This window comes from Ascaphus truei, chromosome 9, assembly GCF_040206685.1.
Source record: "Ascaphus truei isolate aAscTru1 chromosome 9, aAscTru1.hap1, whole genome shotgun sequence".
NCBI lineage: Eukaryota > Metazoa > Chordata > Amphibia > Anura > Ascaphidae > Ascaphus > Ascaphus truei.
In genome coordinates, this window is record NC_134491.1 from 25,411,275 (window position 1) to 25,554,059 (window position 142,785).

Genomic DNA, 142,785 nt, shown 5'->3' on the forward strand with positions numbered 1-142,785 from the left:
ATGTCTCTCACCCCTCCCTCACCTTTTTCAGCTGTTTCTTGCTACTGGTTCTGATGGATTCCAGGAGCTGATCCCTAGTGTTCTTCTCTGCTGGTCCCGGCGTCTTCTCCACTATCCTCCTCTGAGAGGCTGGGGACAGCGAGTTCCTGATGTTCTCGTTAAACAGTGGTGGAGCCAGAGGCGCCATTGGTGGCGGTGGAGGGGGTGGGGGGGGGCAACCCTCCTTTTTTTGGGGTGCTCTTCGGGGAGTTTTTAGGGGAGGGTTTTTGAGGAGTCACGATTTGGGGTACCTCCAGGCAGTTCTTCTGGTCACCTGCCCCCTGTGCAGCCCGCTGTTCTTGTAGCCTGCGCTGCCGCTGCTTGTCCATGTTGCGGCTCAATAAGTTAGTCACAGTCATGCGGGGCCCTGCCAGCTCGAAGTGGTACCCGAGCTTCAGTAGCGTGGTGTTCTCCTTCAGCATCTTGCCAATCTCCATTTCGGTTTTGCCCCCGCAGATGTGGCGCTGGTTGTGAAAGCGCAGCTCAGTCAGGGTGTTGTTGTGCTGCAGGGCTCTGAAAATGGCTAGGATGCCTTTGCCTGTTACATGGTTGGAGTCCAGGTTGATGCTGATGATGGTCTTGTTAGACTTCAGCATGGCTGCAATGGCCAACGCCATGTGATCGTCAGCCCGAGTGTTGGCCAGGGAGAAGACCTTGACCTCCGTGTTAAACTCCAGGGCCTCAGCGAAGCTCATCAGTGTCTCAATGGTAATGCAGTCTGAATTGTTTAGGTTGAGCTCCGTCATCTCCGGCTCGTTGTTCTTCACTTTCTCCATGAGCTCATCAAAAATGCTGGATGACTCGTCCTCTCGGTTCTCGTCATCCTGATTCTGGGCCTCGGATTCTGCCCCATTTTCGTCTTTCTCAGAGCCTTGCTCATTCCGGGTTCCCTTCCTGTCCTCCCTCATAGCTGGTGGCTTCTCGTCTGGTGCCTTCTTATTGAGGGGGGAACCCTCGGACTTCTCTCTGCTCTTCAGGGACTTGTCTGGCGCTTCTCTCTTCTCCAGTGGCTTCTCTTTCTCCTTTTCTGTTTTGTCCTTTTCAGCTCTCTCCTCCACTGGTTTCACTCTCGTCTCTTTGCTGGGTTTGCCAGACAGAGCTCTCTCGGTCTTGTCCGTCTCCACGGTGCTGCTGTTTTTGTCCTGTCCGAACCTTTCCCTCAGCTTGGTAACTCGTTCATCCTTCTCTTTCTGGCTTTCCTTCTTAGGGGTGCTCCCTTCTGCTTTGGGGTCTTTAACATCCTCTGACCTCTGGGTCCTGTCGGGGTCTTTGGTACAAGGTTCTTTGCTCTTCTCCCCTTTTTTATCCTCCTTCTCTCCTTTTTTTCCCTCCTTCTCTCCTTTTTTCCCCTCCTCTCCTTTTTTCCCCTCCTTCTCCACAGACTTTTGTTTCTGTAAACAGAAATTGGGGCATGTAAGATTAGTGACCGTTTCCCCACTGGGGTGCCATCTCATTAAAAACAAACAGCCTGATTTACAAATTGCCAAAGGGCGCAGTTTTGGTTCAGAACAACATTTTACAAATCTAGTGCAATGTGAAAACGTAATCCTTTTTCTGCAAACGGGAGTTCGCCTGGTGCAATGTTGGGAGAGGGGAGCACAATGCATTGTTAGCAGAGGTTTAGGGTGCAGTGTTGCAGAGGAAGCGGGGAGAGCAGGACGCATAGTTAGCAGAGGAGGAGGGGAGCGCAGGGTGCAATGTTGGCGAGGGCAGCAGAAGGTGCAGTGTTAGCAGGGGGGTTGCAGGGTGCAGTGTTAGCGATGGGGCAGGGGTTGGTTAGGACACTGTAAAATCAAGAATATTTCAACCAAAAATATATCACCCCTATACAGTGTAGAGGGGTCAGCGATGTGTTAGAGGCTCTGAGATTAAAAGGGTTGATTGAGACCCCACATTACAGTGCTGCATGTGCTCACTGTCCCCTCTCTGTCACTGTCCCCTCTCTCTCTAACATACAGTTGCAGCACTCACATTGGCTGAAGTGTCTCTCTGGACCAGTCTCCTGCTCTCTCTCCCGGCCTCCCTCTGACAGGACGCTCTCTCAGTCTGATCCCTGCTCAGGCCGGCAGAGACACCAGCGTCCGGGTCCCCATCGTCTAGCTCCCTCTCCAGCTGTTCCATCTCCTCCGGGGACAGTGTGGACAGCAGGTTGTCGATGTCCGGGTCTTCGCTCACCTGGCGCCGGTACTTGGCTACCCTGGACATGTTCGCCAGGGAGCGGACACAGAGAGAGAGAGAGAGAGAGGGGGGGAACAGGGAGGCAGGAGACACTGCGAGAGAGAGAGAGAGAGGGAGGGGGGGGGGAACAGGGAGGCAGGAGACACTGCGAGAGAGGGAGAGAGAGGGGGGGGCAGGGAGGCAGGAGACACTGCGAGAGAGGGAGAGGGAGAGAGCAGACACCAGGAATGAGAGCACGGAGAGGGAGGGAGCGCACACAGAGAGAGGGAGAGAGCAGACACCAGGAATGAGAGCACGGAGAGGGAGGGAGCGCACACAGAGAGAGGGAGAGAGCAGACACCAGGAATGAGAGCACGGAGAGGGAGGGAGAGAGCGCACACAGTGAGAGGGAGAGAGCGCACACAGTGAGAGGGAGAGAGCGCACACAGTGAGAGGGTGGAGTTTTCCCAAGGAAAATAAAGTGATCACAATAACGATGTTGAGAAAGTGCTCCAAAAATGTCAAATGATGAAAAAAGCTATGAAAATGAAAATAATAAAACCTGATCATAAATCAACAAAATCCAACTACAATAATATTAAAACAAATACGAAATTAAAAAAATAATCAGACAGGTGAAGAGCGGAAAGACAGCAAAATATAGAGCAGAAATCCCCCAGTATGGGCAAAAAAAAGACAAACGAAGAGCGGAGGAGAATCCCCAAACCAGGAGAAGGGTCCGTAAAGCGAGGGGGGGGGAATGGGGGTCAGAGAGGGTCCCGGCACCTGCAGGTGTCTGCCCAAGCGGCACAGAGCAGATATTGTGTTATTTCAATGATCATCCAGTGTCTCAGCCGCCCCCCCCCTCTCCCCCCTCCCGGGGCGGGACTCTCCCCCCTCCTCTCCCCCCCCCTCTCCTGGAGCTCAGACCCAGGACATTCCTGGGAATGTTAAGTTGATGCCCAAATTTAGAGAGAGAAATCCGAGGCTTTTTATGGGAATCAGAGAGAAATAAAAAACAGAGAGGCAGCCGAGGACTGAGTCAGAAACCAAGGAGGGGGGGGGAGGTATACTGCTCTGTATACAGATGTATAATGCTCTAAATACACATGTAAACAGAGCTGGGGAGAGGGTCTACAGCTGCAGCGGCCGTTATTCAAACAAATCACGGCGCCGTATTCGTGTGCGCTGCTGTACTCCACGCGGCATTAACGCCGCCAATCACACCAGGCACACGTGTTTATCACGGTTGTTTTGTTTGAATTTCATGGATTGTGTGCAATTAAATGCAATGAAATGAATGAATTGTAATGTGCACAGTGCTGTGCTACTGTGTCAATCTCAGGTGTTTAAAAGTCAGAACACTAAAATGCCATTTTCTGCACTCGCGTCTAAAGGCGGTACGGTTGGAAGCAATCCTGCGCCATGTGGTGTTTTAATAACAGCCGCTGCATATATATATATATATATATATATATCCGTATAAAGCACTATATATCTGTATATAGAGTAATAAATAAAAAAAATAAAAAAATATATATATATATATTATAACGGAAATAGCCCAGTTGCGATAGTGCAGAATAACTCTCGAAAGCTTGTCCTATGACATAAATTGTTAGTCCAAATAAAAAAGGTATCACCTAATACTGAAGAACATGTATATATATATTTTTTTATTTTTTTTATTTATTACTCTATATACAGATATATAGTGCTTTATACGGATATACACATGCCAGGATATATATATATATATATTACAGTGGTCGACAAATCACCAAAAAATCTACTCGCCACATAAAAAAATCTACTCGCCACCTAGTACCAAACGTGTGCTGCTTGGGCCAATAGGAGCTCGCCACGGTGTTAAATCCACTCGCCCGGGGCGAGCAGGTTTGTCGAACACTGTATATATATACATACACACATACACACACACACACACAAGCTCTATTTATGTATATAGGTATATTTTGCTCTATAGATAGATACACACAGCCAAGGGCAGACTCTTAGGCTGGGGCCATGGTGCCGCAGACCGTGTGGAGGCGTCCGCACGCTGAGCGATCAGATTACCTTAAAACAGTGTTCGCGTCCATACGGTGTGCGGAAGCGGGCGCGCGTTGCGCAAGAAATCAGTTGAAACTGATTTCTTGGTGCGACTTGCCGGTCATGTGAGCGGTTCGCCCAATGAGGGCGAACCAGCTCCGTGACGCCCCCAGGCACGCCCCCCATGGTGCGGAACGGCGCCTCTCAACTGGCCACAAAACGCACCCGCTTCACATGGGTGACGTCACGCCCCCGCACGGGGGAAGGCACCATGGCCCCAGCCTTAGACTGGGCAGATTTATACCACAAGTAGGAATAGTTCAGTGATAATATCACTGCCTTTGAAGTGGATGAATCAAGTTCCAATCCCGGTGTCAGCACTTTGTGGGAAGTCTCTTGGTCTGTCTTGCCTTTGGGAACAAAATTAGATTGTAAGCTCTACGGGACAGGGACTCATTAGTGTGAGCACTGCAAGGATTAATGAACAGCATGTCCTCTCTGTCACTGTTCCCTGTGTGACACAAACTGTGACTAGACTTTCTCTCTCCCTCTCCCTCCCCCTTTTTCTCCCTCTCTCCCCCCCTTTCTCCCTCTCTCCCTCCCCCAGTTGGGCACAATCCAGGCACATCCTGATTAATTAACAAATCCATATTTGGTAAAGAAAAACCCGACCGTGTTTACAGTCTGCTCTGCTGTGGAATTAGCCGCGGCCCTGCGCCATATTACTGCGCATCGCAGGAATGTGACTCCGTGATCACAGCAACACACTGACCCTTAATATCACCTGGAAAAAGGGAGGGGGTCATATGCAGCGCTGCAATGTGGGAGTCAGTTAACCCTTCAGTCTCTAACACGGGGGTTTTCTCAACTCCAGTCCAGGTTTTCAGGATATCCCTGCTTCAGCACAGGTGGCTCAATCAGTGGCTCCGTCGAAGACTGATTGAGCCAGCTGTGCTGAAGCAGGGATATCCTGAAAACCTGACGTTGGGGGTCTTGAGGACTGGAGTTGAGCACCCCTGCCCTAACACATTACTGGCGCTTTGGCACTGAATGGGATATATTTTTGGAGGTAAATGTTCCTGATGTTTAAATATAGCTATTCCTGGACAGTCGTTATAATGTTCACGAAGATGTTACATGGCTGAGCACTTTGTCTGTATTGTAGAGCGATTTAATATGTTACATGTTAAACCCTCTCTGCCCGGCATCCTAGGGAGGCTGCATGGGTGTAGTATTGTGTTTAACATCAGCATAGATTCACCCTGTCCCAGGGTGCTGGATGTGATCGGCTGGGCGATGGAAAAGATGCTAGGAGTTTTTATAGTACGGCTTCAATCTTTATTCATATCCCCAGACATGGGAGCACTTCATTTCCATATACAATAAGATTGACGTGGTTGTACCTCATTTCATCTATACTGCTATCACTCTTAACATAGTTCTTCCCGTCGCACCCTCTCTTAACACTCCTGGGAGGTACATGCACTTGTTACCTAGTTACATAGTAGACGAGGTTGAAAAAAGACATGCGTCCATCAAGTTCCCGAATATCTCCGAATATATTTGTATATAGTTATCATATCCCCTCTCAGACACCTCTTTTCTAATGTAAATAAATCTAATTTAGCTAGCCTCTCCTCTTAAGTTAGATTGTCCATCCCCTTTATTAATTTGGTGGCTCTTCTCTGCACTCTCTCTAGTTCCAGAATGTCTTTTCTAACGAGTGGTGCCCAAAATTGTACTCCATATTTAAGGTGTGATCTTACTAATGCTTTATAAAAAGGGCATAATTATGTTTACTTTCCTTCCATCCATTGCCCGTTTAATGCAAGATAAAAAGGTGGAATCCAGACGGCAGAACATCCCCCGTTTCTTCCTCCCATCCTACACCTCTTCCTAACTCTCCTCCTGCCTTCCTTGACTCTTTTTCCACTGTCTCAGAGGAGGATATGTCGCTGTTGATCGCCTCTTCTCCCTCTACCACTTGCCCTCTTGACCCCATTCCCTCCCATCTCCTAAAACCTCTTGCTCCTACTATAATCCCTATGCTCACACACATTTTTAACTCCTCCCTCTGCTCTGGAACCTTTCCATCCTCCTTCAAACATGCAACAGTCATACCATTACTCAAAAACAGCAAGCTTGACCCTACCTGTCTTTCCAACTACCGACCTGTCTCCCTCCTGCCTTTTGCCTCAAAACTCCTTGAACGTCTTGTATTCTCTCGCTTGCTCCATTTTCTCAACACCTATTCTCTCCTAGACCCTCTACAATCTGGCTTCCGCACTGCTCACTCCACGGAAACAGCCCGCACTAAAATAACTGACGACCTCCATGCTGCCAAAGACAGAGGTCATTACACTCTGCTCATATTACTCGACCTCTCTGCAGCATTTGACACAGTGGACCACCCTCTTCTCCTCCACATTCTCCATACTCTTGGTATTCGGAACAAAGCTCTATCCTGGATCTCTTCTTACCTCTCCCATCGTACTTTCAGTGTCTCTTCTGCTAACACCTCCTCCTTCTCTATTGATCTCTCTGTGGGGGTACCCCAGGGCTCTGTCCTGGGACCTCTTCTCTTTTCTCTGTACACACTCTCTCTAGGTGACCTAATAACATCTTTTGGGTTTAATTATCACCTCTATGCCGACGACACACAAATATACTTTTCAACACCCGACCTTACACCTGCTGTACAAACCAAAGTTTCTGAATGTCTCTCTGCTATATCATCCTGGATGGCCCTCCGACGCCTTAAACTCAACATGGCTAAAACAGCTCCTCATACTTCCTCCCAAACCTGGCCCTACTACCTCCTTCCACATTACTGTTGGAACTACAATCATTCACCCAGTAGCCCAAGCACGCTGCCTAGGGGTCACACTCAACTCCTCTCTCACATTCGTCCCTCACATTCGTCCCTCACATTCAAAACATTTCTAAAACTTGTCGCTTTTTCCTCCGCAATATAACAAAGATACGCCCTTTCCTCTGTTGCTCGACTGCTAAAACTTTGACTCAGGCTGTCATTCTCTCCCGTCTTGATTACTGTAACCTCCTGCTGTCCGGCCTTCCTGCCTCTCACCTGTCTCCCCTACAATCTATCCTAAATGCTGCTGCCAGAATCACTCTACTCTTTCCTAGATCTGTCTCAGCATCTCCCCTCATGAAATCCCTCTCCTGGTTTCCGATCAAATCCCGCATCTCACACTCCATTCTTCTCCTCACTTTTAAAGCTTTACACTCTTCTGCCCCTCCTTACATCTCAGCCCTAATTTCTCGTTATGCACCATCCAGACTATTGCGTTCTTCTCAAGGATGTCTTCTTTCTACCCCCTTTGTATCTAAAGCCCTCTCCCGCCTTAAACCTTTTTCACTGACTACCCCACACCTCTGGAATGCCCTTCCCCTCAGTACCTGACTAGCCCCCTCTCTATCCACCTTTAAGACCCACCTTAAGACACACTTGCTTAAAGAAGCATATGAATAGCACTGTGGATATTCTGAACACATGATACATAAAGCTTGGCCCCCTGCAGACGCACTTACCAGAACTCCCTCCTACTGTCTCTGTACGTTCTACCTACCTACCAATTAGACTGTAAGCTCCTCGGGGCAGGGACTCCTCTTCCTTAATGTTACTTTTATGTCTAAAGCACTTATTCCCATGATCTGTTATTTATATTATCTGTTATTTATTTGATTACCACATGTATTACTACTGTGAAGCGCTATGTACATTAATGGCGCTATATAAATAAAGACATACAATACAATACAATAAGATCTTGTTTGCCTTTTCAGCTACTGCATGACTTTGGGCACTATTGCTAAGCCTGCTGTCTGCAAAGGGGAGGTGTCAACCGCTCGAGTCTAATAATCCAAGGAGGGTAAAGGGTGGAGGAATGGGGTGCATGGGGAATATTGATAGGTATATACAAAAACTGATCAAAGAGTGGTCAGCAAAAAGAAATCCCTGTCTATTGCACTCAGCTGAGTGCAATAAACAGGGGTTTCTTTTTGCAGACCGCTCTTTGATCAGTTTTTGTATAAGCCTGCTGTCTACAAGCACTCCTAAATCCTTCTCCATCAAGGATTCCCTCAATTTATCCCTATTTTATTTGTAAGTCGCCTGTTTATTCTTGCTTCCCAATTGCATAACCTTACATTTATCTCTATTAAATCTGCTATTTACCTGCCAACGTTTCCAGTCTCTCCAAGTCCTCTGGAGAGAAATTACATTCTGCTCTGGTTCTACTACCTTACACAATTTAGTGTTATCAGCAAAGATGGAGACTTTGCTCCTGATGCCAACCTCAATGTCATTAATAAACAAGTTAAAAAGCACGGGGTCCCAGTACCGATCCCTGAGGTACTCCACTCACGACCTTAGCCCAACCTGAAAAAGTTCCATGTATGACAACCCTCTGTTGTCTATCCTTCAACCAGTTTTCAATCCAGATGCAAATATTTTTACTTTGTCCAATTTGCTTTATTTTGTACACCAACCTCTTGTGCGGAACATATCAAAAGCCTTTTAAAAATCTTAGGCCTGGGACCCGGTGCGCCCGGCGGCCATACGAGAGTTCCCCACCAGCAGGGGAATCCTCCCGAGCCGGTCCCGGTCCCCCCTGGCTGCACAGCTCACTACACGCTGTGACGCGTCAGCCGCTATGGGATACAAGAGAATGGTGATCCCTAGCGTTGACGCGTCACGTGGTGTGGCTGTAAGCCAATGGGGAGGGGAGGCTTCGGGAGGAGGAGAGGCTTCGGGGAGCGGGGAGGAGTGTGGAGTGAAAGCAGCGTGAGTGCCTGTCTGTGTGTGTGTCTGAGTGCCTGTCTGTGTGTGTGTCTGAGTGCCTGTCTGTGTGTGTGTGTGTCTGAGTGCATGCGTGCCTGTCTGTGTGTGTGTATGTGTGTGCCTGAGTGCGTGAGTGCCTGCCTCTGTCTGTGTGTGTATGAGTGCCTGCGTGTGTGTGTGCCTGTCTGTGTGTATGTGCCTGTGCCTGTCTGTGTGTATGAGTGTGTGTGTGTGTTGCTTTACTTACCTTCAATCAGCAGCCCGAGCCGTGGAGGGGGGGGAGTAGCGGGTCCCTCCGCTCAAGCCACGCCCCCCTCCCGCTCAAGCCTCCCACTCCCGCCCACCTCCCGCTCCCGCTCCCTACAGACCGCATATTGCGGTCTGTGTATGTCAGCGCCCCGCCTATATGCAGTGCGGGCGCGCTGACTCTGGGAGCGGGGCCTTAGCCTTAGGCTTCGCTTATAGTGATGGTGACGTGACGTTGCGGCAAAACAAATGTATTGCCGCCGTCACGTGCGCTTGTAGTAGAAGCGACGCGACGGATTGATCGTGATCGGTGAAAGTCAAGCCAATTTGATTTTTCCAGCAACCACAGTGTGACGTCACCGTCACTGTCGCCAGCGAAGGCACTATAAGCGCAGCCTAAGTAGACCACATCAACTGCATTACCCTGGTCTAAATTCCTACATACCTCCTCAAAGAAACAAATAAGGTTAGTCCTTCATAAATCCATGCTGACTATTACTAATGATTTTGTCTTTCCATTAGGTATTCCTGAATATTATCCCGTATTAAATCTTCAAGTAGCTTCCCCACTATTGAAGTCAGGCTTACAGGTCTGTAATTCCCTGGTTGTGATCTAGCTCCCTTTTTAAATATAGGCACCACATCTGCTTTATGACAATCTTGTGGTACTGAGTCTGTGGAAATGGAGTCCTTGAATATTAAATATAATGGTTTGGCTATTACTGAACTTAACTCCTTGAGAACTCTTGGATGTATGCCATCGGGGCCAGGTGCCTTATTTACTTTAATTTTTCAAGCCACTTATAAACTTCTTCCTGAGTTAACCAATTGTTCATTAATATAGAAGTTGTGGCTTCCTCCTGCAGAACTACAGTTAAAATTGATTCTTCCCTGGTAAACACAGAGGCAAAGAATTTGTCTAATACCTCTTCTTTTCTCCAATAATCTCCAATAATCTGCCTGCCCATCTCACACTGAAAGAATTATATATATATATATATATATATATATATATATTTCTAATTTTTTGTTATTGAGGTACTTAAAGAACTTTTTAGGGTTGATATTACTTTCTATTGCAATCCTTTTTTCATTATCCATTTTTACTAATTTGATTGCACTTTTGCCATTTTTGTTACATTCCTTATAATTCTGATACGATGCCTCCGTCCCTTCTGATTTAAAGAATCTAAACGCCTTCTTCTTCTTTTCCATTTCCTCTCTACCTGTTTATTTAGCCACATTGGTTTAGACTTGTTTCTTTTTTATTTATTACCCAAGGGCATACACTGATGAGTGTGCTTTTCTAATAATGTTTTAAAGACTGACCATTTACCTTCCACATTTTTCCCTGCAAAAACATTATCCCAATTTATTCCTTGTACATTAGTCCTCAGTTTATTAAATTCTGAATTTGTAAAGATTAAAGTCTTTGTCGAACCCAAGTAATATGGTTTTTGATAATTTATTTCAAATGTTATGATCACTGTTACCCAAATGTTCCCGGACTTGAATATTTGTTATTACTTCTTCATTGTTTGATATTACCAAATCCAGTATTGCCCCTCTCCTGGTTGGTTCCTCAATAATAATTAATATTGCTTGCACCATTTTTGGGGACATCTGCGTTCGTTTGCGACGACGTGAGGGATTGATGGAGCAAGTGTGAGGGGTTAGGATGGGGTTACATTTACATATGCGCTATGTACATTTTATGGCGCTATACAAATAAAGACATACATACATACATACATACATACATACATATTGGTGCAGGTCTATGTATTAAGGAATCTGCGGTTTTCTTCACTAGCTTAAAGGTGGTTGAAGTCTTTTTGAAGTGAAACTTCTTTACTGGCACCTAGTGACATTTCAGAGGACTGAATCTCTTTCATTGGGAACGAAAATGTGTAACGGAAGTGACGTCAGTTAATGGTGATGACCGCGCATGCGCAGAAGCGACCGTGACATGCGCATGCATAATGATGTTTACCGGAAGTGACATGTTCATGGTTACTAGCGCATGCGCAGAAGTGACTTTCATCCCTCGTGCATGCGCAGAAATAGGGAGTGCCGCCACGCACATGCGCAGAAGCGGCCAGCGCCACATGCGCAGAAGCGGCAGGAGCCACCTGCACATACAGGGGGGGGGTGGAGGGGAGAGCAAGATCGCAAACCCGAGGAGGTACTAGGATCTGCGAGCAGTGGCGCCACACACACACACAGACACACAAAAGTCTTTTGAAAGTAATGGCATTTGAACACTGTAAAATCACAAATATATGTATTTTAGTTTACTTATCATAAGTCAATTGTATCATATATTCCAACTGATATTATGGACATTTCTGCTAAAAAAAAATATTATTCTCTCAATAGTCTTTTATACAATCACAATCATAAAAATAAAAACACAGAATTTCACTGATAAAGGACAAAGAATTTCACTTGCTCGGCACACACAGCCTTTTTATTTCTTTTTAGTGCAGCATACACCAAATTCTAAAAACAGCAGAAATACACTTCATAATTATGTCCCGTTTCAGATAGAAAATGTAACCTTCCTTACCCGGCTCTAAAGAAGATCACATCAGATCTGTTATATATGTAGCACTGTTCCCCCCCCATACCCCCCCCATAACCCCCCCCGCCCCCCCCCCCCCAGTGGAAGATGCACAGCTTCTGCTTCCTGTGTGTGGTGCAGATACCTGTTAGGATCAGGAGAGCTGGGTTGGATCTGCGTTGGTATGGAGATCAGGACAGGCTTAGGTTCTTTCTCTGTAGTTCTTTCTCTTGGTGGTTAGCCCCTCCAGCCGTAGTGGGCTCCAGGGTGTCCAGACATCAGCCCCCACTATTGCACGTCTCCCTCCTGCCCAGGGACTGACACTCAGACAGGCGTATAATGAACAAGGGTCTTTATTGGATGGCATTCACTGCAGTTCTTCCTCACCGCGGTGCAGTCTCAGAGGTCCCAGGCCTATGGATGGTGATTGCCCCTGGTCCTACAGGGCATCTGTGGATTGAATCAGATGTTCCCCCAGCCCAAAGCACGCTCATCCCGCGATGGGAGAGTCTCACAGCTCCACTGCTCTCTTACTCTTACACTATCAACCTTATAGTGAAAAATAAAAGAACAATTACTGTAATGTATATCCTCACAATACTTTAACAAAATAATGACTAATACAAAAAAGAAGAAAAACTTGAAAACACATTATCATAATCATAAACATAAATCATTGATTAAATAAATAAACAGGACATTGTATATATCATGTGAAGACATTGTGGAGGATAATAGACCAATGCAAGTTAGATATCTTTAAATGATCTTTAACATTGTTATTATTATATCAAAAATATATCCAATATTTTTGTTATTAATATATTAATTCATAAAGGAATATATATGTATATACACAAGTGTTTTTACCTAGAGGAGTAATACTATGGTAATTGTGTTATTAACTCTAAAAAAACATAACTACATTATTCATCTGAGGATTTTAGAGACTCCAGTATCATAGTGTACTGTATACATATTGACTGGGATATAGATGAACCCTGAAGAGGAAGGGGGGGGGTGAGGGGGATGGAGGGGGGGGGGAGAAAGGAAAAGGAATAGTAAAGAATAAAGAATAATTATCATTTAATGCAGAAAATGTTGCAACTCCCAGTCAACATTAATGCCATCTGGGGCCAAGGCGGGCTCATGGTCTATAACTATACCAGATAGGCTTACATAGGCCATGAGTCCCCACCACACTTCTGTCACTCATAAGAGGGGCATGAGGGGGTCAAAAAGTCCATAGATTAACCTGTCATATCCTAGACTGCTAGGAGTTGCTTGAATGGGAGGAGAGATAGGCCAGAAAATACAGACCATGTTACATATACAATGGCAATACTCAGTCCCTCAGGCCTTTATAGGGTGCTGGGTAACGGCAGGCTGGGCATGGATGAAAGTATGGAGAAAAAGATGGGTGCTAGGAACTTTTATAAAACAAAAGGTGCTTTATTGACAGCCGTCTAAAACACTTCACATGTATTGACATATGGTGTATCTTGACAATACTTGTGCAAATAATAACTCTCGGTACTTCATCCCCTGTTAGTTTCCAGTCTTATTCAGGGGAGCTGCATGACTTTAATTACGCATTGAAAAGGATGGAGTGGAAACATCTGGCAGAGAAGCTAGGCAGCAATGTGAGCAAAGGCTGCATTAGGGGCAACCCTATGAGGACAGTGGTGGTCAGGCTGCATTAGGGGCAACCCTATGAGACCAGGACAAGTTGCATTTCTCTCCCACAAAAGTAGGTTTCCGATTCCTTTAACAGGCTCTAGCATAGAAGGGGCACGTTACTAACTAGAAAACAATAAAGAATGACAGGACTTATCTGAATTATTCCTAAACACACAAACCTATGTACAGGACCCCAGTCAAACTTCTGAACATAGGATAAATAAGCACCCCAGACTGCGCACTCACTGACAAAACATATATGTCATATGAAAATTAACCAGAGAGGGAGACTGCTGCACACCAATAACCATAGAATAAATAAAATAGATACAAATACCGGTGCTCCCGGTTCAGGATTCTCTATGATAATCCAGTGAAACGGTGTTTGCCCGGGCCAATCTCATATTGCCCCCCCAATGTGGACACTGACCCGTTACGTGTAGTGTGGTGCACCTGCTGGCTTACAGAATACCTGAGTCTCCCGCGATGGTATGGGGGATGGCATCAGGACTGGCTTATGAGGTAATGCTGAGTTATACTCACTCATGGTACAGCGCCTCCATCTCTTCCAGACCCCCAGCGTAGTAGGGAGGAGTCTCTGAAAGAGAACCTCTATGTGCACCTTCTTCCCAAGTGACTCCACAATCAGGACAGAAATGATCTCTTTCTTTGGCATCCTTTATTGTCACCATACATGGACAGCCGCCCATCATAGCGGCCAGTCTTCTAGCCGCTCATCTCAGGTTGCCAACCCAAAGGAAGTCCCTGGACACCACTCCTAGTCAGGGCCCTAGAAGCTGTCCTTGCTCTTCCCTTACTCCCTGGTGGAGTAAGGGGAATAGCCTGCCCAGACCTCTCCCCTAAGGGAGGGCCACAAAAGCTGCCAAAGCCTTGACAGTTTGCTGGGTCAGACCAGTCTCACTCAGGTGGTTGAGACAACTAACTAAATACGGGATGTGCTGCATATTAAATAGATTCAGTAGGCACCAACCCTATGTCACTGTAAGTGGACACAGAGCCTGATGTCACTTCCTTCACTAGATATTACACAGCACAGGAGTGTGAGGGCAAACCCCATGATTACTCCTGGCAAACCTGCCCTTAACATGGATTATTGCACAGGAGGAGAAAGGCATGTAACCCCAAAACTACACCGGGCTACACCAGTATTCAATGGAAGGTATAAAGAACAGGGCTCCACGGATTTTTAAATGCACCTTCCATATGAAAATTAACCATATATGGCAGAGTCTCCAATATAAAATCCCATGTGATAAATCACTAAAAAAAAATCATGGTTTTGGCTTATTGCGTAATAATTACCCTAAATTCTATCTACATATAATAATAGTCACGACACACCGGTGGCCAGACACGTAAATGGCATCCATCACGGTGACTGCAAAAACGTACGTTTTGTAGGTATCGAACAAATACCTTTAGGACCCTGTAAAGGGGATTGGAATAAGTTACTATTACAAAAAGAATGTAAATGGATTTTCACTCTGAAGACCCTGAGTCCTTTAGGGTTAAATGAAGGATTTATATACTCACCTTTTATCTAACATCATATCATGTCCCTGGTCACTTTATACCTAGCTAGAGAGAATATGGTAAATGATTAGATAGACTGTATTGACCTTAGGGGCGGTCTACCTAGTGAGCCTGCATTCCTACACCAACCATATAGAAGTTTGCACAGCACCTTACATAGTAGCACCTACTATGTGTACCATCCTGCGAATACATTTGACATCATGTTATAATTAATGTGGCTACCCACTATGAGAGGTTCCAGCTATTTTGAAATCACATAGTGGTATTCTGGTGTCTGCATTTTAGTCCTAAGACATATACTATTCAATACAAAAGAATATAGCTTCGCATTGATTGCTATACATTACGATCTGGAGATCAGATTGCGGAAGTTAAACCAATAGGGATACTTATGCGTGATGTACACGCCCCTAACCCCGCCCCTGGGAGGGTATAAATACCTTATGTGTTGGGAGTGAATGTACACTCCTCCCCCCTTGAAGAAGCGCCGAGGTACGGCGCGAAACGATCGTCGGGCTTCAGGCGACGCGCAGATTGATGACGTCAGCCGCTTTCGGGTTTCGGAGTTGAGATGGAGTATGCCGGGCAAGACTGACTTGCAAACAGATGTACTGTAGCTGAACGGTTGTATCAACTCTATGGCAATCCCCAATAATCTGTATACACTTGGCATATTGTGTCTGAGTATAAATAATAAGTAATAAGGCAATTTAACCCTTATTGGGCAGTATTAACCATATACTGGATCCACAACTGTGATGATACGTTTGGGGTCTGTCAGTTATAATTGCCGTTTTTGTCTATTGGTGGCCACACAGGTCAAAAAACGCATGGTTATATTACCTTTCATAGAGGATACTATATATATCTAACAACCATTATACCTGATTACAGTGTGAAGTCATCCATTATAGACCTTATAATGCTACAAGTTACCCATCTTGCATATATGTGGTGTGAATGAACACACATCTCTTTCATGCATACCTGCATATTATATGCATATATTTGAATTTACTGAAGAGCATATAATACATCAGCATTCTCCAGCGCTTTCTCTTTTAAATGATTTTATTAGTATATATAAAATGTTATAAAAAGAATTTTGTTACAGTTAGAAGAGTTAGTATAGACTATTAAATATTTTTTTGTTTTTGTGTTTTAAAACCTCCTGGTTTCCTATATGGATTTTGGAATTATTCCGTCAAATGTTGTTTAGATAATTGGGCTAGTGTGCAAATCAGTGGGAATTCTTTTTGTGGTCACTCTTGATCATTTGTTATGAATATGTTCCGTTCTCCATGCACCGCCGTGTAAATCAATGTCATTAATGAATATTAAGGTTGAGCAGTGATAACCACACCCCTATATTGTGCTGCATATTAAATAGATTCAGTAGGCACCACCCCTATGTCACTGTAAGTGGACACAGAGCCTGATGTCACTTCCTTCACTAGATATTACACAGCACAGGAGTGTGAGAGCAAACCCCATGATTACACCTGGCAAACCTGCCCTTAACAGGGATTATTGCACAGGAGGAGAAAGGCATGTAACCCCAAAACTACACAGGGCTACACCAGTATTCAATGGAAGGTATAAAGAACAGGGCTCCGCGGATTTTTAAATGCACCTTCCATATTTAAATTAACCACATATGGCAGAGTCTCCAATATAAAATCCCATGTGATAAATCACTAAAAAAAAAATATCGTGGCTTTGGCTTATTGCGTAATAATTACCCTAAATTCTAACTACATATAATAATTTCTGCAGATCTGGAGTAAACTCTGTGATGGTAGGGGGTATCTCTCAAATAAAGGTAAAGCCAGTTTTGGTTACCCCTGATATGAGGGTCCAAGAGAGTTAGCTCTTGGGCCCAGTAACATTGTACCATGCCAATGTATTGTATGCAATAAAAGTATTTTTTTTTTTTTTTCCCTTTCCGAGCATGCCAGCAAGCAGGGATTGCTAGGGTATGAGTTTCAGGGGGGTTTTGCGAAGAAACCGTTAACAGAATGTGCCTAGGAGGTTGGGGGCCAGAGTTGTCGGTTCCCCCATAAAAGTACCAGGGAATCATGCTTGATTCTCTGGAAGGAATCAAGTGATGGCTTCGAAGAGTGAAGTGATCCATCAGTGCCAGAGGGTCTATGGCTTTAACTTTATTGGGTCTCTATTAAGGGCAGAGTAGGATAAGGGTAAAGGAAACACTTGATTGACAAAAACATTGCCACATTCAGAGGCCTCAAAGAAATTCACCTGGTAGACTATTTCGGATTGCAACTTTAAAAGACTGGTATAAAATGACATGAAGAAAACAGGTTATTAAGAATCAATCGGAATCATCGTTCATTATTAACAATTAGTTAGAAATAAATCTTTAATATCACGTGATTAATGATTAGCCAACCCCCACTGGGGGGCGCTCTGATTTCAACAGCTACTCTGGCACTGACCAGCTAAAATAAACCAGTTGTGGACGGGGTCAGAAAAACTCCCGCCCACAGCCGTATCAACCAATAAAGTTGCTGATTCCGTCATTCACTCTTGCCAACCGTACCGCACCTCATTGGTTGCCGATGATTCCGTCATCCTGTACCGAGGTCAGGGTTTAGAACTTCCAGCCAATGAGCGGCGCGGCTCGACAGTGACGTGTCTTCCGCTTGGCCTCCCCCTCTCCTCGACCTTAGCCGGCTCCTTGGCAGCTGAGACGTACACACGATGGAGGAGTATGCGCGGGAGCCCTGGTGAGAGTGCGGTCACCACCGACCTGTCTGTCCCCCATTCAGCTTCACCTCTCTATAGTGTATCCCGTTCTTGCCTCTGTAGCGTGATTTGCGGCTTGGACAGGGAGAGAAAGACCCCCGTGCCCTCAGCGAACGCTTCGCGCCGGTGCTCGCGGGCCCCTAAGCGCATGATTTGGCACGTCTTTACTCCGTGTATCAGGGACGAATGATACCCCTAAGTGCCTGCGTGAGGATGCAGAGCCCTTGGCCTCTCCCAGTGAGAGTGTGGGGATGTGGCTTATGTAAGGTGCCTTGTGGCGCTTGAGAAGGGAGTGTGTCTATACACACAAGTGAAATATCAGCGCTAAAACATTCATAAATTAGTAGAAGTGAGCAATTCATATACATGCGTGTATAAAGTGACAAAGCCAGCAGTGTATTAGAGGGTATAGCAGTTTTACTTGCTTCATATATGAATAACCGATTCCAAACAGACGTGCATGCTCGATAGCAAATAGAACCTGATTGGAAAAAGCTACATAAAAACGCGCTCACAAGTGTAAATAGATCTATTGATTTTATGTAGCTTTGATATTTTATTAAATTAATGTGCTGTGGAGCATGTGCGTCTGTTTTTTGTTTTGTGTGTGTGTGTGTATGTGTATGTATGTATGTATTTTGCATGTGTATATATGTTACATCTCTCTTCGCAGTCCCTGGAGGATTGTAGATGACTGCGGTGGAGCTTTCTCTATGGGGGCCATTGGCGGTGGCATCTTCCATGCCATCAAGGGCTTCAGGAACTCTCCCCAGGTGAGACCAGACCCTCTGCCTCAAATGTAACCCTGACCTATACCCCAGACCCGCTGTACCCTCGGGAGAGGCCAGACCCGCTGTCCCCAGTATAAGCCAACCTGTTCTCTTTCTGTTCATTGCTATTAACAGATGGTTGAGTATTGTATATATATGTGTGTGTGTATACGTAATGTATATACCGTATTCCCTTAATGCAGTATTGTTTATTTTTTTTAATATTTCTTTCATAATTGTCAATGCGGAAATTCCAGGTAAACATGTAAAATACCCATCTGATTTGTTTCTGTTTTTTTTTTTTGTTTTTTTTTAGGGCATTAACCACCGTTTTCGGGGCAGCCTCGTCTCCATCCGGACCCGGGCTCCACAGCTGGGAGGTGAGGGCGCCACATGTCACACCTCTGTTGTGTATCACTGCAATATTGATATTATTTGGTGAAATTCTTGCTATTGGTGTATACGTCCTTAACCCTTTCATGGCATTATTAGCCTCCCAGCAGCAGGTGTACACACACTGTAAGATGGTTCAAAAGTGTGTGTGCCGAGCACGCGCATTTTAAGTGAAACTTCTTTGTCTTTTGTCACAAATTGTATTTGTGATGGTAATTTTTTTAATTAAAAATCAAAACACAATTTCAGTGACAAAACGCAAAGAAGTTTGACTTAGCTCGGCACACATACTGTTTTAGCTTTTTGCACTTCTATATTTATACTAACTGAATTCTGTGTGTGTGTGACTGAGACTGGGACTTGTTTTTAAAAGTTTTTTTTTTTTATTTTCCATTCGAAAAAAGTTTTTTCTTCATGTCAGAAGACCCTGCAGCACAATGTATAATAGCACACACCAGTAGCACATGCCAGCAGCAGTGTGTTTGGCTGGAGAAGCCGGTGGTGAGTCTGCGAGCCCCGAGCCAGCTCCCCCTCTCCCTGGGGGAGGTAGTAGTGTGTGTGTGTGTGTGTGTGTGTGTGTGTGTGTGTGTGTGTGTGTGTGTGTGTGTGTGTGTGTGTGTGTGTGTGTGTGTGTGTGTGTGTGTGTGTGTGTGTGTGTGTCGTCCGTCCAGCAGTGACTCCTCCTGGTGGAAGCTGGCAACACTTGACGGCCTCTTCTGCCAGGAGTGATGTCACTTCCGTCACCACTGACTTGCGTCTCAAATCAACACATGAACGTCGCTAAAGACGTTTCACTTCAAAAAGGCGAGGGGAAAAATGGGAAACGTTCTTATGTTATGAGGGTCTGGTGAGAGCATAGAACCCTATCTGACCTCTGTGTTCCTCAGGGAGCTTCGCTGTGTGGGGTGGCCTCTTCTCCATGATAGACTGTGGCATGGTGAAAGTGCGAGGAAAGGAGGACCCCTGGAACTCCATCACCAGTGGAGCCATGACTGGGGCGATCCTGGCTGCCAGGAGTAAGTATCCATGCTCTGTATGTGAACCTGAGGGACTCCCAGGATATGGATGAAGGTAGTGATAAACACATGAGGCGTAATGTACAGAGAATAACATCAGCAACTCATTAATGTGCTTGTTCTAAGCCTCCGTCATGGTTCCATGTATGCAATATATGCAGAGCAAGCTAGGGTTGGGCGAAAGCCACATTTTCACCACGATAACAATATTAAGAAATGTATAACGATATATATATATATATATATATATATATATATATATATATATATATATATATATATATATATATATATATATATATATATATATATTGTGATAATTTGTTCAAATAAGTCTGAAAATGTTCTAGTAAATCTAAAAATGTGTTCTCAAAATACATTTTCTTTAGATTTACTAGAACAAAGGGCCTTTTATTCCCAAACCCTATCCATGTCTGCACTGCACCTTTCCTCACCTTCACGGCTTCCATCACCTAAAATCCCCCCTATTCAATCTCTCACCCTGAGAGATTTATCAAGTCTCTCACCCTACTCCCATTTAGGAACACGTTTAATCTATAAAATGTAAAAAATATATTAAACAGATTTTTCGACAATTAAAAATGTAATAAAGGGGGGATGTTTGGTGGATGGAGGCAGAGTGGGTTAGAAATGGTGAAGTGCAGGAATAAGCATGGGGGGGTTAAGGGTCCCAGTGATGAGAAAGGGTTTACGGGTCCCATGCCCATGGGTGGGGAAGGAGTTGTCCGGAGGGGGGGGGGGGGGGGAGAGTGAAGGGGTTAAGGATCACAGTAGTGAGAGAGGAAGGGGTTAAGAGTCCCACTCCCAGAGGGGGAGGAAGCATTAAGTGACCAAGGGGTAAGAGGAATGGGTTACCGGTCCCAGTTTGAGGGTAGGGAAGGGGTTAAGTGTCCCAGGGGGAGGGTGGGGGGGGGTGGCTGGCTTAAAAAGCGAAGAGTTCCTGCCTTTCACTGCTGCCTCTGCTTTCACATACTCTCTCCATCTGCTGTCCCCACGGGTCAGCATTCAGAAGCAAGAAGGGAGGGAGAAGAGAGAGCACAGCGGCAGCTTCAAAGTTGCATCTCTGACCACCGTAATATCGCGATAACGGGTAATCTCCCATATCGGTCCACTGGGAAATTATCGCAATATTACTGAATATCGGTATATCGCCCAACCCTAGAGCAAACTGGGACTGTATTATTGCAGACCACAGGCTGTTCCTGTTATCCCTATAGCACACACGGCAATTAGTACCTGTCCTGTGTGTGGCGGTCTCTGTGCACAGTAACTTTGTAGTATTCCATATTGTATTCTTCATTATTGAGACTTTACAATCACTGCAGATTTTGTGTGTGCGGCTACCAATCATCTCCATATATTCTGTGGGAGGTTTTTTTTGTCTGGCGTTGTCAGGCAGCAGTTACAAGTGTTTATAACTTCGTCTGCTATCACCATGCGAGGCTGTTTGTGTTTTGGCTGATGTCTTTGTTTTATGTACGTACCGCCCTGTCTCTTTCCATTACATGTACTGTAATCCTTTCTGATAGTGACGTCCCTTTTCTATGTTTTCAGACGGCCCAATCGCCATGGTGGGATCAGCAGCCATGGGGGGAATTCTCCTGGCCCTAATAGAAGGAGCCGGTATCCTGCTAACACGATTTGCATCCTCACAGTTCCCAAACGGTGAGTGACTCTGTTATCAAAAGCCACATGACCAAGAAAGCAGTGAACGTGAAAAGATCCTGCAGTCGATGTTAACACGAGATGCCAGACACTCTGAGCCTTTTTATTTGCCCCTCCATAGTAATATTCACACTGTGTTGCTGTCCCCTCCTTGACTCTGTAAAGAATTTAGGAATATTATTGTGTTCTACACAGGTCCCCCACTCCCAGAGGACTCGTCCCAGATGCCACCTGCGTCCCCACTTGGCGGTTACGGGCAATACCAGTAAAGTTCTCAGGCCTCTTCACAATGACGTGAAACCTCTAATTCATGAGCTATTCTCCTGACATGGGGAGAGACCCCCTCTGGCACCTTCTGGAGCACACGGCGCTGATGCTGTGTGTTAATCTGCTGGATATTATGGTGGCCACATCTGCACAGACTTTGTGTACTAGGAGGGTGGGTGGGTGAGCAGTGCTGGGTTCTGGATGAGACCCAAGTCAAATTCAATTAAATGAGTAATAATTTGCTAAAGAGTCCCACACAGCTATCCTAGTCTGACACTCGCATCCCATTTACCTATTGTGAAATGATGTTCTAATTTAATATAATATATGTGTATATATTGGTGTGATGGAGTTGACCGGAGGCACTGCAGAATAGTATTGTGGTATAGGGCCTCTACAAATTCACCTGTCTCTGTTAAAAGGAGTCCGGACCAGCAATAAAATCGGAAATCCTCCAGCGTGTCCTACATAAGAAAAATGTTACTGTTGAAACCTTTTCTTGTGGTGGCTCAAAATGACTTTCATGATTTCTTGAAAGCTGATTTTGTTACTCAGCCCTGCTCACTGCGGGTTTGGAATCGCTCCTGCAATCTGTCCGTAGCAGGTAGGAGACATCAACCCCGCGTTCTATGATGGATATTGTGCTTTTGTTTTGGGATTTGCAAACATGCATTAAATTATGGACATAAAAGTTACAAACTGTCAGAGAAGGCGTTAGATGACTGCCTACTTGCGGCGGCTGTTACAACGCATGTTCCTAATACTCTGTGGGGGATGGAAGGTTCAGGCATCCGAAGCACGGAGGTCTGCGCATATCCGAGCTCTCCACACCTGCCGGGGTAAACTCCGGCCGTTCCTAACTAGCTCGGAACCTTCAGCTCACAAGTGCAAACTGGAGAGTGCGCTATGTTCCTACTGTGAGTTGATGACATTTCAAGTTTTACATACATGCCAAGTATATATATAAATCCCAAGTTTACATATGGTACTTCTCAGTGTTATAGAATTGTCCCCCTATGATCTAATTGGATGGGAGTACCGTGACTTTCTTGGATATTTTTTTTTTTTTTTTTTGGTCATTCTTCAATGTGTTCCTGGAGCCTAAATTGAGCACACAATTTTTTTATCCCCCCCCCTCTATCTTTATATAGTGCCCACACTGTACTCTGCACTTTATAAAAGTGACAATACAGTACAGGGAATTATGATACAAGAAGTGCAACAAACACAAGCTGCCAATAGGAAAGAATCTTTTACTGCCAACTGTAAATTCAATCCTATACTTCTGTTTGTCTGACTAATAACAGCCTCTGCATTACTAATAAAAAAAATAGAACAAAAAGCTAATTTTTGTGGTCTTTAAAGAGCAAGCCAAGTTTTTTTTTTTTTTTTTTTTAAATTTGAATACAGGATTGAAGCAGGGGGTCTCCAGAGCTGAACACTGTTATTTTTGGCTTCGTGGATCCACTGTTTCCGGAGGTACTTACCTCCGTAGTGGGTGCTGGTAGCCACCCCAGGGTTCACAATATGGCTGCTTTTCATATATCATGTATGTCATCCAGTGCTGCTTTAAGTACTAACATTCTGGTCACAGACACAGGTAAAGATTTTTAAAAAAAATTGTTAATTTAAAAAAAAAAAAGTCACTTAGACTTGCATTTCTCTGATTTTAGTTTAAATAAAAGTATTTTTAGGTTTAACGTATTAAACATATCCATTTTCATCCTAGATGTCTTCTGACACTCTGCTCTGCTTCTCCTCTGTCACGATCATTACCTGTGTCCTTCTGTCTGTCCCCTCTGCTCACTGTCTCTCTCGTTGGTCAAATACACTCAGGAGTTTTGGGCATGGTCCTCCGTTAGATTTTGTCGTCTCTCCCCCCACACTCAGATTGGATTAATGACTTTGTGGTTTTAGTGGGCGCCGATGGTAAAGCAATGAGTTTAAAAGGCATCGTGACCAAGGACGGGCAGGGCAGAGTGACCCAGAACCAGCAGCCAAATATGAGGAAATCTCTCAACCAGCAACAGAAAAATAATGAGTTTACCCCCCCGCCCCCCTCTGAACCTTCAGAGTGGTGCATATTCTTAACCCCTTCCTGCAGTGTTTAAAATAACACCGCTTGTAACCCCTCTGCTATCTTCATCTGCCAGCTAAATAACCAAGGAATAAAAAAAAAAAGGGAAGAAACGAGAGAAAAAAGAAACTCAGTTTGTGCTTTCATTTATAGGCCTATCTGGCAGTGAAAGGGTTATTCAATGGAGCCATAAAAATGACAGGAAAAGGCTGCATTATGAAATGGCTCTGGGACCTCAGACAATGGAGTACGGCTTGCTTAGTGAGGTCTCTGCACCCTGCTGCTGTGTAATATTTATCCCCACTTACCACTTGGATTGTAAGCTCTACGGGGAAGACACCTTTCCGAATGCTTTCTTTTATGTGTGAAGCTCTTATGCCTGTCATTATTTTGTTGCATCGATTACTGCGGTGAAGCGCTATCGTTCTATACAAATAAAGATATACTGTACACAGATATATGCAGGGTGCACATTATATCTGTTAATCAGTTTTAAGTATTTCAGCTTCCTGGTCCAAACTTATTTAAGTTATGAAATAGAATTAAAATGGAATTGAAGCTGTCCTGTTTCTGAGTGCTTTTCTTTTAGTCCATTCCCAACAACCATGGCTCGACAGTCACCATCAGTGATGCTTTATTTTAATTTCTTTGGCTTTTATTTGCTTTGGGTCTGACCTGCACAAAGATAAGATTCACCCTTATCTCCCTGGCACACACTCAGTACTGCTTTATCACGCTGTGCACACTCCTCCCATCAATCCGCTCTATAAAAAGGCACAAACCCACCATATATAATCGACACTGAGGAATTATCATCCCGAGTATCTGTCGCTTGGAAACACAGGAACCTGACTGGCAGAAAACGGCACAGGTAACATCGTAATATAATAATATACTGTACACATCGTGATATGTCTAATATATATATATATATATATACACATACATGTGAGCACATTCATGGTCTGCACCCCTGCCTTTCAACCATTATCACCTTGCATACAGTGCTCCCACTGCAGCAAGGGATTCTGGGAAATGACATGCAAATGAGCACACACTGTCACCTTTTGCCTGGAATATCCATTCACATGGAGCCCATTTAAGCTGATGCATCGCCGTTCACACAGCTTTTAAACAGCATGGGACTAGCAAAGCAAGTCAAACCACTTACAGACATGTTTCAACCTTGATGGGTATCATCAGTGTGAGGTTAGTTTATACTTGCTTTGCAATATTTCTAGGCTGGGTAGGTTTACCATACATTTTAAGTTATGGTGGGTGAAAAAGGCGAAGCTCCGCCTGGAGAGAAACGCGTAGGGCGTGGGCACTGGCGTAGTGACGCCACATCACGTTGAGCAGCTGATCCCACAACAACCGGTCTACAGCAGGAGCGTCCTAGCAGTGCTGTGTACTGCTGCGGAGCAGAGTACAGCGGCTATTTAGCTAAGTATCAAGCATTGATTTCTGGATACTTTACTTTATGTCGGGTTGGCAGTTGTTTACTAATCTCCACATGGTCCGTCACTAGTCACAGGGACTCCCAGTACAAGTTGACAGCGATGTTGGAGCTGTGCTATTTGAAAGCAAGTAGCGTTTATATGATAGTTTAGCCACTGAGGGAATCCCCTTATAAACTGTGCAACCCGACTTTTTGGATTTATTATTGCTCAAACGGACTGCTAAATTTGCAGTAGTACACAGCCTGCTAAGCTAATGTTTTACTATGGCACATGCTATATATATGTGATGACGCTCCTCTATATTTTGCATCATTGATTTCGCATTGATTGGCAGGTTTTGAACTTGATTAATGTACATCTAGCAGGAGGTTCAAACAGTGATTAGCACATTAATGTCTCAGTACCTGGCAGTTCTTGTGAAGTCACTTTTAATTAGTGTTGTTGGTCTGGGATCCGTAACATCAGCTCAACGTGTTTTAACAATATTTTATTTTTACTTTTTCACCTTGGTTTTTCACTATATTCACAAAAATTAAAAATTACTATTGTGATGTCCACCAAAAATGTACTTCTGTGAATGTTCTTGTGACTGTGTCACGTGTTCATTCAATTGTTAATATAAACCTAAAAAAGCACCTGAATGAGGCATTTCAATAGCCTGGCCTCATTACTTCTGCCACACAGTATTGATCAGTAATATGTCTCCCTCTCAGGTACTGTAGAATCATTACCTTATGAGGGGGATGAAGCTGGTAATTTGGGGCTCTCTGATGCTCTGTGCTGTCACTTCGCAGGCTTCAAACACAGGTGAGTGAGAAGGTTCTGTGTCACAGACTGGCCTTTTCCATGTGATGTTCTCCCACAGCGGCTTACAATGTATTCCCTACCTATCAAGATATCAAGTGGCATCCAGGAACGCCGTCAACCAGTGTTCCTCTGGGAGCTGATCACAGAGACTAGTTAAGGGTGTATGTAGGAACCCCACGTTGATCCCCCGATTGACGCAAAACTCATTGAGGTCAGCCTCTGCTGTCACGGCTCTGTGCAGGACGATTCTCTGTATTGATCAGCTCCTGTATATATATATATATATATATATATATATATATATATAATATTTATATTATATATAAAATATATTATATATATGTACATTGTATATATTTACTAAATTGCCTTCATATTTGTCCTCCTCTTGCAGGGCAATTACATAGTTACATAGTAGATGAGGTTGAAAAAAGACATACGTCCATCAAGTTCAACCTATGCTAAATTTAGACAACAGATACTTTATCCTATATCTATACTTACTTATTGATTCAGAGGAAGGCAAACAAAAAACCCCAGTGTCATATCCAATGATAGCTCATAAGGGGAAAAATAAATTCCTTCCCGACTCCAAGAATTGGCAATCGGATTAATCCCTGGATCAACATCCTTCCCATGTATACTTATTTGGTATATCCCTGTATACCTTTCCTTTCTAAAAAGATGTCCAACCTTTTTTTTTAACAAATTTATTGTATCTGCCATCACAGTCTCCATGGGTAATGAATTCCACATTTTAACTGCCCTTACTGTAGAGAAGCCTTTCCTAAGATGCTGGTGAAATCTCCTTTCCTCCAACCTTAAGGGATGACCCCGTGTCCTTTGTACTGCCCTTGAGATGAATAGTTCATTTGAAAGCTCCTTGTACTGTCCCAGAATATATTTGTATATAGTTATCATATCCCCTCTTAGACGCCTCTTTTCTAATGTAAATAAATCTAATTTAGCTAGCCTCTCATAAGATAGATTGTCCATCCCCTTTATTAATTTGGTGGCTCGTCTCTGCACTCTCTCTAGTTCCAGAATGTATTTTCTAAGGAGTGGTGCCCAAAATGTTACTCCATATTCAAGGTGTGGTCTTACTAATGCTTTGTAAAGGGGCAAAATTATGTCTACTTCCTTTCCATCCATTGTCCATTTAATGTCAAGGATTCCCCCAATTTATCCCCATTTAATTTGTAAGTCGCCAGTTTATTCTTGCATCACAAATGCATAACCTTACATTTGTCTGTATTAAACCTCATCTGCCATTTACCTGCCCACATTCCAAGTCCTTGTGAGGAGAAATTACATCCCGCTCTGATTCTACTACGTTACAGAATTTAGTATCACCAGCAAAGATGGAGACATTGCTCTTGATGCCAACCTCAAGGTCATTAATAAACAAATTAAAAAGCAGGTGTCCCAGTACCGATCCCTGAGGTACTCCACTCATGACTTTAGCCTAACCTGAAAAAGTTCCATTTATGACAACTCTCTGTTGTCTATCCTTCAACCAGTTTTCAATCCAGGTGCATATATTATTACTGAGTCCAATTTGCTTTATTTTGTACACTAACCTCGTGTGGAACCGTATCAAAAGCCTTTGCAAAATCTAAGTAGACACCACATCAACTGCATTAACCTGGTCTAAATTCCTACTTACCTCCTCAAAGAAACAAATAAGGTTAGTTTGGCATGATCTATCCTTCATAAATCCATGCTGACTATTACTAATGATTTTGTTTTCCATGAGGTATTCCTGAATATTATCCCATATTAAACCTTCAAGTAGTTTCCTCACTATTGAAGTCAGGCTTACAGGTCTGTAATTCCCCGGTTGTGATCTAGCTTCCTTTTTAAATATAGGCACCACATCTGCTTTACACCAATCTTGTGGTACTGAGCCTGTGGAAATGGTGTCCTTGAATATTAAACGTAATGGTTTGGCTATTACTGAACTTAACGCCTTGAGAAGTCTTGGATGTATGCCATCGGGGCCAGGTGCCTTATTTACTTAAATTTTTTCAAGCCGCTTATGAACTTCTTCCTCAGCTAACCAATTGTTCATTAATATGGAGGTTGTGGCTCCCTCCTGCGGCACTACTATTGAAATTGATTCTTCCCTGGTAAACACAGAGGCAAAGAACTTGTTTAATACCCCTGCTTTTTCCTAATCTCCAATATCTGCCCATCTCTCAATGAAAGGGTCCTATATTTTCTTTTCTCATTTTTTTGTTATTAAGGTACTTAAAGAACTTTTTTTGGGTTGATCTTACTTTCTATTGCAATTCTTTTTTCATTATCCATTTTTGCTAATTTGATTGCCATTTTGCAATTTTTGCAATTTTTGTTACATTCCTTATAATTCTGATACGATGTTTCCGTCCCTTCTGACTTGAAGAATCTAAACACCTTCCTCTTCTTTTCCATTTCCTCCCCTACCTGTTTATTTAGCCACATTGGTTTTGATTATTTATTTTATACTTATTACCCAAGGATATACACTGATGAGTGTGCTTTTCTAACAATGTTTTAAAGACTGACCATTTATCTGCTACATTTTTCCCTGCAAAAACATCATCCCAATGTATTACTTGTAGATTAGACCTCAGTTTATTAAAATCTGCATTTCTAAAGTTTAAGGTCTTTGTTTAACCCAAGTAATCTGTTTTTTATCATTTATTTCAAAAGAGACCATGCTATGATCACTGTTACCCAAATGTTCCAGGACTTGAATATTTGTTATTACTTCTACATTGTTTGATATTACCAAATCCAGTATTACTTCTGGTTGGTTCCTCAATCATTTGGGTCATATAATTGTCTTTAAGCAACCCCAAAAACCTGTTTCCTTTTGCTGTAAATGCTAATCTCATTGCCCCAGTCTATGTCTGGATCATTAAAATCACCCATTATGTAAACATGACCTAGTTTTGATGCCTTCTCCATTTGCAAGAGTGTTTTACCTTCCTCACTCTCACTTATATTTGGTGGTTTATAGCACATCCCAACAAACATTTTCTTTATACTTTTACCTCCACTGCTAATTTCTATCCACAAGGTCTCTACATTTTCATCATTCCCTTCATAAACATCTTCCCTTATAATAGGGTTTAGAACCGGTTTAACATATAAACATACTCCACCTCCTCTTCTATTTGCTCGATCCTTTCGAAAAAGGGAATAACCCTCTAAATTAACTGCCCAGTCATGAGTTTCATCCCACCATGTTTCAGTAATGCCTATGGTATCATCCTGTTCTCTTGCAGCTATTCATTCAAGCTCCCCCATTTTATCTGTCAGGCTTCTTGCATTAGCAAGCATGCATTTCAGGGTTTTTCACCCTGCACTATTATCTTATCGCCTCCTTCCTTTCTGTGCCTATTTGGTTTAGTCTTTAATAGTTTTCTAGTATTATCTGTATGTACTATGGGTGTCTCACTGCTTGTCAAACTCGCACTTGCCCCCATTCTACCTCCATAACCCCTTGTTTCCTCTTCTATTGTATTTAGTTGCATATCTATGTCATTTCGCTCCCCCCTCCATCCTAGTTTAAACTCTCTTCCAACCTTTTTAACATTCTCCCCCCTAGCACAGAAGATCCCTCTTCATTGAGGTGCAATCTGTCCCTAGAATATAGATGGCACCTCTCAGAAAAGGAGTCCCAGTGCTCTAAAAACCAAAACCCCTCCTTCCTACACTACTTTCTTAGCCATGCATTAACCTCCCTGATCTCTGGCTGCCTCCCTGCGGTAGCGCATGGAACTGGTAGTATTTCAGAAAATACTAGCTTGGAGGTCCTTGCCTTAATTCCTGCCTATTAAATCATATAAATAAACGTTTCTCTGGGATTATTAGTTCATTGCCTCCCACAGGAAACGTCTCAGTGGAGCGCCTGGTATACAGATACACCGATCAGTACCAGCTTATTTGGGATGACTCCGGGAGCCACAGCCGGAAGGACCTTTCCATCTGGAGACCAATCTCTACTGACACAGGTTAGCGGCCTAGGGGTTAAACAGGACTAATTCAGGAGCAGGAAGGGGGAGGCAGTGTCACTGCACTCGCCTATGAAGTGGGATAACTGAAGATTAGATTGTTAGCTGTGCCAAGGGAATATGAGTGAACTGTTTGAGAATGCAGATGCACTGCACATGCTGGTGCAATTTCAACACAGCAGTTGGATCAGGGCTTAGATATATCTTTACATATTTATGTAACATCATATGTGACTCAGGGTTCTTTCCGGTTGGGGACACGGCCGTGGGGACCTGCTCTCCGCCCCAGCACTCAGCTGTCCTGGTGCAGGATAAAGGGGATGGCCTGGTACATCAGCCCGAGAGATTCAGGTAACAGTAGCACAACCAGTTGGAGAATAACAAAAAGGGAATAGGATGACCGTGACACAAGACAGTCTGCCTCCCCAGCAAGGTTGACACAGGCGATACGGTGACAGCGAAACAGTTTGTCCCTCCCCTGCAAGGTCTGTCTCCCTTGCTGAGTGGTAGTGACACAGACAGCCTTTATCTCCACTCACAGGGGGGCCCCGTGACACACAGTCAGTATCTCCCCCACAGGGTGACACAGCTTCTGTTTTGCTTGCAGGAAGGTTTGGAGTGACGCTGGCAGCTCGTGCAGCAGACCAGTGACTTTATACAAGATGATCCCAGCTGCTAATTACTCGTGTGTGGGACACGTTGCAGTGAGGTCCTACAGACGCTGTCCCAAAGCCGAGCATTACCGGTGACGGCAAAACACTTTTACTGCCAGAGAGCAAAACCCCCCATTAATCCCTTTTTTGCCAGATAGACCACCCCCGATTAACCCTTTCACTGGCAGAGAGCGTGAGCACCCCCATTAACCTATTCAATGCCAGAGAGTGCAAACATCCTCAGTAAACCTGTTCACTGCCAGAGAGACAGAGCCAGCAAACTCCCCCTTTTAACCCCTCACTCTGCTCCCTCTCTTTAGCTGTGTCCGGTCGGATCTTGTCACCCCTGGAGCTGTGTCTCAGATCTGGGACACTAGTCACTTTGGAGCAAAGAAAGACATGTCCCTGTGGAGGGTAGAGAGTGAACCCACGATATTCAACGGTAATATGTGTGTGTATATGCGTATATACTGTGTGTATATATATATATATATATATATATATATATATATATATATAGAGATATATAGATATATAGATATATAGATATATAGATAATTACAGCAACCAGCACTCACATGTCACAAGGTATCCAGATGCTAGTCCCATAGAAAATCAAATAGATGAAATATTACCAGATTGGAACATGTAACAAGGAGACAGCACACCAGGGGTATATTCAAAGTAGTATGTATTGTAGAGAAATACAGGCACCTCAGCCAACGTTTCGGTCTGCAGAGAGAGACCTTCCTCAGGGCTCTGCAATGGTACAATGACCGTGACTCCTACTTATACCCCCACCCAGTGCAACAAAACACCCAACAGACCAATCAAAATCAAATGCAAAAACATATGACACAGTGCAGGATCCTGTCGCCACATGCTGACGTCATCAAGTGCCGTCGGCGGTTTAGTCCGTGGAGCAGTAAAGAAATATGGTAATTGCAATCACTCCAGGTGAATGTTATGCTTGACAGCTGCTGCACTGTGTCATATGTTTTTGCATTTGATTTTGATTGGTCTGTTGGATGTTTTGTTGCACTGGGTGGGGGTATAAGTAGGAGTCACGGGCATTGTATCATTGCAGTGCCCTGAGGAAGGTCTCTCCCTGCAGACCGACCCTGAGGAAGGTCTCTCTCTGCAGCCCTGAGGAAGGTCTCTCTCTGCAGCCCTGAGGAAGGTCTCTCTCTGCAGCCCTGAGGAAGGTCTCTCTCTGCAGACCGTTTCGGTAAGCAGAATGTGACCTTCCTCAGGGATGTGCACATCCCTGAGGAAGGTCACATCTTGCTGACCGAAACGTTGGATGCAGTGCCGTGTACTCCTTATGTGAATACAGTTTTTTGTACTTACCTGGCTGTGTGCTGTCTCTGTTTCCCGGATCAACATCTGGTATATATATATATATATATATATAGTCCATAGCATAACAGTGTTGCACACTAGCCTTCTCAAAATGCTGATGCTTGTCCCATAAAGCAGATAATACACTTGTATAGTTACCAGAGTAGCCAGAACTGGTCCGGTGGTCCGGTGACAGAGAGACAGCACACAGTGGTATAGAAAAAAACTCTATTAAAGATAACGCAGGACATCAAAACCAACGTTTCGGTCCTCAACAGGCACAACCTGAGGAAGGTCCCTGTTCAGGACCGAAACGTTGCTTTTGGTGTTCTGCGTTATCTTTAATACAGTTTTTTTCTATACCACTGTGTGCTGTCTCTCTGTCACCGGACCAGTTCTGGCTACTCTGGTAACTAGTAGAAAAAATCCTGCGGGAGGTAAGCGGAGCACAGCAGAGCAAATGCAGGGGCTAAACACCAAAATGAATAAAAGTCCTTTATTGCATGATCGACATCATGGTAAGTGGTGAGTAAAAATCTCTTACGCGTTTCAGGCGTCTGCCCTTTATCAAAGAGAACTCTTTATCTTTAGGAGTTCTCTTTGATAAAGGGCAGACGCCAGAAACGCGTAAGAGATTTTTACTCACCACTTACCATGATGTCGATCATGCAATAAAGGACTTTTATTCATTTTGGTGTTTAGCCCCTGCATTTGCTCTGCTGTGCTCCGCTTACCTCCCGCAGGATTTTTTCTACTGTTTATCATCAGCGTGACGCACGCCTAAGGAACAGCTGATATCTGCTAACTGTGAGTACCCCAGTCCGCTTACCTGCGTTCTGGGGCCAATGTTCCTTGTACCCACATACCTCCTAAGGGGGACATTATACTGTTCTTAGGTAATCAGATATTTTACACTGATTTTACCGTTAGATACAGGTCCCGCCCGCCATAGAGGAGTAAGGGTTAACTGTATGGAACACACGGTTTACATGCTTCATAAGACGGCTTTTCCAACTTGTTATTGATCATATGACATATACCTACTATCATTTCTACAAGGAATACCACTTAGCTGAGCACGGTACTGGGGATCTTTTCCCTATTTTTTCACTGACTACTCTGGTAACTATACAAGTATATATATATATATATATATATATATATATATATATATATATATATATACACACACACAAAACATATATATATATATATATATATATATATATATATATAGAAACGTAAGCTCTCGTTTAGTAAATCCAATAAATTAGATTTTATAGTGATAATTGGGCCCCAAAGTAAGGTATACATATTCTATTTTTGAGAATAAATGTTTGCACAGATTTATGCTATGTGACACGCGCTTGCTTCTCTTTTCGTTTTTCTGATATATATATATATATATATGAAAAGAACAAAACAAACAGGCGCACACCTAGTGTATTAACGTTATAAAATATATTTAAGGAACATGAAATCAATCAAATGCCCACTCACAAAGGTAATGTAAAAACAAGCATGTATGAGATTGGCTCTCATTTGCTAACAACGCAGTCCTCTCGGCACCGCCACGAGGTCCCAATATCACAATACACAATACAATTAACACACACATAGGCAGCACATATAAACAATTTCAAATATTCAACACTAACACATAATATATGGAGGAAGGGGGCCTGTTGTTCTTCTTCTGTCCTTGCTTCCAATCCATCAGTTGCAGTTTATCCTGTACTCCTCTGGCTCCATTTGAAGCTCGTTCCACCAGGTCATTCACGTCTATACATGTAGGTATGTGACATGTAGGTATATGATATATATCACATGTTATGTATACATGTGTATACATATGTTTTAGATGCATGCATAAGTAGATTTACATTCACGTGCTTTATTGGTGTATAGTTAACAATGGAAATTAATTGGATATTCTAGTTAAATGAATGATTAGACTAATCAACAATTCTAGAAATATCTTTGTGCGGGCTTTATCTAGGAATGGAGAAAATCACTGTTTTTCTCTAGTTTCTTGAAAATACAAATGTTCCTTTATGTGCAAGGGTAATTATCCAAATTTAGTATATATGGAGATCAATTATTTGTGTATTCATATATATTATATTTCATATGCAGTTTTAAGTAGTATTTATGTTGTTGGTATACATATATTTTTTATTAAATTCATTCATTTTTTATTAAATCCATTTTTTATTAAATTTATTTCTTGTCAAATCCATTTTTTATTTATTTTAATTGTTAGTATCGATCTTTGGCTGGATCAAGCTGGGTCCTCATAGAAGCAAATTAATTATGTCATATGTGCTTAATCATTCAATCAACGAAAAACCTTCCTATATATACACTGAGAAGCGATACCTAGTGGGCACCCCCTGATGAAGTCATCTTTGATGACGAAACGCGTAGGGCGTGGTCTAACCGTGTGGCTGACACTCGCATAGTGAATACTATTGCTGCTGGGTGTGAGCTCCCGCGAGTTGGATTGGACGCATTCTATACTGGCTTATAGGAACGCTTGAACTACTTGTATCCGGAGGAACTCTATTGCCGGGTACCCAAGAGAAAAGGTTCAGTTTCCGGTATATGCGGAGGAGCGACACAGGAGAACGCTGGGACCTCGTGGCGTGCCGAGAGGACTGCGTTGTTGGCAAATGAGAGCCAATCTCATTCACGCTTGCTTTTACATTACCTTTGTGAGTGGGCATTTGATTGATTTCATGTTCCTTAAATATATTTTATAACGTTAATACACTAGGTGTGCGCCTGCTTGTTTTCTTCTTTTCACAGATTTTTGTTAGGGACTGGTGATCCCTCCAAACGGGCTGCAGACACCAGGGTGTATCAATCATTGGAGCAGGACTCCGTCTCTCTAAGTGGTTCTTACAAAATTAATTTCTTATTTGTTATTTAATCCTTTATTGTTGTGCTATTTTTATAATATTACGCTTTAGATATTTTTGGGACTAGAAGTTATTATCACATATGCTATCAGCAACAATTATACCACCCGCCAGGTTTCATTCAAATAGCCTATAGCAAATTAGTTCTTTATTGTACCACTAGCCATATATTCAGGATAATTTATAGGCGCCTTCATATGTACTTTTTTGTTTTATATATATATATATATATATATATATATATATATATATATATATATATATATATATATATATATACACAGTGTTCGACAAACCTATACATTTGCTCGCCCCGGGCGAGTGGATTTAACCCCTGGGCGAGTAAATATTGGCCCAAGCAGCACACGTTTGGTACTAGGTGGCGAGTAGATTTTTTTGTGATTTGTCAACCACTGTTATATATATATATATATATTATGTGTGTGTATTTATATATGCACATTACCCCTCTATATGTGTCTCCAGGCCTCCCTGTAGGCGCCTTTCTCTCGGTACCAGCGAAACACACTCAACCGGACACCGCTCTCCTCCTGAATGCGAATCAGACGGAGTTGTGTGAATTTGTGCGACCAGAAGAGCCAGCTCTGACCCTGATAGAGACCAGATACATGGAGTGTGTCTGGAGTAACAACGGTACAGTGGGGAATGTGTGTCATGGGATCTCTCACTGACATATCATTATATAGCTGTGTCTTGTACATTCCTCTGCAGTTAGTTTATATGTGTCAACAGTGGTTTGCAGAAGTATTCACAACCTACCAATAATGTCACGTTGTTGTTGCATTACAAATAATGTATGCACCGTTTTTCAAACCAACTTTTTTTATTCTAAACTACAAAGCTGTAGGTGTTAAACGGAACGCTGTTATATGAGGAGGAGGTTAAATGTCAGAAAAGGAAGTGTACAAAATGAAATGTACTGGTTGCATAAGTATTCAGCCCCTTATGTCAGTACTTGGTAGAAGTACCTTTTGCAGCAATTACTGCTATGAGTCTTTTTGGATAGGTCTCTACTAGCTTTGCCCATTGCCCATTCTTCGCGGTAATGTTGATCCAGTTCTGATCAGTTTGTTGGTGGTCGTCGACGGACTGCAATCTTCAAGCATAAAGGTTTCTTGGATTCAAGTCAGGACTTTGACTGGGCCACTCAAGAACATTAATTATCTACTTGTTAAACAACTCCAGTGTGGCTTTGTGCTTCGGGTCTTTGTCCTGCTTCAGTTTCAGTCTTGGCTGAATCAAACAGGTTTTCTTCAAGGATTCGCCTGTACTTCGCCTGTACTTTCCATTTCCCCCTCAATCCTGACAAGCTTCCAAGTCCTTGCTGAAGAGCACTATCCCCATAACAGGATGTCGCCACCACCATGCTTCGCAGTTGGGATGATGTTGACTGGGGGATGTGCAGTGTTGGGCTTGCGTGCAGAAGTAATGCTTGAAATTTAGACCAAAAAGTATTTTTTTGTTCACAGTGGTGTGTGTGTAATTTTTTTTTCTTCAAAGAAGGGGAGAGGTTGAAAAAAGACAAGTTCAACCTATGCGAAATTTAGACGACAGATACTTATCATTGTTGTCAGAATTGTAACAGAGTTGTTTTATTATTTTTACCTCTTTAAAGCTGCAGTTCAGTCTTTTTTTTTTAATTTATTTTTTTACTTCAATAGTTTCATGTGTGCAATCTGTAATTACCTAAAGAACTGTATAGCTGCAGGTCAATTCGTTCTCCATGTATTGATAGGTCGAAATTTGGTGACATAATTAGTGAAGGGATCTGTTTATATTCTGCTTGTCTCTCAGTGGAAGCTCATGAATATTCATGAGCATTCCTGCACTGACAAGTGCTAGAGGGAGGGCAGGGCTGACAAAGGGGTGTGCCAGGGCTTGTGACAGGACATGAAGGGGCAGTGCCTTAGCAAATGGTTGTTAAAATAGAATACAAGAAAATTGGTCTTTCTAAGTTGTTTTTTTTAAAACAGAAAATGCTAAAAGTATTTTTTCTTACTACAGAACTGATTTATAAAAAAAACACACATGCAGGATATTGACTGAACTGCAGCTTTAAACAGCCTATTGCTGTTATTAAATTGTGCATTTTCTACGGAGCATTCGCTTCTCTGTTGTTTCTTCTTCCGTTTTTTAGTGCTATATTCTAAATGTTTGTGCACATAGCACATATTCACAAATATTATATTGCATCAATTCACCTTTTGCACATGTTTATTATATTACTAGTATTATTTAATATTGAGCAGGGCCGCCAACAGGGGGGGACAAAAGGTACTGGCGTCCCGGGCCCCGTGAGTCGGCCCCGTGCTCCTCGATAAATCCCGTCGCCCGGTCACCACGGGTGACAGGATTTAGCGCGCTCGCGATCCACCAGGCAGCTTCTCTGCAAAGAAAAGAGAAAAAAACCTCCCCCCTCTCCTCCGATTCTGCTCCGATTTCCCCCCCCTGCTCCGATTCTCCCACCACCTGTTTCGATTCCCCCCCCCGTTCCGATTCACCCTCCCCTGTTCTGATTTCTCCCGTGTGTGTGAGTGTGTGTGTGTGTGTCTGACTTTGTGTCTTAGAGTGTTTGGGTGAGTGTGTGATCCCCCCCCCGCTCCGATTTCTCCCCCCTTACTCCGATGGCCCCCCGTGTGTATGTGAGTGTTTGAGAGAGTGTGAGTGTGTGTACGTGAGAGTGTCTGAGAGAGTGTGTGATTTCCCGCCCCCGCTCCGATTTCTCACCCCCCCGCTCCGATTTCTCCCCCCCCTGTGTGTGTCTGAGAGAGTGTCTGAGAGAGTGCTGCAGAATTTCTTCTTTATTCAATTTTTCTGGACGTGTTGGTGTATCCTGTCCTACCACCTGCACCCCAGCCACTGATCAGTATATTTCAAACTACTATACTTACTATAAGTGTGCACCCGGCATCCAATACACACACCCACACACTAACCAGCGCAAGTAAGTAGCACTCAGTATTAAATAATACTAGTAATACACAATAAATACTTGTGCAAAAGGTGAATTGATGTAATATATTTGTGAATATGTGCACACACATTTTAGAATATAGCACTAAAAAACATGCAAATGGGTGCTAGATCATACTAGAAACAAACCATTAAATCATTAGTAAATACTTAATCGTAGCACATGAAGATAGTGCTAACAGGTATTACAAAGGAGAATGATTTTCAATGGAGTCAGAGCAGCTTCTACACAGGATCAACCAGATCCAAAAATGATGAAGAAGCGAATGCGCCGTAGAAAATACACAATTTAATTACAGCAATAGGCTGTTTAAAGAGGTAAAAATAATAAAACAACCCTGTTACAATTCTGACAACAATGAGCCAATATTGACCCAGATGCACCAATTGGTTGGATATGAGGGGGTTTGTATGGGAATGTATGAATAATATTCCTCAGAGAAGTCCAGAAACACGCAAAGTCCAATGTGGCCCCTTTTCCAAGAGACCACTAGATCTTAACACAGTAAGGGCCTATTGTGTAAATGCCTCTAGGGCGGGACTCCAGTGAAGTCAATATGTTAGTTTAGCTAATTTGTGTTTAGCATATAGGTTGTAGGCATAGACCTCTCCTTGTTTTAATCACTTGTATCCCAATAGTCAATACTGAAAGCAATTTCAGCTTATTAGCGATATAGCAAATCGCAAGTTGTATGTGGGGGAGGGGCCTGAGAGGCTTTGTCTGCAGGGGCCAATCAGTTGTACTTCAATATGTGGGATGCTTGGGTGTTTTGTAGCAAGATATAGAACCTGTGAATTTTCGGCACCGATATTGCGCAGCTTACTTCCTTGCTGCGCAGCTTACTTCCTTGCTGCGCAGCTTACTTCCTTGCTGTACAGCAGCGGGAGCGTTTTTTTTTGTTTGTTTTTTTTCAAGCAAGATAATTACTAGCAGCCTGTTATCTAGAAACGTTGCAATGAATCTGTCCCAACTGTTTTCATCACTCCAGGTGACTTCCTCAGGTGTTTTGTCTGTGTGTGTGTCATGATCATCTTCAGCCCTTGTCGGTCCACTGCTGGATGAAGGCCTCCCTAATGAGCTTCCAGATACTGAGATTGCAAGCCTGTCTTCTCCATGTTAGTCCAACAAACAAATGTTCTGATTTCATCCTCCCATCTTTCTTTTGGTCATTGTCTTGGTCTTTTAGTCACTAACGTATGACTGAGCCACTAATTGAGCCAGCTGTACTGAAGTAGGGAAATCCTGAAAACCTGGCCTGTTTGTGGCCCTCGAGGACTGGAGTTGTGCAGGCCTGTCATAGAGCTCCCCTGTAAGATCTGGTGCTAATCTCCCCCTGCTGGCGATAACTCCTTCCTCTGGCACTTCATGCCACCTTGTGGTAGTCTTGACCTAGGCCAACTATGGACCCTCCGATGGGGCTAGTCTGACTATGCCGCAGGACTATAGCCTGTTGAGTCCCTTCTGGGCATAAGTTGCCTGTCCATGAACACAAGAGTGAGATACTACATAACCAGGGTCCTGTCCATCTCTATAATGTAATAAAAGGGGGTGCTTACCCTAGACCAGGGGTCAGCAACCTGTGGTTCCCGAGCCACATGCGGCTTTCAATCTCTCTCTCACTCCTCTCTCTTCCCCCTGTCTCTTTCTCCTTCCCCTCTCTCACTCTCGCTCTCCTTCCCCCCCATTCTTTCTCTCCTTCCCCTCTCTCTTTCCCCTCTCTCCTTCCCCCCTCTCTCCTTTCCCTTCTCTCTCTCTCTCCTTCCCTTCTCTCTCTCCTTCCCCCTCCTCTCTCTCCTTCCCTCCTCTTTCTTTCCCCCCCATTCCTCCCTCTTCTCCCCTCTTTTCTTCTTCCTCCCCCTCTGTCTCTCCTCATATCCCAACACACAATACGCTGTGCTGTGTGGGGTTTAATGGGGGGTGGGTGAGATGTGAGGATTGGGGGGGATTAATCGGGGGGGGGGGCTGTTCCTTTAATTTGATATTCATTAATGTGTTGCGGCTCGGTGTGTGTGTGTAAATATATATGTGTGTGAGTACACATTGTATATGTGTGTGTTCCTCAGGTCAGAAGGCCCCCCGTGAGATTTCCGTGTGGCGCGTTCAGCAGCTGTTTAATGTTGGGGACGTGGCCGTGGCTGGATACGGAGCCCCCCACGGCGTGGCTGTCAGAGGGAATGTCCCAGGTGCTCTCTCCGTCCCCATCTCCTTCCGCCTGGTGTGGTCTGGACCCGGGAAGGATGTGGCTGTGTGGAGACCTTCTTGCGAAGCCGGATATGTGGCCCTTGGGGAGGTGACCACACGTGGTCCGGACTACCGCCCATCCAATCACAGCATACGCTGTGTCAATGTGGACTATGTGGTTCCAGGGCGCTGGACGCGGGTATTGGAACAGATGGGGGAACAGGAGTCAGTGTGGCGGTCTGAAGCCATGAATACTGAGGGGAGGGGAGTGTATGCAATGTCCGTGAGTGACAACCACATATTCCAGCCACTCGTACTTAATGCCAGCTTTATCAGTGTCCACACTGGCGGAAAACCTGTGGCCAGGGTACTAGTATACAGTATTAAGTATGACTTTCGAGGTGGGGAGGATCTGAGCAGGGATCCCCTGCAACTGAGCGAGAGGAAGAAGGTAATAAATTGTGCAGGGGAGTCCACCAGCCCGCCACTAAGCGAAGTGGTCCAGCTGCCATATGAGGCCTGCACACAGTCAGAGTGGAAAATCGAGTCCACACTGGGTGTGGAGAATGGGGTGGTGGGGTCTTTAGAAGCAGGGATCCCCAATCTTTCCACGTATACAGTGTCCCCCGTGTCTTCCGTGAGTTTCACTTTGGGCTCTGGGATCCGGCAGGAGGAGTGTGACTCGGAGGAGCTCTCTGCCCATGTCACGGTGCCACCGGGACATGAGACAGAGCTGGCGGTGTCTGGATGGCGCGTGGCGGTGCGGGTCCCATGGAAGGGGATGGCAAAGATAGAGTACATGAACGGGCATAATCACGTGCGCACTTTGGAGGGGGTGTACGTGGGGGTCTACGTGACCGAGGCTGCAGTCACCCGTGTGGGACCCAGAAAATGTGACACCCAGTGAGGGCGGGACATCGGAGACTAACCACAGAGATAAAGGGAGCTTTGTCGCAAAACAGAATTTGCAGCCCAGCAACCACCAGCCCCTCATACTCCTATTTAGGAAGATGTATTTCAACCTTTGAATAAAACAATCTCTTTAAAGAGACTGACAGGATTGACGTGGAAATTCCAAATCTGATTTCACTTGATCATTTTCTGGGTACCTTACTTCATGTTTTTGTCCAACTCTTTCTTTTTAAATTAGATTGAACATTTAAAGCAGATTTTAATGTAGTACTTAATCATTAATTGAATGTTTATTGCACATTAATACAATCACGTTGCATATTATATTGTTCTGCTTTTTAATATATAGCTCTGCGTGTTACTACTCCCAGAATCCTCAGCACCAGCTCTCACAGGCCAGCCCACTTCCTGGTGCTAGCGTTGTTCTCAGGACTTCCAGGAGGTGGAGCTATGTGTAGGAGAGTGGATTGATACATAAGCAGGTTATTGGGGAATTGCAAATACCAGCGAATACAGCATCACAAGCCTAGGGTACGAAGGAGAGAGTAAAGTGGCATTCATATATAAATTCATTTATTATTCACCTAGGAAATCCAGGGAAGAAAAGTACATTTAAATGTGTTCAACTCAAGAGACACAGGCATGCACATGCAGACCAACAGACATGTTATACAGACAGACAACATTAGACTGCTGGTATCCAAAAACAGTAGTTCACCGGTACACCTAGTCTATCCAGACTCCACCCACTGGAAAAGCGCCTTGGTCCTACTGATCGTAAGGGAACCCCACCCTTGGCTATTGCAAAATGGTACCTATGAACATTATCCTACTGTACCTTAAAACCTAATGGGGTGGTAGTGCCACCAACCAGGACCACTAGGGGTACCAGCCAAGAGCTATGCTCTTATCTGGGGTACCTCCCACCCACTTCTGGTAACGACAGGCTCTTAGAGAGAGCCAAGTCTCTGAGGGCAACGGGACCTCTGCTACCTCAGGGAGGTCACAGGGCTCCCACAGAACACATCGCACACCTGGCAAGAATACAGTGCCCACAAAATCAGTGTCCCCGCCTGTCCTCAGAGACCACTGAGTGAGAGTATAATGAGACCTCAGCCAGTGCAGGGTTCCCAGGAAGCACACCAGCAAAATCCCACCAACAGTTACAGCACAATAATGAATACAAATGCAAACAGCCATGTGGGCCAGCACTCGGTCACAACAATACATATTAAAGTAATGGGTTTTAAAAGAGAAACATACAGTACACAAAAGGGATAACATACAGTCGGCAAAATAAAGGGGGAAGTATACAAAAATCCTATAACTTACACAGAAAGGTTGCTGGGCGAAGAAAGGCGGTGCACTGCTCCAAGAAAAGAAAGCATGGCCCGGAGGGCAAAAATGGGCTAAAAAACACTATTATCACATGGATAAAAACAGAGGACCACAAACAGTCCCTCTTATGTTTTGCTCTGGATAGCGCCTTGTCAAAGTGCTATCCAGCATGAAACGCATTAGAAGGACTGTTTGTGGTCCTCCGTTTTCATCCATGTGGTAATAAATTGGTGTTTTTTTTTAGACCATCTTTGCCCTCCAGCCCATGGTTTGTTTTGGAGCAGGGCACCGCCTTTCTCGTTCTTTGGTTCTGCAGCACATCGCGGCAGGGAGCACGCCTGCATCTACCTCCAGCGGCTACTTATTCCGTGAGTTTTTCTCTTCAATCAAGCAGGGGATTTGAGTGTCCGGGCTGCTGCAGTGGTTTGCATATGGGCGGGTTGTGAAGTGGGATCCCTCAGGCTCCGTACTCCGGCGGTTAGCGTAGTCCTGTTCACATTCATGCCATGGCCAGCCACACACCTAGGCATCCTATGAATTGCTTCTATTTCAGTTACTCAATGGGACTCATTTTTTACCAGTACATGACTCAAGGGCAGCCACATAGAAAGAGGCTCTTTGGTCATGGGATGTATATAGGAGCCCAAACATGTAAATAAGTGTTTGTGGATAAAGCTAATACATATATTCAAGAGTATCTCCAATAAATACCAACCATCCAAGTATGGGAAATATGATCAAAAGTATCTATCATGTATAATGCATTTAGATGACTCAGAATGTAGCCAAATAGTGCATCCTGTGCAGTTTAATTCACAACAGACCAGTGACATAGCTAGATGTACAGGCCCCGGGCAAAAAAAATAATTCAGGGCCCCCTCACGTCTCTACACTCTCTGCCCCGCCTCTCTCTGCCTCTACGCCTGCTTCTCTCCTGCCCTCTCCCCCTCTTTCTCTGCCCCTCTCTGTCTCTCTGGGGTCTCTGCTCTCTCATGTCTTTCTTTTCCCTCTTATGTATTTCTCTCTTGTACGTCATTTTCTCTCTGTGTCTCTTCTTTTCTGTCTTCTTCCCTTTCATGTCAGTTTTTACCCCTGTGCTTTAACGCTTCCCCTCCCTCTTAGGCTAAGTCCATAGTGACTTAAGCCGTGCGGAGGCGCGCTGAGGGAAAGCGGGTGCTTTCCCTGGCCTTAGTTCGCGCGCCGTCCGGGGGCGTGTCGGGGACGGGCCAGTGACGTCACAGAGCTGGTTCGTCCTCATTGGGCGAACCGCTCACGTGACCGGCCCTGGGCTCCCGTGAGCGCCGAAACTTTAAACTGACATGTCGACTACGCTTCCGCACGCCTGCGGACGCGTGCGTGAGCCACTGCTAAAGCCGCTCTCATTGCGGCTGCAGGGGCTCAGTGCCGAGCGTGAGCTCGGCTCAGCACGGGTCAGTGCTGACCATGCACACAGCGTTACCTTTCCCAGCCTGTCTCAGGCTGCAGCTCCAGTCCCACGCTGCACTACTTGAGGCCCCGCCCACCTGTGGAGGCCCTGCAGAGGAAGGAATTTCCCCTTTGTCCTCCCTACGGCATCCTAACCCACAGACCCAGGCCCCGCCCACCTGCAGAGGAAGGGATTTCCCTCTGTACTTGCTGCAGGGAAGTAATGTGGGGACAGGAGGCCGGGCCGCCAACTGGTGGAGAGCGGTCCCCCCAAGAGCACGGTCCCCCCAAGAGCACGGTCCCCCCAAGAGCACGGTCCCCCCAAGAGCACGGTCCCCCCAAGAGCACGGTCCCCTGGGCTTTAGCTACGGCCCTGCAGCAGACTCAATATCAAACAAGAGCCAAAGGTAAAGCTATTATCTTATATGTAGAAGGTATACAAAGAATATAGAGTCTTTGTGAACAGGTACAAGAAATAGATCTGCATATAGGCATACATAAACCAGACAGGGTCCCAATGGGATGCTTGAATAGCTATATTCCCAATATATGCTATTTATAACCACGCAGTACTGTATATACATTACAAAGTGTCTAATGCCTCTCAAATAGGGCAACAAAAAGAACGATTCCTGCGCTCCTACCAATTAGGCTAAGATAAAATAATATTCTCATGAAAAAGGGTATTTGGTTAAACCCTTTGGCCAAAGCATTTGTAAGCCTTCATGCCACGTCAAGGCAACCCGTTTAATGCAGGTACCTACACTATACTGTATATATATGTAATAATTGTCCCATGGACTAGTGAAAAAAGTGTTAAAGCCCTGAAGGGGTTAAATAAAGCATGAGCTTATGTGAGTAGTGCAATTAAAATCTGGCTAAAGCCAGTATCATACTTACCTTTGTGAGTAGTGCAATTAATGTGAGCAAATAGGGCATACATAGGGCTGTGCTAATGTCAGGCTCTGTATGTATATACACATGGAATCCCCGTTATTATGGTGTCTAGCGTCTATATGCCGAAATGGTAACGCTACCACAATACTTTATTGTAGGAAATTATTCAAATTGCCTGATTTATTTTAATCCATCATATGCCAGAGGGGCAAAAAAAAAGAAAGAAATTAAGGCATCATCAACCCCGAAGATATAACCCATTACACGTGTCATAAGCCTATGCTACGCTCCTATAAATGCCCCGCTGGACATTGCCTTATACACAGTCCACAGTCCACAGGACACCTCTGTAATCTGCGTGTGTTGCTGAATTTGGACACACATTCTACACTATGCAACATGAACCTTTCACCTAGCAAATAATTTTAAATAAACAGAATAGGAGCCAAAGTATCCAGAGAACCTCACCCCCTCCACCTGTCTGCCTGTCTCTATCTAATCTATCTACAGTGTCTGTCTGTCTGTCTACCTACAGCAGGGGTGCGCAAAGTTTTTGACCTGTGCCCCTCCTGCCTCGCAGCCCCAGCGTTCGAGCCCCCCTCTCTCCTACGACCCAGCGTCAAATAACGCTGCAGGTCATGTGACGTCCTGTCCCGTGATCCCACAGCATAATTTGGCGTGCATTACCATGGCGACGCATCACGTCACGTGACCCCACAGCATAATTTGGCGTGCATTACCATGGCGACGCATCACGTCACGTGACCCCACAGCATAATTTGGCGTGCATTACCATGGTGACGCATCACGTGACGTGACCCCGCGGCGTCATTTAACGCCGTGTTGCCATGGCGATGCATTGCCGAAGACCCGGCTGCCAGCAGTTAAGAGATGTTACAGAGGCCTCACATCTCCCCTGGCATTTAATTTAAATGCCTTGGGGAAGGGTGCGGGGCCTCTGTTACCGCCGCTCCCCCCAGGTTTGCGCACCCCTGATCTACAATATCTATCTATCTACAGTATCTATCTAATCTATCATATCTGTCTGTCTTTCTATGTCTGCCTATCTGTGAATCTATCTAAAGAATAGACAAAATGAAGTGTTATGATGCCATTAGTGCTGCTTCTATTGAGGATTCAGGCTGGGCTGTGTTGGTGTGAGGAAGTCTCTTTTCGAAATTAAGGCACCAGGTGATTTTCTTATTTTAATCCAGAAAAATCCTTTATTGAATACAGTAAGAATGATAACTTCATCCAGGAGTCTTGAAAAACCTGATACTTAAAAAGTGGGGAGGAGTGAGCTTAAACCCAGGGAGGAGGGGCCAGTTGACAGACTCCTGGGTTCCCTCTTACAAAGGCACACACTTGTGTTGAGATGGATTTCCCAGGGATGACAGAAGACTGACCTTTGAGGCAGGTGGATTGGGGTATCTGCCCAAGGCTGCAGCAGCGAGAACATGTCCCTTTATGACAGACTGTCACAGGAGACCAGGACAATTTACCGGGATGAAGGCACCAGACAGGACAAAAGAGTCAAATAAAGGATATTTATTCCGGCCTGAGTCAGCAGACACAGCACAACACATAAAAATAGCTATAAATCACCAAAACAGAGGTTACGGCGGAATCCTAGCCAACTAAGTGCTCTCCCATACGCCGAGAGTCTCTGGGTACCACAGTACCATAGGGATGCTAGTGGCGTCCTAGCAAGTTTGAAAAGTCCTGCGTGTCATGCTACTGTGTGCAGGGCCGCCAAGAGAGGTTTCGGGCCCCGGTGACATTTTTTTTCCGGGCCCCCAGCAAGGAAGGACAGGCTAAAACTCTACATGGGATTTGTTTTGAATAGCAAAAAAACAAATAAAGATGCCCCGCAGACGAATGAGGGGAGATGGTAAATCCGAGAGATTCAAGAGTTCTTCGACCGCTTTGGCCAAAGGGTTTAACTAAATGACCCTTACTTATGAGGATACACACATTAAAGTATTTTACTATGTATTTTCTGTCACATTGGATATAGCATTTGGGTGTTTTTGTCTTTTGTTGTATACATTTAGCCATGCTCAGAAGCACTCCTTCTGACACACACACTGTTACCAGTTGACAATTAATGAACACACAATCCCTGCAAGATTAAACCCAGCACCCACCACATATACATATATGATCAATAACAAATACTCAATACCGTTCTGTGGATATCGGTATTGAGTATTTGTTTTTGATTATTAAGCTCGGCTAACATGGTACAGATACCTCTACATATATATATGTGTGTGTAGAGGTATTTGTACCGTGTTAGCCGAGCTTATATACAGTATATATTGTGGTGGGTGCTAGGGTTAGAGCTTGCAGGAATTGTGTGTTCATTAATTGTCAACTGGTAACAGTTGTTTGGAGGTTGGTGGCCCCTCCTCCCTGGGTTTAAGCTCACTCCTCCCCACTTTGTAAGTAGCATTGTTTTTCCATGTACCTATGCAGGACTGCTCTATTCTTGAGACCGTTCTCCCTCCACTGTAGAGATAAATGAAAATACCTACAGGTAGTGTTGGGACCTGCATAGTGGTCATGCCTAGACATGGCTGCAGGCTTATAACGCTTGTGTATTTTTGTCTTTTGTTGTATAGATTTGGATCCGCAGTGGATCGGCTGGTTCCTTTGGTCACCAGATTTCCGCGGATCAATGTCCAAAAGCACGATTTGCGTTTTGTTGATTTTTATTATTATTACGAATCCAATCCGTGAATTCAGCAATCCGTTGACGGATTATGAAAATGTGTGACTCATTTAAATATGCTTTGGAAAGACATTCGCATATCTCCGATGGTTCCTCAGGTATGTTCATTTTTCAGCACTGGCATCTCTCCCTAACTTATTAGGAGGGAGGTGTGAGGGGGAATATACTGTATACAACTGGAGATACCTCCTCCTCATCATTGCATTTCCTATCTCACCACCCCTTAGATGGCGAAAACAAAATAAGCATGTTTAAGACACAATGTGCATATCAAAGCTACCTGAATAGCAGTTACTGGCAGAAAAAAATGCGTTTTTGCCTTTTTTGAGCTACCGCACAGCTTGTCAGAGCAGAGTGATAATGATCGTTAATAAATCTTTTACAAGCTATTTTGACATGTTATCGAAGCTTTCTGAATAGTGACACATACAAAATCGCTTGGTAAGTGCATCCCTGGGCCATCCATGAGCTGTCACTGACCAGCCACCTTGGGATCCCTTCCAGAACAAACACACATTTATCAATACAATGTAACAATAATTACACAATGTGTGAGGAGCAGAGACAGCAGAAGTTCACCAGCTCACCCCCCCCCTACAATGTGAGGGGCTGAGTCTATAAGAGAGAGTGTAACTGAGGGGGAGAGAATCTAACCGTCTGAAGGACCACACGGAAAGTGAGTGCATACTATATATGCTGTATACTGATGAGTGAGACTGTATATTAATGAGTGAGACTGCTTCTTATTTTCTCTCTCTTCCTGTTCATATCACACACTTTACCTCCCTCTCTTGCTCGCTTAATCTCTCTCTCTTGCTCCTTCCTTCTCCGCCCCTCTGTTTCTCTCCCCCCTCTCTCTCTTGCACCCTCTTCTCATGTTTCTCTCTCTTACACTGAGAAATTCAGATGACAGGACAATGATGATATGTGTCCTGACAGGTCCCTTTGTGGTGCAGACAGCGATGTGTCGACTCATTCTGCCCCTGTTCCTTCTCAGTCTGATCTTGGCACCGTTTGTTAGTGCAGGTGAGTGAAACATGGTCAGTCAATTAGTAGATAACGAGTCACAATATCGTTAGTGATCACGGTAGGACAGGTAGCGCACTGAGTCACCTCCATCGGAATGCCATCTTTAGGGGGTTAATAGGGTATTTAAGAATAGTATAATACAGCCTTAAATACAAGGTATTGAGAATCATATGCTAAGCAGTGTTTTTTTGGGGTGCTCCACGGCACTGAGATGGGTTATTGAGGTCAGCTCCATATCAAGGTGCTGGGAAGTTATGAGGACGCTATGTGACCTGTGTGATGGTGAAGAGGTAGCCAGGCTCACTTATAAAAGGTTACCTCTGATTCATGTTTTGGGGTTCAGGAGTGTCAGCCCTTGGACCCGACTGTTGTAAAACCATTACCTGTAATTATGCGACAATAAATACTTTTGTGTTTTTACCTTTCCAGGCATGCCAGCAAGCAGGGATTACTGTGATATGAGTTTCAGGGAAGATTTTGCGGAGAAAGTGTTGTCTGATTGTGTCTATCTAGTCATGGCCCATAGTTGCTGGTTCCCCTAAAAATGTACCCAGGAATTAGGTTGGATGCTTGGATGCATGTAGACACATTGTCTCGGTAATATCTCCCCTTGAGAATGCTTGTTCGACTAACCACTGGGGTCTCTGCATCAGCACAGCCCAGAAAAGTAAATGGGGCATATGGATGTTTGGTGTCCCTGAAACAGTCAAGGGGTCCCTAGGTTAATGGGGATACCAAGTAAATGCCCAGGTCACCCAGAACCTGTATAGGGGTTCTGGGGTGCTCCAACCATCTACAGAGGGGACTTTTAAAAGTCCAGTCCTAAGTTTATTGTATATAGTGTGGGGAATATTGCTAGTAAGAAATAACGTGCAGCTTCTTATTCTATATCCCATAACCAAAAGACTTAGGATACTTTTAGTGTATATTTTAAGTAACAGTGTGTTTTAAAACATATCTGCTTGTGCACAGAGATGAACTGGGATGTTCAGAACCAGTGTTCTGAGTGAGCCAGTGGGCTACCAACTTGGGTGCCACTGTATCTACTCATACGGTGGAGATGAAAGCCACAGAGGATGTGACTGAGGTGTCAAGACCATTTGGGCAGGAGGGAAGAACAAGTATCCACGTCCTGAGATCAATGGATGCCCTTTGCATTTCCATTGATCCCACCAGACTGGCAGGAGCCTGTCACCGTGGGTGGCATTGAGGGAACCAGGGCCAGAGGTGCCAAATTGCCCATGCCCCCTGTTCATTCAGATTTCATTCAGATTTCCTGTTGTGTCTACCAGCTGGTCTCTGATTGGCGGTGGAGAAATTTCTCAAGCTTTGGATTGGGCTATACTATTTTTTGAATGAAAGTCAGAGGTATTATAACACCTTGCGCCCATTAGATAGTGTTTTCCAATGTTCTCCAAGGTCTCTCAAAGTTTTCTAACATTCTAAGCACCAAGTGAATTCCAGCCCTTTGGAGAGAGAGGGGAGCTGTGGCGTTTGGAACTGCAGGTTGATTTCAGCTCCAAGATTTTTTAGTGTAAGCTTTGGATTGATAAGCCCCTACACCTAGGAAAGTATAGTTTTTCAACCCCAATTCCCAAGTAAGGGTGTCTTTTTGCTGTAGTTTGTGTGTTTGCCTTTTCCTGTGAATAAATTGACAATTTATTTCATGAACTCGTTTTGCTCAATGCATGATTCTGGTAAAAAGGTGTAAATGGCCTGGTCTCCCGTGACAATCTGTCTGTCCCCTCCCCAGAGAAGCTTACTTACGCCTTCACCCCTCAGTATGACCTGATCTGGGATGACACGGGCAGCGGGGCAACAAAGGATGTGTCCATATGGAGACCGGTGATGATCGAGGCAGGTAAGAGAGCGTGAAACAGTGATAACATGTGATTTCCTCAGCTGGCTATCTGGGATTTGAAATGACAATTGCACCATCCCGACTCTTGCGTTCTTCTCAAGAATGTCTTCTTTCTACCCCCTTTGTATCTAAAGCCCTCTCCCACCTTAAACCTTTTTTAGTGACTGCCCCGCACCTCTGGAATACCCTTCCCCTCAGTACCTGACTAGCACCCTCTCTATCCACCTTTAAGACCCACCTTAAGACACACTTGCTTAAAGAAGCATATGAATAGCACTGTGGATTTTCTGAACACATGATACATAAATCTTGGCCCCCTGCAGACGCACTTACCAGAACTCCCTCCTACTGTCTCTATACGTTCTCCCTACCTACCAATTAGATTGTAAGCTCCTCGGGGCAGGGACTCCTCTTCCTTAATGTTACTTTTATGTCTGAAGCACTTATTCCCATGATCTGTTATTTATATTATCTGTTATTTATTTGATTACCACGTGTATTACTACTGTGAAGTGCTATGTACATTAATGGCGCTATATAAATAAAGACATACAATTCCATACACACAGACCTTGTTCACCAACTGTTTACTGTTAAACTTACATCCACACCTCTTGGCAAACTACCTCTGCAATTTAGTGGCAGAATACCACTATATGGCTCAGATAAATCAATCTCCATTAAAATGGAGTTAACATGGTACCCGCAATATTATTATTACTGTAATTTTTAGATGGTATACATCAAGATTGCGGTAATTTACCGGGTGTGATATTTTACCCAAAGTCACCATGCGGGAATTAACACGACTGTTAATAATGCATTAATTACAGCATTGCGATAAGTTTAATAATATTTCTATCATAGGCTTCTGTAATATTTATTATTACAGAACCCTATCGTAGAATTAACATGAACCCATTTGATGCCTGTTGTTACCAAGGTAATACCAAAGGCATCAAACTACCTACTCCCTTGGCCACTTTAGTGGCTAGTTAAGCATTAACCTAACCACACACTCAGGGCAACTACCCCCTGGGCTTTGACTGGTTATTTTGGTGTTTTTTTTATGTTTGGGCATTGCCCCTTTTATTGGATTTGGACGGTGAGTAATCCAATTTTTTGAATGGTCACCATTGATAGTCACATTGGCAATCTAGGTTCACACTTAGCCTTTTGTGGTCATCTATTCATGGAAACCATAGCTAGTTGACCACTTGGACTACTAAAGGGGTTAATATTTACTGTAATGTATTTATGGGGTTATTTTAGCATCTAGTTCGGGTTTGTTTAGCTTATCTTGCCTATGTATATAATGGCCAGCCTGGAGTATGTGATAAAAAATGTGCACTATATCTGCCGATAATCCCGTTCCAATCAATATCAGAATTTGATGTATGACTGATACAGCTCAACCCCGTTATAGCGCGATCCGCTATAACGCGGGCTGAGCGTGGCTCCCAATTTAAAACATCTACAAGGTTTTAAAAAAAAATGTATTTATTTTTTTTCAAAGCTTTATGGCTTGAAAGGAAATATGCATTTTTTTGTGGCTCAAATAATTTCTACTGTATACACTGAAATGAGATAGACAGTCTCCACTCCTTATTAATATAAACAATATTGGAAATATAATTCTGTGCAGATCTGCATTACAACTCACATGTTTTGCTTTCATTAATAATTAAAAATAAACAGAAAAATAATGCAGTGTATATTACTGTACATAAAGGACTTTGGAAGGACCTGTGTTTTTACCATGATTCCTCTGAGAAACTAATTTCCCGGCGGAGCTCGGAACGTGAATTAGATTCAAGCCAAACACTCACTCACTCACTCACTCACTCACTCACTCACTCACTCACTAACTCACTCAATCACTGCTGCAGTCCTGCTCAGGCTCCCCAGCTCCTCTCATCCTGAGCTCAGACAGTGCAGTAATAATACGGGGCACAGTAGCAAGAGTATTAGGAGAAGGAGGAGCAGGTAATAGTGGATATATCCGATCAGAGGGATCTGCACACACAGGAGGTGGATTGGATCTTCACCTTCCTCTCCCCTCCACTCTCTCTCCCCTCCCCTCACACAAACACACACTGGTGGATGCGGAACCCCTGATTGCGGCAGCCATTTTTTTCCTGCAATCCCCGTTATAACTCAGTGGCAATATGTGGACCCCAAGCACTGCGTTATAACGGGATTCAGCTGTATTACCAAAAAATGCAGCATTAGGCCGGGGCCATAGAGGCTTGATCAGGGCGGAGGCGCGCTGACGCTGAGGCTCGCCTGCTGAAGTCAGCGCTATTCCATGGACTTGCAGGCGAGCCAGCGTGTGCGAAGGGAGCCGGGGGGAGGTGGTTGGAGGCGGGGCAGTGACGTCGCTGGGCCAATCGCCCGCGACGCACTGACGTCACGGCGCCGTGACATTGACGCTGCTTCAGGCTGATTGGATGTTTTCAGCCGACAGCGCGCTGAAAAACAGCTTGACTGTCGGCTGAAAATTCCAAAGCCTCAGCACGCCTGCTGACGCTCGCGTGAGCCCCCTCTCAAGGCATCCTCATTGAGGATGCAGGGGCTCAGCGCTGAGCGTCCGCACGGCTCAGCGCGGCCTGTCCTTCTATGGACTCGGCCTTAGACCTATTTTTTACCGGACCCGATAAAAAAAAAAAGGTGTTATTTTTACCGCAGCTTGATGTACAGAGGCCTACGTGTCTCCTCCAGCCATGCTTAAACCCTCATATCCTTAATCTTTCACCAACTAACGGGAGGAGAATCATTAGAAAGGGGGCAAAGGGGGCATGTGGACATGGAGTCTGCCACATCTCCTCCAGGGTGACACAATCAGTGACCCTTGAACCCATTAAACATATCACTGTCACTTTCCTCATACAAATAGGGACATCTCTGTAAAAGGGAGGAAGCTAAATCCTGTCACACATAGGACAGGCATAGAGACTGTGTGTGTGACATGAAAGACACTGCAGAGTTATACCCCAAAATGACGTGGCCTCTTTTCCCCTTTCAGGGTTTTACCCCTTGGGAGACGTGGCTGTGGACAATCATTCCCCTCCCCACAATGCAGCTGTGGTTTTAAAGGATAAAAAGGATGGGAATTTGAGACCCCCACACAGCTTCAGGTACAGAGAGAGGAGCAATTGATGCAGTTATATTGAGCAATAGAAGGAGTTACATGGCACAGTGGGAGGTGATATATGATGCAGTGGGAAGGGTTAGGCAGGAGGTGTACGGTACAGTGAGAGGACACAGTGGGAGGGGTTATATGACACTGGGAGGAGCTACATGGCACAGTGGGAGGAGTTACATGGCACATTGGGAGGAGTTACATGGCACAGTGGGAGGAGTCACATGGCACAGTGGGACAGGTTATATGACAGTGTGAGGGTTTATATGGTACAGTTAGGGGTTATGTGACGCTGTGGGACAGGGTTACATGGTGCAGTGTGAGAGGCTTTATGATACAGTGGGAGGAGTTACATGGCACAGTGGGACGGGTTCTATGACTGTGAGAGATTATATAACTCAGTGGGATGAATTATATGACAGTGGGAGGAGTTACATGGCACAGTGGGAGGGGTTACATGACTGAGAGATTATAGAACAGTGGGATGAGTTATATGATAGTTGGAGGAGTTACATGGCACAGTGGGGCAGGTTCTATGACTGTGAGAGATTATATAACAGTGGGATGAGTTATATGACAGTGGGAGGAGTTACATGGCACAGTGGGAGGGGTTACATGACTGAGAGATTATATAACAGTGGGATGAGTTATATGATAGTGGGAGGAGTTACATGGCACAGTGGGACGGGTTCTATGACAGTGCACGGGGTTATATGGCGGAATGGGACATTTGGTCATTTCCTTCAGGCCGTAACCAAACTGCTGCATTGCAAGTCGCCGCTGGGAAATCTTCTAGAGAAGGGTTATTGGGCACAGTGGGAGCAGTACACAGAGGAATTACATGCACAGTGGGGCCGGTTATATGATGCAGTGGGAGGGGTTATGTAACAGTGAGATGAGTTACATGGCACAGTGGGGGTAGTTATATGGCTTAGTTGGAGAGGTTATAGTGGGAGTATATTGCTCAGTGGGGGTGATATGGCTCAGTGGGGGTAATATGGCTCAGTGGGGGTGATATGGCTCAGCGGGGGGAGTTTTTTACTGTTACTATATGAATGACTAGCTGAGAGACCCGGCGTTGCCCGGGATGTAAATGCGTAATAGGTAGTATTATTTATAAATCGTGGAACAATAGGTGACTGTTTGTTGTAAAGGTTGGATAATAATATTGAAAAGAAAGATGGAAGAAAATGTAATACGATGTTGTATAAAAATGGTTTATTGTAACCACACCACAGTACAATGTATATTTTGGTGCCATAAGTGATGTAAAAATCTGAGTCGTGTGTCCTGCTAGGGTGTGAGGCGGCGGGTGGCGCGTTGGTTGTGAGTGCTGTGTGCGAGTGGGGGTCCTGCTAGGGTGTGAGGTGGCGGGTGGTGCGTGGGTTGTGAGTGCTGTCTGTGAATGGGGGTCCTGCTAGGGTGTGAGGCGGCGGGTGGCGCGTGGGTTGTGAGTGCTGTCTGTGAGTGGGGGTCCTGCAAGGGTGTGAGGCGGCGGCTGGCGCGTGGGTTGTGAGTGCTGTCTGTGAGTGGGGGTCCTGCTAGGGTGTGAGGCGGTGGGTCAGTGATGTCGGTGCGTAGGGGCGGGAGGCAGCAGGTGTGTGTGGCGGCAGGTATGTGTCGAGTGTGGCGGGTGTCTGTTGAGTGCGTGCAGCGGCTGTGAGGCGGTGGGTGAAAGGCAGAGGCGGCCGGAGTAAGGGCGGGTGAAAGGCAGAGGCGGGGGTGGGGAGGCGGTAAGGCGGGCATGAAGGCGAAGGGCGGCGGGAAGGGGAGGAGGGGGTGGAGGAGGGGGGCAAGGGGTGGAGGAGGTGGGAAGGGTTAGAGGAGGGGGGGAAGGGTTAGAGGAGGGGGGGAAGGGTTAGAGGAGGGGGGGAAGGGTTAGAGGAGGGGGGGGAAGGGTTAGAGGAGGGGGGGGGAAGGGTTAGAGGAGGGGGGGGAAGGGTTAGAGGAGGGGGGGGGAAGGGTTAGAGGAGGGGGGGGGAAGGGTTAGAGGAGGGGGAAGGTGGTGGAAAGGGAGAGAAGGGGGGATGTGGTGGGAAGGGGGAGGAGGGGGAAGGTGGTGGAAAGGGGGAGGAGGGGGAAGGCGGTGGGAAGGGGGAGGAGGTGGGAAGGGGGGGAGGTGGTGGGAAGGGGGGGAGGGGGGAGGTGGTGGGAAGGGGGGGAGGGGGGAGGTGGTGGGAAGGGGGGAGGGTGGAGGTGGTGGGAAGGGGGGGAGGTGGTGGGAAGGGGGGGGAGGTGGTGGGAAGGGGGGGAGGTGGTGGAAAGGGGTGGGAGGTGGTGGGAAGGGGGGGAGGGGTGAGGTGGTGGGAAGGGGGGGAGGGGTGAGGTGGTGGGAAGGGGGGGAGGGGTGAGGTGGTGGGAAGGGGGAGGAGGTGGGAAGGGGGAGGTGGAGGGAAGGCGGGAGGTGGGAGGCGGTGGGAAGGCGGGGGGTGGGAGGAGGTGGGAAGGCGGGGGGTGGGAGGCGGTGGGTGGGAGGCGGTGGGAAGGGGGGGAGGGAGGCGGTGGGAAGGAAGGGGGAGGCGGTGGGAAGGGGGGGTGGGAGGCGGTGGGAAGGGGGGGTGGGAAGGGGGGGTGGGAGGCGGTGGGAAGGGGTGGGGGGAGGCGGTGGGAAGGGGGGCTGGGAGGCGGTGGGAAGGGGGGGGGAGGCGGTGGGAAGGAGGGGAAGGGGGGGGGCGGTGGGAAGGGGGGGGGCGGTGGGAAGGGGGGGGGGGCGGTGGGAAGGAGGGGGGGAGGCGGTGGGAAGGGGGGGGGGAGGCGGTGGGAAGGGGGGGGAGGCGTGGGAAGGGGGGGGGGAGGCGGTGGGAAGGGGGGCTGGGAGGCGGTGGGAAGGGGGGGGGAGGCGGTGGGAAGGAGGGGAAGGGGGGGGGCGGTGGGAAGGGGGGGGGCGGTGGGAAGGGGGGGGGGCGGTGGGAAGGGGAGGCGGTGGGAAGGAGGGGGGGAGGCGGTGGGAAGGGGGGGGGGAGGCGGTGGGAAGGGGGGGGGGAGGCGTGGGAAGGGGGGGGGGAGGCGGTGGGAAGGGGGGGGAGGCGGTGGGAAGGGGGGGTGGAGGGGAGGTGAAGGGGGGGTGGAGGGGAGGTGAAGGGGGGGGGGTGGACCGGAGGTGAAGGGGGGGGAGTGGAAGGGAGGTGAAGGGAGGGGGGGTGGAAGGGAGGTGAAGGGGGGGGTGGAAGGGAGGTGAAGGGGGGGGTGGAGGGGAGGTGAAGGGGGGGTGGAGGGGAGGTGAAGGGGGGGTGGAGGGGGGGAGGTAAATGGGGAGGTGAAGGGGGGTGGAAGGGAGAAGTGGAGTGAGGGGAGGTGAAAGGGGGTGAGGGGAGGTGAAGGCCGCTCACTCACCCGTCCGGCAGGTCCCACGTGGATCTGAGGCGGGAGGCAGCGTGTTGTGGCCGCTCTCCCGCTGTGTCCCGGGCGCTCGCTCGCTCCCCCGCTGACTGTAGCGGCGCCGGGGGGGGGGTATATCGGGGAGACACTGACACTGGAGGGGAGGGGGGGTGGAGGGGAGGTGAAGGGGGGGTGCAGGGGAGGTGAAGGCCGCTCACTCACCCATCCGGCAGGTCCCAGGTGGATCTGAGGCGGGAGGCAGCGTGTTGTGGCCGCTCCCCCGCTGTGTCCCGGGCGCCGCCATCTTGGGCACTCGGCGCCGCGAGGCAGCCTGCCTGGCCACTGGCTGTTCCCCCGCCGGGGAGGGGTGAGTTGTAGCGCCGGGGAGGGGGGGGCATGTATATGTGTGGGGGGGGGAGAGGTGGGAGATATAGAGGGGGTGTCTCGCACGGCCGCTGACACTGGGTGGGTGGGGGGGTTGGGGGGGCGCTGAAGGGGTAATAATAGTGTGTGTGTCCCGCTGACTGTAGCGGCGCCGGGGGAGGGGGGGGTCGGGGTGAAAGCGCGGGAGACACGGGGAGAGGAGGAGGTGCGCGCGGGTGCTGCTAACTGTGAGCCCCGCTAATGTATGTAACAGTGTGTGTGTGTGTGTGTGTGTGTGTGTGTGTGTCACTGTGTGTGTGTGTGTGTGTGTCTGTCACTGTGTGTGTGTGTGTTTGTGTGTGTGTGTGTGTGTGTGTGTCCCTGTGTGTGTGTGTGTCCCCCTGTGTGTGTGTGTCTGTGTCCCTGTGTCCCTGTGTGTCTGTGTGTCCTTTGGCCCGTCACTCCGCCTCAGGCCAATGAGAGGTGTGCGGGGGCGGGCGGGCCAAGGGACCAATGAGATTTCCCCTAGGGACACCGGACATCCAGGCAGGCAAACATACAGTGCTTTCACTAATATAGTATAAGATACATTAATACCCAACAATCCTCCATTCTAGGGAGATTTGGAGAGATGAGGGCAGCGGGGCCAAGAAAGACGTGAAGATTTTCCAGATGATCCCCACAGATGGATACGTGTGTCTGGGACACGTGGCAGTGCCAAATTACCAGGATCTGCCCAATGCCAACACCTACAGGTAACAGGTTTAGCATCAGTCTTTGCAAAATAGAGTCCTCCTTGGCGCTGGTACTTGTTACTCTTGCACGATGCAGTACATGAAGAAATGGAAAAACAAATAAGTGTAGAGAACAATAATGAGGTATTACACAATTTAAAAGGACAAAAACCACCTCTGTGTAATTTACCAAAAGCATATATAGCCTGGCCTTCGGCAGCTATTGCTAATTCTGGGCCTTTCCTCTGTCAGTCCTGTTAGAACAGGCAGTGGAAAGGTTAATTCCTTCAATTGGCCTGTTTTGCATTTCAGCTCTGAGTATTGTAGCAATATTCAGGGACAGGCTTAAGCAACATTTGAGCATGTTAATCCAAAGGGTGGATATGGGTTGGAACACCCCCTGATGTGTGTGAGCCAATCGGTATCCAGCTTTGAGTTGTAATGATTCAAAGCTAGAGACTCCCTGAGGATATTCAAATTGAGACATGTTTCCTAAATTTAGATGACAGTTAGTTAGTCTGAGAGAATATCTTGAGGAGAGAGGACAGAGAATAGTTCTCCCCCTCTTGCCCCACCTGGGTAAGGAGGGGGGGAATTATGCTGCCATAAGCAGAGGGCAGAGAAGCAATATCAGGCCTATGATGTTCTGCTGTATGCTGTGTATGCTGCTCTGAATAAAGAACCACAGAAAGAAGCTGCTGTGTGTGTGTCACTGTTCCTGGTGTGAGAAGAATGGAGTGTCAGTGGGGGTCTCTCCTCTGGAGACCCCAGGGGATCCCTACTGGCTGGAGGTGCTGTGCACCACTCAAGGAACAAGGTAACCTGTCCCACCACTACCTCCTGTCCCTGTCCTAGTTCTCCCCACCACACCGAGGAGCACTCAGCCCTCCTGTATGCCAGCAGGTCACAGCACCAAGACCACTCAGAGTAACCAGAAGGAGTGTTCCCCACCCAATCTCATGTAGGGGGGGGGGAGGTGAAAGAGGGTTACACATATAATAGGTGCACCAAATTAAATCAAATAAGTGGTGACTGGCAGTAATTTGTGAGCACACCACTACCAAACATATACACCCATACACACTGAGAGGGGATCTCAATGGATAATTAACCCTTTGTCCACCAATACTTAAAATATTCATCGTGTATGGTACAAGACGGAAAAACACTTACAAAAGTGTAGCTGAACGATGTTGTTGGAACCACTCAGCAAATAGAAATATCCCAGCAGTAATATATAAGGGAAAAATATATATATTTCTATTTGTTGAGTGGTTCCAACAACATCGTTCAGCTACACTTTTGTAAGTGTTTTTCCGTCTTGTACCATACACGGTGAATATTTTAAGTATTGGTGGACAAAGGGTTAATTATCCATTGAGATCCCCTCTGAGTGTGTATGGGTGTATATGTTTGGTAGTGGTGTGTTCACAAATTACTGCCAGTCACCAGTTATTTGATTTAATTTGGTGCACCTATTATATGCTTTTGGTAAATTACACAGAGGTGGTTTTTGTCCTTTTAAATTGTGTAATACCTCATTATTGTTCTCTACACTTATTTGTTTTTCCATTTCTTCATGTACTGCATCGTGCAAGAGTAACAAGTACCAGCGCCAAGGAGGACTCTATTTTGCAAAGACTGTTTATATGAGATTTGGATAACCCCAGAGGACTCACGGCTGCAGGACGTTTTGTTTGCAAGTAGACACTCTATACTTGTAATATATTGTTATATAATAATTGTCTGACTGTTTACATTTCATCAGGTTGTTTTTGTGAACAGTATTTATATATTTGATATATTTCATTGTCAAAGGGTATAGTGCTATAGTTGTTTATTTGTTCCAGGTTTAGCATCAGAGGATTCTGGGTAATGCACAACACGGGGCACTGACTCTCTGTGTGATATTTTATGCCATTAGGTGTGTGAGGTCAGACCTACTGGTCCCTGGATTCCTCTTCACCATCTGGAAGGACAACGGATCGGGGGCGAAGTCTGATGTCGGCCTCTGGAGGGTGGAGAACAACCCTGCACACCCTATAGGTACAGTATCAATACCCAACCAGTGTGACAAATCCCCTTTATATTGCACACCAATCAAATGAAGTCCCCAGAAGGTCTCTGTAAGAGACGAGTGCAGAGGTATGACCAGGGAAACATAGATTTGGGGGTAAAAAAACTTTACTTTTATTTAGCCTGTAGAATCAAACAATACAGTTTTAAGGAAGCACACAAAACAAACAAAACAGCCTATCTCCCTGTAGGGGCTAACTCCCTCTCCCAGTCCCTATCTGCAGGGCTGGGAGGCTATGCCTCATACCAGCCTCTGACCCAAAGTGCAGAGAGGTAACTGTTATCAGGGGTCTTTTGCTCAGTCCAGGTATGGGTTGGTGTCCGTGGGGTGTGCCCTCTGGCGGTTCCAGTGACCGCTGTGTCCTGGAATAGACGGGTTGGTCCCTTGGGAATCTCTTCTAGCAGCACAGGCCCTCTGTTCTCAAGAGACCTAGGCAGTTTCTGCAACACACATTTAAACCTGCTTGATGAGCCAGGTGGAGACTTGTTAATTTACTCTATCTGCCATTAACCAGCTCCCATGTGGACTCACCAGTTACAGACAGGCTTTATGTGTGCTGCCTTTTTAAACCGGGGAAAGGCCCTGTCACAGTCTCCAAGAAATATTCATGTGAAAACTTTTAGTTATAAATAATTTAAAATGGCTTCATGCCTTAACACTGATCCCGGCAGCATTGGAATCACTTTGCAGGGTCAGAGTCTATAACAGGGGCAATAAGTGTTGTACAGTAAGTGCAATGCTAGGTGTCCATGGCATGTGATGTGTGTTACATGTTCTGTTGTGGCTCATGCTGTGGATTTGTCTCTATGTCCAGGTCTATCCTCTGAGTCCTTTATCTCAGTGAATCATTACGGAAGCCCCTTGGAGACCCCCTACCTACTGAACTCTGACAACGTGTCCAACTCCATGCACGTGTCCCACTCCAAGGATGTGGCTATAGTTTTATATCAGACCGATGAGGTCATCAATGTTTGGAATGACAGAGGTGAGAGAAGGCTGAGGAGTAAAGAAAGTCCATCCACCCAATCATCCCTCTATTCACCCATTTATTCACCCCTTAAACCACACACCCGCTTATCCCTCCATTGGTTCTCACCTGTAGCACTCTCCTCCTATCTCACCCACCAGTCCCTTAGCATCTCTTTTGCCTCCACTACTGCTATTGATCTCTCTGTTGGTGTACCTAAAGGCTCTCTTATCGGTCACCTATTCTTCTCTATCTACACTCTCGCTGTGTAAGCTCACTAACTCCTTTGGATTTAGCTATCATCTGTATGCTGATGACAAACAACTATAATATATTTATTTATGTAACCATGTCCCCCTCTGGCTCCCCCCTTGGCTACCCCTTACCTCCACTGCAGAGGGGGAAATGCAGTACGTCCGTGGGGGGAGGGAAAAAGTGAGAGAGACACTGGAGGAGGGAGGGAGACACTGGGGGGAGTGAGAGAGACACTGGGGGAGGGAAAGAGAGAGTGGGGGAGGGAGGGAGGGAGAGACACTGAGGGGAGGGATATAGAAACACTGGAGGGGGAGTGAGAAATTCTGGGAGAGGGAGAGACTGGGAGAGGAGTGTGAGACTGTGGAAGAGGGGAGAGAGGTCCTGATGTGGCGGGAAGAGAGAGATTAATAATACAGCATAAATGGGGACGCTATTAGAAAAATATCATAATATTTATTTTTAAGTGTTGTAATTTGTTATAAATACTTTTTTTTGTAGACGTGTGGCAGGGGCGTTGCAAAGCTGGTTCGCCCTCATTGGCTGAACCAGCTCAGGTGCGCTGACGTCATGTGATTTTGATTACATCAGGCAGGGGGGCCCGAGAAATTGCATGGATGAAAGGGGGGGCTCGGCATAAAAAGTTTGCACACCCCTGCCTTAGAGTGTAAGCTCTTCGGGGCAGGGTCCCCCTTATGTGTCATTTCCTTGCTGCTCTTATCCCTATAATTTGTATTTTTCCCACCTGTATTGCAATGTTGTAAAGATCTGCATACACTGTTGGCACTATATAAATACAATTATACATACATACCCCTTTCCTCTTGCTCTAATCCACTTATTCCCCTTGTGTTGCAGGGAGTGGAGCAAAGAGAGATGTGTCCATCTGGAGAGCAGATCACTGCTGCAGTTTGGGGCACGTGGCAGTTGATAATTACATGAAGCCGTTCGGTGTGTTCGTAAAAGAGGTGAAGCCAGGATCTCTGGCCAAACCGACCAGCTTCACCGCTGTGTGGACGGACAAAGGCTCCGGTGCAGATAAGGACGTGTCAATATGGCGTCCGGTTTGTCCTATACACTACATATCACTGGGGTATGTGGCCATGGGGACCCACAACACCGTACCTTCCACAGAGGACTTCCGCTGCGTCCACACGGATCATGTGATCCCTGGCCAGTGGGCATGGGTGTGGAACGACCGTGGCAGCGGGGCCAAGGATGATGTCAGCATTTGGAAGGCGACTACAACTAGTCCTGATGGGCAAGGACTCAACGTTATGTCTGCGGTGAAGAAACACGGAGAAATGGACGTGCCAGCCTACGTTCTGCGCAGTTCCAGTGTCCAGGTTCAGTACAACAAACCCATAAATAGCGTGCTGATTTATAACATCACTTACCAATTTAATGATAAGAGGAACCTGAAGACCGAGCCACTACATCTGAGTGCCAGGACCAGGGTGGAGAACTGTGCGGCTCCTGCGGACAGCCCCCCACTACAAGTGGTACGTTCTCTAATGTTTAGCATACAGACTGAGTCCAGCTGGAGCTGGGAGAGCTCGGTGGAGATCGGGGTAATGGTGCAGGTGAAGGCTGGAATCCCTGCCATTGCCGAGTCCACCGTGGGAACCTCACTCACCACATCCTTTACCACAGGATCAGCCGGGAGTCACAGCGAAACCAAGGACGACTCCATCAATGCCAAGATACAAGCAGAGGCCGGATACTCTGTGGAGTATTTTATTGCTGGCACGCGGTACACAGCAGATATCCCATGGGTGGGGCTGATGAAGACGATATACGAGGACAGCAGCACCCACGTAGAGAATGTGGCGGGAAAGTATTTTGGGGTGCAGGTGGCTGAGGTCATTGTGAGTGCAGATGCCCCCATAAACTGCAGGGCACAGTAACTTACTAAAGCTGTCTGCTGAAAAAAACATCAATTTCCTAACTGAGCATGTGTTTATAGGGTGTGTAAAATGGGGGAGCCGACAGGGCAAAAAGGATCTTTTTTTTTTTATATATAAACAAATCCACTTTTCCCCTCAATTTTAACCAATCGTTCAGGGATTAGAACACACAATAAAATGACATGAACCCATACAGTATGCCTGTGCAGTTTTCTTTGGGCTGTGTAGTGTGATTTTATTAACCCATGGTTAAGAGTTCCAGATTGGGAACATACCATATTATTATTATTATTATTACTATTATTATTACTATTACTATTATTGTTACTACATCACTGTTTAACCAGATTCATGAGGAGACACAAGGAAAGAGATTTGTGGAAGACAATCCTACTGTCTTTAATAGGATTACCCTATGATGGAAAGTTGTTTCACAAAGTAGATTTCCTTTTATTTAATAGCGGAGCATGCAATTAGGATAAATAGTACAGTATTGCCCTCAGTGTGATAACAATCACTCTGCTACAGAGAAATAATCTCTCACAAAGCACTAGCATATATACTTGAAAAAAAAAACCATTATCCCTAATTCATGTTCACAGCATTCTGCTGATGTATATTTCCCCACCCTGTCTTTAGCTTCAGTGATCCATTTCCCATACATTTTTTATCTTCTGCATTCCTTTTGGATAAAGTGTCTTTATCCCCTCTTTATCATAGACCCCAGACTGAAACCTGTTACTGAGGTGGGGACTGAGTCCTTTATGTCTAAATGTTTGAAAGTCCAGATACAATACTCTGGAGCCCCAGAATCCTAACAGCAAAGAACAAGAAAAAAAACATTTTATAAATAATTTTCTTCTTGAAAATTCTGAATGGACTATCCCATACAAGTCCATATGATGTCTAATTGAGAGGTGGGGCTTGGTCATAGTCAAAATAATGAAGATAGCACCTACAGTACCTGGCTTTCCTCTCTCTGAGACCATGCAACCTCCAGGAATCACAATAGCACCATATATTCTTTTTAGCCACAATGGATGTACACCTCACCCCCCCTCAGCAAATCAGTTCATTGAAATAAACAGAGGAACTCTGAGGGGAATGAAACAGAGAATGAACTAAATAGAATAGATGAGGAAACAAGGGGTTATGGAGTTAGAATGGGGGCAAGTTCGAGTTTGACAAGCAGCGAGACACCCATAGTACATACAGATAATACTAGAAAACTTCTAAAGACTAAACCAAGTGGGCGCAGAAAGGAAGGAGGCGATAAGATAATAGTACAGGCGGAAAAAAACTCTGAAATGCATGCTTGCTAATGCAAGAAGCCTGACAGATAAAATGGGGGAGCTTGAATTAATATGCTTGAAACATTGGCGCCGCGTGCGCTATCTCTAATGGTCACCGCAATGCTCCCTGCGCATGCGCGAACCCTGCAATGGCCGCCGCACCAGGGGAAGATACTGCGCAGGTGCGTGCAAAGGCAAGATGGCGGCGCACTGATCCTATGCTCCCGTCGGAGCTCCGGCGATGCGCTCGCCACTCCGGCAGCCCCCCACAACAATCCCCGTTCTCCCGAGCTGCAGCTGAGTTAAGGGGCCAGTCGGGGAACCCAGGTCACACATACATACATACATACATACATATATATCTATATACACAACACAAAAAAGCCTGCAACTGACCATGCTCCCCCTGGGCTGTGAGAATATATATCGATCATCTGGGACCAGTGAAGACAGTCCCTTCCAGAGGGTTTGAGCAGGGGGTTACAACCTTTATACACATTTTTCTTATGGTTGCACATTTTTAGTCACTATAAGTCACAACAGTATTATATGTTTAATATTTTGTCACTTAATTATTAGTGAGCACTAGCATTTTATTAGCGCCTGTTTCTACACTATCACCTTGTCACAACTGACCAGAATATAACAAAACCTAAATCAATAAATAAACCTATTAAACAATGAGGTACTGACGGTGCTGGGGATAAAATTAGATATAAACAAAAAAAGAAAAGTATCCCACATAAAGCACTCAGGTGTGTACAAAATATAACAACATTTATTGGAAAAAACATGTCACAAATACATGTAATAAAACAGTCTCAAAACCTCCTAATGTGGTCCAAGAACCACATATAACCTTGGTATAGTAAATGCTGTATAGCAAAATGAAGTGTAAAATACCCAATGCAATTTATAACAAACTTAACTCAGAGTGATAAGGCAAAGAAATTGCCTTCCACCTGTTAGACCGGCCGGTCATACATGAGATGCTATAGGGCTAACTGGAGCTGAATAGTATGCCCTAGTAAATATACATAATTGTACCAGGGGTCCTGCAAATACCAGACATACAAAAAATCTGTCAAAGTACATGAGAAATGTAAGTATAAACTCTCGTGATGTCAGAGACAAAAAAAATGCAGAGATGCAACAAACACTCAATGATACAAGGCGTAGCACCTCTGAGTAACAGAGAAAGCAAATATAAGCACTGCTGCATGAATAAGGCACAATTCAACTGCTAAGCAGTAAACAGTGTAAAGCTTTACATACTGTACACAGCAGGAGAGAGAGAGTGAGGATTATCCAGACCCAAAACCAAGGACTTTACGGTTGGATTTTGTGTCTATTGAGAATTTCATTCTTCTACTAGGATCTGGACTCTGAACCTTTTTATGGTTATAGTTATTGCATTTTGTGTTTGGTTGTGTTTTATATAGTGGGGTTATAAGGGTTTAGGGAAGTACCTTTTGTCCCTTTGCACTTGAGGGAATGGGCCTGAGGAAGGGGTTCTCACCCCGAAACAGCCCCCCTGGTTACCCACCCACTACATACACCCCCCCTTTTTTGTTGTTCCCTACTCCTCTCCTTTTGTGGTATCCCTTCCCTTGTATATTTGATCCCACATCATTATCCCTAGCGTGCATTTTTGTGGAGAGAGTGGAGTTGTCGTTTGCCGTAGCCGAGGTCTGATGCCAGGAGTAAGGAGTAGTCGTGGAGGAAGCCGGGTCGGTACACGGGAAAGCACTAGAAAACAAGACAGGGCAGGACTAGGGAGGCAGAGAGTGATGAGAACAGCAACTGGTTTTATGCTGGTTCTATGCCCCACAGTTGTTCTTGGGCTCTCCTCCTTGCGAGCGAGGAGTACCCCCATTTCCCCTGTTGGTGTACCCTGTTTTGTGTGATTTTACTGTTTGCTTTAGACAAATAAACTCCGGTTAATTAAACTCTTGTGTTCTGCCTGGTGCTTTGGATCCCTGACAGTGTTATTGAGCGTTTGTTCTTCCAAGCTCAGGACACTACAGTGTACTGGGACCGGTCTGATGAGTATGCAATATGACTTATTAATTAGGAGTTCAAGCAAATATTTTCTAGCAGGGGGTGCACAATGTAAAAAAGGTTGGGAACCACTGGGTTAGGGGACTTGCATAGGAAGTTATTGGAAGTGTTTCCATCCAGCACAAGTTATCAGAAGTAAAGTGGCAACCGCTCCAAAACCTTGCACATAAAAATAGGTACCACTCTCTGTAGTTCCTTGAATCGTGCTGGATGGATGAACTTCCAAGCAATTCTTCTGGCAGTCCGCAGCTTACCACACACAAAAAAAAGGTGCTATCTATTTGTCTGTGCATAATGTTAGAGGGTCTGTTTCAGCACCTTGGACAGGGGCCCTGCAGATACCTAACATCAACCGGGACAAAACTTCCTGCAAGCCGCTGCCCCGGCAACTTTCAGTCCTATTAGTGGAGCCGGAACCGGAAGTGTTGGCTGTCAGTCTGTATTCAGCACCATGAGCGGCAGCAGCGGCTTGGGTCTCCGGCGGGCGGAGGACGTGGCTTCGGCTTCCAGTTACCGGGACTTCGATGTGGAGCACATGCACCTGGAGCTGCGCGTGGACATGGAGGCCCGGAAGCTGCGGGGCTCGGGGCGGCTGGAGCTGCGAGCCCTCCGGGAGACCGGGGAGCTGCGGTTCGATTCACACCCGAGCCTGCATGTTCTGCAGGTCCGGGTGGAGGGGACCGCTGGGGGGCAGGTGCCCTGGGAGGAGAAGCCATTCACCCGCTACGGAAGCGTCCTGGAAATTAAGTTGCCCGAGGTCTCTGTGCCTGGAGCCCAGATCCGGGTCACCATTGACTACGAGGCTGGGGAAGGCCCAGGGGTGAGAGACTCGATTATATATACTGTGTATATATATATATCCCCTCTATACGGCGGCAGCGCTGAAAGGGTTCGCTGCCTGATACCCGGGCCGTTTGCCCATGTCATATTACTTCAGTCACCTACCCGCTTCCTCCTAAAACTACAGTGATAAAATTGTTATCTGCATCAGTTGAACCTTCCCTCTCTCTCTATCTCTCTCTCTTCTCCCTCTTTCTCTCTTCTCCCTCTTTCTCTCTTCTCCCTCTTTCGCTCTTCTCCCTCTTTCGCTCTCTCTGCCCCCTCTTTCGCTCTCTCTGCCCTCTCTTTCTCTCTCTGCCCTCTCTCTCTTTTCCTCTCTGCCCCTTCTCTCTCTCTGCCCCTTCTCTCTCTCTGCCCCTTCTCTCTCTCTGCCCCCCCTCTCTCTCTGCCCCCCCTCTCTCTCTGCCCCCCCTCTCTCTCTGCCCCCCTCTCTCTCTCTGCCCCTGCCCCCTCTCTCTCTCTGCCCCCCTCTCTCTCTCTGCCCCCCTCTCTCTCTCTGCCCCTGCCCCCCTCTCTCTCTGCCCCTGCCCCCCTCTCTCTCTCTGCCCCTGCCCCCCTCTCTCTCTCTGCCCCCCTCTCTCTCTCTGCCCCTGCCCCCGCTCTCTCTCTGCTCCTGCCCCCCCTCTCTCTCTCTTTCTGTCCCTGCCCTCTCTCTCTCTGCCCTCTCTCTGCCCCTGCCCCTCTCTCTCTCTGCCCCTGCCCCCTCCCTCTCTCTGCCCCTGCCCCCTCTCTCTCTCTCTGCCCCTGCCCCCTCTCTCTCTCTGCCCCTGCCCCCCTCTCTCTCTGCCCCGCCCCCTCCCTCTCTCTGCCCCTGCTCTCTCAATGCCCTCTCTCTCTCTCTCTCTCTATCTTTCTCTACCCCTGCTCTATCTCTGCCCCCCCTCTCTCTCTCAATCGTTGCTCCCTCTCACTCGTTGCACTTTGCACTTCCTTTATCTATCCCTTCCTGCTGAGCTTGCTAATTTCCCTTCCGTTTCTGATTTTGCTTATCCTGCTTTTTGATGCTTTAGAAGCAGGGGTGTCGTTCCGCGCTAGGGATATCACTGTAAATAGTCCCTCTTGCAGCCGTTAGTCAACGGGGGGCTCCACACATCCCCTGTAAAAATGAGCTCCCACAAGGGGAGCTCACAAACAAGACAAACAAGTGACAGGCAGGCGCACTGAGGGATAATAAACACTTTATTGCTTACAGAGGGGGATAATACAGCAATAGACAACCAAGGTCTACTGATGGGTAACGGATTCAAAACAAAAGTAAAAGTGTTAGAATAACTGGTTAACCACCAGTACAAACGGGGGATGGGAACAGGTGATTACTAGATCACTATGTACTACAGAGGGGGTCCGGACCGATCCGAGTACATACCCTGTATATGGAGGGGAAGTGAAGTGTAGAGACCTGCTCCCTCCGACTGCAAAAGTCCAAGAGGGAAAGCCACACGTGACCTCTACGCGTTTCGCATGTAGTGCTTCGTCAGGAGGTCCGCGTAGAGGTCACGTGTGGCTTTCCCTCTTGGAGTTTTGCAGTCGGAGGGAGCAGGTCTCTACACTTCACTCCCCTTCCTTACATAGGGTATGTACCCAGATCGGTCCGGACCCCCTCTGTAGTACATAGTGATTTAGTATTCACCTGTTCCTATCCCCCGTTTGTACTGGTGAATAACCAGTTATTCTAACACTTTTACTTTTGTTTTGAATCCTTTACCCATCAGTAGACCGTGGTTGTCTATTGCTGTATTATCCCCCTCTGTAAGCAATGAAGTGTTTATTATCCCTCAGTGTGCCTGCCTGTCACTTGTTTTTCTCGTTTTTGATGCTTTAATTTGCAGTGCAAGGGGCCGTGGGGGTTCTGGGTAATGTTTTATATATAGTTTGGTGTGATTATATACAGGTGGGATATAGAGGGATTTGGGGGGGTTATACAAACACAGGGGCGGGGTTATATAAAGGGGTTGATACATACATACAGGGGTATACAGAGTAAAACAAACGCAAATAACACCACTTTAACAAAAGATATATATAGTGTCCTTAGAAAGTGCAGCTCCCGGAACAGGATTCAGACCAAATCCAACCAGCAATCGACGAAGAATAGCAAGTGCGCAAATCTCATTAGGACATAGAGGGGATAAATAAAGACACCAAAATAGTGCAATATTGTCAAACACAACAACGCAATCAATGTTGAAGTTTCTATAAAGTTTGCACTCACGTGTTAAACGTGATATTCAGGCGTTGTGGTTGTTAGAAGTAACCAACTTTTGTAATAACCGGACAGACAACGGTGTTGAACTGCGAACTGGTACGTGTTTCCCGTGACGCTCAGCGCTGCTGCTAGTAGTGACACGTTCTGTGTTGTGATTCACACCTTGCCGTAGGTGCATTTCCAGGTGGATTTTCCTTCCTTCCTATGGAATAATATCGGTTGATCCGGAGCATCTGTCCGGTTATTACAAAAGTTGGTTACTTCTAACAACCACAACGCCTGAATATCACGTTTAACACGTGAGTGCAAACTTTATAGAAACTTCAACATTGATTGCATTGTTGTGTTTGACAATATTACATACAGGGGGGCAATGTTATATTGAGGTTGGGTTTACACGGGTAGTACGGATTTAATAAATCATCTAATTCCTGCTGTCCAAGATTTCCTGACGCCCTCCTTTCCAAACGGCACAGAGTCGCCTCCTGTTCCTCTATACCTCTGTCTGCTCAGAATTGAACTGTTCCTACATCCCGACCTTCCATGCTGAGCAAGAGCACCTACTCTGCCACTGTGTAGGTTACCCTACTCTCATCCACACTACCTGCCTTCTCACCAGGTGTGTTGGTTGGAACCGCAGCAGACGGCCGGCAAGAAGAAGCCATACATGTACACGCAGGGCCAGGCCGTAATGAACCGGTCCTTCTTCCCGTGTTTTGACACGCCCGCTGTTAAATGCACCTATTCTGCTAACATCCAGGTGAGAGAGAGCAAAATGTCTTGTTATATATTTCATACAGAATGAGGCCATGGCGGGAAGTGTTTCTTCACAAATCCCCTTTGTCCTTTCTCCTGTGTCCTTGTTTGCATACTCTGGTGTATTCCTATTGTACTTTTAAAACATTTATATATAAACGCAGAAGGATTGCTGGCAAACTACATTATGAATGGTGGAGGTGTTGCTGGGATGAGCTCTTAATTCCCACACTGTGTGGCTAGGTGGCAGTGCAGTGTTAGGCGCGTTATATTCTATATGATGTAAGGATGCTACGGTGAGGTTTTGCTTTGGGTCCTCACTTCTGTCTTCCATCCAGGTGCCTGAGGGCTTCACGGCCATTATGAGCGCGACCAACTGGGATCGTCAGGGTGATGCCTTCATCTTCAATATGACTCGGCCCATCCCATCTTACCTGGTGGCTCTGGTGGTTGGGGACATTGTGTCAGCGGAAGTGGGGCCCAGGTAAGGACAGATGACTGATCCAAGAGGAAGGGTCCCTTCTGCCTATGGGGAGATGGACTGACTCCACGGGTCCCGTCTGAGTCCCTGTCATGGGAGGGAGAGACTATAAACTGTCTGTGTCACTCAGCGGTAGGAGGGATAGACTCCATGTGTCATTAGTCCTCTCTGTCTGTCACCTTGCAGTCTCATTCCCTCTATCTATACTCAGGAGCCGGGTCTGGGCAGAGCCCTGCCTGATTGAAGCGGCTAAGAAGGAATATGATGGAGTGATAGAGGAGTTTTTAAGCGTGGGGGAGAAGCTCTTCGGACCTTACGTATGGGAAAGGTGAGAGGTTGAGCTCTTCATGTGTTCTTAATATGTTAGCCCTCCTCTTCTACCAAGGAATTAAACAACTTCCTATAAAATATGCCCCTGTCCCTCTTCCTTCCGCCTTGTCACCCAGTGTGTGTCTTTGCATCACCAGGTATGATGTCCTGTTCATGCCTCCGTCCTTCCCATTTGGTGGCATGGAGAACCCATGCATCACATTTGTCACCCCGTGCCTGCTGGCTGGTGACCGCTCACTGGCTGATGTTATCATCCACGAGATCTCCCACAGCTGGTTTGGGAACCTGGTGACTAACGCCAACTGGGGAGAGTTCTGGCTGAATGAGGGATTCACTATGTATGCCCAGCGAAGGATCACTACTGAGATATATGGTTAGTGCCACCCTCTGTGTGCTCGGTACTACCCATGCCAAACCATCTTACGTGCCGCCCTCTGTGTACACACCCCTCCTCAGACCATGATATATAAGGACATTTAGATGGTAAACTCCCTGTGTTGTTCCTGTGTTCACTGCATGTACAGCACCGTACACATGGTCAACATTATGTATCCGTCTCTGCAGGTCCCGCATATAGCTGCCTGGAAGCAGCCACAGGGAGAGCCCTTCTGCGCCAGCACATGGACACATCAGGAGAGGAGCATCCTCTGAACAAGCTGCGGGTCAAGATAGAGCCAGGTGCGTGTGCGCGTGCGTGTGCGCGTGTGTGTGTGTGTGTATGTGTGTGTGTGTGTGTGTGTGTGTGTGTAAAAAAAAAAATGCAACAGAAAGTTCAAATTGCACAAGACTCTTCACATCAGTCTTAGTAAATTTCAGAATGTATCAATATACTTCCTCTTTGCAGCTTCAGTCGTGTGTGAGTGCTTCATTCACTCACTCACAGGAAACCCAGCCAGTACTCCAAAAAGAGGAACGATACGACAAAGCGCACCCGGAATAAGTGTGCTGAAAATGTATTAATAAAACCACAAGTAGCCTGTAAAATGTACATTTAAAAACTTATCACAGAACTCCAAAAGAACCAAAGGGTCTCGTGGTCCGTAGATGTGATAATGTACAGACCGAGTGCACCGGGTCCCCAGACCGAGAAACAGGCCATTAGTATCTAGAAGCGTCAGTCTGTAAACGTGATGACATGCACTGATGTAATCTCTACGCGTTTCACAATCAACTGTGCTTCATTCGGGTGAAGACAATCTGCAAATGGATAACTGAAGATGTAAGAACATTTATCTGATATGGTGAAGAAGATTATCGAAGATGGCTAACAAAAATGTAAAATAGATGAAGCAGCGACTTATAATTACATAGAAGATGATGTTGAAAAGAGACATACGTCAAAGTTCAACCTATGCTAAATTTAGACGACAGATACTTTATCCTATATCCGTACTTACAGTATATTGATCCAGAGGAAGGTAAACAAAAACCCCAGTGACATATCATCCAATGATATCTCACAGGGGAAAAATAAATTCCTTCCTGACTCCAAGAATTGGCAATCAGATTACTCCCTGGATCAACATCCTTCCCATGTATACTTATTTGGTATATACCAGTATACCTTTCCTTTCTAAAAAGATGTCCAACCTCTTTTTTGAACAAATCTATTGTATCTGCCATCACAGTCTCCATGGGTAATGAATTCCACATTTTAACTGCCCTTACTGTAAAGAACCCTTTCCTTTATTGCTGGTGAAATCTCCTTTACTCCAACCTAAAGGGATGCCCCCGAGTCCTTTTTCAGCCCTTGTGATGAATAGTTCTTTTGAAAGCTCCCTGTACTGTCCCCGAATATATTTGTATATAGTTATCATAAACCCCTCTTAGACGCCTCTTTTGTAATGTAAATAAATCTAATTTAGCTAGCCTCTCCTCATAAGATAGATTGTCCACCCCCTTTATTAATTTGGTGACTCTTCTCTGCACTTTCTCTAGCTCTATAATATCTTTTCTATGAGTGTGCCCAAAATTGTACTCCATATTCAAGGTATGGTCTTACTAATGCTTTGTAAAGGGGCATAATTATGTTTACTTCCCTATCATCCATTGCCCGTTTAATGCAAGATAAGATCTTGTTTGCCTTTGCAGCTACTGCATGACTTTGGGCACTATTGCTAAGCCTGCTGTTAACCAGCACTCCTAAATCCTTCTCCATCAAGGATCCCCCTAATTTACCCCCATTTAATTTGTAAGCTGCCTGTTTATTCTTGCGTCCCAAATGCATAACCTTACATTTATCTGTATTAAACCTCATCTGCCAATTACCTGCCCAAGTTTCTAATCTCTCCAAGTCCTTCTGGAGAGAAATTACATCCTGCTCTGATTCTACTACCTTACACAATTTAGTATCATCAGCAAAGATGGAGACTTTGCTCTCGATCCCAACCCCAAGGTCATTAATAAACAGGGGTCTCAGTACCGATCCCTGAGGTACTCCACTCACAACTTTAGCCCAACCTGAAAAAGTTCAATTTATTACAACCCTCTGTTGTCTATCCTTCAAGCAATTTTCAATCCAGGTGCATATAGTCCAATTCTCTTTATTTTGTACACCAACCTCTTGTGCGGAACTGTATCAAATATCATTGATTGATAAGAAACAAATCCTTGCGCTTAAACATGACAATGGATGAACAATAAAACATTGTGCGGTTATCACAAGGAGAGTTGAAGACTTCTATATGAAATTGTATAACATCGGGCATAATCCAGAGGACGTGTGAGAAGAAACAACCACTGATGTACCACGTGTTCTTCCAGAAGAAGTGGCACAGAGCTATAAAATCCTTGAACAGGAAATATCCCGGCGAAGATGGAATTACAACTCAATTGAAAGGAGCTTGGGGGAAAATAGAGCAAATCCTTGCAAAACTTCACATGCTGCATGCAGAACAGGACATTTTAAGAAGCTGGAGAAATGCCAGTTGTCCTCATCCACAAGAAAGGAGAACAAGAAGCACTCAAGAAAGGAGAACAAGAAGCACACAAGAAAGGAGAACAAGAAGCACACAAGAAAGGAGAACAAGAAGCACACAAGAACTACAGACCAATCCGTTTACTCCCAATCACAAGTTTTGTTTACGGAGTTACCATATTCTTAATCAGTTGCAGCAGACTCTGGACTTCGCCCACACTAGAGAACAAGCGGGATTTCACAGTGGATACAGCACAATGGACCACAGACAAGTCATAAAAGAAATGATTTCACAACGTAATGAATGCAATCTACCACTAAGTTTAGATTACAAAAAAGCATTGGATTCTGTCTATACCTCATTGGTCCTAAAATGTATTAAGAAGACTGTGTTGAAGCGTACATTGATAGTATAAAGAACATTTGCGAGAATGCCATTCAATTTAATGAAGATATAAGCTAGATAAAGAATCAGCGAGGAAGAGCGTCGGGGAGATACCATGTGACTAAAGATTTTCACGGCAACACTTGAAGAATTGATCAAAACATTTTTGTTCCCACATGTCCAGAAAACCTCCAGCAAGAAATCTGAGAACTTGCCGAAGCAAACAAGTAAGGAATTTGTCCTCCGTATGAATCTCGGAAAGACCAAAGTGATGTTCAACAAATGTGTAAACTCTGCAAAGAACTAAATAAATGGAATAACACTAGAAGAAATCAAAGGTTATGTCTACCTTGGCTGGTAAGTAGCAATGGATGGGAACCATTTGAATGAAATCAGCAGGAGAGTGAAGATGGGTAGGAGTGCATTTGGAAGAAATAAGACAATATTTTAAGGGAACCTTCCACTGCCGATGCTCATGTATGGATGTGAAACTTGGCCCCTAAATGAAGATAATTCGGAAGCTTCAGACAACTCGAAGTATTGATGTATGCTGGGTATTACCCAAATAGACCGAAAAACAAAGAATGGCTTCGAACCCCAATAAGTCTGTGACATCACAAGGGTGAATAAATTAAAATGGCAGTGGGTCATTGCCATAAGAAATGACCATCGTTGGACAAAGAAGGTACTCTGCTGCATTCCAAAGGCAATTTAAGACCAAGACAACGACCAAAAATGAAGATGGGAGGATGAAATCAGAATTTGTTGGATTAACATGGACAAAAGAGGCTTGCAACCACTGTACCTGGACCTTCCTGGGAAGGACTTCATCCAGCACTGGATTGGCAAGGGCTGCAGTTGAGAGGTGTGTGTGTGTGTGTGTGTTGCCACTAAGTTTCCTGCTCTAGAACTGTCGCTTTACTCTCTTACTGATGTGCAGGAGTGGATCCGGACGACACTTACAACGAGACGCCCTATGAGAAGGGATACTGCTTTGTCTCTTACCTCGCCCACCTCACCGGGGACAAGTGCAAGTTCGATGCCTTCCTACGGGTAACACTACTCCCTCTTACAACCCAGTTAGGCCCCCTTGACCTCTTCACTGCCAGAGGGGTACATTACATAATAAAATATGCAGGGCGTTCTAACAGTGAAAGGGTTAATACATTTGTTGCACAGAATAGCGTGACCATAAACTTGTATAGTAATCGGGTTATTGCAAATGATTTCAAATCATGTTTTTATTTCAGTTGAAGATGCTCACAATTATTATACGCTGCAGCATGTTCATACTAGAGATCCCTCTTTTTAGCATATGTTACCTTCTGCATGTCATCAAAGGCTTTAAAGGGGACTGCCTCACCCAGTGGCCTGCTTATCCCTTGTTTCAGGCCTACGTTGACAAGTTTAAGTTCCAAAGCATCATGGCTGATGACACCCTGGAGTTTTACCTGGAGTATTTCCCAGAACTGAAGAAGAAGGGAGTGGATAAGATTGCAGGTGAGTGGTGGGTGTGCAGGGTGCGTTTTGCTGCTCTAGTATCAATGCTAATACTCTGCTCCCGCAGGCCTGGAGTTTGACCGCTGGCTAAACACCCCTGGGTGGCCGCCCTTCCTGCCAGACCTCTCTCCTGGAGATGCTCTGATGAATCCGGCAGAAGAGCTGGCAAAACTCTGGGCGGAAGCGCCCCTGGACACTGGAGCCATCACAAGAGTAGACATCACGGGCTGGAAGACATATCAACTCATCTTCTTCCTGGAGAAAGTGCTGGAGCGGTCACCGCTGCCAGAGGGTGAGAGGGGGACACCGAATCATCATAAGGGGAGATGCTGATCTCACTACTAGGAAGGCATGTAACATATTGCAGAGCAGTATGTATATAACTTGCTGGCCTATCATTACAGATATGCATATGCATGGGCTAATTTGTGTATGCATAGGAACCCCTTTATGGTTTATCACTAAACCCCCTTATAAGATCACATTTTCCTAGCTGTGAATATTCACACCAGAACACACCTTTTAAGCAGCATTTCCTTCAAAATACGAGAAAAAAAAACAGTTGTGTAGTATTTCATAATACTCCCTGCATTTTTTGTTTCACTCCTTATGCCCTTTTAAAAATGTTTTTTTAATGTATTTAAGCTTCTTTGAGTTGCTATAGCAACCATTTAGGAAGCCACACAACTTCCTCTTTTGAACGAGGCGGCCTTATTGCATGCCCTACAAAGCTGCTTTTAAGTTTCTGGATATAAAACCCCCGGATAGACTGCTGGACCCCAGAGACGTTCGGGTCGGAGGTTTTATAAGGGACTGGAGCTTGTGGAAGTCGGCCCCTGCAGGGCATTGTTCAGCCCTGAGCTCGACCACTCTTTTCTATCCAGGGAACGTGGAGGAGCTGGGAAAGTGTTACCCAAAGATCTCCGAAGCCACCAACGCAGAGCTGAGACTGCGCTGGGGTCAGATTGTGCTGAAGAACGACTACCAACCTCACTTCCATAAAGTCAAGGATTTCCTGCACAGCCAGGTACGTGAGGGAGGCCGAAATACTGCATGTAAGAGCGCGGGAGAGCGGGTACACACGGTATGAAGACAACTAATTCAGCAGACTGTTTGGCATTGAAGGGGTTAAGTGTGCATGTGCTCGTGTGGAAGGAAGAGAGGATGTGTGTGTACAGCATGGAAGGAAGAGAGGATGTGTGTGTACAGCATGAAAGGGAGTGTGTGGGGTGTTGAAGAGGCACAGAGAGAGACTGTGTGTTGCCATTTAGATATTTATATTACTTGACTCTGATTGCTGCTCCCTGGAATTTCTGTGAGTATTATATGTTCTGGGATCTTTTTCATTGCGACTTAAATATGAAAACAGGATAAATGGATCATATATGTAAAATGCAATGGATGGCATCGCTTGGGTTAATATTGTCACTGGTCGGAACTGCTATATTAAGGGATAAACCTTTAAATGTGAATATTTTTCTGCTCCTAACTGTAATGCTTTTGGGTTCCCCCCCCTATATTCTCAGGGAAAGCAGAAATACACTCTGCCATTATACCGCACCATGCGGGCCGGCTCAGAGTCTGCCCAGGCCCTGGCCACGGAGACCTTCACCCAGACATCTCCACAGCTTCACGTCAACGTGCAGAACTATGTCAAAAGAATCCTGGCTGTGTAGGGAGCCACATCTACCACGCGAATTGACCTCACATAAAGGGGGGAGGTTACCGGGCGTGAAATAATGAAGACCATTTGAAAAAAAAAAAATCAGGTTTACAGTGTTGTCTCCCAACATGTAAAGGTCGACATTTCTTTCCTATTTCTTTCTTTGCTATTTTTCAATAATTTTTCACCTATTAAAGAAACTACAAAATTGAAACTTTGTTAATTTGGGATTTTTTTTAAAATACCATGGTAAATTGGGACCTCGCACACCAGTTTGGCACGCTTTCCTTAATGCAGCCTGCTATTAGAAGAATACAAAATATCCTCAGTCGTAACTATAGAACAATGCAGCAGATAAAGGTTTGTTTTGGGGGGTTTTCACACAAGCCTGGGCACTTTGTCAGGCGCAGGGAAAAAGGCACGAGAAGGGCAGTTGTACCCCAAGCCTGACACATGGGTCATGGGTAAAGAATTATCGGGCGAGCAATTGCAGACCGCGGGGGAGACTTCAACACAATGCATCTGCTGTATACAAGATAAGTCAAGGCCTTGCTAGAGCCTGGAAGAAAGATTAGTCGCAGTTGAGCAGCTTTTGGGCTGACATAACTGGGAGGTGGGTACAAAGTTCAGACTGCAACATTCGGAGATGGCAGGCCGCAATTTTGCTCCCTGAGGTTACGAGAGGCAGTGTGTGTGATAGCAGCATAATATTAGAAGGAAGGGTGGTGCATGTGACGCACACACACACCAGAAATGTATAAAAAGCCAGCCTGGACACCCTGGCAGAGAGTCTTATAGACTTTTGAATGAATATGATCATACTTTGCAATAAACTACTTATTATCAAATGAACCCTGTTTCTCAGTTTGGAACATTGACAGCTACATCATCTCCGACACCGGGCTAGCAAAGTATCCAGCCAAGGTTAAAGCGGTATTGGATTGGCCTCAGACCACAACCCTGAAAGCCGTACAACGGTTCCTGGGATTCGCCAACTATTATCGTAGGTTAATTCAGAACTTCTCTTCCGTAGTGGCGCCCATTACGGCATTGACGCAGAAGGGAGCCGACGCGGCACTATGGCTTCCGGCGGCTAGCCACGCTTTAGAGAAGTTAAAAAATGCCTTCGTCTCAGCTCTGGTGCTTGTGCACCCCGATCCAGGATTACCCTTTAACCTTGAGGTGGACACTTCAGATGTCAGAGCTGGAGCTGTCATGTCCCAAAGGAAGTCTCTGCAAGCCAAATTGCACCCTTGTGCCTTCGTCTCCAAAAAATCATCTCTCATCTGCCGAACAGAACTACGACATAGGCAATCGTGAACTATTGGCCATTAAGATGGCTTTGGAAGAAAGGCGACATTTACTCAAGGGCACCGAAAATCCGGTTACTATAATCACAGATCACAAGAATCTCTTCAACATTGAAGGTGCTCGCCACTTGGGATCACGACAAGCACGGTTTCCCTTTTCTTCTCCCACTTAAATTTCATAATTTCTTACATACCCGGCTCCAAAAATGTGAAGGCAGACGCACTCTCTAGTTAATTTCTAGTAAGAGACAAGGTCGAAGATCGAGAGGAAACCATACTCCCTCCATCATGTATAATCTCCGTCAATACTTTCGACTCGTTGAAAGACATCATGCAGGGCCAGTCCCAGGTTCTGGAGGGTCTCCAAGTTACAGAGGGACGTCTCTTTACCGCACCTGCATATCGTAGAAAGGTACTAGAATGGAGTCACTTTTCTAAAAGTTTCAGACACCCGCGTACCAAGAGAACCATCAATCTCCTGGAATGAACCTTTTGGTGGCTAGGTATGCGTCAAGACATAAGATAGAAAATTGTTGTATGGTGCTCTAAAAACAAAAAGCAGTTGGAAGTGTATTAGCTTGTGAAGCAAGGTCTTGTGTGGAATACCACTCCAATGTGAAATGATAAGGCTAGGATAAATGCACCCCAAAGATGAGATGTATGGCTGGAAAATGGAATCCCACGAAGCAATGAGGTAAGGATAACAAACACCCAGGTGAATAAAGGGCTTATAGCCTGAAACGCATAGGTGTATTGTATTTTTTACAAGCTGGCAGTGGATGTAGTGCTCTGTCTTTTCTTCCTCCTCCCAATGCGTAAAGACATAAAAGGATTTGTCTCCGCATGTCCCACCTGTGCCCAGAACAAAACTTCCCATAACAGGCCTCCTGGTTTGCTGCAACCATTCCCAGATCGCCCATGGACTCACCTCCATGGATTTCATCGTTGAACTATCTGGGTCCAAAGGTAGGAACATCATTCTGGTGGCAGTCGATCGATTTTTGAAACAGGCCCACTTCATACCTCTCAAAGGTCTTGTGATGGTGAAGGGGTTAACCAGGGTCACTAATAAAGGTTAAGCCCACTTGGTTACCCCTGATCCTTGTGTTGAGGTCCTAGAGTGTCGGCTCTTGGACCCAGATGTCAGAAATGCATTACTGTGACTGTGCAAATTTATGCAACATTAAAGATTTATTTGAGTTTTGCCTTTCCCGGGGTGCAAAACCGGGAGATTTCTAGGCTCTAAGTTTCAGGGTGGGTTTGCTAGAGAAAGTCTTTACAGAATGTGTCTATGTATCGGGGTTACAGAGTTATGGGATACCCCAAAAGTTGGATCCGGGAATCGAGTGAGATTCTCGGATGCAGCCAAGCACATTACTCCGGGCAAGTGCTAACTCTGAAAACGTTATTACGATTCACCGCCAGGATTCCTGCTGCAGCATCTTCCAGACAAGGTAAAGAGGCATGAAGGGTTTAATGTATAGCTGCAACCATATAAGGGATCCGTAGTATACAGAGGGGTCCCTAGTATAAGGAGGGGTGCCCAGATACATGCCCAGGTACCCTGACCCTAGTCTAGGGGATCAGGGGATGCTACAGCTATATGATAAAGCTGAGAGTGTTTTTTTGTGTGTAAAAAGTTTAAAAGATAATTCTAGTGTGCCAAGTATGAGGATATAGATACTTTGGAGAATAACATTTTAGAAATTAAAAACAAGAAATGTAAGCGAGACGAGGAATATTATATGGAAGGTACACATCAAAAATGGCAGAAAGTCTCAATAGTACCTCCCAGTACACCAAAAGAAAAAACCCAGAAGCAGAAGATGTTTGAGTATAGAAACAGAGAAAGTGATAATAACGATAGAAAACACATTCCGCTTTATGATAGAACCCAGCAAGATAACCTAAGATCACATTCCCACAAAGAGAACAGAAGTGTGAAATTCACCACTGAAGAAAGGCATGTGTCACCAAGGAGGTGGGTCTCTAAACACTATGACCATCCACAATAGACATATTCCAAGAAAAAGGACAATTATGGTAAAGATAATTCATCTAGAAGAGAGAATGGGTACATCAGAGAGGAGGAAAGGAGTTATCCAAGATTGCATCGCGATCATCAATGGAGAAATAGAATCCACGCCCCAACACATAGGGAACACTATGAACACAGGCAAAGGGTCAGGTCACCCATTGAGAGAAGGAGAAATAGACTAGATAGTGACAATAGCCCATCCCGAAAACAACGTGCCTATAGGCAAAGGGCCAGGTCACCTATTGAGAGAAGGAGAAATAGACTAGATAGTGACAATAGCCCATCTCGAGAACGAAATGCACTTACTAAACACTCAGGAGTATTTTTTTAGATCGGGCACCCCTCCCCCAGCCCCTTTGTTTTGAACTCAAAACAGGTTTGCACCTCTGAGGGAGAAAGGGGAACAGGATTCTCCAGATACAAGGCCCAGAAGAAGACCCCTCGAGGAAAGCGAGGAGGAAGACGAGTACAAGCAAAGAAAAAAGCACATGACATAAATAACATTTTTAATCTGAGTAGAAAATCATTAAGTGCACGTGAATGTAGTCTAATTAAAAAAGGTCTTCATTTCGGTCCGGCAACAGTAGCCAATGGTTTTAATTTGTACATAGACTCAAACAAATATGTTCATCAACTCACCCTGAAAAAAATATTTTTAAATAAGGATGCACCCAGTAGGGAGGTTTTAAGAAATAGCATTACTTCCAATTTGCCAACCGACAATTTTAAACATTCAACATTGAAGCCTAGGTCAAAATGTTATCCTAGCTGGTGTAAAGGACACAATATCGAGACTTTTCAGCAAAAAATACAGGAGGATTTTGATAAATTAACAACTACAAATAAAAGTAAGGTAAAGGACAATTTGACTTTGAAAGAGAAAACTGACCTTAAGATACTAATGGAGGATAAGTCCATTGTCTTTAAACAGGCATATAAAGATGGCGGTATCGTAGTGATGGACGTGGATAACTATAAAAAGGAGGCTGATAGGATATTGTCAGGCACCGTCACTTACGAATGTTTAACAAGTGAGCCCACAAAAAAGTTTATGATTGAATTCCTTGCTTTGCTGAATAGAGGCAAGGATGTAGGGATACTTAACGACAAAGAGTATGAATATTTGAACAACCTTTCCTACCCAAAATACATACATGCCTCACGATGCAACCAGGTAGGTCTATTATCTCTGGGATAGGATTCTATCTGAATACATAGACACCTTTTTACAACCCTATGTCATGAGGATGAGGTTCTATCTCAGGGATACGACACATGTTTTGAATATACTGCATAAAGTAGAATGGCAAACAGGGTTTTTAATGTGTACATGCGATGTCACATCGCTGTACACAGCGATTAATCACAGTGATGGAATTGAGGATATTAATAGGATTTTAACCACAGATGTAGGAGTTCATAATGAACAGAGGTCTTTTATATTGGATAGTATTTCATTCATTTTAAAAAACAATGTTTTTAATTTTGATGGCACCTATTTCCTCCAAACGTGTGGTACCGCCATGGGGACCAGGTTTGCGCCAAGCTACGCAAATTTGTTCATGGATGTCTGGGAACAGGATCATATTTGGTCCACCCATGACTTTGGTGCAGACCTGGTCCTATGGCGGAGATACAGTATATTGACGATATATTCTTTATCTGGAAAGGGAGCGAGGATAACCTTGCACTCTTCCTCGAATATATCTATAGGAACAATATCAATCTTGTTTTCACATCTCAAAAAACCAATAAGTCTATAGATTTCCTTGATCTTACGATCTATATTAAGGACAGTCAAATTAAAACAAAAAGTTTTTTAAGCAGGTAGACTGTAATAATTACCTGCTTAGGAATAGTTGCCACCACAGAAGATGGTTAGAGAACATACCCGCTGGACAATTCAGGAGAGTGCGACGCAATTGTACCGATGATCGTATTTTTAGAGAACAGTCAGAAATTTTAAGAGACAGGTTTCTGCATAAAAAGTATGACAAGGGAGCATTAGACATTGTTATTAAAAAAACTAGTACACTAAAGAGGGAAGATATACTGAAAACAAATGTGAAACAACCTATGGGGGATTATGATATCCCATTCATAACTCAGTTTAATCAGGACCACGGTAAAATACAGGCCATTCTTAAAAAACACTGGCACCTCCTTTTAAGTGACCCTGTTTTAAAGGAATATCTTCCAGATCAGCCAAAAGTCATCTTTAAACTTGCTGATAATGTTAAAAGCAAGCTGGCACCAAGCCTGTTCAGATCAGAAGGCCAGCACAGTGAACACACTTGGTTGCCAAAACCCAAAGGTTTTTTCAAGGTTCTCGCGTGTAAGGCCTGTAAACAAGGCTCTAAAGACAAAACAGATATCATGTCAACCACGACAGGAGAATCTTTTAAAACCACTCATTTTATGAACTGTCGTTCGGATTTTGTTGTGTGTCTGTTATGTTGTCCATGTGGTCTCCAGTATGTGGGACGCACCAGTAGGCCACTGAGGGTCCGCATACTGGAGCACATGGGCAACATTAGGAGGAAACTTTTGACACATAGTGTGTCTAAACATGTTGCGCTAGAACACGATAGCGATCCCTCCGGTCTCTCTTATAGGGCCATAGAAGAGGCCCCTGCAAATTGGCGAGGGGGAGACAGACTTACACATTTGGCTAAAAAGGAAACCTTTTGGATTTTTAGATTAAAAACTTTGGTACCCCGGGGTCTTAATGTAGATATTGATATAGGGGCTTTTATGTAAGTGATGGGCGTTGTCTTTTATTGTCTTTTAATTATTTTTTTAAGGTCACTGTTTTTATTTCATATATTTATTCATCTTTGTTCCTAGCCATCACTCACCTTTCATATGTGTTGTCCTACGGTATGTCGTACTGCGTGTGGTTGTTATCCTGTATTTTATATTTTATGTTAGATTGTATACTTCACACGTGTACGATTTATTTTTCGCATCTGTTTTTGCTTCTGATTTAACTGCATTAGGCACATATAGACATGCCAGTCTTAATTTTTTTTACATTTTTTTAAGAATGGTCTCGTAGTGATGATTCTAAAGGAGATTGGGCCATTTTTAAAGGAGATTGGGTGATTTTAATAATGGGTATTTTTTCTGTTCATTTTATGAGTTCACCACAAGAGGGAGCTCTATGCATCATGTTTTTACTAAGTATGCTCAATTGAGTGTTGTACTCTGGTCTATCTCTGATGTAACTGAGTTTCACCATAGTGCACTGTGAGAGTGGTGTATATATACCCACACCAGCAGCTAATTGTTTACACAGCCATGTATTACTGGCAGTGGATGAATGTAGTGAGGGAGCGGGATACAACATATTACTGCTGTGATGCTGCCTTTACCATTTACATTTGCTGTGACTTCACTTCTTCTCAAATTATGCACTTCTTTTTACCAGCCTCATTATGGCTCTAGCTCTATTCATATATCTCCATCTCTCCTTCCTTCATCACTTCTCTGTTCACATGAACTCCTTTCTTACCTGCGCCTTCTGACACCACACAGCTACGTCTCTGGCACTGAAGTGGTTATTGGGGCAAGTGTTCTGGCTCTACATGTCTGGCAATGAAGGGGTTAATGGGCGAGGGTTCTGGCTCTGCAGGTCTTTCGCAATGAAAGGGTTAATGGGGTGAGTGTCTGCAGGAGGGTTGGCGTAAGAGGGCTGGTGAGTGGGTGAGTGGGTGAGTGGCTGGTCGGTAAAAATGTCCCTACCACAGAGCTGGCTAGACGGGTTTTTTCCCCAAAACCAGTTTGACTTTGGAATCTTTCCTGGAAGTTCCCCCCTCCCCCTTCATCCAGTGGGGTGTTTATTCAGCCGATACTGCGCCTAAATATACCTGTGACTGAGTTGCACAATACCATGACTCACTGGGCCGCACAGCTCTATTCTCAGGAATCAGTATCCCTTTACTGTTGATGGCATTATTCCTCTGTACTTAACAGATCGGGAGTTTACTGAGGACCTGTCGGTGGGAGTACTCCATATCTACAAGGATCAATATCCCGACACTCTGTGCACCATCTACCTTGTCCATACCGATTGGATCTGGGCTTCACTAGGGGCTCCATTCAACCATGCTCCGGAGTTTGTTCTCTGAGAACTCCCAGCTCGTCTTCTAGTCAGAGAAAAATCTCTGTTCATTACTATGGGCTCTATCTGCAAAGGGCACATTCCCTAACTGAAAACAATACATGTGACAGGATATCTTTACTACACATAACTATACACGCAAACCTATATACATAACGTACAGGGGGAGCCTTTCTAGCTGCTACTCCAGGGGAACGTGCTTCTAGAACACTGGGGGGCGCTATACAGGTTATATCCTCCCATCTCCTTATGGTAACTTCACTGGTCACAAGACCAACTGTGGCGTGGCCAGTCTTTCTGCAACTCATCCTGTATCACATGATGGGGAAAGGAGTAACTCTGTGTGACCCCCACACAGTTAGCCCTCTAGGGTCCTTAACCCCTTTACTACTAGTAGTCCCTAGCTGGGGGGCTACATAGGTTAAGCTAATGTAAATATTTCAAATCTAAAATGACATTGCAACAATCTTGTGGCCTTTCTACTCTGAAGTGTTTTCTGATCTAGCCCCTCTTGAGAACTATTTGAAGAGTCCTGCTATAAAGGATTATGGGTAGTAACTATCCTGCAATCTGAATGAACCCTAGACCTCATGCAAAGTGATGTGATTGGCTCCTGTGTAGTTTAGGGGTAGGAGTGAAACCTACTGATTGGTCCCCAGTCAGCTGTGCATCAGGCTGAGTCACTGCCTGCTGGCCACTAGGCACAGATTGGTTCCTCGCTGTTTATACGGATATGCTCTGTAATCTGAAATCTAATAACTGGCCCTAAGGCCAAGCACTGTCCACCAGCACCAAAGGGGTTATATAAATTTGCTGAAACCTTTTTTTTGAAAGCCTCAGTGTGCAGTGGTGTATACAGCCGACCCATATAACAGTAATACGGTCTATCACACCCTATCTTCCTTTCAAACACATATAGCATCTGCTAGAAATAGCTTGGCAAACACGTTTAGTAGATTTGCTGCCTTGCAGGCCCACCCGGTATCGAAACGGGTTAGTTGACATTCGCTTTCTTTAGGGGGTCACCCAAAAATAAGTTCGGGATGCTGTCCGATTTTAAACACGCGGTGATCTGCAGTAATCATATACCCACCCATCTCCTCGGCAAATGACATCCATCTGCAAGACTGACAGCAGAAACGTATGACCGTGATGTGACAGCAAAATGTCATCACGAAACAAGGGAAATTTGACGTTATTGTTGTGGGCAGCACTGCGCTCTATAATGTCAGGGCTGCAGGGCTGAGCGCTTTCAATTTGGACTGCCAGGTTTTCTAACAAAAGCACAGCCGATACTGGCAGCTGTTGAACTTGCCAGGTCCCCAGACCGGTTTCACCACATTCCAGGACGCGCTCACACAGGGAGCGGCACTGTGTGACCTTGAATTTGCATGTTAGATAAAAGAGCACCTGAGAGGGAAATTCCCGCCGCTGCCCCCAAGTGAAGACCCCCCCAGGAGAGGGGAGCTGCCAGCCACCCCAATTTACTCACTCACTTAACACTTCACTGTGACAGTGTGAGACCTCCTCCCAATGACTCTCTGAGCCTGTTCTTGATAAGCTGCAGTCAGGATATCACCCTACATTACATATAAAACCAGGACTGCTTGAGCCTGTCCCTGATAATCTGCAGTCAGGAGGTCACCCTACATTTCATAAAAACCCATGACTGTATCTACAGTATGTATAATATTATTTATAAAGCGCCACAGTTGAAACCACTCGTTACAAAATTACAGTACAAGATAAATAAAGTACAAACAGTCAGGATAGTTGTGACAAGTACATAACAACATAAGGCAAATGGGAAGCCCTGCTCCAAAGAGCTTGCAATCTAAAGCTGTCACTGATCACCTGGGGTCAGGAGGTCATGGTGCATGTAGTATGTATATTTATGGGGCAGGGTGATTTACCCCACATGACCACAAGGGGCAGGTAAAACCTATTCTAGTGTCTGACAGTCCTTGGAGTAATAACCAGTTTTTGATTCCTCACAGGAGGATAATGCCACAGTCTCACTCATTTATAGTGAGTCCGACTCATTCTGAACGTCGCTCAGCTTACACTCGTTCACGTTAAGGCCTTTTGCATCTCTCACTGTGAGTCCCAATTGGAATAGTTATGTTTAAAAATGACTCTTAAAAATAAAACAGTGGCAGTACTTTGAGTGTGAAAATAAAACAGTGGCAGTACTTTGAGTGTGAAAATAAAACAGTGGCAGTACTTTGAGTGTAAAAATAAAACAGTGGCAGTACTTTGAGTGTGAAAATAAAACAGTGGCAGTACTTTGAGTGTGAAAATAAAACAGTGGCAGTACTTTGAGTGTGAATATAAAACAGTGGCAGTACTTTGAGTGTGAAAATAAAACAGTGGCAGTACTTTGAGTGTGAATATAAAACAGTGGCAGTACTTTGAGTGTGAAAATAAAACAGTGGCAGTACTTTGAGTGTGAATATAAAACAGTGGCAGTACTTTGAGTGTGAAAATAAAACAGTGGCAGTACTTTGAGTGTGAATATAAAACAGTGGCAGTACTTTGAGTGTGAAAATAAAACAGTGGCAGTACTTTGAGTGTGAATATAAAACAGTGGCAGTACTTTGAGTGTGAAAATAAAACAGTGGCAGTACTTTGAGTGTGAATATAAAACAGTGGCAGTACTTTGAGTGTGAAAATAAAACAGTGGCAGTACTTTGAGTGTGAATATAAAACAGTGGCAGTACTTTGAGTGTGAAAATAAAACAGTGGCAGTACTTTGAGTGTAATAATAAAACAGTGGCAGTACTTTGAGTGTAAAAATAAAACAGTGGCAGTACTTTGAGTGTGAAAATAAAAAGTAGTGGTGCTCTCTCTTTTACCATCACACCTAGCTCCTCATCTCTTCACTGCCGTGTTCAGCAAACATAGCACCATGTTTATGGCCTCGTCGCCTCTGGCAATGATTAAACTATCCAGCCCTATTTTCCCAGCAGATAGTGTGCGTGTGTGTTATGCAAATCTCCATACAGCCTCTGTCCCTGTATCTGGCACCAGGGGAAATTCCCCTTCTTAGTAAATACTGTATACGGCTCAGGGCGGAGTTGGGTTACAAGGGGGAGGGTGTATATATATATATAGGAATTGGTGTCAGGTAAGGCATACAGGTTTCATTCTGCCACCAGTTGCTTTTGAGTTCTCCTGGGGATTATTACGGCTGCTGGAATCCTGCACAGGTACGAGAAGCGCTGGTAATGGGGTGGGAGAGTTTACATAAGTCCCTTTAAGCCTTTCCTTCAGGCAGTAAAGGGGTTAAACATCTCTGGTGCATTATTTGGGGTTATTGCGCCCATACATCCTCCTGTACGTGCATACAAACAGAATGCTGCCTCTCCCCACGTTAGATTGCAAGCTCTTAGGGTTTTGCACACATTCTGCTCCGTTCCCTGTGCCGTGTCCGGAATGGATTGCAAGTGCTATGGAGCAGCAGCTGTTTGTATAGTATCTGCTTCGGACGGACTCTGTGTTAACTCATTCTGTGAGGTGCTGCGGAAACGTTTATTCCTATATAATAACGAGGACTCATTTTTGAACTGTTCAGTTTCACTCTCTCTCTCGCTTTCACGCTGGCTATGTGGGCATTTGTATGATACCCCTCCAGGGGCTATTGCTCCAGCACTGAGGCTCACAGGTGATGTTTGCGGCAGTGGATACTCACACCCCAGTGTAAATAGCTGCTTAGCTAGTTAGTATTGAAAATAGTGTTTTGCCCTCTGAGCAATTAAAAAATATATATGTTTTCTTCTCTAGGTTGCCATGGTACATTTAGACTGCTCGGGGAGTGTTTTGCCTACCTGTTGGCAATGAAACCCCTTTATTCACTAAACAGCAGCAATTTCTGATGATACCTTTTAGTGAATGAATTAGTTGGAAAATAATCTATGTACTATAGCTGAGCGGTATCGCTGCTGCCCATGGACTGTGTGATCCAGGTTCAATTCCTGGCTTGGATGTGTTTATTTATTTCGTTATTTTATTTTCACTGGAGTGTGAATATCCACTGCCGATGTTTGCTATATGGTTTCATTACAGAACGTGACATTTGTATGCTATCTGCTGGGGTTTTTATATCTATTTTTTGCTCGTATTACTGCTCTGTGTATGTTTCCAGTTATTGAACCTGCTGTCACCTCCCAATGGATGTGTGTATCTGCCTTAATGCACATTGGCAATACAGCAAAGCATCATATGTTCTTTTTATACTACATGACTTTTCAACAGGACTGTTATAGGGTCTGTGTTGGCAGTGTTTTTCAGCTGGCTGTCAGTGTAGTCTTCTGAGTTACATTGTCTGTCTGCTCCTATTGCTTAATCCTACATACAAGCTCCTCTTCTCATACCACCTGTTTCCCCCCCTCAGACCCAGTCATGGCTGGAGGGACTTGTGAGATGGGCAGCATCTTTAACAGCTACTTCACAACCCTGTACTCGCTGGTGCCAGCCAATGCCGTGCCAGACAACATAATGACAACTCAGGACAGGGACAAGTTTCTTCCCTTCGCTACCCCAGAGCTGAGCAGTATATTGACAGGTACTAGAGAGGCAGAGAGAGACAGGGAGAAAGAGGGGGGAGAGATAGAGGGAGAGAGAACGAGGGGGGAGGGGGGAGGGGGGAGGGGGGAAGGAGAGAGAACGAGGGGGGAGGGAGAGAGAGAGAGAGAGAGAGGGGGGAGGAGGGAGAGAGAGAGGGGGGGGGAGGAGTTGGAGAGGGAGAGAGAGGGGGGGGAGGGGGAGAGAGAGAGAGGGGAGAGAGAGGGAGAGAGAAAGCAGGGGGGAGGGGGGAAGGAGAGAGAATGAGGGGGAGGGAGAGAGAGAGAGAGAGAGGGGGGAGGAGGGAGAGAGAGAGGGGGGGGGAGGAGTGGGAGAGGGAGAGAGAGAGGGGGGGGAGAGAGAGGGGGGGGGGAGAGAGAGAGAGGGGGGGGGGGGGAGAGAGAGAGAGGGGGGGGGAGAGAGAGGGAGAGAGGGAGGGAGAGGGAGACAGAGAGGTAGAGGGAGAGAGAGGGAGGGAGAGAGGGAGAGAGGGAGAGAGAGAGAGGGAGAGAAAGAGAGGGAGACAGAGAGAGAAAGGAAATACTGGGCTTTGCCTAACTTCTAATATTAACAATCTACAGCAGAGACTTCGAGTTGGGCCCAGGATCTTCCGGCCATGTGGTCCCAGCAGCAGGTTCTGGACTGGATCAGTTACCACGTGGAGCAGAATAAGTGGGACGCCAGCACCATGGACCTGACCCAGTGTGAGATGGACGGACAGCAGTTGTGCCAGATGGATAGGGATGAAATCAACGCAATGTTTGGGGGACTCGGTGAAAAGCTGTATGCCGACCTGTGCCAGCTGAGGGACTGTGAGTACTAGACTATACAGTGTCACTATGCTATATTTATTACCAGTGTTCATATACTCAGCATCATTATACAGCGCAGCGTGTTCATACAGATACTCATATCACTATATAACATGTCCCCATAGGGCCGGCCTCTCAGACCTCAGACACTTGCGACTCTCAAACCAGCGAGTACGAGTTTCGTCTGCTAGGTTAGTGAAACACTCTGTATTTCACCTTTGTTACTGTTCCCCCTGTCACTATGTCCCCCCAAATGTGACACATTTTGTTTTGTTTAGATTCTCTAACTGATTGGGAGCTAATCAATGATATCATAATAAAGGATGAGAATATGATGTTGCATGAAGACTGTCTGCAGCTCGGACGGAAGAAGGCAACAGGTGAGCGATCAAGGAGTCCCAAGTAGTAGCAGAAGGACACAGTTACAGGGAGTCACAGAAGAATACAGGGGGGGTCATAGTCATAGAAGGACACAGAGGGGTCACAGTGAGCCATAGAAGGACACACGGGGTCACAGAAGTCACAGAAGGACACGGGGTCACAGCGAGTCATAGAAGGACACGGGGTTACAGGGAATCATAGAAGGACACAGAGGGTCAAAGGGTCATAGAAGGACACGGACTACAGGGAGTCATAGAAGGACATAGGGGGTCACAGGGAGTTATAGAAGGACACAGGGGAACACAGGGTTACATGGAGTCATAGAAGGACACAGAGGGTCACAAGGGAGTCATAGAAGGACACAGAGGGGCACAGGGAGTTATAGAAGGACATGGGTAACAGGGAGTCATAGACGGAAACAGGGGGGGACAGGGGGTTACAGGGATTTATAGAAAGACACTGGGTCAAGCAATCACAGAGGGTCACAACCAGTCTCCGGCTTTTTTCAGACATTGAAGATTGGTGTGAGCACAAACTCCTATCCTTGAAGCCATCAGACCCGGGATATTACTCTGACCCCATATCCCCCGCCAGCTCAGAGTCCTGCGGCTCTGGTGAGTGGAACATGGGCCCCAATGAGTGGTGGGGAAGAGCCAGAAGCCAATGGGATGGACAGGAAGCCAGGGTCCATTAGGGAAGTATAGAAAGCCAGGGGCCAATGGGGACAGCAGCTTTATGGGGGGGGGGGGAGGGAGAGCCGAAGGCCAATTGGGGAAAGGGGAGCCTGGAGCCACGGGGTGGGGAGACTCAGGAGCCAAAGGGGGAGAGTCATAGGCAAATAGGGGAGAGAGGGGCCACTGGGGGAAAGCCAGGGGCCATTGGAAGGGGTGAGAATCAGGAGCCCCAGAGGCATGGGGCACGCAGTAACGTTTTTTGGGCAAGTTTGGAAGTTTTGGGTCACTGACACCTCCCTGGATTGTATGTCTTCAGGTACGGTGTCGTACAGCCACCACACAGGAGATTCTGGGGGCAGCGACGTTGACCTGGATGTTAAGAATCACATGAGCAAAGGTGAGTGACTCTTGAATCTCAAACACACAACAGAGGGGGGGACTCCAAAATATGGAGGAATTCTCCTAACATGTAGTGTGTTTATATCCTATAAGCCTGTAGGACAGGGGTGCAATAAGGGGGTTATAGGGTGTGTCTATAGGGCATGTGTTATGAGGTGTTTATATACTGTAATAGGATATATTCGTAGTGAAGAATACCTTGCTACAGAGGGGTCTCTATATAAAAGATGTCTTTAAACAACATTGAGGCACATGCATTAAAGGAATGGGATTTAACGCCGGAACGGGGGGGGGGATAATAGGATCTGTAAGGATACTTTGTCCTGCGTCTCACTGTAGGATGTGATGGTTTTTTTTAACACTTAATTATAAGATATGGGGCAGTTGTCCTTATACTGTAAGTCTCTTGAACTGCACTTATTGGGTATTTTCTGGTATATTAAGATTTGTTTTCTTATTTTCTCAGACGAATTCTCAAGTTATAAAAAAACTGACGCAAGCCACATAAAGCGTAAGAGGGGCAGACCCCGTAAAATGAACTCAGACAGCAGGGATATGCTGGAGACCAAGAAAAGCAAGCACTGTGAGTTACATTATTAGGATCACCCATTACATGCAGTAATAGGATTGCCCCTTACATACATTAAAAGGGTTATCATCTCATACACACATTCATAGAATCACCCTCTTATACACATGAGTAGGATCACCCTCTTATACACATGAGTAGGATCACCCTCTTATACACATGAGTAGGATCACCCTCTTATACACAGGAGTAGGATCACCCTCTTATACACATGAGTAGGATCACCCTCTTATACACATGAATAGGATCACCCTCTTATACACATGAGTAGGATCACCCTCTTATACACATGAGTAGGATCACCCTCTTATACACATGAGTAGGATCACCCTCTTATACACATGAGTAGGATCACCCTCTTATACACATGAGTAGGATCACCCTATTACATATCACATACCCTACACACAATAATAAGATCACCCTCTGTGCTGGGATTTGTGGCTCATGACTCTCCTCCTGTTCCCCAGCCGCACGCGGGACTCACCTGTGGGAATTTATTCTGTACATCCTGCTGCATCCAGAATTGTTTGAGGGGCTCATGAAGTGGGAGGACCGAGAGGAGGGCGTCTTCAAATTCCTGCGCTCAGAGGCGGTGGCCCAACTGTGGGGACAGAAGAAGAAGAATACAAGTATGACATACGAGAAACTGAGCCGCGCCATGAGGTGAGTGTCATTGATTCGCCCTGCATGGGGAAGGACAGAATCTAAATCTCGTAGGTCCCCCCTGGCTGGGTCACTGGGTTCCACTGTAGTGCATGTCCTCTCTGCCTGTGTCATTGTGTCACCCTGCAGGGGGAGGTCCCCTCTGTCCTTGTCATCCTGCGGTGTGTCCTTTGCCCCTGCTGTGCGTGTTCTCTGTCTGTGTCACTGTCACCTTGCTGTGCATGTCCCCCTATGTTTGTGTCACCCACTGATGCGTGTCTCCTCTCTCTGTTTTACTGACTTTCCGCGGTGCGTCCCATCTCCGTGTCACCCTGTGGTGTAAGGTCCCATCTGTCTGTGTCACTGTGCCCCCTGCAGTGGGCGTCCCTTCTGTGTCACTGTGTCACCCTGCGCTCCTTTTCTCACAGATATTACTATAAGAGGGAGATCCTGGATCGTGTGGATGGACGCAGACTGGTGTACAAATTCGGGAAGAATTCCAGTGGGTGGCGGATGGGAGATAGGGGGACCCTTGGGAGCTAAACTTAGAGGCCCAGAGACTACGCAAGTAGCGCCCCGGTGACACAGGGTGCGTGCGTGTATACGTCAGACTCCGACCTTTTCTGAAGGACAATAATGTTGCGCCATTTTTACGGCGCCGTAACTTAAGCTGAGATTTTAGCTTCGGTAGGTTGTTGTAAACCACATTTTACCCTTATTCTTGTTATTGTTTTATCTTGTTTACTTCATGTTTCTTGTATGAGGTGGGGAGGGGGAGAAAATCCTGGACCCTCAAGCAATCTGATGCGCAGAATGCATTGTTAGCAGAGAGAGGGTCAAACAGGGTGCATGTTGGCAAAGGGAGAGGGGTGGGCAAAAAAGAAAGGATGCATCACCCCAAAATCTATCTACGCCAATTAGTGCAGATAGTCCAGAGATGTTTTACAGGCTCTGGGACTAAAGGGGTTAACTGGGATCTCTCATTACACAAGTATCAGGTACAAATACCTCTCACCCCTTTCTAATACACAGACATCCGGGACCCATACCTCCAATCCACTAATACACAGACATCGGGGAAACATACCTCCCATCCACTAATACACAGACATCCGGGACCCATACCTCCCATCCACTAATACACAGACATCCGGGACCCATACCTCCCATCCACTAATACACAGACATCCGGGACCCATACCTCCCATCCACTAATACACAGACATCCGGGACCCATACCTCCAATCCACTAATACACAGACATCGGGGAAACATACCTCCCATCCACTAATACACAGACATCGGGGAAACATACCTCCCATCCACTAATACACAGACATCCGGGACCCATACCTCCAATCCACTAATACACAGACATCCGGGACCCATACCTCCCATCCACTAATACACAGACATCCGGGACCCATACCTCCAATCCACTAATACACAGACATCCGGGACCCATACCTCCCATCCACTAATACACAGACATCCGGGACCCATACCTCCCATCCACTAATACACAGACATCCGGGACCCATACCTCCCATCCACTAATACACAGACATCCGGGACCCATACCTCCCATCCACTAATACACAGACATCCGGGACCCATACCTCCCATCCACTAATACACAGACATCCGGGATCCATACCTCCCATCCACTAATACACAGACATCCGGGACCCATACCTCCCATCCACTAATACACAGACATCGGGGAAACATACCTCCCATCCACTAATACACAGACATCGGGGAAACATACCTCCCATCCACTAATACACAGACATCCGGGACCCATACACTAATACACAGACATCCGGGACCCATACCTTCCATCCACTAATACACAGACATCCGGGACCCATACCTCCCATCCACTAATACACAGACATCAGGGAAACATACCTCCCATCCACTAATACACAGACATCCGGGACCCATACCTCCCATCCACTAATACACAGACATCCGGGACCCATACCTCCCATCCACTAATACACAGACATCCGGGACCCATACCTCCCATCCACTAATACACAGACATCCGGGACCCATACCTCCCATCCACTAATACACAGACATCCCGGACCCATACCTCCCATCCACTCCTAATGCACAGGTAGCAGTCTTAAAGGAAAAGTTGATGCTGAATATAACGTCTTTCTTGTGACTATATATGGGATATAATGCCTTTCTTGTAAATATTCTATTTACTGTAAATATCGCCTTCTTAAAATGAATATTTTCAGTAGATTTTGACCATTTTACAGCACTTGTCATTCAGCACTTGAATATTTCAAAAGAGTGTATCTAGTAAAAAGTCACCCTGTTTTAATATTTCTCATTTCTCAGCTGGACTGGCAAATTTTTTCAACCTTTTGTAATAGTTGTTTATGAATGTTAATATTATTTTTTTTAACCGTCCCTCAATTTAAACAGAGGCAGTTTGTATGTATCATTGTTTGTGATGTAATAATTGTCAGTGCAAATAAAGAGATCATATAAAAAATATCTGAATGTTACGTATTGACATAGTAACTTCTTCAAGTAATGCACCGTATACTCAAAGGGGGTGTTTATTTATTAAACTGGCATAGTGCCGATCGGGGCACTATCGCACGGAAACTCCCATTGACTTCTGTTTGTTTAATGAGTAGTCCCTAAAGTGTAATTTACAACCCAGGAGGAAGAGTGTATAAAGATGTACTGAGGGGGCGGCTGGCACTGACACTACCCACGCTGTACCTGTGCTGTGTATACATGTCATGATATAGCAGTGTGTGTGTGAGGGGGAGGCTGGCACTGACACTACCCACGCTGTACCTGTGCTGTGTATACATGTCATGATATAGCAGTGTGTGTGTGAGGGGGAGGCTGGCACTGACACTACCCACGCTGTACCTGTGCTGTGTATACATGTCATGGTATAGCAGTGTGTGTGTGAGGGGGAGGCTGGCACTGACACTACCCACGCTGTACCTGTGCTGTGTATACATGTCATGATATAGCAGTGTGTGTGTGAGGGGGAGGCTGGCACTGACACTACCCACGCTGTACCTGTGCTGTGTATACATGTCATGATATAGCAGTGTGTGTGTGAGGGGAATCTTTTTTTATTTTAAATACAAAATACAAATATTTACAAATACACACAATACTTACAGAATAGCAGCCAGAAAATGACATAAACAATACATTTATCTTACAGAGATTCCCTTTTCAAAGATATCTAAACGCCTCTCTCCAACCTCTCTGATTCCCCCTGCTATATACACTTTACATCTGATAGATAAACAATATACACTTTACTGATAGATAAATAACACAAAGTAATCAAGCAAATTTCCTGCAAAAAGAAAATCTAATTCTTAATGTCCTTTAGACTAGAAAAGACTTGAGTCTGTATCTTTTCCCCTTTACACTATTCACATTAATTAGTTGCCACCTTCAGCGGAGAGGGGCACTTTGGCACATTTAGTGAATCACCACCACCCTTTTTTTTTCTTTTTTGCACCATTTTTCTTTTTGACCATTTTCTTTCTCCCGGGGGGGCTCTCTGATGGCAGATTTCTCTTATTCGATGGTCCGGCCATCTCAATGTCCTGAATAGATCCAGACCGCTGCGAGGTCTGACTGTCCGACATATCGGGGTCTGCGTCATCCATCTTTTCACCCCAACTCTTTTCCTCCAATACCTCATATGTATTGTGCAGCGAGATCTCTTCTTGGACAGTTTCTGTAGTTTTCTTTCTAGCTGAGCTGGTTAGGGCAGTCTTGTTTTTACTTGCTATTGTTTCCCATTCATTATCGCCATCTTTGCGAGGTTCGGCGCCATCTTTGCAGGGTTCGTCGCCATCTTTGCAGGGTTCGCCGCCATCTTTGCAGGGTTCGCCGCCATCTTTGCAGGGTTCGTCGCCATCTTTGCGGGGTTCGCCGCCATCTTTGCAGGACTCGCCGCCATCTTTGCTCAGATCGCTCCTGTGTTCTCCGTCTGACCCCCTTTGGGCTGGAAGTGTATATGTCAGACCCAGAGACTTTAAAACCTCTTCTACAGGTGTAAGTTGAAGACTTTCTGATGACTCTGTGGTATTCTCTTTATCACTAGGAGATGCTGTATTCTGTACACTAGACATTTCATTCTGCCCATAATGGTTGTGTTCGGCTTCTGGGCAATCTTTAAAGGAATGACCACATTTATAGCACAGGTTGCAGACAATGTCCTTGTCACACTCAGAGCTGTGATGACCAATAGAACCACATAAAGTGCACCTGATTTTGTCACACGCTGAGCTTAAGTGCCTGGGGGAATCACATTTAAAACATTTTTTAGGCTGTCCCCAATAAAAACATCGCCCGCGATCTCTTCCAATATATATGGCGTTTGGGAGGTGACATGCCACATTGTGTGTGTATCTAAGTTTAACTTTAAACTTGTAGCCCCCATTCCAGAAACCTTCAGCATCCATACTTTTCACTGGACCAGACTGAATATCGCACTGTCTTTGCAGCCAAAAATGTATATCTTCTACCGCTACAGTCTCAATATCAAAGATAATATTCACTTCCACGGTCACAGGGCGAGAAACCTGGATAACTTTAAAGAATTCCCATTCTGGATTATCCTTCACTTCTCTATAACGAAACCAGAATTTTTCAAGCCCTTCTGGTGTCTTAAAGCTCACTTCGTAGTTTCTGCTACTAGGAGCATGTAACAAAGCGTAAACCTCACTGGGTTGGAAGCCAAGAGAAACTTTGATCAAGTCTTTTCCTACAACAAATCTGTCCGGTATAGGAACCATATCCCCCCAATAATGCAGTCTGACAACGTTCCTGCGCTTTCTGGCATCATCAAATGACAAATAAGATGTACCTGGGCGTCTTGTACTCCATGCTGACTGCTGTGGGGGAGCTGGCTCAGCCGCTCCTGTTGGTTTTGCTGCCGTTCCTGCTTCAGCTAAGGACTTTGCTTTTGCCGCTCCTGTTTCTGCTAAGGGCTTTGATGCTGCTGCAGGCTGTATGGATTTCTCTCCCACTTTAGGAATCTCCATTTCTTGCGCCTCAAAAGCCTCTACTGCTTCAGCGTTCTCCACTGCTTCAGCCATTTCTATTTCAGACACTTCTTCCTGTGCCTGGGCTGTTTGCTGCTCTGTCTCAGGTGTATTGCCAGCATCATTCAGGCTCTCTGCCTGGGCTGTTTGCTGTGTGTCTGCCTTGGGTGTGGCTGCTAATTCCTGCACCTGTCTGCTACCCTCAGCTGCTTGTAGTCTCTCTGTATCAGGTAGAGTTGCATGCAGTTTCTCTATCTCCGGTGCAGCCGTATGCAGGGTCACTGCGTCAGGTACAGTTGTTTGCGGGGTCACTGCATCAGGTACAGTTGTTTGCGGGGTCACTGCGTCATGTGCAGCTGCTTGCGGGGTCTCTGTCTCAGGTGCAGCTGCTTGTAGTCTCTCTGTATCAGGTAGAGTTGCATGCAGTTTCTCTATCTCCGGTGCAGCCGTATGCAGGGTCACTGCGTCAGGTACAGTTGTTTGCGGGGTCACTGCGTCAGGTACAGTTGTTTGCGGGGTCACTGCGTCAGGTGCAGCTGCTTGCGGGGTCTCTGTCTCAGGTGTAGCTGTAGTTGCCTGTGCATTAGTGTGTATGTCCTTGCCAATTTGTGGGATAACAATTTCTGTGACCCCAAGTCTCCTTTTCTCATGCTCTGCCTGCCTTTTACTCTTGGCTTCATTAGACCTTGAGCTGGTTTTAGCCGCAGTTCTCTTACCCGTCTGGTTCTGAGCTGGACTTTCAGTATTCTCCATTTCAGATTCTTTTTGCCCAACATTTTCATTCATCTCTTTTTCCACATTTTCTGACTCTTTCTTTTGCAAACATTTCTGCACTTTAGCTTCCAGGGAAACTTTCTTATCCGCATTCAGATTAGCTTGAGACCTGGTTCCCACTCCTCTCCCTCCTCCAGGGTCTGCCGCCATCTTGGCTCACAGCTCCTCCCCTTCCTGTGTGTGAGGGGGAGGCTGGCACTGGCACTACCCACGCTGTACCTGTGCTGTGTATACATGTCATGATATAGCAGTGTGTGTGTAAGGGGGAGGCTGGCACTGACACTACCCACGCTGTACCTGTGCTGTGTATACATGTCATGATATAGTAGTGTGTGTGTGAGGGGGAGGCTGGCACTGACACTACCCACGCTGTACCTGTGCTGTGTATACATGTCATGATATAGCAGTGTGTGTGTAAGGGGGAGGCTGGCACTGACACTACCCACGCTGTACCTGTGCTGTGTATACATGTCATGATATAGCAGTGTGTGTGTAAGGGGGAGGCTGGCACTGCCACTGTCTGCACTGTTTCTTTAAAGATGTTGTATACCATAACATAGTGTAACTCCATCATTCAAATTGTAAGAGGGAGAGAAATATTTAGCTGATGTATTCACACTTTATAAATGTAAATCAAGCGTGATTTAACAACTGACGGATCTTTGATTAATCAAGAGGCACTTGAGAGAGCTCCAGAATCTCAGAAATATAGAACAGATCGTGTACAAATGTATTTACTTTAGAGACACACAATATACAAGTACTGTAGTACTCTCGTGTAAAGTCCCTAGGAAGCGGGTCATTTGTGGAACGGCACACCCAAGCCGCATTTGTCTCCCGCTCTGCAGTTGGACACAGACGCGCTGTCAGAGGGTTTCCTGTATACTGCAGTCCCTCCGTTCGCTTGTCCCGCTGATCCGGCAAATCAAGATGGCTGACAACATTGGGTATGGTGTCCTTAAAGCTCCAGTCCAAGCTGAGGTTTTTTTTGTTTTTTTTATTTGTCCCCTTTAATATGTGCCTCAATACAATCCACACAATAAGTAATTAGCTAATCTGATCTCCTGTGATCGATCGGCAAAGATTCGGCTCAGGGGTCCACTAAATGGCAGTCTGCACAGCAAAAGAGGACCAAATATGCAAAGTTCTGTGGGGAAGGCAACTGTGGGGAAAGCAACTGTGGGGAAAGCAACTGTGGGGAAAGCAACTGTGGGGAAAGCAGTCACAATTGGTTCATAGCTAGAGAGAGGGCAGGGCTCAAAAAGGTGTGTGCACAAGGCTGTTTCAGAAGAGGAAGGGGATGTGGCTTTGTGAATGGTTGCTATAGAAACAAAAAATGCTTTTTACATTATAATACATTAAAAATGTCATTAAGAGTTGTTTAAAAATATATGCTACAAGTATTTTCTCATAGTACAGGACTGATTTATTTAAAAAAAAAAACCACGTAGGATATTGCTTGGTCGTCAGTTTTAATAGCTCACAAATCCTACGTGTTTCACCATGATAATGGCTTCCTACAGCCCGTTCCCAAGCTGAATTGAGAGAGCAGGAAACTGTGACTAAGCTGCAGAGAATCATTAGACGGACGAATAATTGTATTTTGCGCAAATCACCTGTTTACTGTATCGTCAGAGTAGCTATTTTTACTTATACTTTTGATATATACTTTTCTAAAAAGGGAAGAAACACAGTTGTTTTCTACAAGTCGGAATAGGCCTGAAGAAGGGGTCATCCCCAAAACGTTGCCCCCCTTATCTATTGTTCTATAATTATTAGCTGTCTTTTTCATGTTTTTCACAATTTTTGTGTTTTGTACTTTTCCCTTTTTTTGCGCAGTCACACATTTTCCCCTTTTGTTTTTACTAACTTACGCTAATATAGCATTGTATGCCAGTCCTATTATTTTTTTCTGTGTGCATATCCTGGATAAAGATCTGTGGATAAGTATTAACATGTTTCTTGTACACTTTGAGCATATCCACTTCTTCTCTATCACAGCTCTGTACAGTACAGTAGTGTAGTAAGGCGTGCATGGGCCCCCGGGCAAAATGTTTGTATTGTATGGCCACGCATGCTCGACCAGCAGTTCCCTACTGCGCATGCGCAACCGGCTCTTTCCTACTGCACATGCTCGATTGACGGTTGCTTACTGCGCGTGCTCGATCAGTGGTTGCCGGCTGCTTGTGCGCATGTGCGATCGGCAAGCTCTGATCGCGCATGCACATGAGTGACCAGCAACCACCGATCGTGCATACACGGTAGGCAAATGCCGATTGCGCATACACAGTAGCCAAGTGCCGGTCGCGCATTTGCAGCCAAAAAAATATGCTAAAGAGCGGGCCCCCTAAGAGCGTGGACCCCAAGGCTTTACCCGGGTTGCCCAGGCTATAGCTACGCCCCTTGTACAGTATCACAATTTCTATGTACATTGTGTATATGTAATACATTGAGTATAAAACTAAATGTTTCTTTATTTTTCTGTATCTCTTTTTAGAGTTTAAAGTTAAGATTCCAATTGTGTGCTGGTAACCATGATGTACTTAACTATAGATATTTTTGGGATAAGGGATTCCATAGGTTTGCGTGACACCATTTAATCTCCTTGTTGTCATTTTTCCCTATTATGTTGTGCTGTTTTCCTATACAAACCAAGAGTTAGACTTGACATGCCATCGGCATATGCAATACATTTTATGCATATCTTCAGGATTGGCAGGATATTTCCATTATCTTATATCATTCACAAGAAAGGGTATATAGCGAACAGTTAATGGAGGTTAGGTGGCACCACCCCCCAGAGCTCGCCCCTCCCCACCTTTTTAACTTGGGAGGTTTTGGCAATTTGCTGAATGTACAAGACTCAATGCAGTTGCTTCCCCTCATACAGAGGCAAAGGGAAGGGTTCACAGTGTAGTGTAGGACCTGCATTATTTTGGTTATACCTTGACGTTTGGCATGCAGGCTTACGACTCTTTGACCAAAGGGTTTAACTAAATAAACAAGTAATTATTATTATTATTGAAGTATTTAAACTTTATACTTATTACCATATATGTTTTGTCTTTTGTTGTATACATTTGCCACGCTCAGTAGCACTCATTTTGGCATAAATATATATTCATGATGTGGTGGGTGTAGGAGTTTGAGCTACCTGTGAATATGTGTGTGTTAATCACATAGAAAGAAGTTACCAAGTCAGTTAATTTAGTAGGATCTGTGATAGCTTGCATTCCATAACTCGTATAAAGAAATCCCTGCTCTATTAGAGAAAGGGCATTTTAACCAGTGTGCGCGGATCTCTCGGCCTCCCAGTATATTCCCATGGGTGTGTCCTGCTGCTTCGAAAATCTACCGCGATCAACGGGGCTAACTACGATAGGACAAAACATATAAAGGAAGCGCATAGAAGGACAACATCGGTAAAATATATTAATACTTTATATAAAAATAAACATCGTAATATAACGTTACAGTCCTACCCTATTAGAGAAAGGGAAGCATGACCCTTAGCTTGAAGGGCCATGGAGTGATGCATTGGGGAAGAGGATGATGTGGGAGAGGTTACTTAAGGAAGGGGTGCACCCCCCTGCCTGCTCTCCCCCACTCCTCGCTCTCTCACCTTGTATCAAGCATCAAATAACGCTGCGTGGTCATGTGACGTCACGTGACCCCACTGCGTCATTGGACGACGCAGTGCCAAATTACGCCATGGCTCACTTGTTGGCGATGCTTCAGCCGAAGCCGACTGAATCAAGGTAAGTAAGTTACAAGCCCCCGCACGGTTCTCCGGCATTTAATTTAAATGCATTTGTGGAGCCTCTGTAATCGCCGCGCCCTCTAAAAAAATCTTGCGCCCTCCAGTTTGCACACCCCTGACTTAAGGGGCGGCTACCTTGTGACTGACCTTTCTTATTCTCTGATCACCTACTGATCTGGTTGCTAAGAGTCGTGCTGTTGGGTGTGATGGAGATACAAAAGCATTATTGGAAATAACGTTAGGTATGTTTTTAGGAGCCCTGTGTTGTGATTTACAGATAACACAGGATAATGGAGAGTTCAGACTGTTTACTGCTCAGAATGCAGTTGCTAACAGATCAGCTTTCTCTGCTGCTACAATCACACTGCTCATACATTGTGTCATGCTTATGTAGCCCTCTTTCCCCGTGACTAAGGCCTCGGACACACTTACCGCTGGCGTGCTGAGGCGCGCTGAGGCTCAGGGAAAGCGAGTGCTTTCCCTGGCCTTGCGGTTGCTTACCGCACGCGCTCTCAGCAGGCTGTCAGAGGATGGTCCGGGGGCGGGCGCGTCACTGGCCGGGGGCGGTCCGGGGGCGGGCGCGTCACTGGCCGGGGGCGGGCCAGTGAAGTCACGGAGCTGGTTCGCCCCTCATTGGGCGAACCGCTCACGTGACCGGCCTGTCTCGCCGGCAAGCGGGGGAATTTTAAATTCCCCTAAGACCTGCGCAGGCGAGCCCCTACTAAAGCCGCTCTTATTGCGGCTGTAGGGGCTCAATGCTGAGTGGGAGCGCGCGTCAGCACGCTTCCGCCAGCAAGCGCCAAACATGGCCAAGACCTAAGGGAAACTACCCGTACTGACGTTACTGGTGGATCACAGAAGGCCTAAGCCTCTGCCGCTGGCAGCCTGGGGTGGTCTCGCTTCTCTGGTTGCAGCGCCTCCACCTGGGAGGGATCCTAGCGCAGCAGGATAACCCCTCACAGGAACCAATACAGTCATTAAATACACACACAGGGTATATATAAGTATTTACACACACAACCTATTATATAGCGGTACAGACAATATAACACAGTGATCATGCAAGGCCCCACAATGCTATACCCACACCATAACACCACCTTGGTGGAACCCCCAAAGCACTGAGGTGACCTGGGCACCTAACCACCCCGGTGTCCAAAGAGTCAGGCCCACCCAAAGAGTGTGTAGAGTAGCGCTACCCACTGTGTAGGGCCGCTGGTGCACGTAGGGTTCCTTCCTGGTCTTAGGCCAGACCAGGCCAACTTGGATAGTGGATCCGCCGAACTGCATCGTGGTCCCACACCGCAATCTGCTGGATCCTCCCTCTCTCTGGAGGGTGTCCCTTTAAATATTTATTAGAATGCCTGTGATCTGGTCCCAGACCGCAGGCCGCAGCTCACCGCGTGGCGTCCGTCACCGGTGCAGTACTCTAATACTAATGTGTTAAGTGGAGCATCCCTATCTGGGGGCTTTCCCTACAGCACCACAAGCTATAGGTGATCGGGGCCTAGCTGGGACCTAAGGGGATATCTGGCCTAGTCCAGTGGAGCACTTCTCCCTGGACCTTACCTCACCCCTTGTCGTCCTGCTCCCGACTGAGCGCGGTCCCTAGTGTGCCAAACGTATCTCTCTGGGTCTTCGCTATTCCGGCAGCCCTATTGGCTGTGCTGCCCGCATGTGGAGCATGTCCTGAAGCATGCTGGGACTCGTAGTCCCGTGCGAAGCCATCTCTCAGGGTCGCCGCAATCAGGTCCAATGCGCATGCGCGAGGATCACACTGTGCATGCGTGATAGTCAAGATGTCCGCCGCCTGTGCTCCGCAGTACCAAAGTGGCTCCCTGCACCAAGCCGGGTCTGCCCGCCGCTCTGGCAGCACTCGGACACCTCGGTAGCCATCCCCCTCCTCTGGCCAGATGGTAAGAGGGGACCAGGCTACATCTAGAAAGTGTTTTTCATATATTTCTTTATTTTCAGGTAACCGCTTTTAAAATGCATGCAGCACTCGCACACACTGTTCCCTGCCAGACCCCTCTCCAATGTGCACCCCGCATGTGATTCATGATGGGCCCGGCATTAGCCTATGACAATGGAGTTGAGACAGGAAGGACTAAGATGGAGAGGAGTTTTTAAGAGGCCCGGGAGGGGACGGGGGGAGAGAAATACATGGGAAGAGGGGGGGAAATAAAGGCGGGGGGGGGGGTCGTGAGGTGTGAAATAGGGGAGGGGCTCGGAAGACTGCAGAAATGGGGGTTGTGGCCAACACAGGGTGGTGGGGCCCTGTCGAAACTCTAGTCCTGGGCCTCGGAATATTGGTTGGGGGCTCTGAGTGCTGCCAGCAGCAGGGTAGAAGGGGCAGTGGGGCCAGGCTTGGAAGGAAGTATGAGGAGCTCCTCCATCTTTGATCTGTTAAGTTTGAGTCGGCAGAGGGCCATCCAGGATGATATAGCGGAAAGACATTCAGAGACTTTGGTCTGTACAGCAGGTGTGAGGTCAGGGGTTTAAAAGTAAATTTGTGTGTCGTCAGCATGGAGGGGATATTTGAACCCAAAAGATGTGATTAGGTCGCCTAGAGAAATGTGTAAAGAGAAATGATAAGATGTCCCAGGACAGAGCCACAGAGAGATCGACAGGAGGAGGTGTTATCAAACGGGACACTGAGAGGCCTATGCTAGCAGCCTTCATAAAACGTCTCGCTGGGCCTGTTACGCCGCCGTTTTTTGAAGTGAAACTTCTTTAGTGGCACCTGTGATGGGATAAAACTGGATGGATGTGGGGCGAAATGTGAAACGGAAGTGACGTCACGTAATGGACGCCGCTCCGCTCACATGTCCCCTGTCACAAGTGGCTGTGGCGGCGGCGGCGGCGATAGCCGCCGGCGCCGCTCCTAATCGCCACCGCACCCCTCACCCTCCCACACACCCCACACCCAGTTGCTCACATGCGGCGGCTATAGCCGCCGCTCCTAACTGCCGGTGTTCTGCCGCCCGCTACCATGCCGCACGCCACGCATGCGCAGAAGCGGCTGGCAGCGGCGCCGTTCCCCGCCCGCTGCCATGCCGCGCGCCACGCATGCGCAGAAGCAGCTGGCAGCGGCGCCGTTCCCCGCCCGCTGCCATGCCGCGCGCCACGCATGCGCAGAAGCGGCTGGCAGCGGCGCCGTTCCCCGCCTGCTGCCATGCCGATGGACAGGAGGAGGGAGGCTGGCGCCGGCTCCTAACAGCCTGGTAATGGGGGGGTTTGAGCGCGCCACCGGGGGGTGGGAAAGGGGGGAGCTTGACCGCGCCGCCGGGTTGTGGGGAAGGGGGGAGCTTGAGCGCGCCGGATCCCCCCAGACCCCCACACACTGACTGACCCCCCCAGACCCCCCCCACACACACTGACTGATCCCCTCAGACCCCCACACACACTGACTGATCCCCCCAGACCCCACACACACTGACTGACCCCCCCAGACCCCACACACACTGACTGACCCTCCCAGACCCCCACACACACTGACTGACCCCCTCAGACCCCCACACACACTGACTGATCCCCCCAGACCCCACACACACTGACTGACCCCCCCAGACCCCCACACACACTGACTGACCCCCTCAGACCCCCACACACACTGACTGACCCCCCCAGACCCCCACACACACTGACTGACCCCCCCAGACCCCCACACACACTGACTGACCCCCCCAGACCCCCACACACACTGAATGACCCCCCAGACCCCCACACACACTGACTGAGCCCCCCCCAGACCTCCACACACACTGACTGACCCCCCCAGACCTCCACACACACTGACTGACCCCCCCCCAGACCTCCACACACACTGACTGACCCCCCCAGACCTCCACACACACTGACTGACCCCCCCCCAGACCCCCACACACACTGACTGACCCCCCCAGACCCCCACACACACTGACTGACCCCCCCAGACCCCCACACACACTGACTGACCCCCCCCCCAGATCCCCACACACACTGACTGACCCCCCAGACCCCCACACATACTGACTGACCCCCCCCACACACCCACACCCCCCCCCACACACCCACACACCCCCCCCACACACACCCACACAAACACCCCCCCACACACCCACACCCCCCCCCACACCCCACACACCCCCCCCCCCCACACACACACACCCCACACACACCACCACCCCCCCCCCCACACACACACACCACCCCCCCCACACACACACACCCCCCACACATACACCCCCCCACACATACACACACACACTGACATACATACACTGACTGACTGACTGACAGACAGACAGACATACACACACACTGACTGATACACATACACACACTGACTGACACACATACACACAAGGAATTCACACTTAGTGCAAATAGCTAATACAGGGGATGTGTGCCGAGCACGCGCATTCTAAGTCAAATTTATTTGCGTTTTGTCAATCAAATTGTATTTTGATTTTTAATTAAAACATCACCAACACAAATACAATTCTGTGACAAAAGTCAAAGAAGTTTCACTTACTATGCGCGTGCACAGCACACACGTTTTTTTTCAGTGTATTTATCATGGTATTCAGAAAGCCTTTATGAAGGTTACTAGAATAGGCCTCTTTCCCTGACCAAAACTTACGAGGATCGGCGATGTGATAGTCGCCGCTCTCAAAAGGTCTCTCCCGTGGATCTGCAGCGATATGTCCCAGCTGCACAGAGAGAGCCGCCTCTCCCTGCGCTTATCTCACCAGCGATCGCAGGGTTTTAATACAAAATGTATTACTAGTGTAAGTGAGCAGGGGGTCTCTGGAGCAGAACCGCGTTCATTTCAGGTCCGGGGACCACCTGCTTCCCGAGATACAGGCCCCGTTATGAGGTGCCGGTATCTCCTATGCATTTAAATGTCCCGCGTCACGTGACCAGGACATTAAATGCATAGGAGATACTGGCATTCCATAACAGGGCCTGTATATCGGGAAGCGGGGGGTCCCCGGACCTGAAATCAACGCGGGTCTTCTCCATGGACCCCCTGCTCACGTACACTAGTATTACATTTTTATTAAAACAGCTTCATTACCTTAGCGGTTAGCTGCTAAGGCAATGAAGGTGTTCAATTTCAATAGCCTGTTTATTGGGGGCACAGGGGGTGGATGAAGGGGATAGTAGCCCCAGGGTGGGTGGTTAGACATGTCGGGAAGGTTGCGGGAGGAGTTAACTCCCTTCACTACTATAGTGGTGGAAACCACTATGGTAAAGAAAGGGTTAACACCCCCCCCCCCGTAGGCCTAAACACCCACCCTTGGGGCTACTACCCCCTGTACCCAATCACTCGACTCCTAATTAACACAACAACCCTACTACCCACCTCCTCTACCCCCAACAACACCCCCCCCCCTAACACACACGTCACTGAGGAAGCATTGGCGAAACGCGTTTGACGTTTTTTGGCCATTACAAGCCACCGTAGTGAGGACTTGACTCCCCTGTACTATCTGGCTCGGCGATCCCGCCGTCTGCGCATGCGCATGCGCACCGGAGCAGGGAGCTGAAATCTGTATGCTGTGTATGCTGAGGGACAGGCCGTTTTTGAGGAGGACATAGCCTGTGCACGGGCTTTTGGAAACTCTCAATCCCAGCCACCCGAAGTGAAGATCAACACAGCAACCATCTGCCAACAGGGAAACAGCCAGGACAAAGCAGCCCAACCCAGGAAGAGATCCGTTGTGGAGTCTGGCAGCATCTCCTCTCTATGCCTGAAATTATCGGCCGCTTGTAAGTGTTCAATCTCTTTCTTTCCATCGTTAATAAACTGTATTGCACTATTTTTTCCCTTTATTTTTTGCTAAGGAGGATACCAGAAGGTTTTTCCTCACCCTCAACAACACGCAGCTATATAAGGAGAAGAGTAGAAGAATTCAAGATATTAGATATTTTTGATGTAAGTGTGTCTCCTTTATGTAGCAGTATCGTTCAATCTCTATTGATCCCCCAACATCCCTACTCCCCCCCCTCCCTCCCTCCCCAATCAAACGAAGAGCTGTGTATAATCACTGTATTGGTCCCTTACTGTGGTCCCCTCTCTTCTCTCCCTCACTTATATGCCCTAAACGCCGTGGAGCCACAAGCAGAGCAACGCGCCGGAGGACCCCCCTTTTTCTACCAGTATCCACACAGAGGTTGGTGAATCACCTCTGAGAGACTCAGGCTGCGGAACTGTTTTGTGCCAAGGACAGGAGCCATATATTGAACAGTAGGCTAATTCTTTTTTGGCGCAACTTTTCTCTCTTTTTACTACTACCCACCTCCTCTACCCCCAACAACACCCCCCCCCCTAACACATACAGCACAGTAATGGGAAAAATTGCTATTATCCAGATATGGATAATAGCTCATTTGCCCATTCTAAATCAAACATTAGCCAGCATTTTTTGAAAAATGCTTGTTTACAATTGATTGTTATTTTTCCTATTTCTGTTTACTGTTTTCACTAACTTGTTTGGTATTTTGACGGCTTGTTTTTATTACATTTTAGGATTGGTTAGCGGTTTTATTTCTTGAATTGTTTTGTTGGTTAGGTGTGTATTTAATTGTATTCTAGTATTTTGGTAAAACATAATTTTTATTCTTTTGTGGTTTTGGTGTTAGAATAATTTTATTGATACATAGTTGAGGCTTTTTAGTTCTTTAATTGGAGTGGTGTATAGGTGCTTGTGTATTTATTTAATTGTGTATTTTTCGTTTTGATGATTTTTGGTATAGGTTGGCCATTGACTGCTATAGTGGCGTATCATACCCATATTACATGGGTATGATGTACCACTGTGCCAATCAATGAGTAGAGGGAGGGGGTACTTGTCCCAGGGTGGGTGGTTAGGCCTCCCGGGTGGAGGTAGCAGGGGAGGGTGGGTTTACCCCTTAATTACTATAGCGGTTATTAACGACTCGCGACTCGCTTGGCGATGTCTTTTGGACGGCAGCAAAAAATGTCGATTAATGGTTTCGCTGCCCACTTAACGAGGCTTTCTTCATCGCTGTAGGCATTTTTGGCCGATAACAGCTAAAAAGTCTCGATGAGTGGGTTATGAAGGCTACTAGCATAGGCCCCTGAATGTATGATGGGAGAGGTAAGAGGAAATCCAGGATAGAGCTCTGTTACAGATAACAAGAGTATGGAGAATGTGAAGGAGGTGGTCCACAGTATAAGAGACTGCAGAGAGTTAGTGTAGTATGAAAACAGTGTAAGGCCTGGGACATGGTGCAGGGAGGAGCGCTGGGCAGCGCTGATGCTCATGCTCACCTGCTCATGCAGGAGATTTTCCTTGTCCCTGCATGAGCGTCAGCGAGCGCGCTTGTGTGCAGGGTGGGAGCCAGGAGGGAGGCGGGCATGGAGGCGGGCCGGGAAGCGGGGCTAGGGTACCACGTCACGGTGCCGACGTCACGGACTGCCATTGGCTTCTTGCAAATCACGTGACCGGCCCTGCGCTTGCATGAGCGGCAAAATTTAAACTTGCCTGTCTCCTGCATTTCCACACGCCTCCGCACGCCTCCGTACGCCTGCAGAAGCGCCGTCTAAAGCCGCGCTGATAGGGATAATGTTTCCCCTCAGCGCGGCTCAGCGCGCCTCAGCACGGTCTTTTTGACCATGGCCGAGGCCTAATAACCTTTGTCTTTGCCAGCATGGAGTTCATTAGTTATTTTAGTGAGGGCTGTTTTCGGTGGAGTCAGCAGTACAGAAGCTTTAAACAAATTAAGGCAATTTCTTACAAAATGGTGAACTGGGAGCTGAAGACAGAATGGACTTTGAAAGCCTCTTCCCTTATTCAGTTTAGGTACCGTAGCTATCGTCGTTGTAGAGGTAAAACTCATTAAGTGCACTTTTGGCAAAACCGCACTCAAATTCACTTGCTGACTTGTGATTTCTTGATATTTCTATTGAAAAACTCATTGAAGGCACCTCATCTTCAGAAATTGTCATATCAAAATACCTTCCTTTTTAAATACAGAATTTTCATGTAAAAAATACATTTAATCGCATTTCCCCCAGTACTCAAAGAATGTCGTTTTACCACTACAACGACAATTTATTGTAATGATTGATTTTAGCTTGGGAGGGGCACCTCTAATTTTAGCTTTCTTGCAGTGGGGTTAATGTAAATTCAGGCTGGCCGCATTATTCATGCACACACACACACACACAGCCACTGACCTACACACACAGCCCCTCCCCTCCTCATACCTACCCCCTCATACCTCCCCCTCCCCTCTTCATACCTCCCCCTCCTCTCCTCATACGTCCCCTCCTCATACTTCTCCCTCTCCTTACACCTCCCCCTCTTCTCTTCCCCTCATACCTCCCTCAACTCTCCATATACCTCCTCTCCTCTCCTCATACCTCCCGCTCCTCATACCTCTCCCTCCCCATCCTTTCCTCAGACCTTTCCTCTCCCCTCCTCATACCTCCCCCTCCCCTCCTCATATCTCCCCCTCCCTTCCTCATATTTCCCCTCCTCTCCTCCTCATATCTCCCCCTCCCCTCCTTATATCTCCCCCTCCCTTCCTCATATTTCCCCTCCTCTCCTCCTCATATCTCCTCCTCCCCTCCAAACATCTCCCCTTCCCCTCCTCTTACCTCCCCTCCCCTCCTCACATCTCCCCTGCCCCTCCTCATATCTCCTCCTGCCCTCTTCTTATCTACCCCTCCCAGCCTCATATCTCCTAATATCTCCCCATCCCTCCTCATACCTTCCCCTCCCCTCCTCATATCTCCCCTCCCCTCCTCATACCTTCCCCTCCCCGCCTCATATCTTCCCCTCAGCTCCTCATTTCTCCCCTGCTCATATTTCCCCCTCCCCTCCTCATATTTCTCCCTCCCCTCCTCATGTCCTCCTCTCCTCCTCATATTTCCCCCTCCCCTCCTCATATCTCCTGATATCTCCCCATCCCTCCTCCTCCTCATATCTCTCCCTCCCCTCCTCATATCTCCTTCTCATCTCATATCTCCCCCTCACTGCCTCATAACTCCCCTCCTCATATATCCTCCCCTCCTCATATCTCCTAATATCTCCCCTGCCCCTCCTCATATCTCCTCCTGCCCTCCTATTATCTCCCCCTCCCGCCTCATATCTCCTAATATCTCCCCATCCCTCCTCATACCTTCCCCTCCCCTCCTCATATCTCCCCCTCCCCTCCTCATACCTTCCCCTCCCCTCCTCATATCTCCCCCTCCCCTCCTCATATCTCCCCCTCCCCTCCTCATACCTTCCCCTCCCCTCCTCATATCTCCCCCTCCCCTCCTCATACCTCCCCCCCAGCTCCTCATTTCTCCCATCCTCATATCTCCCCCTCCTCTCCTCATACCTTCCCCCCCCCTCCTCATATCTCCCCCTCAGCTCCTCATGTCCTCCTAATATTTCCCCCTCCTCTCCTCCTATGACACACACACACACACACACACAGTGTGCTCTGCTCACTACATCAGCCCCCGGTACAAAGCCCCACCCCCGGCATCCTCCGACCTCGAACCAATCCCCTGCCGCTTGGCATTTTACAAAGCCCCGCCCCCGGCATCCTCCTTCATCCAATCCCCTGCGGCCCGGCATTTTCTAGTCTAAAGCCTAACCCCCGGCATTCATTCTATCATTCAAAATACATGCACACCGGCAGCCGCATCCTCCTCATCGCCGCCGCCTTGTGCACCGTCACCGACTCGCGCAGCAATGCCGCATCTAAAACCGGGACCAGGGACAAAAAACGGGACATTTTCAAAACGGACTGGTAACCGGGACAGGACAGAAAAAAACAGGACTGTCCCGGCAAAACCGGGATGTCTGGTCACCCTATACCTATAGCTTAAGGCTTTCACGTAATTGCCCTGTTTAATCCTTGAGTTGTCTCATATAATCAAAGCATTTATGCAGATCCTGTATCCCTACGGGCCGACACATTTATCTGTTTTCTAACCGCTTCTGTGTGCAAAAATAGTTTCGTTTATTTGGCCCTACTACATAAAGCATAATAATAATAATAATAATAATAATAACCTGCAGAGCATTATAATAACATGCAGAGTATTTTAATAACATGTAGAGCATTCTAAAATTAAAATATGGAACATTAAAATGACAGACAGAGCATTAGCAACGATATGCAGAGAATTATAATAATAGGATGCATGGCATTATAAAAATAAAATATGCAGCATTATAATAAAATGCAGAGCATTAGTAATGATATGCAGAGCATTATAATACTAGAATTGGGAGCAATGTAATGACATGCTGAGCTTTATAAGTATCATGCAGAGCATAATAATAATAAAATATGGAACATTATAATAATAACATAGAGCATTATAATAATAACAACACAGAGTGAGGTGATGCAGTGTAAGTTTCCAAGTTGCCACATAATGTCCTTTCGGGTGGAGTCCCCTATTGGTTTAAGGTCTGGGTTTGATGGGGTTAAACCTCGCCCAACTTATTTGAGGACAGGTGCCAGCTGGCAGAGGTGCGGAGAGCGTGACAAAGACAGCGGTTACCAGGTCACAGAGTGACTCTAATTAATCCATCTAACGAAAATCTCAGGGAGGGATTGTTTGTTTTGTAGTTAGGTATGACGGGGTGTTTTTAGATAAAGAGAGTCCTTATATCAGGGGTATCCTTATATGGGGCGTGTCCTTACATCAGGGATGTTACTAGAACTGAAATTCCTTACATACTGTAGGACGCGGCTGCGAGGCGGGGGTGTTCCTATAACAGATGTCCGCCCTTTCCTCTGTCAATCTACTACTAAAACTCTATGCATGCCCTTCTCCTCTCCCGCCTGGATTACTGTAACATACTGCTAACAGGCTTCTCTAGCTCACAATTTTCTCCTTTGCAATCTATCTAAAATTCTGATGCTAGAAATATTTCACCTTTCTCCCAAAACAGTCTCTGCTCATCTCCTCCTTAAATCCCTCTCCTGGCTTCCCATCAAGTTTCTGATGACTAACAAAGTTCTCCTCCTTACCTTCAAGGCTCTCCACTCATCTGCTCCTACCTACATATCAGCTCTGATCTCTCGTTATGCACCTGCTCATCTCTCATACGCTCTACCCATAATTGTCACCTTTCCACACCTCTCACCCGTACTGCTCTCTCAGTACCTGAGTAACTCTTCACACTCAGTATACACCAAGCATCTTCTTTCCCCACCTTTAAGTCAAAGCTTAAAACTCACTTCTTAATTTAAGCATTTCAATAGCCTAGAACCATGAATACTGTCCCACACCAACAGTCGCTCCTACCAACCATTGTGGACAAACACAATGCCCTTATTCCCTCACCTGCTCTTTCTCTCCCAACATACAACAGATTGCTACTACTACGACTAAGTCTATGGGTCACTTCCCTTACTAATTGTACTGGATCTCTCTGCTGCCTTCGACACTGATCACCCTCTTCTCCTGCAGACCCTGCACTCCATTTGCCTCTGAGATGCAGCCCTCTACTTGTTCAAGACCAACCTATCCCACCACTCTTTTAGTATTTTCTTCTCTGGCGTCTCCTCCTCCTCACTCCCTCTCTCTGACGTGGTCCCACAAGACTCTGTCCTTGGCCTTCTGCTATTCACTAAACTTCGATAAATGCATTAATGCGCGATATGTGCCCTTTTAGAGCAATATTGCATGTGTAGCTATTCACAAAGCTTCCATAACATGGTAATATCACACTAAAATGCCTTTTTTTTTATAACACTGGCTATAACAAGTAGTTCGGTAGCTGAAAAAATGCCCCAAATGCCCCAAATCGAATTGGTAGATATACCATGTGATGCCTTTCCTTTTTTGGAGTGATGTGACGTGTGAAAAAATGGAGGGAGGCAAGCTACCTGATTGGCTATCTTACCTTCATTTTTGATGACATCAAAAGGAAAGGCACCACATGGAATATCTACTAATCCGACTGGTGGGTATACCATGTGATGGCTTCCATTTTTTTTTCAGAAGTGATGTCATCTTAAAGGGAAGGAAGCATATACTATCTGATTGGCTGTCTTCCCTGCCTTTAAAATGACGTCACACCCTTAAAAATAAATGGAAGCTGTCACATGGTACACCAACCAATCGGATTGGGGGTGTTCCATTTGACACAAATGTGATGTCACGGTCCTTATATAAGGCCTGTCCAGTCTCATTTGAGCCCAAGAAGACTTCAGAGCAACATCTCCAGGACCCTTTGGATAATAAAGAGGAGAAGAAAGAAGAAAAGAAACGAACAACTTACCGGAGACTCCTCTTTAATCAACAGAGGATCATGGACTTCTTTGCATTAGGCTGTTGAGTATTGCGTCGTGGATCAAGAGTTGGTGCCGGAGTAGGATGAGGGTGAATCCGGTGAAGGTAAGAAACACTTTGATTGTATATTATTTAATTGTGTATTTTATGTTGCCCATTGACTGCCAATGTGTTTATCTATGCCCCTTTCTGGGTATAGATAAACACAGTGACAAGCAATGCATTTTTGGCAAATGCTTATTTTTATTTCATTGTAATGAATTGTAATGCTCTGATTATATAGGTTCCTCCATAGCAAGTGGTATGTTGCGGCCGTTTTCTTATATCAGGGTTTCTTTGCACGGTATTTTGTAGGGTTCTGGCGCTGGGTAATTTTTGAGGCCACATTAATAGCTGGTTTTGTGGTGTCAAAGAGTCTTGTACTTTCTACCTGTCTGACAGGTGTGTCTGGCCTCCCGCCACAAGCTCAGGTTACCTGAGTCATTTACGGGAAAGAAGGATGTGAGGGGGAGGGGAGGGGGAGAAGGGAGCAGCCCTTTCATGTAAACAGAAAAGAAAAGACAAAGATACGTGCGTGTTTATCACTCGCTGAGAAACAGGTTTGGCATAAAAACTATTATTTCGAGTGAAATGAAACTAAAGCGCAAGGCCTGAGGCAGGAGAGAGGGAAAAGGGGGTGATGGGGCGGGGGGGGGGGGGGGGGAGAGAGGGAGAGACAGGGAGAATAAAGGTGAGAGAGAGGGGCTGAAAGAGGGGTGATGTAATGGAAGTGAGGTGATGCAGTGTTAGTAGGGTTGCCAGATGGCTCGTCCAAAAATACTGGACACAATGGTAAAAGATGCGACTACACTACACTACATATAAAATATACCCCCCACCTCCCCACTACATATAAAATATACCCCCACCTCCCCACTACATATAAAATATACCCCCCACCTCCCCAGTACATATAAAATATACCCCCACCTCCCCACTACATATAAAATATACCCCCCACCTCCCCAGTACATATAAAATATACCCCCCACCTCCCCACTACATATACAAAATACCCCCACCTACCCAATCAAATTCATACTTACCTTGGGGATGGTGTGAGGTCGGGCTCGGCTCTCGCCTGCTGCAGGCTTCTCTGTCCCTGTCTGTCCCACACTGACGTGTCTGAGGCTGGCACGTGCCGGGCTTCCCTCTCACGCCGGCGCGTACCGGAAGCCCAGCTGACTTCCGGCACTGATGTCAAAGGACCCTGCGCGCGTCAGACACCTCGGCGTGGGACAGACAGGGAGAGAGAAGCCTGCAGCAGAGAGACGAGCATGGCGGCAACTGCGCTGACCGGCCGCCGGTCCCCCCGCAGCCACCCTGCGATCGGAGAGAGGTAATACTGGACACATACATGTCTGGTATTACCTTTCACTTTATACCGGGCGCAGGGGCAAAATACCGGGCTGTCCGGTTCAAAACCGGACATCTATCAACCCTGACAGTTAGTGAGGTGATGTAGTGTTAGTGAAGTGATATAGTGTTTGTGAGGTTATGCAATGTTAGTGGGGTTACAGCGATAGTGGGGTTACAGTGTTAATGCGGTGATGATGTGTTAGTGAAGTGATAAAGTGATAATGAAGAGATGTAGTGTATGTGGGGTAATGTAGTGTTAGTGATAGGATGTAGTGTTAGTATGATCCTCCCTGCCCGGCTCCTAGGGAGTTTACATTAATGTTTCTTATCTTGTCTTACTCAGGTTTGGTTACCTTGTCAGGGTGTTGGATCCAAGAGGCTGGGAGATGATATAGCGATGATGGGCACCAAGAACCTTGTTCATTAAGCAGCAACTTTTTTGTGACATCAATATACATGTGGATCTTGGTATCAGCATAACTACATTCTCCTCTGTGCTTTCAGAACCTTTCTACCCTAGCTTCCCCCATGCAATGCTTTACTAATCACTAAGGTAACCAAGTGGTTAACCGACTCCCCTATCCCCCACCTTCCAGAAGGCCTACCCTGCCTGTACCATGTACCATATACCATGTGGTCCCTGCACTTTTGCCTGAGAATGACATCCCAGGCAAAAGTGAGGGAATCACATGGTACATCCACCAACCTGATTGGTTGATGTACCATGTGATTCCCTTCTTTTGAGATGCCGTGAAATGATTTCGGGGATCTAGGTCGCAAGCTTAAGCAAGGATCTCCAAGGTAGTGTTTTCTGAAATACCACCAGTGCCAGCGCTACACCGGGAGACAGTCAGAGATTATGGAGGTTCATGCATGGCTAAGAAAGTGGTGTAGGAAGGAGGGTTTGGGGTTTTAGAGCCCTGGGACTCCTTTTCTGAGAGGTGCTATCTTTATGGTAGGGACGGATTGCACCTCAATGTAGAGGGATCTTCTGTGCTAGGGGGGAGAATGTTAAAAAAGGTTGGAGGAGATTTTAAACTAGGACTGAGGGGGAGGGACAAGAAAGATAATTAACTAAATAGAATAGATGGGGATGGGGAAATAGCAGGGGGTCACAGAAGTAGAATGGGGCAAGTGGGAGTTTGAAGCAGGGAGACACCCACATTAAACACAGATAATACTAGAGAACTTATAAAGACTAAATCCAATTGGAGTAGAAAGGCAGGAGCAGATAAGATAATAGTACAGACTGGAAAAAAGTTAAATGCATGCTTGTTAATGCAAGAAGCCTGACAGATAAATTGGGGGAGCTTGAACTAATAGCTGCAAGGGAGCAGTATAATATCATAGGCATTACTGAAACATGGTGTGATGAAACTCATGACTGGGCAGTTCATTCAGAGGGTTATTCCCTTTTTCGGAAGGATCAAGTAAATAGAAGAGGAGGTGGAGTATGTTTATATGTTAAACCGGATCTAAAACATATTCTAAGGGAAGATGTTTATGAAGGGAATGATGAAAATGTAGAGATCTTGTGGATAGAAATTAGCAGTGGATGTGCTGTGGAGGTGCTGTAGTGTTAGTGCAGTGATGCAGTGTTAGGCTACAGCCCCGGTGTCGGTGCTGCACGCGCGCCTGCCAGGCTGGCGGCACGTGCAGCTGTGATCCCCGGTCTGCAGGCAGCAGGCACCTGGGACCTAGCCTTAGTGAGGTGATGTCATGTTGGTGAGGGGCTGTATTTCTAGGGAGGTGATGTAGTGTTAGTGAGGTGATGTAGTGTTAGTGAGGTGATGTAGTGTTAGTGAGGTGATGTAGTGTTAGTGAGGTGATGTAGTGTTAGTGAGGTGATGTAGTGTTAGTGAGGTGATGTAGTGTTAGTGAGGTGATGTAGTGTTAGTGAGGTGATGTAGTGTTAGTGAGGTGATGTAGTGTTAGTGAGGTGATGTAGTGTTAGTGAGGTGATGTAGTGTTAGTGAGGTGATGTAGTGTTAGTGAGGTGATGTAGTGTTAGTGAGGTGATGTAGTGTTAGTGAGGTGATGTAGTGTTAGTGAGGTGATGTAGTGTTAGTGAGGTGATGTAGTGTTAGTGAGGTGATGTAGTGTTAGTGAGGTGATGTAGTGTTAGTGAGGTGATGTAGTGTTAGTGAGGTGATGTAGTGTTAGTGAGGTGATGTAGTGTTAGTGAGGTGATGTAGTGTTAGTGAGGTGATGTAGTGTTAGTGAGGTGATGTAGTGTTAGTGAGGTGATGTAGTGTTAGTGAGGTGATGTAGTGTTAGTGAGGTGATGTAGTGTAGTGAGGTGATGTAGTGTTAGTGAGGTGACGTAGTGTTAGTGAGGTGATGTAGTGTTAGTGAGGTGATGTAGTGTTAGTGAGGTGATGTAGTGTTAGTGAGGTGATGTAGTGTTAGTGAGGTTGTGCAGTGCTACAGTAGTTAGTGTTGCAGTGTTAGTGAGGTGATGTAGTGTAGTGAGGTGATGTAGTGTTAGTGAGGTGATGTAGTGTTAGTGAGGTGATGTAGTGTTAGTGAGGTGATGTAGTGTTAGTGAGGTGATGTAGTGTTAGTGAGGTGATGTAGTGTTAGTGAGGTGATGTAGTGTTAGTGAGGTGATGTAGTGTTAGTGAGGTGATGTAGTGTTAGTGAGGTGATGTAGTGTTAGTGAGGTGATGTAGTGTTAGTGAGGTGATGTAGTGTTAGTGAGGTGATGTAGTGTTAGTGAGGTGATGTAGTGTTAGTGAGGTGATGTAGTGTTAGTGAGGTTGTGCAGTGCTACAGTAGTTAGTGTTGCAGTGTTAGTGAGGTGATGTAGTGTTAGTGAGGTGATGTAGTGTTAGTGAGGTGATGTAGTGTTAGTGAGGTGATGTAGTGTTAGTGAGGTGATGTAGTGTTAGTGAGGTGATGTAGTGTTAGTGAGGTGATGTAGTGTTAGTGAGGTGATGTAGTGTTAGTGAGGTGATGTAGTGTTAGTGAGGTGATGTAGTGTTAGTGAAGTAATGTAACGTTAGTGAGGTTATGCAGTGCTACAGTAGTTAGTGATGCAGTGTTAGGCTAAGGCCCCGCTCCCAGAGTCAGCGCGCCCGCACTGCAGACAGGCGGGGCGCTGACATACACACACCGCGATATGCGGTCTGTAGGGAGCGGGAGCCGGAGCGGGAGGGGGGCGGGAGTGGGAGGCTTGAGCGGGAGGGGGGGCGTGGCTTGAGCGGAGGGACCCGCTACCCTACCCCCCTCCCTCCCTCCATGGGCTCGGGCTGGCACTCATACACACACGCAGGCACTCTCTCTCACACACACACGCACGCAGGCAGGCACTCATACACATACACATACACACACACACACAGAGGCAGGCACTCACGCACTCAGGCACACACATACACAAACACAGATAGGCACTCAGACACACACATACATACACACACACACACACAGACAGGCACTCACGCTGCTTTCCCTCCACACTCTCCTCCCCGCTCCCCGAAGCCTCTCCTCCTCCCGAAGCCTCCCCTCCTCATTGGCTCACAGCCACACCACGTGACGCGTCAACGCTAGGGATCACAATTCTCTTGTATCCCGTAGCGGCTGACGCGTCACAGCGTGTAGTGAGCTGTGCAGCCAGGGGGGACCGGGACTGGCTCGGCAGGATTCCCCTGCTGGTGGGGAAAGCCCGTGCAGCCGCCCGCGCCGCCGGGCGCAGCGGGTCCCAGGCCTTAGTGAGGTGATGCAGTGTTAGTGAGATGGGGCAATGCTGCAGTAGTTAGTGTTGCAGTGTTAGTGAGGTGATGTAGTATTAGGCCTTGCCCCCGCTGCCTGCTACAGCGTCCGCTGTGGCGGACGCTGCGCTCACGAGAGCCCTCCCCGCAATGGCGCCGGGCCCGCTGCGAGGGGGGGCCGCAGCGCTCGCGCGAGAGCTACTCCTGCTCTCAATAGAATTGAGAGCAGGAACTCGCGTCGAGCGGCTAGGCACGCCCCCCGGCGGTTCAGCCAATGAGGGCGAACCTGCAGGGTGATGTCATGGCCACGCCCCCGTCACTCCTCCGCCACGCCCCCCCCGGTCTCTGCTCCTGCAGTGAGCTGCAGACCGGGGAATCGCCGGAACGCGCAGCCAAAAGCGCGGGCGCGCATTAAAGCGCCGTGACCGGGGCCTTAGCCTAAGTGAGGTGATATAGATTTAGTTGGTGTGTAGTGTTAGGCTAGGTCCCCGGTGGTGACGGCGGCGTGTGCTGTGGTGTGCGCGCCGCACACAATCACTCACCTCAGTAGTGGCAATTAGGCAGGCCCCAGTTTCTTCGTGCGTGTTGGCTCACGCAGTGCGGTGGCGCATCAGCCAGCGGGGGATACAACACGAATGTGTTCCCGTGCGGCGATGTGGTCATGTGGTGCGCTGGCAGCCAATACGATCGCAGATTGTGGTTTTAAGCTGTGCAAGTGCCGGCAGGACGCCAGGCTCGCATGCAGCACCCTCCACCGGGGACTTAGCCTTAGTGAGGTGATACAAATATAGCTGGTCATGTAATGCTAGTGAGGTTATGCAGTGATAGTTGTTGCTTCAGTGTACGTGAGGTGATGTAGTGTTAGAGGGGTGATGAGGTGTTAGAGGGGTGATGCAGTGTTAGAGGGGTGATGCAGTGTTAGTGAAGTGATGTAGTGTTAGAGGGGTGATGCAGTGTTAGTGAAGTGATGTAGTGTTAGAGGGGTGATGCAGTGTTAGTGAAGTGATGTAGTGTTAGAGGGGTGATATAGTGTTAGTGAAGTGATGTAGTGTTAGAGGGGTGATATAGTGTTAGTGAAGTGATGTAGTGTTAGAAGGGTGATATAGTGTTAGTGAAGTGATATAGTGTTAGAGGGGTGATATAGTGTTAGTGAAGTGATGTGGTGTTAGAGGGGTGATATAGTGTTAGTGAAGTGATGTAGTGTTAGAGGGGTGATGCAGTGTTAGAGGGGTGATGTAGTGTTAGAGGGGTGATATAGTGTTAGGGAAGTGATGTAGTGTTAGAGGGGTGATATAGTGTTAGAGGGGTGATGTAGTGTTAGAGGGGTGATGCAGTGTTAGTGAGGTGATGCAGTGTTAGAGGGGTGATATAGTGTTAGTGAAGTGATGTAGTGTTAGAGGGGTGATATAGTGTTAGAGGGGTGATGTAGTGTTAGAGGGGTGATATAGTGTTAGAGGGGGGATATAGTGTTAGTGAAGTGATGTAGTGTTAGAGGGGTGATATAGTGTTAGTGAAGTGATGTAGTGTTAGAGGGGTGATATAGTGTTAGAGGGGTGATATAGTGTTAGAGGGGTGATATAGTGTTAGAGGGGTGATATAGTGTTAGAGGGGAGATATAGTGTTAGTGAAGTGATGTAGTGTTAGAGGGGTGATGCAGTGTTAGTGAAGTGATGTAGTGTTAGAGGGGTGATATAGTGTTAGTGAAGTGATGTAGTGTTAGAGGGGTGATGCAGTGTTAGTGAAGTGATGTAGTGTTAGAGGGGTGATATAGTGTTAGTGAAGTGATGTAGTGTTAGAGGGGTGATATAGTGTTAGAGGGGTGATGTTGTGTTAGAGGGGTGATGCAGTGTTAGTGAAGTGATGTAGTGCTAGAGGGGTGATGCAGAGTGTGATATGTGTTGTCTTCATGGCAGAGGAATGTCACCAGGCCGGTGTCACCGCATTAGCTGGGGCTCTATTGTTTTGATATATAAACTGCAGGCTTCTGGGACGTGTATGTGACCTGGCACTGACATGGGAGATGTGTGTGTATCAGTGTGTGTCTATTAGCGTGTGTGTGTGTTAGTGTGAGTGTGTGTATGTGTGTGTGTATCAGTGTGTTTGTTTGACTGCATGCATCAGTGTGTGTGTGTATTAGTGTGTACTGTATGTTTGTGTGTGTATCAGTGTGTATCAGTGTGTGTGTATCAGTGTGTATCAGTGTGTGCGTGCGTGTGTGTATGTTTGTGTATCAGTGTGTGTGTGTGTGTGTATTAGTGTGTACTGTATGTTTGTGTGTGTATCAGTGTGTGTGTGTGTGTATCAGTGTGTGTGTGTGTGTATCAGTGTGTGTATCAGTGTGTGTGTATCAGTGTGTATGTATCAGTGTGTGTGTGTATCAGTGTGTATCAGTGTGTGCGTGCGTGTGTGTATGTTTGTGTGTGTATCTGTGTGTGTGTGTGTATTAGTGTGTACAGTGTGTGTGTGTATCAGTGTGTGTGTGTGCATCAGTGTGTGTATCAGTGTGTGTATCAGTGTGTATGTATCAGTGTGTGTGTGTGTGTGTATCAGTGTGTATCAGTGTGTGCGTGCGTGTGTGTATGTTTGTGTGTGTATCAGTGTGTGTGTGTGTGTGTGTATTAGTGTGTACAGTGTGTGTGTGTGTGTGTGTGTGTGTGTGTGTGTGTGTGTGTGTATCAGTGTGTGTATCAGTGTGTATGAGCATGAGATTGTTTGCTTTCGTACTGTAATTTCACCTTCTAACATCTTGAGAAAGCTCAAGCAGGAAACCTAATCGTCGATCATTTCATAATAAACCAAGTTGTCTCTGATCCAATTGTGCTAGTCCTCCATTATCTCTATTGTAATATCCGTGACCCGTGCACCCTGGTGTGGTTCTGGTAAGAGTGCCTTACATAATATATATATATATATATATATATATATATATATATACACAGTGGTCGAAAAATCACCCAAAAATCTACTTGCCAATTAGCCCCGCCCCCAGCCCACCATTAGCCCCGCCCCCGCCCACCCGTAGCCCTGCCCCAGCCCACCCTTAGCCCTGCCCCAGCCCACAATTAGCCCCGCCCCAGCCTGCCCTTAGCCCCGCCCCAGCCCGCCCTTAGCCCCGCCCCAGCCCGCCCTTAGCCCCGCCCCAGCCCGCCCTTAGCCCCGCCCCAGCCTGTCCTTAGCCCCGCCCCAGCCCGCCCTTAGCCCTCACAGCCCTGCTTTTTAAAAACGAAATTGAATAAATTCCTAGTAAGAACAACATCTGTTTTTGACATAAGTTTATTTATTGTATTACATTTATACTTTACTACAATTAGTCCTTGTTACATAATTACGTGTGTGTGTGCATGTGTGTAAATGTCGGATCTAGAAAAAAAAAGCCAGATGTGAATTACTAGTTTCCTGAACCCTTTAACTAGTGCCTGGACGCCCCCGCTTCACAATATCTAAAGCAGCAATCCCACCTGGGATCTTACCTGATCCGCAGTCCCTCAATGTCCAGGTACCCTCATTCCCGCAATGTTATACATTGGAGGGGAGGTGTTCCCTACCTGTCTTCTGGGTTAGGGGGGATTCCGATGTCTCCCGTGTGAAGCTATAGAGTTAGATCTTTAAGAAAGCAGTATAGGTTATTTCGGTGTAGGTATAGGGCAGTTAAGATATACAGGGTAAATAAGATATCCAGATCCAGAGTGTGAGAGAGTGTGGGTGACAGAGACAGACAAAGAGACAGATAGACAGAGAGACAGACAGAGAGAGAGGATGACAGACAGAGAGAGGGTGATAGACAGAGAGAGAGGGTGATAGACAGAGAGAGAGGGTGATAGACAGAGAGAGAGAGGGTGACAGACAGAGGGTGACAGACAGAGGGTGACAGACAGAGGGTGGGTGACTGGGTGGGTGACACTTGTATTCACTGTATTCACTCATACACACACACAGTCACAGACACACACACACACACACACACACTCACAGACACAGACACTCACAGACACACACACTCACAGGCATGAGGACCGCTGGAGGCATGGGGAGCGCTGGAGGTATGGGGACCGCGGGAGGCAGAGGGAGTGCGGGAGGCATGGGGACCGTGGGAGGCATGGGGCCCGTGGGAGGCAGAGGGTGCGCGGGAGGCATAGGGACTGCGGGAGGCATTGGGCCCGCTGGAGGCATGGGGCCCGCTGGAGGCATGGGGAGCGCTGGAGGCATGGGGAGCGCTGGAGGCATGGGGAGCGCTGGAGGCATGGGGAGCGCTGGAGGCAGAGGGAGTGTGGGAGGCAGGGGGAGCGCTGGAGGCAGGGGGAGCGCTGGAGGCATGGGGAGTGCTGGAGGCATGGGGAGCGCTGGAGGCATGGGGATTGCTGGAGGCATGGGGAGCGCTGGAGGCATGGGGAGCGCTGGAGGCAGAGGGAGTGCGGGAGGCAGGGGGAGCGCTGGAGGCAGAGGGAGTGCGGGAGGCAGAGGGAGTGCAGGAGGCATGGGGAGTCAGCGACATGGGGACCGCGGGAGACAGAGGGAGTGCGGGAGGCATGGGGAGCGCTGGAGGCATGGGGAGCGCTGGAGGCATGGGGAGCGCTGGAGGCATGGGGAGCGCTGGAGGCAGAGGGAGTGCGGGAGGCAGGGGGAGCGCTGGAGGCAGAGGGAGTGTGGGAGGCAGAGGGAGTGCAGGAGGCATGGGGACCGCTGGAGGCAGAGGGAATGCGAGGGGCATGGGAACCGCTGGAGGCAGAGGGAGTGCGGGAGGCATGGGGAGCGCTGGAGGCAGAGGGAGTGCGGGAGGCATGGGGAGCGCTGAAGGCATGGGGAGCGCTGGAGGCATGGGGAGCGCTGGAGGCATGGGGAGCGCTGGAGGCAGAGGGAGTGCTGGAGGCATGGGGAGTGCTGGAGGCATGGGGGCTGCGGGAGGCAGAGGGAGTTCGGGAGGCAGAGGGAGTGCGGGAGGCAGAGGGAGTACTTACTTCTTCAAACAAGATCTCCATGGAAAAGGAATGGCCGATCGTGATGCGCGGGCTCATATAGAGCCTGGCTGCGCGCCAAGTCAAGTCACCAATCAGGTAGGGGGACTGTTATTTTTTTTTCAGCGCGAGCAGGGAAAATTACAAAGAACCATGTGCCTTGCTTGGGCGGCCAGGAGGAGTTCGCCACGAGGTCAAATCCAGTCGCCCGGGACGTGCGGGCAACTGGATTTGTCATTTAAATTTCTGTGCATAATCCTTACCTGAACTGATCACTTCTACGTACAGTCTAGATTTTGTCCCGGTGTATCATTACCGAACACACAGAGAGTTTTGAAATTCGTCAGCGGTGGACGTGTCGTGTATTTGGTATAAAATGCCCGGATTTGGAGGTACCTAAAAAATTCTGTTAGGAATGTATTAATCTGACTTATACTGTTCACATGTTTTAATGGTGATTCTACCCTCCAAATCCTTCAATCTCTTAAACCCCTGTTGTCTCCATACCCCAAGATTCTTACTATCTAGCCCTGGCTCAAAGTCCGGGTTGCCGTCTAGGGGGGTCATCAGGGAATGCCTAGAAGTCAACGAGCGTTTAAATTCGGAGGCCTCCCAGACTGCGAGTGAATTGAGCATGGAGGACAGCGGTTCATTTAGTGCTTTAAGCCTAGATTTGGAATACCAGATTAGGTTGCACAGTTCCAATGGGGCGCGTAGTTCGCTTTGTAACGCCACCCATGCGCATGCCAGGGTCCATGTGCCACTGGATAATTTGACATAATTGAGCTACCGTGTAATATGAAAGCAAGCTAGCCCCCCAGCCGCTTTAGGTCTTTGTAGAATTTTCATTTTAATTCGTGGGTTTTGGTTACTCCAAATACATTTTTAAATCTGCGATTGCAGGGACAAAATGTCTTCATGAACCACAGGGATCGGAAGAGTTTGAAACAAATATCAAATTCGAGGAAGAAGTTTCATTTTAACGCTATAGATTCTTCCAATCCAAGAGATCCCATACAAGGACCACTCCCTCATTGTCTCCTCTCAAGGACTGTAAGAGTTTTGGATAGTTTGCCTTGTATAATGACCTCTTGGTTGCCCCTGATCCATGTTTTGGGGCCCTAGAATATCAGCTCTTGGGCCTGACTTTTGTATATGTACTGCCATGCATTGTATGTAAACTATGCGACAATAAAGATTTATGTGTCTTTTGCCTTTCCAGGAGCGCTAACCAGTGGAGATTCTCAGGCTATGAGTTTTATGGTGGACTTTGCGGTAAAAGTGTTGTCGGATTGTGTCTAGCTAACCAGAAACCAGAGTTGCTGGCCACCCCAAAAATGTATCCGGGAGTCACGTCAGATTCCTGGGTACATGTAGACACAGACCTCCGGAAAAAAGTCCTCCCTGGAAAGCAGTTACGCGGCTCACCGCCAGGATGCCCTGCTTCAGCTCAGACCAGAAAGGTAAAAGGGGGCATAGGGATACGTCAGGGGTCAATAGTTTAGTGGGAGTCGTCCCCCCAGTATATGCCCCGCACCCCGCACCCCGGACCCGGTATAGGGGTTTGGAGTGTATCCAACCATCCATGAGGTTGTGAGAGTGAAATTATTTCTAAGTCCAGTTAATAAACTCAATAACATCAATAATTCTCCTAGTATTGTCGGCCGCTTGTCTATCTCTAAAAAATCCAACTTGATCCGGGTGGATCAGCCTAGGCAGAATAGCGCTCCATCTGTTAGCCAGTAATTTAGAGTATATCTTGATGTCTGAATTTATTAATGATATGGGCCTGTAGCTAAGACAATTTGTGGGGTCTTTTCCCTGCTTATGAATTAACGAGATGGACGCCTGGAGCATCTGCGCCGGGAACGGAGCTCTTGCTCGAACCGAAATGAACATTCCTAGCATGTATATACATTTTTGGTAATACAGATTAGAGAACCTATCTGGGCCTGACGCGTTTGAGGTTTTAAGATTCTTTACCACCTCTACCAGCTCCTCCACTGTGAAATCTTTTTGTAAACACTCGCGCTCCAACCTGCTCAATTTCGGCAGCACCGAATCTGGCAGAAAACGCTGCAGATCTTTATTCGTATTTACGTTATGTATCACCTCTCCATTGTACAGCTCTTCATAATATGTCTTAAACTCTTCTGCTATGAGTTTGGGGTTAGACGTCACGTCTCCCTTGTGGGTCCTAATCGAGTGGATATTATAATTTGGTTGCCTATTGCGGATTTGGCTGGCTAAGCCAGTTACGAACTTTAAATTACACACAGGTATAATAGAATTGAGTCCTTAACTGTGAGATGGGGATAGCGTCCCATTAGAATCCTCAGATGCTGCAAGGTCTTTGCGCAAGCTCTCCATTTCACCATGAAAAGTTTTCAAGTTGTGAATCAGTTTAGTAATATCTTTTTTAATAACCAGATGCATTTCAGGGTTGTCCTGTAAGGAGTCTGTGTCCGGTCAGCAGCCAGGTGACAGCTCTGATTCTCCCCCTTCCAGCACCATCTCAGCACTTGCGAAGTACGTTTTTAAATCCATGGTTTGCCGTTTTTTTAGCTGTGATCTAGTTGTAGTTGTCATCCTCCATTTTAGATATCATCCGGTGTACTTTTGGGTATCTTTATAGGGTGTTTGCACCTTTACTTTTTACTAATGCGCCGGACTTTAGCGGAGCAGCGGGATTATGCCTCCATTTCCTTCAACGTCACGCATGCGCCCCCTTAACTTGGTTATTAATGACCTTGATTTTGGTTTAGAGAGCAAAGTCTCCATCTTTGCTGATGATACTAAATTGTGTAAGGTAGTAGAATTAGAGCAGGATGTAATTTCTCTCCAGAAGGACTTGGAGAGACTGGAAACGTGGGCAGGTAAATGGCAGATGAGGTTTAATACAGATAAATGTAAGGTAATGCATTTGGGAAACAAAAATAAACAGGCAACTTACAAGTTAAATGGGGATAAATTGGGGGAATCCTTGATGGAGAAGAATTTAAGAGTGCTTGTAGACAGCAGGCTTAGTAATAGTGCCCAAAGTCATGCAGTAGCTGCAAAGGCAAACAGATCTTATCTTGAATTAAACGGGCAATGGATGGAAGGCAAGTAAACATAATTCTGCCCCTTTATAAAGCATTAGTAAGACCACACATTGAATATGGAGTACAATTTTGGACACCACTCCTTAGAAAATACATTTTGGAACTAGAGAGAGTGCAGAGAAGAGTCACCATATTAATAAAGTGAATGGATAATCTGATTTATGTGGAGGTGATTGGGCTAGTTAACCTGCAGGCTAAGTGGGAGTTTGTGATGAATGTATAAAGTAAACTCAATATGTTTATTGACACCGTAGGACATCTCCTCTGAAATTGAATTACACTGTTTGGGATCTTTTCATAGGCTGAGATCTGTTTCTATATACATGTCTACATGGACTTATCTTAGTGAAGCATCACTCGGGAGTCTCCCTCCTACCTTCTCTACTCTGTGATTTATGAGGAGAGGCTAGATAAATTAGATTTGTTTACATTAGAAAAAGGTGGTTAAGAGGGGATATGATAACTATATACAAATATATTCAGGAATAATACAAGGAGCTTTCAAAAGAACGATTCATCCCAAGGGCAGTACAAAGGACACAGGGTCATCCCTTCAGATTGGAGGAAAGGAGATTTCACCAGCAACAAAGGAAAGGATTCTTTACAGTAAGGGCAGTTAAAATGTGGAATTCATTACCCATTGAGACTGTGATGGCAGATACAATAGATATCTTCAAAAAAAAGGTTGGACATCTTTTTAGAAAGGAAAGGTATACAGGGATATTAATCTGAGGAATTTATTTTTCCCCTTATGAGGTCATTAGATGATATGTCACTGGGTTTTTTTTGTTTGCCTTCCTCTGGATCAATATACTGTAAGTACAAATAAAGGATAAAGTATCTGTCGTCTAAATTTAGCATAGGTTGAACTTGATGGATGTGTCTTTTTTCAACCTCATCTACTATGTAACTACAGTATGAAACTATGTAATATGGATTGTACAGAGTGGGGTCTGTCTGGAAAAACGTTGTCACTGGGGTGAGAGAGGACAGATAATGGGAAGTCCGCTCTGTCTCATCCTGCTCAATATTGTAAATTAGAGGGCAGCGGTTAGTTGGAGAGCAGGAATCCACCCCGGCTCTGCTACTTACTTTACATTGGTCATCGCTCTTTCCCTCGATGGGTTAAGCTGTGTGTCTCCATGTGCCTTGTCACCTGCAGCAATTTTGCTAAATAAATAAAGCTGTACCTGTTTGTGATAAAACACCTAGTCACTTTGCCAGTCAAAATGTAATAGTTACGCAGCTGTGTGTGCCATTGTCACCCTGTGGGGGGCGGGGCACACTCTGTCACCCTTAAGGGAAAGGAACAAACTGTGTCACCATGTCACCCTGTGGTGGGTGGGCTATACTGTGTCCCCCTGAGGGAGGCGGGATAAATTCCATGCCTGACAGGTCCCCACTGTCTGAGTCACTGTGTAACCGTGCTGGGGAAGGGACAGACTCCAAGCCCCATAAATCCCCTCTGTCCCTGTCACCTTCGATTTGTAGAGACAGAATCCAAGTGTCACAGGTCCCCTCTGTCTGTGTCACTGTGTCACATTGCAAGGGAGGACAGACTCCCTGTCCCATAGGTCCCGACTGTCTGTGTCACACTGTGGGGGAGGCAGGACAGGGAGGGACAGACTTCATGTCCCATTGGTCCCATGTGTTTGTGTCATTAGGGGATAATAAAATGACAGTTTGTCACTCAATGTCACGTGATGTTTACTCCAATTTCACTGATCACATAACATGAAAATATAGACAAAGACTTCCAGCCCTAGAGGTGTCAGGCTCTGCATTCCAGCCCAGTCCTATTGCTGCCAGGCTCTGTATTTCTATTCATTCCTAGAGGTGCCAGGCTCTGAATCCCTATACAGTCCTAAAGGCTTCAGGCTCTGTATCCCTGCGCCAGCCCTAAAGATGTCAGGCTCTGTATCCATGTACCAGCACTAGAGGTGCCAGGGTTTTTAGCCCTGCACCAGCCTAGAGGTGCCACGCACTGTGTGTGTTAGCTTTGTCCTCAGACACACTAATTAGTCACTGTAACATATTTGCATACTAATTACCCCACATGTAGCTTCCACTCATTAAAGGATTAAATTCCCGTCTTGGTCAGACACACCCTATGATGTCATAACCACAGTCACTGGCCGTATCATCATACAGAGCGGGCAGCGGCAGCCTCCCCATCACACATAGGGGGTTATGCACTAAGCAGTGATAAGTACTTTTAAGTGAGATAAAAAGCCATTATAGCGTGATACTGCCTGCTGTGAGATTCACAAAGCAGTGATAAGTCTTTTAAGTGAGATAAATGCCTTTATAGCGCGATACTGCATTCTGTGAGATTCACAAAGCAGTGATAAGTGCTTTTAAGTGAGATAAATGCCTTTATAGCGCGATACTGCCTTCTGTGAGATTCACAAAGCAGTGATAAGTGCTTTTAAGTAGCCATTATAGCAGGTTGCTGCACTGTTATCACTGCTTTGTGAATCTCACAGCCGGCAGTATCACACTATAAAGGCAGTTATCTCACTTAAAAGCACTTTTCACTGCTTTGTGCACAGCACCCAGAAAACACACTTATCACTGCTTAGTGCATGACCCCCATACTGCGATACCATGACAGGTATACGCAGCACAGGCGCAGTGCAGGCAGCAACAGCACTGGGAAGTATCACTGGTTCTGTCCCTTGAGTCGTTCAGTCCTGGAGGTCACTGGGAGTGTCAGAGCCATGTGTGGTAGGAGAGGACCGTCCCGAAAGACAAACACATGACTAAAAACCAACGTCACCGGAGATAAAGGACCTGTGACCTGTGGAGTTTGCCCCTCCCTTCCCCCCGTGCAGGTGACACAGACATTAGACAAGGAGTCTGTCCCTCCCACCGCAGGTTGACATACTATCAAAGACAGAGGGGACCATTCGTACACGGAGTCGGATGTCCCACCCCCCTCTTTGCAGGGTGACACAGTGACATAGACAGAGGGGACACATGGGGCATGTAGTCTGACCCATCCCTCACAGGGGGCGATACATGGACACAGGCATTTAGAGTGATTGCTCTGAAATGGTTAATAATTAAGTTATTAACAAGCTTGTTCTTTGGTCTCATTTGCATATGAACGCGATCAGGGAATTTCCCAGAACCTCAACAACAAAACTATGTGAGGGGCACAGCCCGGGCAAAGGGCACTCACCTCTACCACTCCTATACAGAACTCACTCACCTCTAGGACTTGAACACAAAAAACGCTCAAATGTAGGACTATTCATAGGACACAATCTCTAGCACTATATATAGGTTTCACTTACATCTAGGACAATATATAAGTACTGCTCCCCTCTACGAGTTGTGTACAGTGCCACCTTACCTATATGTATAGTATAGGACCTGCTCACCTCTAGGACTATATATTGGATGCTCCCCTCAAGGACTGGGCCCGACTTACCTCTAGGACTATATATAGGATCTACGCACATACAGGACTATATAAAGGACACACACATCTAAGACTGGTATACAGAACCTGCTCACTTCTAGGACTGATATAGAAAACCACTCACCAATAAGAATGGTATACTGAATCCGCTCACCTCTGGGACTGATATATAGGACCTGCTCACCTCTGCGACTGCTATACAAGCCCTGCTCACCTCTAGGACTGGGATACAGGATATCAGAAGCGCTATATCTTTTTCCCTCTCGCGCTCCTCCCTTTCCCCCCGTGCCTAGTCCCTACACAGGGTATCCTGGGGTAGGTGTCTGGGGGGGGGGTTTCTGGGGTGGATATCATGGGGGTTCACATCCTGGGGTACATCTGAAGGATGCATTTCGCAAGCTGTGAGTGACACCTGAATCAGGCATTACATGACTGACTGCTTTCTCCTTACTGCAGTCCCTAATGTTGTCATTAAATCCCTGAGCACAGGGGGGTGGTTATTATTAGTATTATTAAACCTTTAATTATCTGCATTGCATGTATTTAACTTAATTACGGACCCTCGCTAAAGGCTCCCGTATTAACTCCTTCCCTTCCAGAGAGACCAGCAGTAGGAACACCCTCCCCCACCCCAGAAGAGAGACGGGAGAAGGGGGGATATGATAGAAATGATATATTCAAAGAAAAAGAGAGGTGCTAGAACAAGAGGTCGTACTGTGAAGCGGGAGGGCGGCAGGCTCAGGGGAGCTGTCAGGAAGTACTTCTTCACAGAAAGGGTGGTGGATACGTGGAACAGTCTCCCGACAGAGGTGGTAGGGGCGAATACAGTAAGGGAACTCAAACATGTTTGGGATAGACATAAGATTAAAAAAAAAAGCCAAGTATCAAATAGGGTCCGAGGTTTTACAGCAGATAGAAAAATGGCCAGCCTAGGTGGGCCAAATTGTTCCGATCTGCCATCAAATTCTATCATTCTACGTGGCACGTGGATGCAGTGCCTATATGGGTTGTCGCGCTTGTTCCGGCGTCAGCTCCCATTAACTTGAATGGAAGAGAGCACCGGAACGGGTGCAGTAACCCATACCGTCACTTGACGCACATGCCCTTATGTCTTTATATGTGAAGCAGCTATGCGCCCTGTAATGGGAGCTCACGCTAAGGCTATGGCTCCGCGCGCGTCAGAGCACTTGGCGGCACGTGCACCAGTTTCAGCCGCGACCTGTGGTCTACGGTTGCGCTTCCGCTGAAGAGCAGGAGATCCGACGAGGGGGGCTTGGCGGGGGCGCGGCCATGACGTCACGCAGCTGGTTGGCACTCATTGGCTGAACCGCCGCCGTGACGCGGCGAATGCTCGACTGCCACGCCACAAATCTTGTCTTTCGGCAAAGGCGGTCACGCATCGCGCCTTGTGCGCCCACGCACACGCCGACTGGGGCATGCCCCATAGAGGGCTGCACCTTGTGTGTGGTGCGCACGCCTTCACGCGCATAGCCGCGGCCACCGGGGACAAAACTTAAGAGTAATCTAACCCTGTGTTTACATCAGGTGAGAGCTGTAGGTTGAGAAGGGTTAATGCTGTGTTATCGCGTCCAGCACAAAGGACACAGTGAGAGCTGTTTGGAGAGTGTCACATCACTCTGGGGGGTGGGAGGGAGAGCAAGAGAGGGAGGCAGAGAAGGATTGAGGGCGATAGAGAGGGAGGGAGATATACAGACAGAATGATGGAGGACAACATTTCTATATATACCAGTACATTGTTGGTGTGATTATGTAAATAAGGACATTTGTCTGGCAGTTTTGTTTCTGTCGCCCCCCAGTGAACAAACTGAGTATGGACAGATACCACAGAATACTTTTTTACAATAAGAGGTGTGTTTTTATCAGCGTGGCTCCACCCATCGGAAGCTGTGCGTCTCGGCTGTGAGATGTTCCTATAAGAGGGGTGTTCTTATTACAGGAGCTTCTTCCATAGGGAGGGGCAGATCTGGGCTGTGAGATGTTCCTAGATGAGGCTGTTCTTATGAAGGGGGTTGTTCTTATAAGGGGTTGTTCCTATAACATGGTCCCACCTCTGCAACACACCTGGGCAGGACTGGTACTATTTTTAGTGTCCTATTTATAGCCGCCTCTCGTTCTAAAATTAGCAACAGCTGCCATTGTAAAGGAATGTGTCACATGAGGGCGACCTCATCCCTGGACACTGGGAATTTCACTTCCAAGGTTCCAACAGCTCCACAGGGGCAACACAGGACAACCCTGTCCAACCCCCACCCCCACTCCACCATTCTAGCTTCATTACAGGGTACTGTGTGTCCTGATCTTCTCCCTGCTATTAGAATATTCCTATATTTATTTAAACTACATTATAGGCTAAAGCAGTCAAATTCCGGGCATTATTGAAAACCCTGCTCTCTGATTGGTTAAAATTCCAGGCATTATCCACAGTACTGCCCTGAATTTCAGCAGCTTGCAAAATGCAGTTTTCAATCTGTTTATTTCCAGCCAATCAGCTTTCAGAACAGCTGAGACAGGGCAGGGGATTGATTTGAATTAAGTAAAAGCTCTGAGACAGGGCAGGTGATTGGTCAAAAAGTATCAGCCACGGTTTGACTCCTCCCCCTCCAGAGCTGACTGAGATTTTCTGAACAGATTCAGTTGAATTGGGGGGGAGGGAGGAGAGAGACTGCAAAGAAGTAAGTGTGTTGTGTATAGAGGTGCAGTGTTGTTTGTGTGTGTGTGTGGGGGGGGGGGTAGAGGTGCTGTGTTGTGCTGTGTTGTGTGTAGAGCTGGGGGGGAGAGTGCAAAGTTTAGTAAGTGGCTGCATTTTTGATTGTGGCTGCAGTGTGTGTGTTGTGCTGTTGTATGTGTAGCAGCAGTTTGTGTGAGTGTAGAGCTGATATGTGTGTGTGTATAGAGCTCCAGTGTGTGTGTGTGTCAGTAGCAGTGTTTATGGGTGTAGCATGTGTGTGTAGCAGCAGAGTTTGTGTGTGTGTGTGTAGAGCTGCTGTGTGTGTAGAGGTGCTGTGTGTGTAGAGGTGCTGTGTAGTGAGTGTAGAGGAGGTGCTGTGTTGTGTGTCTAGAGCTCCAGTGTGTGTGTGTGTGTCAGTAGCAGTGTTTATGGGTGTAGCATGTGTGTGTAGCAGCAGAGTTTGTGTGTGTGTGTAGAGCTGCTGTGTAGTGAGTGTAGAGGAGGTGCTGTGTTGTGTGTCTAGAGCTCCAGTGTGTGTGTGTGTGTGTGTGTGTGTGTGTGTGTGTGCGCGCGCACACACAGAGGGGGCGGCAGTGTGTGGATATAGATATCTGCAGTGTAAGCGTATATTGAGGTGGTTTCATGTATTTACCATTTTATTTGAATAAAAAATCTATTTAACTATACAAAAGTGTCTATTATTTATGAAATGTATGTATGTATGTCTTTATTTGTATAGCGCCATAAAATGTACATAGCGCTTCACAGTAGTAATACATGTCATATAAATAACAAATATAAATAACAGATCATGGGAATAAGTGCTTCAGACATACTGTAAAAGTAACATTAAGGAAGGAGTCCCTGCTCCGAGGAGCTTACAATCTAATTGGTAGGTAGGGAGAACGTACAGAGACAGTAGGAGGGAATACTAGTAAGTGCGTCTGCAGGGGGCCACGCTTTGTGTCATGTGTCCATGATTATCCAGTGCTACTCATGCTTCTTTAAGCAGATGTGTCTTAAGGTGGGTCTTAAAGGTGGATAGCGAGGGGGCTAGTCGGGTATTGAGGGGAAGGGCATTCCAGAGGTGTGGGGCAGAAAGTGAGAAAGGTTTAAGGCGGGAGAGGGCTTTAGATACAAAGGGGGTAGAAAGAAGACATCCTTGAGAAGAACGCAAGAGTCGTGATGGTGCATAGCGAGAAATTAGGGCTGAGATGTAAGGAGGGGCAGAAGAGTGTAAAGCTTTAAAAGTGAGCAGTAGAATTGAGTGTGAGATACGCGATTTAATCGGAAGCCAGGAGAGGGATTTCAGCAGGGGAGACGCTGAGACAGATTTAGGAAAGAGTAGAGTGATTCTGGCAGCAGTGTTTAGGATAGATTGTAGGGGAGACAGGTGAGAGGTAGGCAGGCCGGACAGCAGGAGGTTGCAGTAATCGAGACGTGAGAGAATGAGGGCCTGAGTCAGAGTTTTGGCAGTTGAGTAACAGAGGAAAGGGCGTATCTTTGTGATATTGCGGAGGAAAAAGCGACAAGTTTTAGAAACGTTTTGAATATGAGAGGAGAATGAGAGAGAGGAATCAAGTGTGACCCCTAGGCAGCGTGCTTGGGCTACTGGGTGAATGATCGTATTTCCAATAGCAATGTGGAAGGATGTAGTAGGGCCAGGTTTGGTAGGGCCAGGTAAGCCTACATTTAGCCTATAATAGTAATAATCCCCTCAGAACAGGGCATTACTGGCCAATAATGCCCTGGCTGGGTTAAAGTCCCTCGCCTTCAACTCTTCCAGCCAGGGCATTATTGGCCAGTAATGTCCTGTTCTTCAGGGATTATTACTAAAGCATATGCCTTGATTGTAACGTAACAGGGTCTGTGTTGTAGAAGGATAAACATTTGCTATATACAGTTAGGTCCGGAAATAATTGGACACTGACACAACTTTCATAATTTTGGCTCTGTACGCCACCACAATGGATTTTAAATGAAACAACCGAGATGCAATAGAAGTGCAGACTTTCAGCTTTAATTCAAGGGGTTGAACAAAAATATCGTATGAAACGTTTAGGAATTGCAACCATTTTCATACACGGTCCCCTTATTTCAGGGGCTCAAATGTAATTGGACAAATTAACACAATCATAAATAAAATGTTCATTTTTAATACTTTGTAGCGAATACTTTGCAGGCAATCACTGCTTGAAGTCTGGAACGCATGGACATCACCAAACGCTGGGTTTCCTCCTTTGTGATGCTTTGCGAGGCCGTTACTGCAGCTGTCTTCAGTTTGTTATTTGTTCGTGGGTCTTTCTGCCTTAAGTTTTGTCTTCAGCAAGTGAAATGCATGCTCGATCGGGTTGAGATCAAGTGATTGACTCGGCCATTGCAGAATATTCCACCTCTTTGCCTTAAAAACTCCTGGGTTGCTTTCGCAGTATGTTTTAGGTCATTGTCCATCTGTAAAGTGAAGCGCCGTCCAATCAACTTTGCTGAATTTGGCTGAATCTGAGCAGACAATATATCCCTATACACTTCAGAATTCATCCGGCTGCTTCTGTCTTCTGTCACATCATCAATAAACACTAGTGACCCAGTGCAATTAGGAGGTTAGTCACACATGCGCAGTGCATCTTAATAGCGGCGGCCATTACAGAGAAGCTCCGCAGTGGAACAACAATCTCCAGCAGCCCCAGGGGCAGCCAGTCAGATGTTGCACTACAGCCAATAGTGCTCCAGGATTCCCCTGCTCCCAGAGTTGTTACATTTGGCGCGCTGTAAGCTACGCCAGTCGGAGCTGGGACAGAGAAGGGTAAGGGTGTGCTCAGGGTGTCAGGGGCCCCTGAGCTAGGCCAGAGACCCCTCATGGGCCCCAGCTTGGCTCCGACTCCCCCTATAAGTTTGTGGCTGCCACAGGGAAAGGCCCATTAGATAGGTACACTGCCCCTGTAGTTGCCTAGTGTCAGGGACACAGCAGGACACCGCACAGCAATTGCAGCCTGTGGTCTGGGACCAGACCACCACAGCAGATAGAGACTCTCGTCATGGTGGGACCCTCCAGCTGGATACCACCCCACGTACAGGCGGGCGACAGCGTGGGACAGACGGGCCCCTTTTTTCAGTCAGCGGTACTAGGTACTGGTGCACCTGGCAGGTATCAGAAGGTCAACAAGTGCACTAAGTATACTGTACTTACTGTTGGCAGTGCTGTTACAAACGGGGTGGGTTGGCTCCTGTGGACACCAGGGTGGTTGGATGCCCAGGGCACCTCAGTACATTGGGGAGGACCCTACCAGGGTGTGGACAAGGAGGTTGGACTGTGGGGTACAGTGTGGGGCTAATGCCGTGAGAGGCCTGTGTTACATGCGTTATAGCAGACTAAGTTGCATGCAGTAAACCTGTTATATATACGTCTGTGTGTAATTATTGTATTGAGTCCTGTGAAGGCGTTTTCCGGCGCTGTCAGGATCCCTCACAGGTGGAGGCATTGTCACCGGACGATCCAGGTACACCCCAGGCTCCCAGCAGCGGAGGTTCAGGCCTCCTGTGAGCCGCAGGTAAAGCACCACATACACTCAGTAATCGCCACATCTTCCAGAGGGTGGGGGAAACAGCGATACATGTATATGCTTGTGGAAGTAAGTGTTGTGGAGGATGCAGAGGGTAGAGAGAGGCTGAAGGTTAGGAAGTGATGATCAGAGAGAGGGAAGGGCATGTTAGAGTAGTTAGAGTCTGAACAGAAGCGGAAAAAAAACAGTTCAAGAGACCTGACCTTCTCTTCTATCACCACTAGGAGGTACCAGAGAGCAGAGCCTGGTGTGGCTGGTACCCACAATATGTGAATAAGGAGGGGGGAAAGGGGCTTGGCACAAAGTTTAATCCTGTGGGAGACACTGTGACCCATTCAAAGAGGGCTCAGAGCTGCATTGTGTCCCTCTACAGCTGGGAAACCCTCCCTCCCTCTCTCTCTCTCTCCCCGTTCCCTGCACTATTTCTCTGCGCAACTGCTCATGAAATTCTTCTGTAGGAAGATGAGAGTTTTGTGTGGCTCCCTGCTGGTGCTTCTGGGCACCCTGTCTACAAGCCCTAGCAGTGCTAGTGAGTGGGGTGTGGGGCACCCTGGGGTGGGTACAGGGAGCAATGTTGGGGTGCGGAGGAGGGTGCTGGCACCGGGAGAAGCTCCAAAGCAGGTGGATGAGGGGAGCAAACTTCGAGCCAAGAGGGGATCCCAGAGCGAAGACCCAAAGATGGACCCTGTAGTTTTGGGGTATCCCAGGCTCATCCATCCAGCAGGTAGCTGGACCCCCGAGCTCAGACAGATTGGGGTTCCCCCAGGGCACAATGGCACTGCTCCATCCTTTGCCTTGCACCCTCAGTTACAGAACCCGTTGTATCCACTGGGCGAGAGCTCGCTCGGTGCCTACGGGATACTGCTGCTGTCTTTGGTAGTGTTTGCAGTGGGCATCATCGGGAACCTGTCAGTCATGTGTATCGTTTGGCACAGCTTCTACCTGAAGAGCGCCTGGGACTCCATCCTAGCCGGGCTGGCACTCTGGGACTTCCTGCTGCTTTTCTTCTGTCTGCCTGTGGTCGTCTTCCAGGAGATCACCCGCTGCAGGCTGCTGGGGGGTCTTTCCTGCCGCATTGTGCCCTACATGGAGGTGAGAGATGCCTACTTGCCAGGGTGTTCCATGGCTGGGGTGCGAAAGGGTGTGTTAGGGCTGAGGTGTGTCGGGGTTTGCCATGGGCATGACAGGGCTGAGGTGTGCCGGGATGACTGAATGAGATCCAACATGTCCCAGTTATTCCCATGGTGTCTCATTAATTTCCAGTATGTTCTAGTTATTCCAAGTATGTCCTATTGACTCCCAGTAATTCCCAGAGTGTCCATTTATTACCAGCATGTCCCATTGACTCCTGGTAAATTCCACTTATTCCCAGTATATCCTATTGACTCCCAGAATGTCCCAGTGACTCGCACTATGTCCCTGGAATTCCACTGTGTCTCCCCTAACATGTCTATCTATACTGTATATCTGTCCCACAGCTCCCCTATTAATCATAGCTAGTCCTGGTGAGGCCATCACAGTGTTCCCCAATGCATTCCAGTGTGTTAACGTGTGTAATGGTGAGTATGTGTGTGTCAGGAGGAGGCTGACACTGCTAATCTGTGTGTTTGAGGCTGGTACTATGTATGATCACTGGGTCTGTGTTTGTGAGGCTGGTACTGTGCTATTATTGCCAAAGACGAAAAAGATCAAACGGCACTCTACTGAGCTTAACAAAAATGACAAATATATTGTATAGTAAAAAATATCAACATTTGACAAAGGTCTGATAGTGGGACCGAAATGTGATATTTTTTGCAATATAATAACTTAGCTATTTTTATAAGCTCCGTGCAGTGCTTTTTCATCTTTGGCATTATTCTTCTCGTTGATTGGAGTGATGTGCACCTGTGGAAAGTTATTGTACTCTGTGCATATCTGCTGTCATAGTGAGTGCTTCTGTTTTTCTGTTTTATTTCACTGTGTGATTATTGCCACTGGCTGCATTGTGTATGTGAAGGTGGCACTGTCTGTATGATAGAGGCTGGCATTGTATGATCACATGCCATTGTGTATGTTGGAGGATGGCACTGTGTGTGTTAGAGGTTGGCACTGGGTGATCCTTAACACTGCATGTGAGGCTGGCACTGTGTGTGATCACTGGCATGTTTGTGTTGGTGACCTGCAATGAATGTGAGGCGGGCACTATGTGTAGTCTGTGGCACTGTGTGGGGCTGGCATTGTGTGATTACTGCACTGCATGTGAGGCTGCCACTGTGTGATTATTGGCACTGTCTGTGTGTATTATAGACTGGCACTGCATGTGAGTCTGGCATTGTGTGATCACTAATGCTGCCATCTTATAACCTGTGCCTGCCTGTGCCCAGGTTTCCTCTCTTGGAGTCTCCACCTTCTCCCTCTGCGCTCTAGGCATCGATCGCTTCCAAGCAGCAACCTCCCCCCAGCTCTACCCGCGGCCCGTGGAGAGATGTCAGTCCATCCTGGGCAAGCTAGCCATCATCTGGGTGGGGTCCCTGACGCTGGCACTGCCCGAGACCCTGCTTTGGCAGCTCACCCAGGAGCACTCCCCGGTGTCTGGGGTGGTGACTGAGTCCTGTGCCATGCGTCCTGACCCTGGCCTGCCCCCTGTCCTGCACTCCCTGGTCCTTACCTACCAGCACGCTCGTATGTGGTGGTTCCTGGGTTGCTACTTCTGCCTTCCGCTGCTCTTCACCATTACCTGCCAGTTGGTGACCCTCCGTATTGTAGGCACCGCCAAGGACGCCAGGCACGCGCAGTGCCAACGCCAGCTCAGTTGGACAGTGGTGGGTCTGGCCACAGTGTACGGAGTCTGCACCCTCCCTGAAAATGTCAGCAATGTACTGGTCACTTACACCAGCCTTGATGTCACCCGGGACCTGCTGACACTCATCACTCAGTTCTTCTTGTTCCTGAAGTGCTCGGTCACTCCAGTCCTGCTCCTGTGTGTCTGCAAACCCCTAGGCCAGGCATTCCTGGACTGCTGCTGCTGCTGTTGTGAGGAGGGGGGCAGCCCGGACTCCACTCACCACTCCACAGTGGAGGGGAAGAAACCTGCAGAGGAGCCGATGACCACCCCATACTGTGGGAAGGAATCAGAGCTACAACTGGGGACCCCCTGCTAAGAGGGCACATGGGGGGGAGTGTATAAATATATATGTATATATAAATATAGGGACTGACTCTACGAGGAGAGACTTATCCCCCATACTTAGAGAGTGCAAGTGTCCGTGTTAGCAGATACAGAGGGTAGAGCAGAATGCAGTGTTAGAGAGGTGGAGCATAGGGTGCAATGATAGCAGGCAGGGTGGGGAGATCAGGGTGCAGGGTTAGCAGAGAGGAAGGGAACACAGGCTGCAATGTTAGCACATGAAAAGGAGAGTGCAGGATGCAGCGTTAGCAGAGGGAGTGGGGGGAGTTCAAGGTGCAGCGTTAGCAGACGGGAATTCAGGGTGCAGGGTCCCTAATATCATCCTTGTATGAGTGATGTCACCTGGAGGCCTTTATGTAAGATAACTCTATCCCATCACAAAATTCATACTGACCAATCAGCTGTCCCCCTAGAAGCCCCGCCCCCTGGGCCTCTCGCTCTGTAAATAAATTCTGTATGTTGGGACTGAATGGACTGTGTCATTTATCCCCGCACCCACCCTCATTTACTGTGGGCCAGAAAAATGTTTGTCTCTGGGGGTCAGAGGTCGGGTGTTAAAATGGTGGTGAGGGAGCCGGATATCCCTTAAAGTGACAGTGGTTCAGTGTGACCAACTAGGTGCCAGTGTTTTGTTAGCCCTTCAGCCTCCTGCACGTTCTTCAAGAGTATTGCACAGCAACCGTAGGACCCCCTGGCAGGAGACCACTCAGCCCTTTATCAACTTTGCTTCCATATCGAGAGAGAGAGAGTGTGTGTCTGTGTGTGTGTGTTAGGTTTGCCACATTTAAGTTTTTATAATATGGGACACCGAAATCCAGTATGAAATTGTGACGTCATAATGAGTGATGAATGATGTGCAAATGCTTCGAGCTGAATGGTTTCTCCCACTTGGCCGCTATATTCTTTGGTTTGTAACATCTCCGCTCTTGGCCGGGCTGGGAAATACGCGCACTGAGCTAACAAGTAGTGGTGTGAGAAAAAGCGATCTGTGTGTGTGTGTGGGGGGGGGGCGGGGGGGGGCAGGCTGGGGTCATGGTATTATGAGATGACCAGGCAGTGTCCTACATTAGTATTTTAATTAGTAAGGCGACATCTATTGGAAACGGTAACTATTACACTCAAGTAGAAGTGGATTACTTTTTGTGACTGATTTAATTACATTCATTTTAAATTCAGGCATTTCACATCAAGACACTAAAATATGGGACGATTATGCGTCCCGACAGACCTTGCTGAGACAATGGTACAAAGCAATTAAATAAGGGACAATCGTGTGTGTGTGTGTGTGTGTGTGTGTGTGTGTGTGTGTGTGTGTGTGTGTGTGTGTGTGTGTGTGTGTATATGTTCATTCATTGATTAAAAAAAGTTTTAAATAATTTCAAATGAACGAAATTATAAACTTATTAATTACGGGGTTTGGCTCCACTCACGAGGGGGTTTGCAAACTGAAGCTGGCGGATAAGAAAGGGTTAAGGAGGCGTTATGTTGACAGATCTCAGAGGGATCTCTGTGACAGAGGGCTCTTTGTTCTCCCCCTGATGTGGGGGGAGGGGGAGATGTTGCTGGG

The 142,785-nt window shown here is 46.5% G+C and overlaps 7 protein-coding genes across 9 annotated transcripts in view; 6 read left to right on the top strand and 1 right to left on the bottom strand.

The window, feature by feature from the left end:
- Positions 1-3,042, bottom strand: part of LMOD1 (leiomodin 1) — a 4,365-nt gene extending 1,323 nt beyond the window's left edge. The window contains 3 exon segments of the mRNA XM_075613913.1: positions 23-212; positions 214-1,430; positions 2,011-3,042. Coding sequence (XP_075470028.1) covers positions 23-212; positions 214-1,430; positions 2,011-2,766 — 2,163 coding nt within the window. The 5' untranslated portion in view covers positions 2,767-3,042.
- Positions 3,043-17,692: 14,650 nt separating this feature from the next.
- On the top strand, positions 17,693-24,635 carry TIMM17A (translocase of inner mitochondrial membrane 17A). The gene is made up of 6 exons (XM_075613919.1): positions 17,693-17,845; positions 18,538-18,637; positions 18,951-19,014; positions 19,915-20,043; positions 21,619-21,729; positions 21,925-24,635. Exons 1-6 carry the CDS (start codon positions 17,820-17,822, stop codon positions 21,996-21,998), a joined length of 504 nt encoding a protein of 167 aa, XP_075470034.1. The 5' UTR covers positions 17,693-17,819; the 3' UTR covers positions 21,999-24,635.
- Positions 24,636-24,732: 97 nt separating this feature from the next.
- LOC142502659 (uncharacterized) lies at positions 24,733-41,668 on the top strand. Its single transcript, XM_075613917.1, has 8 exons — positions 24,733-24,944; positions 26,247-26,340; positions 30,219-30,341; positions 30,581-30,692; positions 30,949-31,086; positions 31,315-31,436; positions 35,743-35,910; positions 40,315-41,668. Exons 2-8 carry the CDS (start codon positions 26,268-26,270, stop codon positions 41,337-41,339), a joined length of 1,761 nt encoding a protein of 586 aa, XP_075470032.1. The 5' UTR covers positions 24,733-24,944; positions 26,247-26,267; the 3' UTR covers positions 41,340-41,668.
- Positions 41,669-47,754: 6,086 nt separating this feature from the next.
- On the top strand, positions 47,755-63,579 carry LOC142502662 (uncharacterized). 2 transcript variants are annotated; one of them, XM_075613921.1, is made up of 8 exons: positions 47,755-47,836; positions 48,678-48,764; positions 50,521-50,628; positions 53,654-53,765; positions 58,069-58,206; positions 60,110-60,231; positions 61,077-61,247; positions 62,340-63,579. In XM_075613921.1, the coding sequence occupies exons 1-8, from the start codon at positions 47,770-47,772 to the stop codon at positions 63,386-63,388; spliced, it is 1,854 nt and encodes a 617-aa protein (XP_075470036.1). In that variant the 5' UTR covers positions 47,755-47,769; the 3' UTR covers positions 63,389-63,579. The 2 variants fall into 2 exon arrangements, with proteins under 2 accessions (XP_075470036.1, XP_075470037.1); XM_075613922.1 differs by lacking the exon at positions 47,755-47,836 and adding an exon at positions 48,266-48,414.
- A 3,580-nt stretch (positions 63,580-67,159) lies between these two features.
- Positions 67,160-78,033, top strand: RNPEP (arginyl aminopeptidase). The gene is made up of 11 exons (XM_075613920.1): positions 67,160-67,561; positions 70,407-70,547; positions 70,882-71,027; positions 71,236-71,352; positions 71,492-71,727; positions 71,919-72,032; positions 75,597-75,709; positions 76,048-76,156; positions 76,224-76,448; positions 77,041-77,183; positions 77,683-78,033. Exons 1-11 carry the CDS (start codon positions 67,193-67,195, stop codon positions 77,830-77,832), a joined length of 1,863 nt encoding a protein of 620 aa, XP_075470035.1. The 5' UTR covers positions 67,160-67,192; the 3' UTR covers positions 77,833-78,033.
- A 10,375-nt stretch (positions 78,034-88,408) lies between these two features.
- Positions 88,409-95,873, top strand: ELF3 (E74 like ETS transcription factor 3). Of its 2 annotated transcripts, XM_075613925.1 has the most exons (10): positions 88,409-88,499; positions 89,684-89,854; positions 90,435-90,665; positions 90,791-90,856; positions 90,944-91,045; positions 91,556-91,660; positions 92,037-92,117; positions 92,586-92,702; positions 93,179-93,374; positions 93,782-95,873. In XM_075613925.1, the coding sequence occupies exons 2-10, from the start codon at positions 89,692-89,694 to the stop codon at positions 93,894-93,896; spliced, it is 1,176 nt and encodes a 391-aa protein (XP_075470040.1). In that variant the 5' UTR covers positions 88,409-88,499; positions 89,684-89,691; the 3' UTR covers positions 93,897-95,873. The 2 variants fall into 2 exon arrangements, with proteins under 2 accessions (XP_075470040.1, XP_075470041.1); XM_075613926.1 differs by lacking the exon at positions 90,791-90,856.
- A 7,022-nt stretch (positions 95,874-102,895) lies between these two features.
- On the top strand, positions 102,896-142,209 carry GPR37L1 (G protein-coupled receptor 37 like 1). The gene is made up of 4 exons (XM_075615388.1): positions 102,896-102,942; positions 104,768-104,860; positions 138,508-139,141; positions 140,416-142,209. Exons 1-4 carry the CDS (start codon positions 102,896-102,898, stop codon positions 141,190-141,192), a joined length of 1,551 nt encoding a protein of 516 aa, XP_075471503.1. The 3' UTR covers positions 141,193-142,209.
- The last annotated feature ends 576 nt before the right edge of the window (positions 142,210-142,785 follow it).

What these genes read in the sequence shown, in the direction of transcription:
- TIMM17A (XM_075613919.1), top strand. Translation starts at nt 17,820, where the DNA reads ATGGAGGAGTATGCGCGGGAGCCCTG. An exon ending in GAGTATGCGCGGGAGCCCTG is followed by an intron (nt 17,846 to 18,537) that starts GTGAGAGTGCGG and finishes CTCTCTTCGCAG; the next exon opens with TCCCTGGAGGATTGTAGATG. An exon ending in GGCGATCCTGGCTGCCAGGA is followed by an intron (nt 20,044 to 21,618) that starts GTAAGTATCCAT and finishes CTATGTTTTCAG; the next exon opens with ACGGCCCAATCGCCATGGTG.
- LOC142502659 (XM_075613917.1), top strand. Translation starts at nt 26,268, where the DNA reads ATGAGGGGGATGAAGCTGGTAATTTGGGGCTCTCTGATGCTCTGTGCT. An exon ending in ACCAATCTCTACTGACACAG is followed by an intron (nt 30,342 to 30,580) that starts GTTAGCGGCCTA and finishes TATGTGACTCAG; the next exon opens with GGTTCTTTCCGGTTGGGGAC. An exon ending in CCCAAAGCCGAGCATTACCG is followed by an intron (nt 31,087 to 31,314) that starts GTGACGGCAAAA and finishes CCCTCTCTTTAG; the next exon opens with CTGTGTCCGGTCGGATCTTG.
- LOC142502662 (XM_075613921.1), top strand. Translation starts at nt 47,770, where the DNA reads ATGAAAATGTGTGACTCATTTAAATATGCTTTGGAAAGACATTCGCAT. An exon ending in ACCGGTGATGATCGAGGCAG is followed by an intron (nt 50,629 to 53,653) that starts GTAAGAGAGCGT and finishes TTCCCCTTTCAG; the next exon opens with GGTTTTACCCCTTGGGAGAC. An exon ending in CAACCCTGCACACCCTATAG is followed by an intron (nt 60,232 to 61,076) that starts GTACAGTATCAA and finishes CTCTATGTCCAG; the next exon opens with GTCTATCCTCTGAGTCCTTT.
- RNPEP (XM_075613920.1), top strand. Translation starts at nt 67,193, where the DNA reads ATGAGCGGCAGCAGCGGCTTGGGTCTCCGGCGGGCGGAGGACGTGGCT. An exon ending in TCAGCGGAAGTGGGGCCCAG is followed by an intron (nt 71,028 to 71,235) that starts GTAAGGACAGAT and finishes ATCTATACTCAG; the next exon opens with GAGCCGGGTCTGGGCAGAGC. An exon ending in GGGAGTGGATAAGATTGCAG is followed by an intron (nt 76,157 to 76,223) that starts GTGAGTGGTGGG and finishes CTGCTCCCGCAG; the next exon opens with GCCTGGAGTTTGACCGCTGG.
- ELF3 (XM_075613925.1), top strand. Translation starts at nt 89,692, where the DNA reads ATGGCTGGAGGGACTTGTGAGATGGGCAGCATCTTTAACAGCTACTTC. An exon ending in CGGACGGAAGAAGGCAACAG is followed by an intron (nt 91,046 to 91,555) that starts GTGAGCGATCAA and finishes GGCTTTTTTCAG; the next exon opens with ACATTGAAGATTGGTGTGAG. An exon ending in TAAGAATCACATGAGCAAAG is followed by an intron (nt 92,118 to 92,585) that starts GTGAGTGACTCT and finishes TTATTTTCTCAG; the next exon opens with ACGAATTCTCAAGTTATAAA.
- GPR37L1 (XM_075615388.1), top strand. Translation starts at nt 102,896, where the DNA reads ATGGCTCACTTGTTGGCGATGCTTCAGCCGAAGCCGACTGAATCAAG. An exon ending in CCCCCTCCTCTGGCCAGATG is followed by an intron (nt 104,861 to 138,507) that starts GTAAGAGGGGAC and finishes ATTCTTCTGTAG; the next exon opens with GAAGATGAGAGTTTTGTGTG. An exon ending in GCATTGTGCCCTACATGGAG is followed by an intron (nt 139,142 to 140,415) that starts GTGAGAGATGCC and finishes GCCTGTGCCCAG; the next exon opens with GTTTCCTCTCTTGGAGTCTC.